Here is a 144,179-nt window from a genome sequence, read left to right on the forward strand (position 1 = left end):
CACATATCATCCTTTTTTTCCTTTAATTAAGGGCATCATATGCAAACATTGGCCACTCCTGGGTAAAGCTTATCCTGAGATCAGTGAATTTGGTTCACCTCCTCTTTTCTGCAACAAGAGACCCCGTAATCTTCGTGACAACTTTGTTAGGGCTGATATTGGCTCAAATATGATCTTGCAGAGACAAACCTTCCTTGGCACTCCTAGAAAAGGGAATTTCCCCTGCCTACACTGTGTGCAGTGCAATAATATCACTAAGGGGAGCACTTTTACCCATCCTCTGTCTGGCCGCATCTTTCCCGTGCGAGGCTTCTTCACTTGTGAATCCTCTTTTGTGGTCTACTTGATCAAATGCCCGTGCGGTCTCGGATATGTTGGTGAGACTACCCAACATATCCGAGACCGCATCAGCAAGCATAAATCTACTATACGGTGCAAACAAATTCTCTTACCGATTCCATATCACTTTATTACACATGGTCACACTATTGCCCAACTTAAGTACCAGGTACTAGAACATGTCCCACCCGCCAGAAGAGGCGGCAATCGCATACGGGTTCTTAAGGAGAGGGAATCCTATTGGATTTTCACCTTAAATACACTGGAACCCAAGGGTTTAAATAGAGAGCACGATATGTACATATAACTGTAATGCATCTAACCTCCGTTGTTTTTCTAATTATGCTGCTTTTTATGTATGTTTTGTGGGATTCAGTGATTCTGCCCTCCTCATTGGTTGTCTTACTATGCCATTGTTCTGTTTAGTTATCTCCTGTGTATCTTTCGTGTAAAACCTCAGTATAAGGACCAATATAAGGAGTGCTATTGATATAGATTAAGATAGTGATTATGGGTCTAACTTGTTTTTTCTCATTTTCAGGCACCCACCACTTGATCCCTCACCTATTGGCACCAGCAACAGTCTACCTTCACCCTGTTCCATCGTCACCTGTCACTATGTAGGCAATATAAATGTTTATCCAACACTGTTATTAGCCATTCACACTGGCCTGTGCTCTGTGTCCGGCTCGTGCGTTGCGCAAATAGCCGGGTGCAGCGCGCGTGCTGCATGCAATCCACAGGCCTGTTCACTGTTGTCCTTCACTTGGCTTGTTTACATATACGCCCCTTCCAGTAATACGTCATGTCACCTCCTTCCTTGCTTGCTGCCCGGCGGTCCGCTCCCTGCGCATGCGCGATGCTGGTGACGGCATTGCGCATGCGCGGCGTGCGCTCCACGGTCAGCACACTGCGTTCCACAACCCGGAAGTGGGACGGTGAGCGCCATCTCACCTACAGTATATAAGATTATCACAAGCGTGGCACAGCGCACGCTATCCAGGGACCTATATCCAATACCAGCACTACAAGGTATGCGTCATCTGTCCACCCACGCTGTCCGGTACTTGTTAGACCACCTCTGATCTCTGTCTATATTTTCTCCCAGACTTGTTCCTCCACAAATCTACCTAGCAACTCTTTGCTTGTGAGTTCTTATTTACCTTTCCAGGTATGTGTTTCTATTGGTCTTTTTCTTCTTTAAACAACCTTTGACTCAGTGCCTCTAACACTTGCACTATGCATATGTCTTTTATAGAGTCTTAAAGGGACATGTATCCCCTTTTTCCTATGGTAGCAGTACCAGATAATTCTTGTCCAGAAACACTGCAATAAGGTAGTATGGAGCATTTTTCCATCATATCCCCTATTATATGTGTCCTATACTGAGGTTATATTCTCAGATATATTTTTAATTCGTATGTACCCTTCATTTTAGCATTTGCTCATTTGGAGGTAACTAAGAAACACTCAGTGTGGGAATCACTCTACTCCCACTAGTGTCTTGGGTTATGGTTTCTGACAAGCAAACCAGGTAGTGTGTCTCTTCTCTACATTATGTTTTCATTTGGTATAACTTTGTACAGTACACTGAAATAATGATGTATTTTGATTTACATCTAGAAACAACAACATAAACTTGCGTTTTTTCCCAGTCCTGCAATAAAGGTCTTGTCCATCTTCCTTATATCTAACTGATAGTACGCGAGGTATATATATATTCATTAATTTTCATTGGTAATATGCCATTTATGAAATATGCTACTTTGTGCCATGTGACTTATTATATACCTCTCTTCGTTTCACACGTAGGATCGATTTTTCTGATCCCATTATACCCAATGTTGATGTCCACTTAGCATTGAATGCATATCTTCACAAGTGTTGCTATAGGTGGGTGTGCATGTTGCATTTGTATTATTACCACTATACTTGTCTTCTGCTAGATAGGTATTTGTATAAATGTACAGTTTTGTTCATTTTTGTTTCATAAATCTTATGTTTATTATGTGCTGTATATGATCAGATCTGTGATGCAGGCTTTTGAAAAAATTGGCCTGATGTTATGTCTTTGTACTAATTTTCATTTCTTGTTCTTTTTTGTACATATTTCTTGTAATCCTAGATAATTTTGTCCTTGACAACGACCATAAGATACGGTCGAAACGTTGGATTAATTGGATAAATTATCCTCAACTTTTTGCACTAATAAATTCTATTCAGCAATCTAAAGAAACGTTTCATGCGTCATATCTTCAGTGTGCCAGATTTATTACTATACTTTTGGAAGAAATAAGTCATGTGCCAGTCCTTTATATTGACCACACATGTATTTATACATATAAATGAGATCTCCTCTGAGACGTCTTTTTTCTAAGCTAAACATATCTAACTTTTTCAACCTGTCATCATATGGGAGGCCTTCCATTCCTTGTAGTAGTCTAGTTGCCCGCCTTTGAACTGACTCTAACTTCTGAATGTCCTTTTTAAAATGTGGAGCCCAAAACTGGATCCCATATTCCAGATGTGGCCTTACAAGTGATTTATAGAGGGGTAATAATACGTTGGGATCGCGGGATCTAATCTCTCTTTTTATACACCCTAAAACCTTGTTTGCTTTAGCAGCTGCTGCCTGACATTGAGTGCTGCTGCTCAGCTTGTTTGTAATGAGAATACCCAAGTCCTTCTCCTGTTCTGTAGTCCCGAGTTTACTTCCATTTAATGTATACGCAGCTATAGGATTACTCCGTCCTAGGTGCATTACTTTACATTTATCAACATTAAATCTCATTTGCCAAGTATCTGCCCATTCTGACATCTTATCTAGATCTTTTTGTAATATTGTACTATCCAGGTCAGTTTTTAATATCCTTCATAGTTTGGTGTTATCGGCAAAGACTGACACTGTACTATCAATCCCATCCACAAGGTCATTAATAAAGAGAGTAAAAAGAATCGGTCCAAGCACAGATCCCTGCGGCACCCCACTGCTGACTATAGCCCATTTAGAGGATGTACCATTTATGACTACTCTGTTTCCTATCTTTTAGCCAATTCCTTACCCAGTAGCATATACTTTCCCCTAGTCCTTGCTTCTGGAGCTTTAGTATAAGGCTATTATGTGGTACAGTATCAAATGCCTTTGCAAAGTCCAAATAAATCACATCAGCTGCATTACCAATATCCAGGTTTGAACTTACCCCCTCATAGAACCCCAACAGGTTGGTTAGACACGACTTATCTTTCATGAATCCATGCTGTTTGTCAGTTATCATATTATTTTCTGCAATATATTTTTGCATGTCATCCCTTAAAATGCCCTCAAAAACTTTGCATACTACTGATGTCAGGCTTACTGGACGGTAGTTGCCTGGCTCTACCCTCTTACCTTTCTTAAATATCGGTACCACATCAGCAATCTTCCAATCCTGAGGCACCAACCCTGTTACAAGTGAGTCTAAAAAGATGAGATACAGCGGTCTGTCGATTACGGAGCTCAATTCCCTCAATATTCGTGGATGAACACAGATGACTCAAATGAGATTTCCTGGCACAAGATCAGGTTTTGGTCTGGAGAAAAAAAAATACCAAAATAGGTAACCCGCGATGCGTGTTCAGAGCCGCGACATGTCAATTTTTCTTAAGATTACGCAGAGTTTCATGTGCAGATTTTCTCCATTGCATTAGATGTGGAAAATCCGAAGGCAAAAAAAACCCACATTGTGTGTAGCACTGGTATTTAAAAATTAACCTTTATTAGTTTATGATTAAAATATATTGTTACACCTAAACAAGTGATATCACAAGGTAGTTGAACACAAAGTACACAAAGTACCTATTGGATGTACATGATTTGAACATACAGGAGTTATTCAATAAACCTTCACAGTCCTCCTAGTTCAGATATAACCATCCAAATAAAATTAAAGTGACATTGTGCAAAACCGTTAATCTCCCAATATTGCACTCCTGCCCTATGAGTAACGTCGGGAAGGAGGATGTTGAGTTTCTGGTGTTACCTTAGGGGTATTGTGTGGTGCGTTGTGAGTTGCCCCCCCCCCCACACTTTTAGTGAGGTAACACCTGTATCAATGGTGAACAGTGGGATAAACGGTGAGCATAGATCCCACTGCCACCATTGACTGCACTATTTGCACTTTTTGAGCACTAATTTCACTTAAAGCTGTTTTTCTTCCCTGAACATACCTCAGTGTTTTTGTGACCTGCGGTCAAGTACTAAAATTGCACATAGCCACTTTTCAAAAGAGTATTACTCATAGGGCAGGAGTGCAATATTGGGAGATTAACGGTTTTGCACAATGTCACTTTAATTTTATTTGGATAGTTATATCTGAACTAGGAGGACTGTGAAGGTTTATTGAATAACTCCTGTATGTTCAAATCATGTACATCCAATAGGTACGTTGTGTTCAACTACCTTGTGATATCACTTGTTTAGGTGTAACAATATATTTTAATCATAAACTAATAAAGGTTAATTTTTAAATACCAGTGCTACACACAATTCCTCAAAATTGGTATTAAGACTTCTATACAAAAAAAAAAAAAACGCACCTGCATTTTTTATCATGTTTATGTAGCAGATACACATCAAAAACACATAATCCGCACCTAAGTATATCAATGCAGATTTGTCAAAGCCAAATACCAGGAAGTATCAAAAACAAAGCAGCTTCATTTAAAGCATTACACACCAAGAAGAGACAAAAACCTCATCATCAAAAATGCAAAGAACAAAACTCAAGTAGCCTAATTGAAATTATAGATGCATAAATTCTACACAATCGAAAACTCACAAAAAAGCTCATTGTGGGAATGCAGCCTAAAGGCCGCTTTACACGCGGCGATTTATCGTGCGTTCGAATAAGCGATCGCACCTGCCCCCATCGTTTGTGCGTTACGGGCAATTTGTTGCCCGTTTTGCACAAAGTTGTAAACCCACGTCACACGTACTTACCTTCCAAACGACCTCGCTGTGGGCGGCGAACATCCTCTTCCTGAAGGGGGAGGGATGTTCGGCGTCACAGCGACGTCACACAGCGGCCGGCCAATAGAAGCGGAGGGGCGGTGATGAGCGAGACGGAAACATCCCGCCCACCTCTTTCCTTCTGCATTGACGGCGGGACGCAAGTAAGCTGCAGTTCATCGTTCCCGGGGTGTCACATGGAGAGATGTGTGCTGCCTCGGGAACGATGAACAACTGGAGCACAGAAGGACGTTCGATTTTTAGAAAAAGAGCGACGTGTCAACGAGCAACGATAAGGTGAGTATTTTTGCTCGTTCACAGTCGCTCGTAGCTGTCACACGCTACGATATGTCAAACGATGCCAGATGTGCGTCACTTACGACGTGACCCCGACGACATATCGTTAGATATATCGTAGCGTGTAACGTGCCCTTTACAGATGGGTTTCAGCCCGGAAGTAACAATTGCAGCCGTAATGGTGTGAATGACATTATCTTTCAGAGAGCTACGTGATCATAAAAGCATTTTTCATTGTTGCCCCTTTTGTGTTTTTCTTCCTTTCTCTAAGAGCCATAACTTTTTTCAGTCAATAAAGCTTTATGAAGGCTTGTTATAGTTTTGAATTATGCTATCTATTACTGTACAATGTATTAAAATTGGGGAAATAAATTCCAAGTAAGTAAATACAATCTCATTATTGTTTTTTGGGCATGGTTTTTATGGCAATCCTCATACTGTAAAAATGACCTGGAGATCTGATTTTCCAGGTCAGGGTGATTACTCCAATTGTCTTTCTCATTTAGGCTATGGGCACACAGTGCGTTTTTGATGCATTTTTTTATGTGTTTTTAGGTGCAATTTTGTCACAAAACTGCATGTCTATCCTTATCCCAGTGAAGGCTATGAGAATTCTGAAATGTAGTTCACATGGTGCTTATTTTTCCTTGCAGCTTTGGAGCAGAAAATAAACTGGAGCATGTCAATTCTTTTAGCGCAATTGTCCGCTTTTTTCCACCCCAAATACATGAAAAATACATGCAAAAAATGCATTAAAAACGCAGCAAAATAAGCAGAAATGCCGCGAAAACGGGAACTTTTTCTGCCAGGAGATGCAGATTTGGTGCAGAAATTTCTGCAACCAAATACTCAGCTTGTGCACATAGCCAAAATACTGAAAAACATTCAGAAGTCTGTAAAATAAGAAAATTTTTTTTTTTTTTTTTTGCTTTCTGACACTTTTTTTCAGAGACATGTAGTTTTGCTTTGATTCATTTTTCCATGGCAGACTAACTGACCATTTTACCAATCTGGAGTACATATGTTTTGATCACTTTCTATTGTGTTTTTTATAAAAAAAGAGAGAGAGGGCGCTCCTGTGTGGGATCTTAATGTACCGAGGTATGTACAATGTGAGGTGCACACTCACCTGATAGTGTTGTACGTCAGGTACAACACTGATAGTGGTATTGAAGGGGGATCGCAAGTTCACCGCTCCTTGTCAGCAGGGATCCAGTCCTCCTGACTCCGCAGGACTCTGCTCACACGATCGGGGTTTCCACGTGCAGTGTGCAGCCGCCGGACCGGCGTCTGATAGCAGCTCCTCCTCCGGGTCGGATGGTCCCGTGATCACAGATGCGGTGATTCCCCAGCCCCTGGTGTTAGATTCAAACGGATAGTACGATCCTGGTTCTGGCTGCAGCAGCCCCGTGAGCTCCCATAGGGAGATAAAGATGCAAGGAAAAAAAAAAAATGCACGGTTTCGCTGCGCTGCTCAGAAAGGTAGTGATAAGGTTATTTGGGATGTAGATTTATTAATTATTTACATGCCACTACGCGTTTCGGGGGTACAACCTCCCCCTTCCTCAGGTAGCCCATGCCACTACGCATTTCGGGGGTACAACCTCCCCCTTCCTCAGGTAGCCCATGCCACTACGCGTTTCGGGGGTACAACCTCCCCCTTCCTCAGGCGGCTACCTGAGGAAGGGGGAGGTTGTACCCCTGAAACGCGTAGTGGCATGTAAATAATTAATAAATCTACACCCAAATAACCTTATCACTACCTTTCTGAGCAGCGCAGCGAAACCGTGCATTTTTTATTTTTTTCCTTGTATTGTGTTTTTTAGTGAGGTGGGGTGATGGAAATACCGCAATTTTGGTGTTTCATTTTCTTTCTATAGTGTTTGCAGTACCGGTTAATGACTTTTGTATTTTGATAGACTGTAGTTTTATAGACATGGTGATATTTTTTCCACTATTATTATTTTATTAGAGAGAAATTTTAATATCTTTATAATTTAGTTTATCTATATGGTTTAAATAACCCAGAAGTACCAAGATCACAGAGCCATATGTCCCAACTCTTTGGTACCTCCAAATCATGTCACGAGGAGCCAGTTTGATGTGCGACGTTGACAGCGGCATCTAAATGGTTAACAGCAGTGACTGGAGCTTAACTCCCTCTGTTAAGGGATAGATGCTGGTTATGCAACACAGCTAACATCAGTTTCTGAGCCTGTTCCACATATGCGGTTCCAGTGTGAATGTATATTCATATCCTTTTGTGTGAAGGTATTAATAACCCAATTGTTTTGTTTTAGGGTATCTGTTAGCATACGTTTTTGAGTCTCATCATTAAAAATACATGTGCGATCAGCCAAGCCATATGTTTTTATGCATTATTGAATTTACAGTATTTGTCAAAAACTTAAAGGGAACCTGTCAGGTCCGATATGCACCCAGAAACACAAGTAGTTCTGGGTGCATATTGCTATTCCCTGCCTTACCGTCCCTGTATACACTAGCATAGATAAAGGGATCTTTAGAAAAAGTATTTCTAAAGAGCTTTTATCATGTGCTAATGAGCACAGGGACTAGTCCCAAGTGCATTGCTTCCCTTGCTAGTTAGACCCATTACCATGTTAGCACGCCCCTGTGGGAGTGCCAACATGCTAATGAATGTGCAGCATCAGAGGAAGATCTCACCTCTCCACTGCCATCGCCGCCATGTCAATTGTTTTGCCATTTGGGTTTTGCACTGCCAAGCAGAGTTTTTGCCCAAATTTGTCACAAAAAGGCTGCAGTTTGAACTGCATAGTGCGGACAAGAAACCCAAATTCCCATAGACTAAGCTTGAAAAGCAGAACACATCCATTTTGGCATTAAACGCTGCAGTTGAAAAAGCAGGTAAAAAGCAAAGTGGGGTCTTAGCCTTACACCCTTGGGACTAGTCCCCTCGCTCGTTAGCATACGATAAGATCTTTAGAACTACTTTTTCTAAAGATCTCTTTATCTATGCTACCAGATGCAGGACGGTGAGGCAGGAAATAGCAATATGCACCCAGAACTGCTCCTGGTTTTGGGTGCATATTGGACCTGACAGGTTTCCTTTAAGATGCTTTAGGCACCTTAATGGGAATCTGTCACCAGATTTTTGTATGCCATCTTAAAGCATCATGATGTAGGGCCAGAGACCCTGATTCCAGTAATCAGTCACTTATTACTGGTTGCTTTAGTTTTAATTAAAACTTGTTTTCCTCTGATGGAGCTGTAACAGTCTTCAGAATGTCAGAATGGTGAGCTCTGTTTAACCTTGCCTATAGCACTGATTGACAGCTTTCTGTGTACTCCTATTTCTGTGTATTCATAAAAGCCAGACGGAGTGGAAAGGGTTGATTGCCACGCTACTGTGCAATAAAGTTAAATAAATCTTCAATATGTGACTTTATTCAACGCATTTCAAAGTAACCTCCTTCATGAGGATCATCACAATCACCAAACGTATGCTTTGAATGTAGAAAAATGTGTCTTGCTTTAACTACACTAACCTTTATGTCTTCTAATACGCATTAAAACGGTGGCCATTAAGGGGCCTTATTCCTTACTGCTGTTGTAAAAAGGCGCTAAGGAATAAGTGGATAGCGCTGCCTCCCTCTGGGTGAAAATCCCGCTAGTGTCATCAATATAATACAGCTGACATCCGTGAGTATCGGTCCTGACTGGTATTGGAAGCAATCAAATCCATCTTACCCCTTAAATACCACTGTTGCAAAGTTGTTTAGAAGTGGGTTAAAACAAAAGATCCTTTAGCAGGATTGTCCTGCCATGATCGTAATCGTGTCTGCTGATCGTTGCCATGGTCCCCAGAGGTCATTTTATGACCCCAGATTATGGTGGTCTTTTAGATCCTTCTATGAGCAGGGTCTTAAGCTGGAGTCACACTAAACGACAACGACGTCGCTGTTACGTCACCATTTTCTGTGACGTAGCAGCGACCTTGTAAGTCGCTGTTATGATCGCTGCTTAGCTGTCAAACACAGCAGCCGAAGCAGCGATCATAACGACACGCGTCGCTGTGCTGCAACATGTGCAGAGAACAGGGAGCCGCGCACACTGAGCGCTGGCTCCTTCGTCTTCTAGCTACAGTACACATCGAGTTAATTAACCCGATGTGTACTGCAGCTACATGTCACAGTGCAGAGAGCAGGGAGCCGCGCACACTGCTTAGCGCTGGCTCCTTGCTCTCCTAGCTACAGTACACATCGGGTTAATTAACCCGATGTGTACTGCAGCTACATGTCACAGTGCAGAGAGCAGGGAGCCGCACACTGAGCGCTGGCTCCTTGCTCTCCTAGCTACAGTACACATCGGGTTAATTAACCCGATGTGTACTGCAGCTACATGTCACAGTGCAGAGAGCAGGGAGCCGCGCACACTGAGCGCTGGCTCCTTGCTCTCCTAGCTACAGTACACATCGGGTTAATTACACGATGTGTACTGCAGCTACATGTGCAGAGAGCAGGAGCCAGCGTTGGCAGCGTGAGAGCGGCGGAGGCTGGTAACGAAGGTAAATATCGGGTAACCAAGGTGGTTACCCGATGTTTACCTTGGTTACAGCTTACCGCAGCTGCCAGATGCCGGCTCCTGCTCCCTGCTCGCTTCATTTCGTCGCTCTCTTCGCTGTCACACACAGCGATCTGTGCGTCACAGCGGGAGAGCGACGACCAAAAAATGAAGCTGGACATTCAGCAACGAGTGGCGACCTCACAGCAGGGGCCAGCTCGTTGCTGGATGTCACACACAGCGACAGCGACGGGACGTCGCTGCAACGTCACAGAAAATGGTGACGTAGCAGCGACGTCGTTGTCGCTGTGTGTGACACCACCTTAACAGGCTTGGTCAGTGAGTCACTGATAGGTCTCCTCCACTGTTGTACAGGAGTACAGCAGTGCATGAGACCATTGATCAAACTAAAAAAATATTCATGTTCCACAGTGGAAGTGAAAAAATTAAAAGTTGAATATGAATACAATATGTAAAAAGAAAAAACCCAAAAAGGAGTACAGAAATCATAAAAACTAATTTCACCACTAAAAGCACAGCATTTACATTAAAACATAGAATTAAATACATAGTTGGTATTGCCGCCTCCAGATGGAGTCCAAAGTGTTTCCATCTGCCTCATTATAGTGAGTGATTTCATCAAGGGTTTTGTCTGAATCATATTTTTGTGGGCTTTACACAAAATTCCTGATGTAAGTGCTCAGAGTAGAGCACAAGAATGTGATCCCAGTCCTATATTAAAAACGATAAAAAAAAATATGTACCCCAAAATATTACCAATAGCGATGAGGGAACCTGTTTGATAAAGGATTGCAAATATCAAATTCTGTACTAGCCTTAGCCTGTTTGACTCAGGCTCGGTAACGCAAGCACTTTCCCCAAATGTCAGCAATGTTTTGTTCAATAATTGATCACAGTTTCCAAGATAATTTGCTTTTCTAATAACATGTTATGCTTTTGGATAGGATTCTGGTGCTGTATGATGAATGGGGGGGTGTATTTAATGAGTGGAGGGGTGGGGACTCAGGAGAAGCCAGAGGCACGCTGCGCTTTTTTTTTAATTTTTTATAAACTTGTTTCTGCAGCCAATCATGGCGTAGCAAACATGCAAGAGGTTCTTACTATAGTTGAGCGCGGTTCGTGGTTCATGGTTCTCCAGTTCGCGGTTCGAGTGATTTTGGGGGCTGTTCTAGATTGAACTAGAACTCGAGCTTTTTGCTAAAAGCTCGATTGTTCTAGTTACGTTCGAGAACGGTTCTAGCAGCAAAAAGCCAAGCTAATTACTAGCTCGCTTTTCGCTGTAATAGTGTAAGTCACTCTGTGACTCACACTGTTATGAAATTTCAGCGTATAGTGTGCGGGGACTGCGCATTCAGATCACTGCTGCTGGGATAATGGCGATCGCCATTTTTTTTTTCCCTTGTCTTCCTTCCCTAAGCACGCGTGTAGTGGGGCAGGCCAGCATGTCAGCCAATCCCAGACACACACAGCTAAGTGGACTTTTAGCCAGAGAAGCAACGGCATGTGTGATAGGATGTCCATGTCATATGTCCCTGCATTATAAATATGGGCATCTGCCCGTCTGGACGCCATTATCTGCCTTCTGCGTCTGGGTGTCAGTCACCGCAGGTGCAGCTCCTGTCTCCGATACTGCTGTGTATGCTCTACACACAGCGCTATACAGAGTAGGGATAGAAGTTTCTTTCAGCCCTTGTAAGGGCTAATAACAGCAGGCTCAGAGCCACAGGTGACAGTCAGGTCCGTGCAAAGAGGTTTTAACAGCTACAGATAAGAGCGTCTGTGTAGCTAAGGTCAGGGAGTTCCTTGCTGCATTTCACCATTAGGAGGGATAGAAAGTGAGGCTTCCTTTCCTCTACACTGACCCACAACCAGCCACTGTACCCTCCTGCCCTTTGCACACTCAAGCTCATTGTTACTAAGCCATTATAATAGCAAACACTGAGGAAACTTAGTGGCATCATAAAAGTGGCTGTTGGACTTCATTATTGTCCCACTGGTGCAAAGCTATTTGCGGCACCACTGCATTGCTCACTCAAACTCATTTTTACTAAGCTATTATACTAGCAAAACTGAGGAAACTTAGTGGCATCCTAAAAGTGGCTGTTGTACTCCATTTGTGCCGCACTGGTGCCAAGCTATTTCTAGCACCTCTGCATTACACCCTCCTGCTCTGTTTTTAATAAGCTATAATAATAGCAAAAAATGCTGCTAGTTAGTGGCATCCATAAAGTGGCTGTTGTACTCCATTTGTGCCACACTGGTGCCAAGCTATTTCTAGCACCTCTGCATTACACCCTCCTGCTCATTTTGCTACGCAAATTTTATAGCAAACTATAAAACTATATAACTATAGCCAACAAGAAGGTGCCCAGTCTTCTATTCTATTATGCTCCGAAAGAGCACACCTCCATGTGTTGAACCCATTGCGGCTTTAGGCCAGAGGTAGGCAGGGAGAGGGCATCGATGCAGGCCGCCACCACAGTTGGTAACACAGAACGTTTAAGAACAGCTCCTGTCCTTTCAGTCCTGCTAGTGCAGCCCAGTGGCATAAACAGGCCTGCTGCTGCTGATGCGCCTGCTGTCCACAGGTGTGTCCCCTATGCACACGGACAGCATACCCAATGGCCCCTGTGTTGTTAACAGTGAGTTCCGGGGCTGGGTGGTCGTGTGGACCCTGTGACGCTAACAGGGCTCCCAGTCTCCAGATCCGAGCGGCGTCTAACTCGGTTCAGGCTACTATTTAATTCAGAGTCAACCTGCTCTGTATCCTCCACCGAACATTCCAGTTGCCAACCTCTCCTTTTCCATCTGTGAGCACGGTGGACACCAAATGGCGATTGGGATATCTACCTTTCTCTTTCTTTTTAATATTTTTTATATAGCGGTAACATAGTATATACCACCTTATCCAAATCTGCCAGTCCCACCATAACAGATGTTGTTTCTTCAGCAAATGTTACTGTTGCTTAACCACCAAACCCACAGACACAAACTTTTTTCCCCTTTCCAACACACCTGTTCCCCTTTCCACCAGCATCTGTCCTTTTTCAACTCAGTTTGTATATGACCAAAAATGCAACTCTGCAGAGACACTGTACTCAATGCCGTCTCAGCACAGCAGCCATCCCTTGGTCCCTCAGATGTGGACAAGTAAGACCATTTCCTCCTATCGATGAAAAAGCGTTGAGATTCACTCTGTGCATCACTGGTGTTTAGTGGAAAAGCAGATGTAAGATTGCGTAACACCTTCTGCTGATACTCCTGCATACGTGCGTCCCTTTCTATGGCAGGAGTTATTTCGCAAAATTTTGTGTTGTACCGGGGATCTAACAGTGTGGCAACCCAGTAGTCAGCATGACTTGGAATTCGTACAATCCGAGGGTCATGTTATAGGTAGTGCAGCAAGAAGGCGCTCATGTGTCTTGAGCATCCAGGAGGACCAAGTCCTTGGTGTGTTGGTGGCGGAGAGGTGAGAATCGTGCCTCCTTCCTCTGCCCTCTCCCCACAACCTCGCACAACCGAAATGTGAGCAAGCTCTCACTAATCTGCTGAGTCTTCCATGCCCATCGCCAGTTCGTCCTCCATTTCTTCCTGGGCTCCTGCACCTTCCTCAACTGTTTTGCTGATACTATGCGCCCTTGATAATCCCTCTCCCTCACCGTGCCGCTGACTGTCTGGACCTTGGAGATCTTGTTATCCCTTCCGCATATGACTCCTCCAGTACTTCCTCCCTTCCTCTTGTCCCAACACCTGACTCCGAATAATGCTTACAGTGTGCTCCATCATGTAGATGACCAAAATTGTCACGATGAGAATGTCATCGCCAGTGTTAAACATCTGCGTCGACATTTGTAAACTTGTATGCCTTCCCTGATGAAGCAGTAAAGTACACTGACGCGAAAACGCGCGTTTGGAGGGTTCTATTATACTCTGGTGGGCACATCAACCTCCTGTGGGGACAACTGTGAATTTAAATGGGTAAGCAAATAACTGCAGTTTACTAACGTCCATTGTGACTAAAGCTGGTGTCACACACAGCGACAACGACGTCGCTGCTACGTCACCATTTTCTGTAACGTTGCAGCGACGTCCCGTCGCTGTTGCTGTGTGTGACATCGAGCAACGACCTGGCCCCTGCTGTGAGGTCGCCGGTCGTTGCTGAATGTCCAGCTTCATTTTTTGGTCGTCACTCTCCCGCTGTGACACACACATCGCTGTGTGTGACAGCGAGAGAGCGACGAAATGAAGCGAGCAGGGAGCAGGAGCCGGCGTCTGGCAGCTGCGGTAAGCTGTAACCAGCGTAAACATCGGGTAACCAAGGGAAGACCTTTCCCTGGTTACCCGATATTTACCTTCGTTACTAGCCTCCGCCCTTGCTGCTAGCGCCGGCTCCTGCTCTGTGCACATGTGGCTGCAGTACACATCGGGTAATTAACCCGATGTGTACTGTAGCAAGGAGAGCAAGGAGCCAGCGCTAAGCAGTGTGCGCGGCTCCCTGCTCTCTGCACTGTGACATGTAGCTGCAGTACACATCGGGTTAATTAACCCGATGTGTACTGTACCTAGGAGAGCAAGGAGCTAGCGCTAAGCGCGGCTCCCTGCTCTCTGCACATGTAGCACAGCGACGTTATGATCGCTGCTGCGTCGCTGTGTTTGACAGCTAAGCAGCGATCATAACAGCGACTTATACAAGGTCGCTGTTACGTCACAGAAAATGGTGACGTAACAGCGACGTCGTTGTCGCTTAGTGTGAACCCAGCTTAATCCACTGCTGATAGGAATGCAGTTGTAATTGGATTGTACCCTTCTTGGAAAAGGTTAATACTTAACCCCCACATGTTATTGTAGCCATATCACCTTGCCCGGGGGTATTTTCCTCCCCTTCTTTTGCCTCACTTTTTTTCTGTAATGTATTTTTGTATATGATCTTTTGTAATTAATTTATGTGATAAAATAAAATAAAATGTACAACTTTTTAATGGACTTGGAAACTCCATTTTTTCTTTGCTGTTCATGTAGTCCTTTTGGAGTAGTCTATAATGTCTTTTGACATCCTTTTGTAGGAACTATGGAAATGTTTGTATTCATATTTGTAAACTGTGTAGAACGGTGCATATGTCCTTGATCTGACACCACTCCTGCAGCATGATCTGCACCACCTCTGGATCAAGTTAGCCCAGGGTATACATCATAACGTATTGCAGCAGGGTTCGGCGGTGCTGCCACAGACGCTGCAACATGTGCAGATTCAAATTCCTGTGTGTCGGAACATCGCATTTCAGACATTTAACCGCCAGACCTTAAGACTTCAGGAGCGATGAAAGTTGTTGAGCTACTGGGTGCGAACGATGGAAGTGAGCACATAGCGAGCGTGCCCGCTGTACAAGGCCATGTAGGCCGGGATGTTGTTTTAAAAATTGCTGGAGAATCATTTTAAACACGTGAGCCATACAAGTCACGTGTGTCACATGGCCTGACGAAGGCACGCTGCCATGTTTGCATCATTGCTGCACACGGCTGTTAAGTCACCACCGTAGTCCACTACGTCAATTTGTACTCCTGTCGCAAAGTGACAACGTGTTCCTTTCGTGCATAGTGCTGATTATGGGAGAGGAGTCGACGCCAGCGACGCAGGTTATGCTCACCCACTGGGCTGCGTTACCTTGACATATGCAGAACCAATGGCTGAATGCAGGTGGAGGGTATCTCACAGATGAAGTACCATCATCCAGCTACAACCAATGGGAAGACACAACACCCTTTTTTAGGCCCCTCCTGTCTGAAGACCACTGCCAGACATAGCTATGAACCTCTGGTTACTGTTACCCCCAGTTTAGTTTTATGAGTTTGTGTGCTTGTTACCTGACTACTTTTCCTGCTTGCTGTTTAGGTACCTCGTTGGCCGATTTGCATTTCACCTCTGCTTGTTTTCTGATTAAGTCCTGTCCCTCCCATTCTGTTCCTCTTCCTCAATTAATGTTTTGACCCTGCATGACTACTATTCTCTGGAACTGCAGCCTTCCACAGGTATTGATCAACTTGGGCCCTGTGTCATTCAAAATCACTGTATAGGGGTTAAAGGGTTTCAGGGTTCTGGGGGTCCAGCTTGGTGAGTGGGTTCCCTCTAGCCTATCCTTTAAAGCCCGTCTGAGTGTGTCGATCCAGGCAGGCGTTACACCGTGCCCTCGACAGAAGGACATGTAGGCCGGGATAGTGTTTTAAAAATTGCTGGAGATTCGGATTCAACACGTGAGCCATACAAGGCACGTGTGTCACATTGCCCTGAAGAAGGGTTGCAGACTCGTTTGCATCATTGTCGCACCCGGCATTCCCTGGCTGCTGGTTGAGTGGAGACAACCATTGATGAAACTCGGTCTCACTCTACAAAGCTAACCGTCCACAACTCCTCAGCGGTGTCTCACATTTCCCCTACATTTCAAAGTAAACATTTGACCGCCTGATGGCCTTGAGCTCTGCTGCCAGCATAGTAAGGAGGTGTGTGGGATTCCTTGGGCGCAGTTACAAGGAAGGGTGGCCTGACCACACAGGGTTTGGGCTGAGGTGCAGGAACAACATGAGGTTGATGAGGAGGCAGAAGCAGTGGAGGAACTTGTACATACAGAGGAAGGATTGAAACACACAACTCGTGGGGACGGAAAGACTTGTACAGCAGACACTTCTCCATCTATCACCATAGTTACCCAGTGCCCAGTCAGCGACATGTAACGGCCCTGTCCATGCTTACTGTTCCAAGTATCTGTGGTGAAATGCACCCTGTCACACAGAGAGTTTCTCAAGGAAGCGGTGAGATTGTGTGCGACCTGCTATGTTAGCGCGGGCACCCCTTTCTTAGAGAAGGAGTGGCAAATGGCCATCGGCTCTTGGGGCACTGCAATGGGCATAAGGTCTCGAATATCCTCGGTGACAAAAGGGTGTAAAGGCAGCCTTTCTGTAGACAAGTTTGAGATGCTGAAACTAAACCTCTTAGGCATGTCATGCACTTCGAAAATCATGTAAAAAACAGCGAGGGGACTCCAACCACAGTCTCCCTCGTTGCCACTAATTGGGCCACACACACCCCACTTGACTGGCATCAGTTGATCCCCCTTTTCAAAATGAAAAAGATGCTTTGCATGAAGCACTCAAAAATACGCGTGCCTTTCGCCTCCCCTGGATGACCCAGGGGAAGAAAAGTCCTCAGAGCCATGTCCACAATGTCAGTGGACAGACGCGTGTGCTTATCTGTCAGCAGACCCCCAGCAGAACTGAAGACAGGTTCCGAGAGAACGCTGGCTGCAGGACACGACAAGATCCCCAAGGCATACGTGGCGAGCTCAGGCAATTTATCCAGATTGGAAGTCTAAAATGAGCAAGGCTCAAGTTGCACAGTAATGGCATCGATGTTCCCTTCCATATACTCATATACAAAAACCTATAAAACGTGAGTGACCAAGCCAAATAAAAATATATATAATCTTTATTGAAAATCATTAAAACAAACATGTAGGACAAACAATGATGAGGACACATTCAGTTAACCTCAGGTAAACAGAAATATACAAACAATAAATAGCAAATATGCATACTGGCCGTGTGTCAAAAAGGCATAAGATAGTGCACCAGAAAAAATACTGTCAAGTTTCTTAGGGAGCCGAAAGTCTTTGGGTAGATAAGAAATGTCCCAAAGAACGCCTATGAAATAGGACTATATTAAATGCAAGCTGAACAAAGCTTAGTCCTTCACTAAAGACTAGAAGTATGAGATCCGCATTCCCATTACCGCAACACGTGGCATATATCAAGGAAAGCCAAGAGAGCATATGTCTATGATAATAACAGGATTGTAATCCTATAGGATGTAAGTGTAATGGTTATAAAAACATAGAAAAATCAAGTGGTATAACCACAAAGTGTTTCCCAAATGCCTACAGTCCCAAAAGGGAGGGACAGGATCTCAACCACACATATAGGGATGAAGACAGAAACCGACACAAAAAAAAAAAAAAAGTGCCAGAATGACACTGTAGCAACAGGGCTAGACTAAGGAAGTCATATTCCCAGTGTTATAATGCATGAAGAGGATTATAACAAACAAAGAAGGCGGCATGGCTTACAATACCAACAGTGTTTACACCTTACAAAGGCACAAAACCAGCCATAAAGACCCACCTTAACACTGGGTTATCAGCCCACAATGACACACACCAAAATGATGTTAACCTGAGGGTAGAATACCCCGACACGTGTTTCGCAGAAAAGCTTCTTCCAAGGGGTGCTGATGCCAGTCAATACCCAGGTATATATACCCCCATCCATCAGCGTGATGTGTAGCAGCGGCGCTCAATCACAGCTCCACCATTGTGCACATGGGGTCTGGCGTCTGACATCATCATGCTCCGCCCATGTCAGACTCGTCATCACATGGGAGGAGCATGGCGAGGCAGGAAGACACGTCGCCCCACAGCACAAAGGGTGGGCGGAGAAATGAGCGCTCCACACCCGCTGGGAAATACTGCCATAGAAACAAGGCAAAACAACAATGTGTCAGTGGCACACAGCTCAGAGACCACTCATACAAACAAGAAACACACTAGAGTGCACGCAAGGTTCAAGCCCGAAGAGTATAGGAAGAAAAATTGTAATGCCATTTGTTTAGAAAGGATTATTAATTTTATAATAAAAGGAAAAAATGAAAAAAAAAAAAAAAAAAATATATAAGTATATATATATATCTTAATACAAACATGCATGCAAAAGCATGCACATACATGTCCCCATAAGGATTCTGCACACATAAAAATACAATAACCATGTGAAAAATACATATAATATAAAATATAAGTCTAAAAGTGCATAGTACAAAAATTGCTGTTACACAATAGCAATAGAAAAGTGCATAGTGCATGTAAAACTAATGCAAAAACGCATAATAAAAGTGTAAAGTGCAAAGATGACCAAACATGTATTAAAATGCATATGAAAGGCCCATGTGTAGTGGCGCACAACGAAAATCAGCAAAACCAATGCTCAGCATATGTTGTGCAAAGGAAGGTGTTCGAAACCAATGTAGAGACAATGTAAAAAGAAACAGAAAAAGATATAAATATACATACACAGAAGAGATAAAAAGACATATAAAAACATGATATCTTTATTATGGAAAAAAAAAAAAAAAAAAAAAGGGGAACCATATATATTAAAATACACATGCAAGAATGCATATGTATACCTACACGTGCACATATACATGCATACACACATAAAAATGAGAGAGAAAAGAAGTGTGCCAAGAATATTACATTAAAAATACAATACAAATAATACAAAAATACGTAATGTGGTTTGTAGAAATCCACTTGTGAGGATGTCCACAGGAATGAAACTAAAAACAAAGACAAAGACAGGGGGAATTAAAAACAAATTTATTAAAAAACCATTCAGATTAAAATATACCGAAGGGCATAGACTAAAAGCGAATGTTAAAATTATAGGAATGGGACAAAACTCATGACGTCATTAAGGCCATGTGGACGAACAGAACCAATCTTAGAGATCCAACGGGTTTCTAATTGAGCCAACCGCTTCTTAAAGTCACCTCCTCTACTATCCAGGATCACCTTATCAATTCCAAAAGCCTGCAACCCACTGCTGTTGCAGCCGTGCTTAGACTTAAAATGTCGTGGGATAGGCTTTAGGGTAGAGGTATCCTGGACAGTGGCTGCCTTCTCAATGTCACGCACATGTTCTCTGATACGTGTTTTCAATGGTCTAGATGTAAGACCAACATATATAAGATTGCATGGGCAAGTGGCATAATATACCACATGCGTTGTGTTACAGGTCATGTGTTGAGTAATCCGGAATTCATGATTTCCGTCACTGGACTTGAAATTCAAAGCTCTGACCATATTCGGACACGCAATGCAACTGCGGCAAGGATAGAAACCCCATTTGGGTCTCGCTGTTCCAAAAGAATTACTCTTAGGGCCTTCATAACAGCTATGTGTAAGGAGATCCTTCAAATTGGGAGATCTCCTATATGTAACAGCAGGGATCGGTGGAAGATACTTAGACAGAGTTGGATCAGACCGAAGGATAGGCCAAAATTTTTCCAAAATTATTTTAACTTCTTGCCATCTGTTGTTGTAGGTAGAGATAAATCTTACCTGCTGATCATTCTGCTTCTGCCTATGTGAGTGTAACAAAGCTTCCCTCTTCATGTTTTTGGCTCTCAAAAACCCTTTCTTGATGCTCCTGTTTGAGTATCCACGATTTTTAAAGCGATCGCTCAGGTCCTCAGCTTGTTTGTAAAAGGCATCTTCGGACGAACAAATTCGTCGAGTCCTCAAAAACTGGCCTGTTGGAATACCAGAGATAAGGGAATAAGGATGCGATGAAGTAGCATGTAGCTATGCGTTAACAGACGAGGGTTTCCGAAAAACCTCAGACTGTAAAAATCCATTGGCATCCTTAGAAACCAGAACATCAAGAAATTCAATACTAGATTGACTGTACTTATGTGTTACCTTGATGTTCATGGAGTTCAAATTGAGTTTCTGCAGAAACATCACCAGATCCCCCTCTGAACCCTGCCAAATCATAAAAACATCGTCAATATAGCGGGTCCAAACAAGAACTTGTTCAATATACTCAGAGAAATCAGGTGAAAAGAAAATGCCCCTCTCCCACAGCCCCAAGAACAAATTTGTATAAGAGGGCGCGAAAGCCGCCCCCATTGCAGTACCTTGGAGCTGCAGGTAGAGGGCGCCCTTGAACAAAAAATAATTATGAGTGAGGGCAAAATCGACAAGGGAGAGGAGAAAATGGATATCATCCAGATCCATCATGGTCATGTTTAGAAAGGTCTCTACGGCTCTCATCCCATCATGATGACGTATAGACGTGTACAGTGACTCGATATCACACGTCACCAGCCACATATCATCATCCATTTGAATATTCTCAATTTTACGAAGGAAGTCATTAGTATCCTTCAGAAAGGATGGTAGATTTTCCACTATGGGTTTCAAGTGGAAATCTATATACCTACCCACAGTCTCACAAAGACTTCCATTTCCCGATACAATAGGACGTCCAGATGGAGACACTGTATTCTTGTGGACTTTCGGTAGTAGATATAGGCAAGCCATCCTGGGAGACTTGGGAATGAGACCTTCTTTCATCTCCTTGTTGATTATACCATTCTCACAGGCCTCTTCCAAAATAGCAGATAACTGTGTATGAAAAGAAGAAGTCGGGTTGAAAGTAAGTTTCTTGTAACAAGTGCCATCATTCAGCTGCCTGAATGCCTCCTTTTCATACATCACAATGGGCCATACGACAACGTTACCCCCTTTATCAGCGGGTTTGATGATTACATCCCTTCGTTTTTTCAAATCCTGTAAAGCCCTTCTCTGAGATTTGGAGAGATTGTCGTTTGGTATCCTAGTGGAAATTCTGCTAAACTCTTCAGAAACCAACCGCACAAATACATCTATATCGGGATACATGGTAAGAGGAGGAAATTTCTTGGGTTTCGGAATCATAAACTTACCACATACAGACGGGACATCCTGTTCACCACCCAATTCTTTGAGAATTTCTATGGCCTGTAGTTCTTCACTAGACCAACCATCTGATTTTTCGTGGATTTTCTTTAAAACCAATTTGCGAGCAAAAAGGTGTAAATCCTTTATTGCTATAAAGGAATCAAATGAACAAGTAGGGGAGAAACTCAAACCCAAGCTCAAGACATCGATTTGGTCAGTGGTAAGAGAAATATCAGATAGATTAATTACCTTCAATTTAGTGTCCGGAAGATGAGGAGTCTTTTTCTGTACAAAACCCTTGCCAACATATTTGCGCTTCCCAAATCGATCATTCGTGTTGCTCCTCAAGTTATATGTTTCTGATTCATCTTCAGTGGAGGAAATAGACGTTGATGCTATAGATCGTCTATGATGTCCCTTATGCCAGTATGCATATTTGCTATTTATTGTTTGTATATTTCTGTTTACCTGAGGTTAACTGAATGTGTCCTCATCATTGTTTGTCCTACATGTTTGTTTTAATGATTTTCAATAAAGATTATATATATTTTTATTTGGCTTGGTCACTCACGTTTTATAGGTTTTTGTTATTGAATGAGTGTAGCTATCTTTACCTTTTGGTCATTTAATTGGTTCTCATATCTTTTTCTGTGGCTTACAGATTGACCCAACTATGGATATCAAATCCCGTGACAAAAATTGGTTGTCCAGTATTGATACACTATTTAATGATGAGGTCACGATCAGTGACACAGTAGGAATGGGACACTCCTCTGAAATTAAAAACAATTTGAAATATCTGTTGAAGAAAAGACTTAGGATCTGGTGGGGTAAAGCTACCCTTGAAAAATATTTGAGTAAAAATTTGATACCTCGGGGTCTTCGGGTAAGAATTCTGCCTTCCTTCCCTGTGGAAGACCTTGAGTTTAGAACTAAGTGGGAACAAGTTTGTGATACCTGCTCCAAGGATTTGATTCGTCTTCTAATTGAAATTAATCAAAGCAGCTTAGTTTCTGTGGAAAAGGAGATTGAAAACAACCAGACGAAATTGAATGAGATCCTGTCTACACTAAGTATGGAATCTTTTAAAGTAGACGTGGATAAACAATTTCTTATTTGGGAAAAAGAGGTTCAAGAACAGAAAGTTAAAAAATTCCAGAGAGATCTCCAGGATTACCAACTTAAGAGAGTTTATAGATGGCAGGGGACAGCACAAAATAAGGGACATCATAGACGATCTATAGCATCAACATCTATTTCCTCCACTGAAGATGAATCAGAAACATATAACTTGAGGAGCAACACGAATGATCGATTTGGGAAGCGCAAATATGTTGGCAAGGGTTTTGTACAGAAAAAGACTCCTCATCTTCCGGACACTAAATTGAAGGTAATTAATCTATCTGATATTTCTCTTACCACTGACCAAATCGATGTCTTGAGCTTGGGTTTGAGTTTCTCCCCTACTTGTTCATTTGATTCCTTTATAGCAATAAAGGATTTACACCTTTTTGCTCGCAAATTGGTTTTAAAGAAAATCCACGAAAAATCAGATGGTTGGTCTAGTGAAGAACTACAGGCCATAGAAATTCTCAAAGAATTGGGTGGTGAACAGGATGTCCCGTCTGTATGTGGTAAGTTTATGATTCCGAAACCCAAGAAATTTCCTCCTCTTACCATGTATCCCGATATAGATGTATTTGTGCGGTTGGTTTCTGAAGAGTTTAGCAGAATTTCCACTAGGATACCAAACGACAATCTCTCCAAATCTCAGAGAAGGGCTTTACAGGATTTAAAAAAACGAAGGGATGTAATCATCAAACCCGCTGATAAAGGGGGTAACGTTGTCGTATGGCCCATTGTGATGTATGAAAAGGAGGCATTCAGGCAGCTGAATGATGGCACTTGTTACAAGAAACTTACTTTCAACCCGACTTCTTCTTTTCATACACAGTTATCTGCTATTTTGGAAGAGGCCTGTGAGAATGGTATAATCAACAAGGAGATGAAAGAAGGTCTCATTCCCAAGTCTCCCAGGACGGCTTGCCTATATCTACTACCGAAAGTCCACAAGAATACAGTGTCTCCGTCTGGACGTCCTATTGTATCGGGAAATGGAAGTCTTTGTGAGACTGTGGGTAGGTATATAGATTTCCACTTGAAACCCATAGTGGAAAATCTACCATCCTTTCTGAAGGATACTAATGACTTCCTTCGTAAAATTGAGAATATTCAAATGGATGATGATATGTGGCTGGTGACGTGTGATATCGAGTCACTGTACACGTCTATACGTCATCATGATGGGATGAGAGCCGTAGAGACCTTTCTAAACATGACCATGATGGATCTGGATGATATCCATTTTCTCCTCTCCCTTGTCGATTTTGCCCTCACTCATAATTATTTTTTGTTCAAGGGCGCCCTCTACCTGCAGCTCCAAGGTACTGCAATGGGGGCGGCTTTCGCGCCCTCTTATGCAAATTTGTTCTTGGGGCTGTGGGAGAGGGGCATTTTCTTTTCACCTGATTTCTCTGAGTATATTGAACAAGTTCTTGTTTGGACCCGCTATATTGACGATGTTTTTATGATTTGGCAGGGTTCAGAGGGGGATCTGGTGATGTTTCTGCAGAAACTCAATTTGAACTCCATGAACATCAAGGTAACACATAAGTACAGTCAATCTAGTATTGAATTTCTTGATGTTCTGGTTTCTAAGGATGCCAATGGATTTTTACAGTCTGAGGTTTTTCGGAAACCCTCGTCTGTTAACGCATTGCTACATGCTACTTCATCGCATCCTTATTCCCTTATCTCTGGTATTCCAACAGGCCAGTTTTTGAGGACTCGACGAATTTGTTCGTCCGAAGATGCCTTTTACAAACAAGCTGAGGACCTGAGCGATCGCTTTAAAAATCGTGGATACTCAAACAGGAGCATCAAGAAAGGGTTTTTGAGAGCCAAAAACATGAAGAGGGAAGCTTTGTTACACTCACATAGGCAGAAGCAGAATGATCAGCAGGTAAGATTTATCTCTACCTACAACAACAGATGGCAAGAAGTTAAAATAATTTTGGAAAAATTTTGGCCTATCCTTTGGTCTGATCCAACTCTGTCTAAGTATCTTCCACCGATCCCTGCTGTTACATATAGGAGATCTCCCAATTTGAAGGATCTCCTTACACATAGCTGTTATGAAGGCCCTAAGAGTAATTCTTTTGGAACAGCGGGACCCAAATGGGGTTTCTATCCTTGCCGCAGTTGCATTGCGTGTCCGAATATGGTCAGAGCTTTGAATTTCAAGTCCAGTGACGGAAATCATGAATTCCGGATTACTCAACACATGACCTGTAACACAACGCATGTGGTATATTATGCCACTTGCCCATGCAATCTTATATATGTTGGTCTTACATCTAGACCATTGAAAACACGTATCAGAGAACATGTGCGTGACATTGAGAAGGCAGCCACTGTCCAGGATACCTCTACCCTAAAGCCTATCCCACGACATTTTAAGTCTAAGCACGGCTGCAACAGCAGTGGGTTGCAGGCTTTTGGAATTGATAAGGTGATCCTGGATAGTAGAGGAGGTGACTTTAAGAAGCGGTTGGCTCAATTAGAAACCCGTTGGATCTCTAAGATTGGTTCTGTTCGTCCACATGGCCTTAATGACGTCATGAGTTTTGTCCCATTCCTATAATTTTAACATTCGCTTTTAGTCTATGCCCTTCGGTATATTTTAATCTGAATGGTTTTTGAATAAATTTGTTTTTAATTCCCCCTGTCTTTGTCTTTGTTTTTAGTTTCATTCCTGTGGACATCCTCACAAGTGGATTTCTACAAACCACATTACGTATTTTTGTATTATTTGTATTGTATTTTTAATGTAATATTCTTGGCACACTTCTTTTCTCTCTCATTTTTATGTGTGTATGCATGTATATGTGCACGTGTAGGTATACATATGCATTCTTGCATGTGTATTTTAATATATATGGTTCCCCTTTTTTTTTTTTTTTTTTTTTTTTCATAATAAAGATATCATGTTTTTATATGTCTTTTTATCTCTTCTGTGTATGTATATTTATATCTTTTTCTGTTTCTTTTTACATTGTCTCTACATTGGTTTCGAACACCTTCCTTTGCACAACATATGCTGAGCATTGGTTTTGCTGATTTTCGTTGTGCGCCACTACACATGGGCCTTTCATATGCATTTTAATACATGTTTGGTCATCTTTGCACTTTACACTTTTATTATGCGTTTTTGCATTAGTTTTACATGCACTATGCACTTTTCTATTGCTATTGTGTAACAGCAATTTTTGTACTATGCACTTTTAGACTTATATTTTATATTATATGTATTTTTCACATGGTTATTGTATTTTTATGTGTGCAGAATCCTTATGGGGACATGTATGTGCATGCTTTTGCATGCATGTTTGTATTAAGATATATATATATACTTATATATTTTTTTTTTTTTTTTTTTTCATTTTTTCCTTTTATTATAAAATTAATAATCCTTTCTAAACAAATGGCATTACAATTTTTCTTCCTATACTCTTCGGGCTTGAACCTTGCGTGCACTCTAGTGTGTTTCTTGTTTGTATGAGTGGTCTCTGAGCTGTGTGCCACTGACACATTGTTGTTTTGCCTTGTTTCTATGGCAGTATTTCCCAGCGGGTGTGGAGCGCTCATTTCTCCGCCCACCCTTTGTGCTGTGGGGCGACGTGTCTTCCTGCCTCGCCATGCTCCTCCCATGTGATGACGAGTCTGACATGGGCGGAGCATGATGATGTCAGACGCCAGACCCCATGTGCACAATGGTGGAGCTGTGATTGAGCGCCGCTGCTACACATCACGCTGATGGATGGGGGTATATATACCTGGGTATTGACTGGCATCAGCACCCCTTGGAAGAAGCTTTTCTGCGAAACACGTGTCGGGGTATTCTACCCTCAGGTTAACATCATTTTGGTGTGTGTCATTGTGGGCTGATAACCCAGTGTTAGGCCTCTGCCACACTCACGTGTAAAAAACGTACGTTTGGTGTAGTCCGTTTTTTGTGTCCGTGTTCCGTATTTGCAGTCCGTTTTTCCCCTCCGTGTGGTGTCCGTATGCATATCGTGTGTCATACGTGTGTACGTGTGTGCGTTTTCCTGTGCGTGAAATACGTCAGTGTGTGTTCCGTGTGCAGTCCGTTTTTTGTGCGTGTTTCACATGTTTCACACATTGAGATAATGGTGATTACTTGGAATTAAATGACACATAGGTGTATGTGATTAGGACATAAATATAAGTTAACTATAAACTCTTTCCTGCTTGTATTATGTCTTGGAGCACCTATGTGTTGAGACAAAATTGTGGCAATGCCATTATCCACGGAGGCCTTAGTGTTTTTATGTTGGATTATATCTCGTCGTTTTGGCGTTAGACGGCACATGTTGCATTATGATAATGTAAGAAGAACCAGATTGTGGGTGCATCCACTAATGATGATGCGGCCTATGCATGGTCATTTCCATACTTTATTTTTTGAGTTACGGAATTTCCCAGATAAGTTTTTTTCATACTGCCGGTTGTCAGTTGAGAGTTTTGATTACTTACTAAATATTTTACGACCTCATTTGCAACATCAGGACACTTGGATGCGGCTTTCCATTTCCCCAGAGGAGAGATTTATGGTGACTCTGAGGTAATATATTGTTTTTTTTTGTAATTTGTGTAAATGTGTTATTTTTCACAGTGAAATGTGTAATTGATCCTTATTGATGTAATCTCATTTTTGATTCAATGTTTGTGTTTTCTTATGATTGTTTGAATTTTTAAAAAATAGTGTTAATTGTAAATCATTCTTTGTCTTGTTTTCATAGATTCTTGGCGACTGGTCAATCTTTTAGTGCTTTACATTTTGATTTTTTGTTGGGTCGATCAACCATTGCCGTTATAGTACGTCACACATGCGACATGATATGGCAACATTTAAAAGAACAAATGATGCCTCAGCCAAACAGAGAAGATTGGTTGAAAATCTCTAAGGGCTTCAAGGACTCTGTTGACTTTCCTAACTGCATAGGAGCTTTGGATGGCAAGCATTTCAGAGTTAAAAAGCCACCAAACTCTGGGTCACGTTATTTCAATTTTCATAAGTTTTTTTCCGTTGTTATTTTGGCATTGGTTGACACAGAATACCGATTTATTTATGCAGACATTGGGGCCTATGGTAGTGCCTCAGATGCCCGTATTTTCCGTTCATCCAGATTAGCCCAACGCCTGCAAGAAAATTCATTATTGATCCCCCCTCCAGTTGCCCTACCTGGTACATCTGGACCGTTGGCACCATATGTGATGGTAGCAGATGCAGGATTTGCATTATCCAAACATGTTATGCGACCATATCCAAGGAGATCCATTGATGACAGGAAACAGTACTTTAATAATCGGCTAACTAAAGCAAGACGTTATGTGGAGTGTGCATTTGGTATTTTAGCTAACAAATGGCGCATTTATCAGACAACGATTCAGTTGCAGCCAACCTTTGTCACATCTGTACTCAAGGCTACCATTGTGCTTCACAATTACTGTCGGATACATGAAGGAGGAACTTATGTGGATGATGAATTTCAGATAAACCATGTTGTTAATCCCACAGGTGAACCTATGTCTCATAATTCCGTGACATCTGGTTTACAAATTAGAAATTTATTTACTGATTACTTTAATTGTTTTGATGATAATAATAATAGTGATGATTGTTAAGATTGTGATGGTTTTTTGTTGATAAAAATATCAAATTATTTTATTATAGGAACTTGGTTAATTTTTCTCAACATCTCAGAGCTTAAATCAAACAAGTATTAAAGGGGAAATGCGTTATTCATAAACTGACATTTCTGTTAGCAACATGGTTTTCTGAATGTTGTATGTATGTGTATGTACATTTCTGTGTTAATATCATGTTTTAGGAAACTTATTTCTAACTTACAACATTAATAATGTTAATCGTCTATTGAAAAAATGCAATATTATTAATAAATATCCAAAATAAACATGTTTCTTTTCTTCAAAAACATAATCTTTTATTACGAATAAGCATATTAATCCATAAATTAAGGATGTTATTTTTTCACATCCACATTAAAAATGTACATATTGTTCATTTTGTGTTAAATTTTTCAAAATGAAAATTTTAATGCTAATCTTCATAACATACAAAATATACTTTACATACAAGAGTCATTGTAAAGAAAATGTGTGCATTGCTTACAATGTTGAAAAATGTCGGCCAATTAAGTTGCTATCATGTTGGACATTGACATAGACCAAAAAATTGTAAGCTGTGTTTTCAGAATATTATAACTAATCTAACCATCAAATTGGTTGGGTAAAACTGTGTTAATACATTTCCAAACATAAAGGCCATAAAACATATATGTGATCCGTCACTAAGTATAATCACACATTTTTTTTAAATCTTTTCAACTCTGAGTTTGCACATTTTTGGAAATCCCTCTTTTTTAACATTTTGACACATTCATCAGATTTGTTGTTTGATTGTTAAGATTAGCAAAAATGTGCATCACAAGTCAACAAGATCTTCTAGTGAAGTAACCTGAGTGTTGCTGAGTATGTTGTTTTGTGTGGCCTCAGAAATGGTATTTTCAGGAATGGAAACAGTTGTTTGCTGAACAACATTCCTATTACTAGCTACAGTAGTGTGTGGAACAGTCTGTTGCATGCTGGTTTGTCCCAACACATTGCCTGTGGTTGAGTAGACCTGTGGATCTACATGGGTAATTGGGTATTGTGTGTGTGTATGTTGTTGACCTTGAGGATAGTTGACTGAGGTTTGTAAGTGTGGTGTAGGTAACATAGTTGAGATTGGATAATGAGGCATCATGAATGATTGTGGGTATGTTGAACCTGGAAACAAATTAGGTAAACCACCAATATTTGTGGGTTGAGTAAAGTAACTAGTAGTTTGAGTTGGTTGTAAATTCATATAGTTCAAGGGTTGCTGAGAGGTAGCACTTTGTACTGTGCTTAAGGCACCAGTATTGGTTGCAACATACCCTTATCTAATTGGTGTTGGGAATAACGTACTTGAAGCCATTGAAGGTTGTCCAGATTGTTGTAATAGTGGATTATTGACTATTACAGTTGCCATTGTTGTTTGTGTTGAAATTGTATTTTGATTGTCTGTTGTGTTTGGGACTGTATGTTGTTGCATAATGGTACGCCAATTTTCTATGGCCTCATACACTCTCACTGGTTCCTGTTCTGCCTGACTAGCTGACAGTAGGGTAAGCATAGCAGCTCTTACACGTTCCTGCCTATCTGAAGGAATTTTGGTTAAGCTAGTTGATAAAGAGCGACAAAAACGCTCGGCATCTGTTTCTGGAATTAAAGTGTTCATTATGTGAATAATGCGTGTGTCAATTATTTCCGGTAAGGATCTCATTTCCTCAGGTCTGCGGATTCTTCTTGCACGTAGAGGTTGTGGTGCAAAACGTGGAAGTACATTTGTTTGTGTTGCTTGTGTAGCTGGTGTGTTTGTTTGTTGCGTTGATGAGCCTTGGGTGTTGGTTTGTGCACTCTCTGTCCCACCCTCATGTGATTCAGTTGCTGCATCTTGTTGAGTCTCAGGAATTTCAATGTCTTCTCTGGCAGGTTCTTGTTCTGATGCTGAGGTGGCTGTAGCAGAGGGACCTGCTGTTGGTTCATCATCTGATTCGTCAAGATTATCCTCCGTTCTATAAGAAATGTAAAAACATATTACAATCTTAACATTTATCTTTGTCCAATTTTCTTCAGGGGTTTTTTTTTTTTTTAAAAAAAAAAAAAAAACTTACTGTGTAACTTCTAAGATGGGTGCTAGGAAGCTTATTTGTTCATAGTAGACATATCTGCGTTTGCGGCCTTGGCTGGATGAGGATGGCATAGGGTTGTACTCCCTTCGGTACTGATCACGGGCTGAACGCCAACGCCTTTTTACCAAGTCAACTGGGGAAAATTAACAAATATGTCACTTGCTACATTCTCCATAAATCTGCACACATTAATTTAAATAATGTTTGCGAAATTTAATATACAATTTAACACAATTATGTTGGTCAAATACTTAGGATGAAATATAATTTATTTAGATATTCTTCATTCAAAAACATGTTTAGACATTCACACAAAACCAAATAATATTTCTGAATAATTATATTTTAAGTAATTGTCATCTATATTTAAATTATAATTCGGTGTTTTTGCAATGACATTTGGCTAAAAATTACTCGAAATATTATTTGATACATGTAGGTAATGATATTGACATGTCATTTTAAAAAATTTTTTTTTAAAATATAAATAAAAAAAAATTTTCAAGTGTGATACTAAATTTTGACTAATACAACAGGGAATTTTAAAACACATGACAGTTTAATCAGTTAATTAAGTAAATTCATGAAGAATTCCAAGTCAGATTACAAATTTAAGTATACTTCGATTTTTGACACTGATGAAAGTTTGGTGATACTATGAAAAAAGTGTACAGGAACTCAATATATTGAGTAGTACATACACCAAATCTTCTCATAGGATTTTACACTAAAAGACAACATAACTATGCCAAAACAATCACAGTTTGAAAGTATGAATAAATCCAAATATAGATATTAAATAAATAAATATAAAAAAATACAAGAACTTACCATATTTAGCACGCTTTGCAGGAGAACATCTAGACCATGCATTATTGGGGTACACTTCCTCAGCTACTTGATTCCAATGGCGATCAACTGTCAGTCGGTCATGGTAACCATCTACACGTGTATCCCATAATGGTGGGTGAGTCTCGACAGCTGTTATAAGTTTCTCCGTGTCCACCCGTGGTGCCATTATTATATTTCGAAGACGAAAGTTTGCTCAAAATAGATCTTGCAATACACAGAACTCCAACTTCTTGCTTGCTCACTCCTTCTGCAAATGCACAGTTAGTTTTGTGCAAAAAAATATGTTAGCTACGCCACCTGAAAGTATTTCAGAGTGTAACAAACTTTCTAATTAAAACACGGACACGGACCACACGGATAGCATACGGAGGCCATCCGTATCACGTACGTGTAAACACGGACCCATAGGATTTAATGGATCCGTGAGGACGTGATGCCGGTGGAAAACGGACATGTCAGCGCTTTTTCGACACGCACAAACGTACGCACGGAACGGACACACGCTCCGTGCGCAAACACTGACGTGAGGCTTTTTAGATTAAAAATAGTATGTCAACATCAGCACGTGTCTCCGGTACGTGCAAAAAATGCCAAAAACGTACCGGAGGCACGGATGTGTGGCACAGGCCTTAAGGTGGGTCTTTATGGCTGGTTTTGTGCCTTTGTAAGGTGTAAACACTGTTGGTATTGTAAGCCATGCCGCCTTCTTTGTTTGTTATAATCCTCTTCATGCATTATAACACTGGGAATATGACTTCCTTAGTCTAGCCCTGTTGCTACAGTGTCATTCTGGCACTTTTTTTTTTTTTTTGTGTCGGTTTCTGTCTTCATCCCTATATGTGTGGTTGAGATCCTGTCCCTCCCTTTTGGGACTGTAGGCATTTGGGAAACACTTTGTGGTTATACCACTTGATTTTTCTATGTTTTTATAACCATTACACTTACATCCTATAGGATTACAATCCTGTTATTATCATAGACATATGCTCTCTTGGCTTTCCTTGATATATGCCACGTGTTGCGGTAATGGGAATGCGGATCTCATACTTCTAGTCTTTAGTGAAGGACTAAGCTTTGTTCAGCTTGCATTTAATATAGTCCTATTTCATAGGCGTTCTTTGGGACATTTCTTATCTACCCAAAGACTTTCGGCTCCCTAAGAAACTTGACAGTATTTTTTCTGGTGCACTATCTTATGCCTTTTTGACACACGGCCAGTATGCATATTTGCTATTTATTGTTTGTATATTTCTGTTTACCTGAGGTTAACTGAATGTGTCCTCATCATTGTTTGTCCTACATGTTTGTTTTAATGATTTTCAATAAAGATTATATATATTTTTATTTGGCTTGGTCACTCACGTTTTATAGGTTTTTGTTATTGAATGAGTGTAGCTATCTTTACCTTTTGGTCATTTAATTGGTTCTCATATACTCATATATCTGTGTCTCCTCTTTTTCCTCGTAACGCTGTTTTGTTTTCGCATGAGAATTTGTTCTTGTCACTTTCCCATGTGTTTGTGTTGTGAGTTGTTTGTCACCTTTTGGACACCTTTGAGGGTGTTTTCTAGGTAATTTTATGTGTTTGTGATTGCCTCCCATTGTTTCCTATGCGGTTCGCCGAGCCGAACCATGACCGGTTCGCTCATCTCTAGTTCTTACACCATGGCTTGTCATTAGCTGCCTAAGTCACATGTCCCTCTGCCCATAAAATGAGGACATCGGCGCCATTTTGTGAATATTAAACATTAGGGAATGTACTGGTGCTGCTAGACAGCTAAGCTAGGGTTTAATGATAGGCAATTGTCATAGGAGAGTGATAGTGTAGAATACAGACGTGCAGTGTAGGGAAAGCTGTGTGCCACAAATTGGCATTTCATTATAGAAATAGGGATTGCTACTTGTGAGTGCCCGCTAAAGAGATGCCAGTAAACAATCTAAATAGGTATTGCTACTTATTACTGCCTGCTCCAAATTAGCCAGTGAACCACATTTCTAAGTTTTGTTAGTACTGCCTACTGTAAATTTGCCAGTAAACTAGCTAAATAGGTCTTGGCACTTTTGAGTTTCTGCTCCAAATTAGGCATTGAACCACATTTCTAGGTATTATTAGTTAGTAGTGGCTGATTTAAATTTGCTAGTAAACTAGCTAAATAATAGGTCTTGACACTTTTCAGTGCCTGCTCCAAATTACACAGTGAAACAAATTTCTATGTACGGTTACTTATTACTGCCTGATCCAAATTAGCCAGTGACCACATTTCTAGGTATCATTAATAATGCCTGCTATAAATTTGCTAGTGAACTAGTTAAATAAGTCTAGGCACTTTTCAGTGTCTGCTCCAAATTACGCAGTGAACCACATTTCTAGTTATTGGAACTTTTTTAGTGCCTTCACAATATTGAAATCTCAGGCAAGAAATAAATTTATCTTTTGTGTCAGGTGTCTGACAGGTGTGGGCGTACGGTTGCGAAACATCTCGTTCAAAAGGGAAGGTGTTTGAGGTCTGTGTGTGTTACTTTCTAATGTTAGTTAAAGCTCTAGTGAGCAAACACTGGCTCATCCTATCCCAAGAGAAATGGGAACAACTTTAGTTACTTGACAGCCTACTGTACTAGATTTCTTTGGCAGCCGCATATCACTTCAACTTCGAAATGAGAGTGATAAACAGCATGTGCTAGAGTGGATGGCAAGAGCTGCATCAAGTGGCCTTTCCTCCTCTTCCTGCACCTCAACATGACACAGAGTTCATTCCTCAGAGGTGCCACTAAAATTACACTTGTTTCCCTCCCGTGTCACATCTCCAACCGGCAAACTGATTGTGGGGAACACATGCGCGAATCTGCAGACCTGTTTACATATATCCCATGGGCATGAGAGGTGTATTAGCTGAGCCTAACTGCGATTTTTGGGAGGCAAAAATGAACAAATCAACAGCAGTTCATAATACATATTTTGTCTATTTTTCTGCTGACAGTTACGTGAGGGCTTGTTTTTTGTGGGATGAGTTGACTAATATATTGCTACCATTTTTGAGCACAACATTTTTTAAATCGCTGTCTATTCCAACTTTTGGGAGGCAGAATAAACTATAAAAGAGCAATTCAGAAGGTTTTTTCATACCATTCACTGTTTGGTAAAAGTAATAAGACAGCTTTATTCATCGGGTCAGTATGATTGCAGAAATACCATATATATATATATATATATATATATAAATAAAAGTTTATTTTTTCTTTTTATGTTTTGACTCATACAATGACTTTTATAGAAAAAAAAAGTGCAGTTATTCTAAGAGAACTTTTTCAGCTGGCAGGGCTGAGTGGAGACTTGTTTTTTACAATCAACATTTTCATCGCGTTTTATTCTTTTTTTCAGTGGTTTGATGAAAAAAACAGTTTTTGCCACTTTTTTTGTTTGTTTTTTTTTTACAGTGTTAACTGAAATGGTTAGTTTGAGTTTCAAATCATTTTAAATGCAGCGATACCAGATGCGTACTTTTTATGTTTATTTTTGTTATGATTATTTTTCTCTTATTTGTTTTGGGGTTTTTTTCAATTTCTACAATGTTTTTAAAAACTTTTTTTTTTTGGCTTAGTGCCTCCATAAGACTACCTTTTATTAGTCTGGTCACTGGTCTGATGTATTGCAATACACATGCATTGTAATGTATTAGACATGCCAGCTTTACACTGACAGAGTGACTTTTAGACCTTGGTCTTGGAAGCTGTCAGACTAAAGTGGGCTTTACACTCTACGATATATCTAACGAGATGTTGGCGGAGTCACGTCGTAAGTGACGCACATCCGGCATAGTTAGTGATATCGTAGCGTGTGACAGCTATGAACGAGCAGAAATGCTCACCTTCTCGTTAATCGTTGACACGTTGCTCAGTTCCTAAAAATCGAACGTCCGGTTGTTCAATGTTCCCGTGGCAGCACACATCGCTCCGTGTGACACCCCGGGAATGATGAACACAGCTTACCTGCATCCCGCTGGCAATGCTGAAGGAAGGAGGTGGGCGGGATGTTTATGTCCCGCTTATCTCCGCCCCTCCGCTTCTATTGGCTGGCCGCTGTGTGACGTCGCTGTGACGCTGAACGTCCCTCCCCCTGCAGGAAGAGGATGTTCACCGCCCACAGCGAGGTCGTTTGGAAGGTAAGTACGTGTGACGGGGGGGTTACAGCATTGTGCAACACGGGCAGGAAATTGCCCGTGCCGCACAAACGATGGAGGCGGGTGCGATCGCAAATGCGATCGCAAGACATATTAAAACGTGTAAAGCAGCCTTAAGAGATCATTATTTGATCTCTGGCTGCCATAACAACCATCGAGTCCCAGTGATCGTGTCGCAGGGGGTGCAGATTGGGTAAGAGAAGGAACCCACTCCATCATCTCTCAACCTGCTAAATGCTGCTATCACTATTGCTTGTAACATTCAGAGTGTTAAACAGCCGGAGTGTTTCGGCTGTCATTTACACCAAGCTTCCAGTAGCGATCACGTGGGCACAGCTTCATAATTGCCAAGACAAACCGGTACAGCCATTTGCAGGAACGCACTGCAAAATAGGACGTACTAGTATGTTCAATGTCGGGAAGGGGTTAATGAACGTAGTACATCTTACTCCAGTGCTCCCTTCATTTATACTGGCATGCAAAACGGCAAACAATGAACCTGGCCTAAAAATCTAAAGAAAATCTTAATTTTTTTTAAATATTTGTGATGGCCTGAAAACTAAGACATCACATAATTTTCAAGAGATTAATATGTAACACAGAAGAAAATTAAAAAAAAAATACTTTATTAATCAAGTAATTAGAATGATACATCAAAAGCAATGTTACGATTGATAATTTACAAACAATAAGAAGAAAAGATTGTTATCACTACATGCTAGTCGGTAGTTTCTGATGTCTGATTTTGGAAGGAATTCCTGACTTTCTATACTCTTCTCGTTCCTTTAAATATTCCTGCTTACATTCTTCATAGAAAGTTGGGTCGTTATAGCTGGAAAAAAAAAAGAAAAAATAAGACACTGTAATAATCTTATTTGAAAAATTTTAAATTAAATTTAACAGTATATTGCAGCAATACTGAAAGCAACTGGTCTTTACTTCCACAGTAATTTTATTTCAACTTTTCCCATTGACAATCCTCAAAAATCGAAAGATTTACTTTCTTGCACAAATTTTTAGATCCAAAAAGAGGATCAGATCACAAGAGGGGAAACTATTTTTAAGGTTTTGGTTTTTTTTTTATATAGTCTCAATGTTTTCCACTATGGAGAAGAGTTTTTCAGTGGTTTTTTTTTCCTTTAAAGATATGAAAACAACTCTCCATCCTGGGACTGAACAACGAGTATAGATTTCTAATGTATAGTCATCCTACCCAATGCCCTTAGTTTCCTTCAGCTTGACTCTTATCCAATATTTTTTAGTCCTATTTTGGAAGGTTGCTTTTAGAAAACAAAACTTTGTTCCATGCCACATTACAAATAAAATGAGTAAGAAAATACTCAAGAGCAAGCAAGTACAGTACTTAGATTAGTGGCCGCTGCAGAGTACTGAGCTTTATCTCCAACTCCATGAGATAGTGGCCCCTGAGTACTCTAAGGGTGGTGTCACAGCAACGACGACAATGACGTCGCTGCTACGTCACCATTTTCTGTGACGTTGCAGCGACGTCCTGTCGCTGTGTGTGACATCCAACAACGACCTGGCCCCTGCTGTGAGGTCGCCGGTCGTTGCTGAATGTCCAGCTTCATTTTTTGGTCGCCGCTCTCCCGCTGTGACGCACACATCGCTGTGTGTGACAGCGAGAGAGCGACGAAATGAAGCGAGCAGGGAGCTGGCGTCTGGCAGCTGCGGTAAGCTGTAACCAGGGTAAACATCGAGTAACCAAGGGAAGCCCTTTCCCTGGTTACCCGATATTTACCTTCGTTACCAGCGTCCGCCGCTCTCGCTGCCAGTGCCGGCTCCCTGCTCTCTGCACATGTAGCTGCAGTACACATCGGGTAATTAACCCGATGTGTACTGTAGCTAGGAGTGCAGGGAGCTAGCGCTAAGCAGTGTGCGCGGCTCCCTGCTCTCTGCACATGTAGCATAGCGACGCGTGTCGTTATGATCGCTGCTGCATCTGCTGTGTTTGACAGCTAAGCAGGGATCATAACAAAGACTTACAAGGTCGCTGTTGCGTCACAGAAAATGGTGACGTAACAGCGACGTCGTTGTTGATGTCGCTATGTGTGAACCCAGCTTAAGCAATAGATGAGGCTATTGTATTCCACTTCATAGATTGCTTAGTTCCAGAACAGGTGTTGGGTGGGTTTTAGACCACCACAATCTCATACAGATGATCGATTCTACTTAAGTACTGGACATCCCCTTTCAAACAACAACAAAAAAAAAAAAACCTGTGCTGTTACCTACCTATTATATATTCCCAGCTTCTCATCCGCTCTGCTCCGTAAACGGGGTGGGACAACCGACATCATGCTGATTGACAGCTGGCTGTTCGAGTTTTAGGAAGCGGCTGTCAATAAGCATGGCGTCAGCAGTACCGCCCAGTTTAGAGACCAGAGGGTAAAAGAAGCCTAAGCTCTGTTGCCAAAACCATTATTGCTGGCAGGAGCGGGTCTGTAACTGCTCTGTGCCGATGAAGAACGCCGTCTGTCACTTTATAGCACTTTGCCATGTGCATGCATATAGATAGAGCAAGTACCTAACTATTTGTACTCACTATACTCATAACGACTACTGTCTAATACTCACTTATTCATTCCGAATAGCATGTGCAATGCAAGTCAATGGGGAAAAACTCGCAATGTAACGAGTAACCCAAATTCCGCACTATTCGCATGAATAGTACAGCATTCGGGTTACTCTTGACTTGCAGGTTTTTCCCCATTGACTTGCATTGCACACGCTATTTGGAATGAATAAGTGAGTATTAGACAGTACTCGTTACGAGTATAGTGAGTACGAAGAGTTAGGTACTCGCTCAACTCTACATATAGATAAAAATTGAAGATATGTGCACTTTACCAATGGTGACATACAAACATCCCATGCTGACAGCTGAGGCATAGAATCAAAACTATTTTAGCTCTTTTTAATTAGGCATGATAAAACTTACTGTTTTGTAAGGCATTCCTTCAGTGCTGCATTTTCATCTCTGCACTTCACGACCATAAGAAAACCATTTTCTTGACAGCATTTTGTGAAAGCTAAAAGAAAAATCAATAGAAGAAAAGCTCAGATGTGCAGTCGCTAGTCTTTTTTTCAACATTCACTTAAGATAGTTTCTCTTCATAGATGGTCAGAGAGGCTTTCTGCACACAGCACATGTTAAATAATCCCATTAGAGGTCACTGCAGTGAGATTATAGTAAAAGGAACCTGACAGCTTAGATTGGCGGGCAGGATATATCAGATACCGGCCAGCTATGTAAAAAGTACTAATGTTATGGCACCACCTGTACACTGATGGTGTGATAATCAAAATACATGCCAGACAAATGCAATTCTAAAAAAAGAGATGTACAAAGATCGGTGGCACTTACTAAATTTAAACAATGTAAATCTTTATTAAGTAATCAACACAAAAATCTAGACAAGACGAATACAAACATTTAAAAATGCGCAAAAACTTATTTCCTGGGCCCCAAATAGTCACTGGGATATAATTAATATGACAGGCATGATAACCAATAGAGGAATGAAAAATATAATAATGCGGTGGATATCAGATGGTATGAATAGACACTATCTCTAAAGTGATGTCAGGTACAATTTAGTTAAGAGGTAAACAATAACCATGTGCAATGTGCATAGTCACCAGGAAAATTTCTTCATAGGAAAAATTACATTTCAGAGAAAAGCAAAGATTAATAGCAGCCAGGAACCGAGTCACAAGGGTGACTAGTTGTACAGGCAGGTTCATGCACACATGAAGAGACCCATCACTCAAGGGGACTGGGCCAGGACGAGTTGTCGGGGACTGAGCTGCACAGCTGTAATCATACAGCCAGTGCCTGATACATGCTACCTGATCAATGAGCACTACTGGGCAACCACCGCTTAATCAATTCAGGGCCCCACTGAATATAAAAGGCAGAATTCATGGTCGGTGCTGTGGTTCCCGAAAGGTGATGATACATTCTTGTATCATGTAGCTGCTGCAGCCTCTCAGAAGCTACTGACAGGCTGCAGTAGTGAAGTATACATCTTCAGTTCGCCTATCAAAAACAGCAGCACCTTGGATTAGTGCCACAGTGGGAGGTGAAAAATAAATAGCTACTGGTACTGTACCACATTCAGAGTATCGTGAATAACAAAAGAGCAAACCGGGGTACAAAATAATAAAGATAAAATATAACTTTTAATAGATTTCCTTAAAAGGAAGCAGGAGATCCTTACTTCTCAGAAGTTATCTTAAAAAACACCAAAATCACAACAAATCCCCTTTAACATGTGTGAGGGGTTCAACATAGAGTCCAGGACTAATCCTGTTTAGATAACAATACTAGTATGCTGACCTGTTCATTCCACAGACCAGGACAGCTCACCAGCAGGGTTTGGACAAACAGTACCACAGAGTCCAAGATACCCTGTATTGCAGGTAGGAAAAAATGGAATGGTCTCACCCAATATGATAGTGATCCATCCACTTCCAATCTATAGGATCCTCATAACCTCCTGGGCTTCCCAGTGGTCCTTTAATGGACTTATCATATGGTCCCCTTAACTATGATTGAGGTCCTGATGTCCCTGTTCTCCCAATGCGTTTCTTACATAGGTAATCGTCAGGGGAGTCTATATCAGGTGTCAGTCCTTGCACATAAGGACTGGACAGGACATGCGGACGGCAGCATCGGGCCTTCAAAACACTGCGCCAAAGTGGGAGGTGAGTAAACAGTGGAGCCCTAAGTTGATGAAACTGAAGTTATACAGTAGTGAACATGTCTTATAAGACACAATTGCTCATGCCTGCCCTACCTTATTACCACAGACAAATGATGTTTGGTACCATTTTGGGAGGCAGGGCTGAAATAGTCATCTACTTAGATCTTATTTTCCTATTAAACACATTGTTAGTTTGTGTAAACATGAGCTTCAAGGTAACAAGGACAAAATGGTTTACAGAGTTGTTACAATTATTGATCTTCATTGTTAACCATTAGTGTTAAGGCCCTGTCACACACAGAGATAAATCTTTGGCAGATCTGTGGTTGCAGTGAAATTGTGGACAATCAGTGCCAGGTTGTGGCTGTGTACAAATGGAACAATAGGTCCATGATTTCACTGCAACCACAGATCTGCCAAAGATTTATGTCTGTGTGTGACAGGGGAGACCCAAAATTGGTCCAGGGAACAAAACAAAACGACAAAACCTAAGTAAATTTTATTCCCTCTAAATAAATTATTTTACAAATAAATCATTTTTAAGAAAACACTTTCACATGTATTTTTTACCTGAAATCCAATCATGGAAAAAAAGGTGGAATTTTCCAAGACTAGAACAAATTAATGCCTTTCTAGAAAAAAAAAATAAAAATCTATGTAATGGCAGATTTTGTGCTATTTCACTTATTCTCCAAAATAAAAATAAAAACTTAGCAAAAAAAGGGATAGAGACTTAAAATAATTACATGCCCATACTCCTTTGATAATAAATTCCCATGTTCCAGTCTGTTTGATGATAATAGATTCTATTACACATGAGGGCTGCAATCAGTGACCTTCTTATCTTAATGGTTTTCTCTCCAAGTTCTAAAAACGTTTCTATGGTCATCTGGTGATCTAGAATATTTATCACCAAGTGCCATAGTTGCTGGATTAAAGGGTTTTTACTGCATGTTGTAAATGTGGACGATATTGAAACTCAAGTATATTCTTTCTGTAATAAAGTCTTTTCCTAATGACCCTGTACAAATGAACCTAAGTTGTGTACTCAACGCTAAATACAGCCTCCAAAGAGTTAAAGGTGGCAACGTATTAAACAAATCCCATTCTGTGTTGGCAATATCTGCATCACCCCAACGTATATCCACAAATGTAAGACACAAATATGAAATGTAATTAAAATGGAAAGACCAATACATTCTGCATGATGGCACAGGCTGAATTTATAGCTTCTGAAATTGCTTTACACATGACTAGGGCTTCTAATACAATGTTATAGCTTTGTGATCAACAAATTAATCCTTGTTGTAAGCATTTTCTCACTCGCTGACCAAATCTGATCCTCAAGTCTCGCTATGGCTGGCCTGCAGCCACACTCTGTTTGTAAGGTCTTTGTCGCTTATTTAGCACAAGGATTTAATTAGAATCCTTCCTTTCATATCGCATAACACATAACCCTGCATTTATTTGTTTCGATTGATAGAACTCCTTTATTCTTTCCTATTACGATGAAAAAAGTAGTGGGAAGAGGCAGTGTTTTACCTTATGTGTCTATACAGAGTTACACAAATGGGACAGAAAATAGGATTATTTCTATTAAGTATATGTTATTATTCTGAATGCTTTATGGTATATACCAGTCTTGTGTGACTAGTGTGAGACAGGGGATATAGCTCAGCTGGGATCTTTGCTTTGGTCCAAGCGAGTGGCTATAGATTCACAGATGACAGCGGCAGACTGGCAGGTTCCAAACAGATACGGCCACAGCCGTGTTTATTGTGTACACTTATCCCTCAGTGTTACACATGCAAAAACAGGAAAATAAACGTCTAAGGCCGTCTGGCCACTAACTAACAACAGAATGTTAACTACAAAATAAACCTATGTAACAAACAAAACAGTATTCTCTTACTGTGTGGGTTCCTCAGCACAGCCAGTGGAGGTATGGAGTCTCAGCCCCAGCAGCCATGAGCCTGTCCTGCTATCCTCAGCAGGTTTCTCTGTTCTGAATGCCTCCTGATTATTTCAGCTGATCCAGTGAGGAATCAAAACCCTGGATTGAATGTGGAGAAGGGAGCAACCAATCCCACTGCCATTCCTACTGATTGCTCCAGGAAAAACCGAACCCAAAATTACAATGAAATAAACAGGCTTCAGTGACTAACTTATTGCTGAGCCAGACATAACTTTCCCAACTTTTCCCAGCTCATTTGCATGGGCCAACCGCTCCACAATCAATACATGGAGATATATGAAATGAACCGAGGGGAAACATACCTGTTCTCTAGTACTTCTCCCCTCAGCATCTCACATACTCTTCCCTCCCCCCCTCTGTTCGAGCCCGTGGGGTCGGACACAATGACTTAGCAAGCAGTGCGTTCTAGACAACGCGTCTGCATTCCCATGTGCCGTGCCTGCTCTGTGCTCCACTGAAAATTTTAAATTTTGTAACGCCAAGAACCAGCATGTCACCCGCGCATTGCCCTCTTTTGCCTGGGACATCCATATCAGGGGTGAATGGTCCGTCACTAGCCTAAATCGGCGTCCTAGTAAATAATAGCGCAGGGTTTCCAGGGCCCACTTCACAGCTAAGGCTTCTCGCTCAACCACACTGTATTTTTGTTCTGCCTCTAAGTTTTCTGCTTAGATAGCCCACTGGGTGTTCCTCGCCGTTCACTTCTTGTAAAAACACCACGCCGAGGCCAACACCAGAGGCATCTGTTTGAACAATAAACTCCCATGTAAAGTTTGGGGTAACCAACACTGGTTGGTCACAAAGCCTTTTTCAACCTTTGAAAGGCATCCTCTGCTTCTGCGTTCCACTTTATTGAGACAGAGGTTGACCCCTTGGTAAGATTCGTGAGTGGGGCTGCAATGGTAGCAAAATCTTTGATGAACCGCCGGTAATAACCAACGATCCCCAAAAAGGCTCTGACCTGTCTTTTGGTGACCGGTTGTGGCCAATTCTGAATGGCGTCCACTTTGTTTGCCTGAGGTCTTATAACTCCTCTACCAATGATGTATCCCAGATAGCAAGCTTCTTCCAACCCCAATGTACACTTTTTGGGATTGGCAGTCAAGCCGGCAGTCCTTAGAGAGTCCAAGACAGCTTGCACCTTTGGCAAATTAGTTTCCCAGTTATCATTAAAGATAATGATATCGTTCAAATATGCGGATGCATACTGGACATGGGGCTTTAGGACAATATCCATTAGTTGTTGGAAGATGGCTGGGGCTCCATGCAAACCAAATGGCATATCCCGGTACTGGAACAGTCCCTGTGGCGTAACAAAGGCAGTTTTCTCTTTGGCAGAGTCAGTGAGGGGAATCTGCCAATAACCTTTTGTTAAGTCAATAGTGGATATGTATCTGGCTGAACCTAGTCTCTCTATAAGTTCATCAACTCTTGGCATGGGGTAGGCATTGAATTTCGATACCTCATTCAACTTGCGAAAATCGTTACAGAACCGGATAGTCCCATCGGGCTTGGGCACCAGCACGATAGGACTAGCCCACTCACTCCGGGATTCCTCTATAACCCTGAGCGCCAGCATTTTCTCTACTTCCCGGGCAATGGCTTGTCTCCGAGCCTCAGGAATTCGATACGGTTTTAACTGTACACGTGTCTGAGGGTCGGTGACAATGTCATGTTTAATTAGGTGAGTACGGCCAGGTAGTTCTGGAAAAATATCTGCATTTCTCTGTACGAACTCCTTGGTTTCTTGTATTTGGGTCTTGGATAGCGTGTCTGCAATACCCACCTCTGGTGGTACTATCTGGGGGTCACTTACCTCAGATGTTGGTGTCACTCGAGGCCCACTATCAAGGGTAGTTTCCACTACCAGACTCTCTCTGTCCCGCCAGGACTTAAGCAAGTTTACGTGGTAGATTTGTTGGGGTTTTCTCTTGTCTGGTTGGTGTACCTTATAATTCACTTCACCTATTCTTTCCAGCACCTCGTATGGCCCCTGCCATTTTGCAAGAAATTTATTTTCTACAGTGGGTACCAAGACTAACACTCGATCCCCGGGTTGAAAAACTCGTGTTATAGCCGCCCGGTGGTACACCCGGCTTTGGGCGCGTTGTGCGCGCTCCAAACATTCTTTGACTATTGGCATAACTGCCGCAATTCTGTCCTGCATAAGTGTTATATGTTCAACTACACTGCAGTAAGGAGTCACCTCTTGCTCCCAAGTCTCCTTGGCAATATCCAACAGGCCTCTGGGACACCGCCCATACACCAATTCAAAAGGTGAAAAGCCCATGGAGGATTGGGGTACCTCTCGTATGGCGAACAAGAGATATGGCAGGAGAGTATCCCAATCCCTCCCGTCCTTATCCACTACCCTTTTCAACATCCCCTTTAGGGTTTTATTAAAGCGCTCGACCAGACCGTCCGTCTGAGGGTGATACACTGATGTACGCAGGTGGGAGATTTTTAGTAATTTACATAGTTCTTTGAGAATACGAGACATAAAGGGGGTCCCCTGATCCGTAAGTATCTCTTTCGGAATGCCTGTGTGAGAAAACACGTTCAAAAGCTCCTTTGAAATTGCTTTTGCATTGGCATTCCGTAAGGGTACAGCCTCCGGATAACGGGTGGCATAATCCAGTACCACCAAAATGTATTGATGACCCCTGGCAGATTTAACTAATGGACCGACTATATCCATTGCTATCGGCACCTCTATTATTGGCAAGGGTACCAGGGGGCTTCTAAAATGTGTCATAGGCGCAGTCAACTGGCATGTAGGACAGGATTGACAGTACCGAGTTACATCTCCCACCAGACCCGGCCAAAAGAAACGTTGCAGAATACGGTCTTGTCTTTTCTCCAGCCAGGTGGCCCCCCAAGGGATGTTTATGTGCCAGGTCTAAAACCACCTGACAAAAGGATTTGGGTACCACTAGCTGTTCCACCACCACTCTTCGCATCTTGTCAATGTGGTATAGCATGCCCTGTTGCACTGCCACATGTGGAAACACATTTTGAGCCCCTGGGTACACTGGGTTTCCCTCAGAGACCTTCACATTTTCCCATGCCCTTGTTAAAGTTGGATCTTGGTGTTGAGCGGTCCCGAAATTATCACGAGCCAACTCAAGACCTGGCATCTCTATAACCTCCTCTAGCGTGTCCGCCTCGCCTGCACACACAGCCAGAGGAGAGTCTACAGATTCTGGCGCTACCCCTGTGTTGGGTCCCCTATCATCTTGCTCCAGTGGCTCAGGGACTAACCCCAGGGTATCGTTCACCAGTTTTTCTTCAACCGGGGTGTTCACGCCATTTTTAACGTTCCACAAGTCCCAGAATAAGGGAAAGTCTCTCCCCAGGATTACACTATGCAACATAGTCTTTACAATCACCGCCTGATGTCTTTTGGCCCCCAAGGGCGTGGCAAGAGTTACCCAGGCTGTGGGGTAGTTTTTAGTATCGCCATGTATGCAACTAATGCCCACAGTTGAACCTGTTATTACTCCAGGGTCCTCCAAGCTAGCATGTACCAAGGTTACTTGACTGCCAGAGTCTAAGATGGCATTCACACTATAGCCGTTGACCTCAATGCAACACACGTTGTTCATTTCCTGTGAGGCTCTCCGCAGCACAGACTGACTGTACGTATAATGTCAGACGCCTTGTAGTGTTACAGTCCATAGGCTCTGTAGTTAATGGGCAGTTAGCAGCTATGTGGCCGAGCCCACGACATCGCCAACACTGTATAGGCCCTTGCCTCCCAGTTGGGGACCTCAGTCTGGGCCTGGTGACTTGCTGAGAAATTACACCACTAAGATAGTCCTTTGTGGACCTGCTACCCCTAGTTGCAACATTCTCTTTTGGAAAGGGAGTAGTTTTAGCAGGACTTTCAGGCGATTTCCTAGAACCCCAGCAAGGTGAAAGCGTCCCCTGGAGTAGGCTTTCGGAAGCGCTGTAACGCTCGACCATATTCACCAACTGGTCAGCGCTAGTTGGGTCACCCTGTCTGACCCACCTCTAGAGCTTAGCCGGTAAGGTTCGCAGGTACTTGTCTAGGACAACACGTTCCACCATCTGTGCGGGCGTCAAAGTTTCTGGTTGAAGCCATTTTTTACCAGATGGATGAGGTCATGCATTTGTGAACGAGCTGGCTGATGTGCCACAAAAGTCCATAGATGTACCCGCTGTGCCCGTACATATGTGTTTACTCCCAGCCTTGCCAGGATTTCGCCTTTTAGTTTACTATAGTCCATAGCATCAGCTCCACTTAGATCATTATATGCCTTTTGCGGATCTCCAATCAGGAATGGAGCGACCACTTCAGCCCATTTGTCCACCGGTAAGTGCTCACGTTCTGCAATACGTTCAAACACTGCCAGATATGATTCCACATCATCATCAGCAGTCATTTTAAGTAAAGTCTTTTGTACAGCTTTCCGCGCCCTGGCAGGGCTTTGTGCACGGTCCTCCGCGTCTCGCTGCTGCCGAACCAAGGCCTCCTTTATTGCATTTAACTGCCCTTGGTGCATTTGATGCTGCTGCTCCAGCGCCTTCTGGAGGTAAGTATTGGTCTGTTGTTGCCGGGCACTGGCCTGTTGTTGCTGGACATTGGCCTGTTGTAGCTGGGCATTGGTCTGTTGTTGGTTAATGTTGGCATGCACCAACTGTTTCAGCAGCTCCTCCATATTGCTGATCTCTTGGCTCTTCAGCAGCACAGGAGCTTTCAGCCAGGACATTAACAAGAGACAATGCCCATAGAACGGTTTATCTGCAGTCACAGTCCAATAGCTACTAATGCCCGCATTCGAGACACCATTTGTGAGACAGGGAATATAGCTCAGCTGGGATCTTTGCTTTGGTCCAAGCGAGTGGCTATGGATTCACAGATGACAGCGGCAGACTGGCAGGTTCCAAACAGATACGGCCACTGCCGTGTTTATTGTGTACACTTATCCCTCAGTGTTACACATGCAAAAACAGGAAAATAAACGTCTAAGGCCGTCTGGCCACTAACTAGCAACAGAATGCCAACTACAAAATAAACCTATGTAACAAACAAAACACTATTCTGTTACTGTGTGGGTTCCTCAGCACAGCCAGTGGAGTTATGGAGTCTCAGCCCCAGCAGCCATGAGCCTGTACCTCTCCTCAGCAGCCTCTCTGTTCTGAATGCCTCCTGATTATTTCAGCTGATCCAGTGAGGAATCAAAACCCTGTATTGAATGTGGAGAAGGGAGCAACCAGTCCCACTGCCATTCCTACTGATTGCTCCAGGAAAAACCGAGCCCAAAATTACAATGAAATAAACAGGCTTCAGTGACTTATTGCTGAGCCAGACATAACTTTCCCAACTTTTCCCAGCCCATTTGCATGGGCCAACCGCTCCACAATCAATAAATGGAGACATATGAAATGAACCGAGGGGAAACATACCTGTTCTCTAGTACTTCTCCCCTCGGCATCTCACACTAGGCAGCGACATGAATAGACCGGTATAATCAGATTTGCCATTCTTGGTTTTAGAAAAGCCAGGTGACCACCCATATTGGAACTGTTAGCGGATATTTGTGTTCATCAAGATTTTATCAAAGGAGATAGAAAAGAAAAAATAAACAATGTTTTTCCAATCCACAGAGTATAATTTGCTGATCGGTAAGGTTGCTTTCACAAATCTGGTTTTTGCTGTGCGGCACAATCCGGCTCTTTGCAGAAAAATCGCAACCGGGTTTTTTTTGCCGTCGGTTGCGTTTTTCCCGCATAGACTTTCATTAGTGCCGAATTGTGCCGCATGGCCTTGCGTTCGGTCCGGTTTTTGCCGGATGCGGCATATTTAGCCCATGCGGCGGCCGGATGTAACGTTGCCTGGCACGGTTTTTTGTCCGGCAAAAAAAAACGCATTGCGCTGGATCCGTCGCTTTTTCCAATGCATGTCTATGGATGCCGTATGCGGCGCGATGCGGCAAAAAACGCATCCGGCCGCCGCATGCGTTTTTTTCCACTGCACATGCTCAGTAGCATGCCGCGACTGGCAAAAACCGGACGGGCCACATGTAAAACCTTATGCAAAGGATGCGTTTTTTTTGCCACATCCATTGCATAGGCTTTAGAGCCGGATTTAGCCGCACTGATAAAACCGGATGTGTGAAAGCAGCCTAAGGCTATGTGCGCACTTACCGGATTTTGCCGCGGATTTTTTGCGGTTTTGCTGCATGTTTCGCTGCAGAAAATGTTCATAACATCTCTGCAGTGAATCACCAGCAAAACCTATGGGCAAAAAAAATCCTGTGCGCACTAGGCGGAATTTGACAGCTGCATGTTTTGCTGCGGGATTCCTGCAGCAAAAACAATTGCATGTCACTTCTTTTCCGCACGTCGCTGCGGGATTTCACTACATTGACTCCAATGTTAATCGTGAAATCCCGCAGGGAATAACGCAGGCAGCAAATTCTGTGCAGTTCAGTGCGTTTTCCTGCATTATTCCCTGCAGTATTTCGTGGTTTACCTCCGGTAATGTACATCGCTTGTCTGCGGTTTTGCAGGGAAGTGATGTCATTACAGGAAGAGGAAGCGGAGCAGAGAGTAAACAAACACACAGATCACACACACACAGACATCACAGACATAGAACACAGACAGACAGAACACACATAGAAAGAAAACGGAAATATAGAAAACAAAGAACGTGGGCTCCGCTGTATATTTACCGTCCAGCCGAGGTAAGCACACAGCGGCGGCCCGGTATTCTCAGGCTGGGGAGGGAGAGGGAAAGGGTTAATGTCCCCCGCCTCACTCCCCCTCCCGCAGCCGAGAATATCAGCCGCAGCTGCCCCGGGACTGTCTCATGCATTATGCAGCAGCACCGGCGTGTCCCCGGCTCTTCCTGCCGCCATGTAGCAGTGGCAGCAGGGTAATACAAGGGGTTAATGGTGGCGGATCGCCGCCATTAACTCCAGGCTTGATCATGGCAGCGTCTATGAGACAGCTGACATGATCAACCCGTAAGTAAAGTGAATAAAACACACAGAAAAATACTTTGTTTTAAATAAAACAAACAAGCCTCGTTCACCATTTTATTAACCCCTCCCGAAACAAAGCTCCGGCGTAATCCACAGCTCCGGCGTAATCCACAGGTCCTGCGCTGCTTACATCCAGCCGCGACTGACACACAGCGCTGAATTACCTCTGCTGTCTCGCAGCGAGACAGCAGAGGTAATTACCGGTCATTTCCCACGGCCGGTAATGTGAACTCACTGCCGACCGTGGGAAATGAAGCGATCTGTCCTCTATCTATCTGTCTGTCTGTCTATCTATCCCTCTATCTATTCTTCTGTCTCTTTATCTATCTACTATCTCAGAATGAAATGACTTTTTTTTTTTTTTTTTCAATGTGCTTTATTGCATTGAATGCAATAAAGCACATCCCAACCCGCATGCGGCAAAACCGCGGCAATACCGCGAACAATACCGCGGTAAAACCGCAGCAAACCGCATGCGGTTTTCAGGTGCGGTTTCCCGCGTTTTTTTACCGCGGGTGCGGTAATCTTTGAATACCTGCGGAATTTTCTTGAGAAAATTCCATTTTCCAGTGCGCACATAGCCTAAAGGTCTGAGTGTTGGGACACCCAGTGAGCCAGAGATCAGGACTCTGGATAGCAGAGAACTACAGAATGAAGGAGTGCGTATTTCACCCCTTCTATTGTTTATAAGAATAGCAGAAACAACCGAAAGCTGTACTCGGCAGATCCAAAGTCAGTGAATAAAATAGAAGCCCCACACCTTTGCTAATATCAGGATGGGGATGCAGTTCCCTGTTATTGTTGTTCTGGAGCCCTGATTTCAGTATAGTTGCGGGTCCCAAAAGGTTAGACCACCAGTGATCAGCAAGCCATCTCCTATCCTATGGATAGGGAATAACTATTTTTCAGCTATAACCTTTTAAACTACTTTGCAGCAAAGGACACACACATTATATTACTAGCTGTAGTATCTGGCATTGCCCGGGATAGTAACTGTCTTTTCTGTCTGCCACTCTTCTGTGTGCGTCTGCCACTCTTCTGTGTGCGTCTGCCACTCTTCTGTGTGCGTCTGCCACTCTTCTGTGTGCGTCTGCCACTGTCTCTCTCTTAGTCTCTCCACTGAAATCAGATTACTAAACACACAAGCTTCTTATACTAATAATGTCCTTCGTTACCTATAGCAACCAATCAGAGCTATTAGTAATGACCTGTAGCTCCCAGCTCCAGTGACTTAAATACAAGCAGGATTTTTGGTGCATAACTAAACCGTGGGTGAAATTTTCGACTCAAAACATAGCCTATGACGTTCCCCGAGTCAAATAAGGCGGTTGTGCAAAATTCCGTGATTGTAAATGCGACGATGAGGATTCCTTTACCGGGCATACACACATACATACACTCAGCTTTATATATAAGATTATTACATTATATATACAGTACAGACCAAAAGTTTGGACACACCTCATTCAAAGAGTTTTCTTTATTTTCATGACTGAAAATTGTAGATTCACATTGAAGGCATCAAAACTATGATTTAACACATGTGGAATGAAATACTTTACAAAAAAAGTGTGAAACAACTGAAAATATGTCTTATATTCTAGGTTCTTCAAAGTAGCCACGTTTTGCTTTGATTACTGCTTTGCACACTCTTGGCATTCTCTTGAATAGCTTCAGGAGGTAGTCACCGGAAATGGTTTTCACTTCACAGGTGTGCCCCGTCAGGTTTAATAAGTGGGATTTCTTGCCTTATAAATGGGGTTGGGACCATCAGTTGTGTTGTGCAGAAGTCTGGTGGATACACAGCTCATATTCCTACTGAATAAACTGTTAGAATTTGTATTATGGCAAGAAAAAAGCAGCTAAGTAAAGAAAAAACGAGTGGCCATCATTACTTTAAGAAATGAAGGTTAGTCAATCCGAAAAATTGGGAAAACTTTGAAAGTGTCCCCAAGTGCAGTGGCAAAAAACATCAAACGCTACAAAGAAACTGGCTCATATGAGGACCGACCCAGGAAAGGAAGACCAAGAGTCACCTTTGCTGCTGAGGATAAATTTATCCGAGTCACCAGCCCTAGAAATCGCAGGTTAACAGCAGCTTAGATTAGAGACCAGGTCAATGCCACACAGAGTTCTAGCAGTAGACACATCTCTAGAACAACTGTTAAGAGGAGACTTTGTGCAGCAGACCTTCATGGTAAAATAGCTGCTAGGAAACCACTGCTAAGGACAGGCAACAAGCAGAAGAGACTTGTTTGGGTTAAAGAACACAAGGAATGGATATTAGACCAGTGTAAATCTGTGCTTTGGTCTGATGAGTCCAAATTTGAGATCTTTGGATCCAACCACCGTGTCTTTGTATGATACAGAAAAGGGGAACGGATGGACTCTACATGCCTGGTTCCCACCGTGAAGCATGGAGGAGGAGGTGTGATGGTGTGGGGGTGCTTTGCTGGTAACACTGTTAGGAATTTATTCAAAATTGAAGGCATACTGAACCAGCTTGGCTACCACAGCATCTTGCAGCGGCATGCTATTCCATCCGGTTTGCGTTTAGTTGGACCATCATTTACTTTTCAACAGGACAATGATCCCAAACACACCTCCAGGCTGTATAATTGCTATTTTACTAAGAAGGAGATTGATGGGGTGCTACGCCAGATGACCTGGCCTCCACAGTCACCAGACCTGAACCCAATCGAGATGGTTTGGGGTGAGCTGGACCACAGAGTGAAGGCAAAAGGGCCAACAAGTGCTAAGCATCTCTGGGAACGCCTTCAAGACTGTTGGAAGACCATTTCCAGTGACTACCTCTTGAAGCTCATAAAGAGAATGCCAAGAGTGTGCAAAGCAGTAATCAAAGCAAAAGGTGGCTACTTTGAAGAACCTAGAATATAAGACATATTTTCAGTTGTTTCACACTTTTTTTGTTAAGTATTTCATTCCACATGTGTTAATTCATAGTTTTGATGCCTTCAATGTGAATCTACAATTTTCAGAGTCATGAAAATAAAGAAAACTCTTCGAATGAGAAGGTGTGTCCAAACGTATGGTCTGTACTGTATATATTACACATACACACACACACATATATATATATATATATATATATATATATATATATATATATATATATATATATATATATATATATATATATATATATATATATACATATACACACGTACATACACAAAAAAGCAGGTGAAATACGTATTGAATACATTGCCAATTCTTTAAGTAAATATATTTCTAGAGGTGCTATTGACATGAATTTCTCACTATATCTCAGTAGCAAACCATTAAAATTGTAGCTGACCCATAAATTAAGATGTGTAATAATGATGAAATATTACACAAGGAAAAAGTATTGAACACCCTTACGAAATGTATTTAATGCTTCGTACAAACACCTTGTTGGTGATGACCACTTCAGGACACCTCCTATATTGAGAAAATAGTTGCATGCATTGCTCACGTGTGAGTTCTCTGAGCTTCAGCTCCTACGGTACTGAAAATGTTCTATTGGATTCAGGTCAAGTTATGTCTGGGCTATTCTAGGAGCTTGATTTTCTGTCTCTGAAACTAATTGAAAGTTTCCTTCGGTGTGTCTGGGATCATTGTCTTGCTGAAATGTACACCCTCATTTAATCTTCATCATCCTGGTAGATGGAAGCAGATTTTTATCAATAATTTTTTGATACATTTGGCCATTCCTGCAATTATAAGAAGTTGCCAGTGCCATATGCTGAAAAACAGCCCCCACACTATGATGTTCCCACCTCCAAACGTCACTGTTGGTATGGTGTTTTGGGGGTAATTTGCAGTGCCTTTTGGCCTCCAAACATGGTGTATATTATGGCATCCAAAGAGTTCAATTTCGGTTTCACCTGACCAGACTATAACCTCCCAGTACTCCCAAGGCTTGTTTCTAAATGTTGTTGACTAAACTTTAAAAACGCACTTGAACATGTATTTTGTTCAGCATTGGAGTCTTGTGTAGTGAGTGTGCAAACAGGTCATGGAAGTTGAGTGCATTACTTACTGTTTTCTTTTAATTAAGTGTACGTGCTGATTTCAAGCCTTTCTGTAGCTCGCCATATGTGGTTCTTGGACAACTGTTCTGATAATTCTGTTCACTCCTCTGTCTAAAATATTGTGGGGAGCACCTGGTAGTTGCCGTTTTTTGGTGAAATTATGTTCTTTCCACATCCAGATTATTGCCCCTACAGTCCTCACTGGAACCTTCAGTAGTTTAGAAATTCTAACCAATACCATTACTTTGTTTTAAACTAATAAGGTTTTGAAGGTCTTGAGACAGCTCACTGGTTTTAGCCATCATGAGATGTTTATTGTGTGGCACCTTGGTAATGAGGCACATTTTTAAAGGCCATCAGTTGAACCAGCTGATCATTTTTCACTAAGTGGCAGGATTGCTTTCTAATTACGGATAGATTTCAACTGAGGTCACGACTTTCCATGGAAATACGTACCTCTCTTTTTTCATGTATTCAATACTGTGCGTATTGGATATGTTGTTACTGACACTTTTTCACAGACAATTTCAAAAGAGAACTGAATCAAAAGTCTGCTAATTCTGGGCATTAGGAAGAAATTTTAGTTATTTACATTTCTGATGCTAATTTTGTTCTTAATTTTTAGTTTGAGATACTGTAACTGTATTAGACTATTGTTTTTGAAATAAACTAAATAAAAAAAGTAAAAGGCCTTATTCTTTTTTTGTTTAGTTGTTTATAATAAATTAAGTTTCATGGCCTTTTATGCATATATAACAAGAAGTAAATGGCACTTCCTCTGTGCTGATGGTAATAGATGGCAGCCTCTATGCGGCGGTGGACACCGCGCTAATCACCCACGCTGAACTCCTCTTTACGAATGTGCTTACTGAGGAAGGTCTATGGACCGAAAACGTTCTGTTATGCACATTAAATGAATCATACGTTGCAGCCAATCTTGGGAGTGCCTTGTATTCTTCTATTTTATGCATATATAGTGGGTACGGAAAGTATTCAGACACCTTTAAATTTTTCACTCTGTTTCATTGCAGCCATTTGGTAAATTCAAAAAAACATTTTTTTCTCAATAGCCACTCTGCACCCCATCTTGACAGAAAAAAATTATTAAACAAGAAATACTGAAGTATCACATTGTCATAAGTATTCAGACCGTTTACTCAGACACTAATATTTAAGTCAGATGCTATCCATTTCCTTGTGATCCTCCTTGAGATGGTTCTACTCCTTCATTGGAGTCCAGCTGTGTTTAATTAAACTTATAGGACTTGATTTGGAAAAGCACACTCCTTGTCTATATAAGACCCCACAGCTCACAGTACGTCAGACCAAATGAGAATCATGAGGTCAAAGGAACTGCCCAAGGAGCTCAGAGACAGAATTGTGGCAGGGCACAGATCTGGCCAAGGTTACAAAACAATTTCTGCAGTACTCAAGGTTCCTAAAAGCACAGTGGCCTCCATAATCCTTAAATGTAAGATGTTTGGGACCACCAGAATCCTTCCTACAGTGGTCGTCCAGCCAAACTGAGCAATCATGGAAGAAGAGCCTTAGTGAGTTAGGTAAAGAAGAACCATACGATCACTATGGTTGAGCTCCAGAGATGCAGTAAGGAGATGGGAGAAAGTTCCACAAAGTCAACTATCACTGCAGCTCTCCATCAGTCAGGTCTTTATGGCCCCGACGGAAGCCTCTCCTCAGTACAAGACATATGAAAGCCCACATAGAGTTTGCAAAAAAACACATGAAGGACTCCCAGACTATGAGAAATAAGATTTTCTGATCTGATGAGACGAATATAGAACTTTTTAGTGATAATATTCTAAGTGGTATGCATGGAGAAAACCAGGCACTGTTCATCATCTGCCCAATACAACCCCAACAGTGAAACATGGTGGTGGCAGCATCATGCTATGGGGGTGTTTTTCAGCTGCAGGGACAGAACAACTGGTTGCAAGTGAAGGAAAGATGAATGCGGCCAAGTACAGAGATATCCTGGAAGAAAACCTCTTCCAGTGCTCTGGACCTCAGACTTGGCAGAAGGTTCACCTTCCAACAAAACAATGACCCTAAGCACACAGCTAAAATAACAACGGAATGGCTTCAGAAAAACTCTGTGACTGTGCCCTGACCTAAACCCAATTGAGCATCTCTGGAGACACCTGAAAATGGCTGTCCACCAACGTTCACCATCGAACCTGACGGAACTGGAGAAGATCCGCAAGGAAGAATGGCAGAGGATCCCCAAATTCAGGGGTGAAACACTTGTTGCATCATTCCCAAGAAGACTCATGGCTGTACTAGTTCAAAAGGGTGCTTCTACTCAATACTGAGCAAAGGGTCTGAATACTTATGATCATGTGATAATTCAGTTTTTCTTGTAGAATTTTTTTGGAAATGTATTAATTTCTGTTTTTTTTCTGTCAAGATGGGATGCAGAGTATACATTAAATGAGAAAAAAATGAACTTTTTTGAATTTATCAAATGGCTGCAATGAAACAAAGTGAAAAATGTAAAGGGGTCTGAATACTTTCTGTAACCACTGTTTTTAAAGGGTATGTAGTGATTGTTTTAGGAATGTAGATGTTGTGTGTTAGCACAGACATTACATTATCATTTCTATCAATTTTATTTTGTCAAAATTGAAAAAAAAAATTAAATTATGCTATAAAATTATTGCACAACTATACAAATGTGACAAAACTGAATACAATATTTCATGTATTGAGAATGGTGTCTTCAAGCTACAAAATGCTTCTCATTTTTCTTTGTCTTGTTCCAGGGTCATTTCATTATTTTGACAATGTAATAGGTATTCGTCTCTTGTATCTGTTTACAGACGTCTATGACATATACAATTTATGTTTAGGCATTTACACTATTCATTGTCTGACAGATATTGAGGGTCTCCAATTAAAATATCTAAAATATTGGAAGCGGTGTCTTCTGCTTTATATGTTCTAACATTTAAAAAAAGATGGTACATGCTGTAGAATAAAATAAACTAAGGGAACATATTGTCATAATCAATCACTAAATATGATGGTTTTATTTTTCAGGTTTTTTTCTTACCTGTAAGAGTATTAAGGATTATAAAAAAGGAAAAACATCCAAAAGAATGAAATAATTAAAAAAGGCTAAAGTGGCATCAACTTTGCATTGTAGTCAAAAGGTGCAATATTACAGGGAAAGAGCCGGCACACATTCATCAGCTGTAGGCTAGAGGAGGTATGATGTGAGGTCCCCACTGAAAAATGACTGCTGAGTTGCTTTCAGTAAGAGAAATAATTTCTCTTGACGCTTTTGAAGGCTGCTTTTATTTAGCAAAAGCCATCGGGAGGTCCCTCTCACTTGTTAAGTCACCAGTCTTGTTTGGCTAAAAGGTGTGATGTCCCAGGAAGAGACCCCGAGTTACAGCAGCAAGCACGCTCCGCAATGGTGATAAAAAAAGCCCTGCCCGGAACACGCAGATAGAATCATAGCAAGGTGATAAAGTAACCCCTCACGCTAAAGCCTATATACAGAGGCAGAGAGCAAGACTGCCATTACCAAGGCTTTGCGTGCAGGCGTTGTGTAAAGACTAAGCCCAGAACACAGAGCAAAATTATTGCTAGTTCTAATACTCTACCACAACCGAATAACCCTGGCCACCAATAATACATATAAGGAGTGACTATCAAAACAATATTTAAGTACAGTACATAAGCCGTTGAAAGCGGATATTCCCAGCAAAAACCTTTATGGCTATAAAAAGGGGGCATTTTAAAGGGGGTTATAGATGGGCATTAAAAGATACTCCAAATAAGCACCCATCTCAAATATTTCTCCAGTTCCATACTAGAATCCAATATATAAAAGAAACTGATGAGACTCAACTATAAAGTACAATGGAGCCTTAAAAAAAAAAAAATACACACACAACCCATCTTACAGCGTCTATGTCACGCTAGCAAATATTGAAAAATAAGGCTAAAACAACCTGCTATTGAGACCAAAGGAGATACTCTTCCAGCAAGGGTTACCAACCGACCCCACTCACTCCGTCACGCCACCACAGTAAGGAAAAGCATACCTAGTCCAAAAAACATCCATATGTCAAGGCTTCATTCAAGCCCTTGGGATAAATAGAATCCATGCGAAAGATCCACTCGGCTTCCTTACGCAGGATTCTATTATCCCATTTGCCTCCCCTATCGTTCTGTTTAATTACTTCCAAAACACAAAAGGAGATAGCGCCTTCATCTCCTCCATGCAATGCCCAATGCCAGGATAAAGAGGTGTCACATCTATGACATATATCCCCCAGGTGGTCATCAATGCGGCATCGTAGTTCTAGTTTATTTTTTCCTACGCAATTTAAAGGACATGTACATGTTGCCATGTACACAACCCCTTGTGCCACACAATTAGCCAAATCCCTTGTGAAAAATGTCTTGCCTGAAAAGGCTCTCACAAAAAGACTTCAAAGGAGTTACCCAATTACAGAAGGAGCACCTCCCACACCTGAAAGTCCCACAGATTTTTCTATTCAACCATGAATCGTCCGGTACCGGCCTCTTGTAGTGGCTATGCACCAGACGATCCACAATCAATCTTCCCTTTCTGAAAGTAATTTTGGGACAAACTCTGCTAGAACCGCATGTGCTCTAAAAACACCCCAATACCTCTTTAGCACCCCAAATACCTGATCTGTTTGGTCATGAAAAGTGCCAATAATTCTCACCTCCCCAGAGGTGTCTTCCCTTCTGTTGGGGTTTTAATTTTTTAGGAAAGTATGCACCTTCTGAATGTATCCTTCAATGTACGATTTATCTAGATGTTAATAGGGAACATTTTATATATATATATATATATATATATATATATATATATATATATATATATATATATATATATATATATATATATATATATATATATATATTTGGTCCTCTAGATCTATTTAGGTAGTGCAGCTAACCAATAATTTGGTAGGAAATCTTGGTTGATAGTAACCTCAGACCTCTGAGAAAAGTACTAATTGATGATTATAGCTGTGGAATGTGGACTCATCAGCATCTTAAATAGGGTTACTCTTTTTTTCCCTATACCTTTCTCCCCCTTTTTTTTCCTGTCTCTTCCTTACTCTGCTAGATATTTATTTACAACTGTGGAGTCGGTTGATTGGGTAGAATAGGGAGAGCGGAGGAATTGCTAAGGAAAGCCTCCATGGAGCGGGGGCACCCATTTACATTGGGGTGCACCTCCGCGGAATACGTAGGAAATATGTGGATAGGGAGATATTTAGGGAGATTCATCCATACAGAAGAAGAAATAGACCGCACCAATGCTGATGTCTTTTTCCGGATCTTTATTCCATAAGCAAAGTTAAAAGGTGTGTGAAGATCAGCAGGTGGAGGAGACCTGGATGCGGCCCCTCACTATGGACGACGGCCGTTTCGCCTGTGATTAGGCTTCCACGGGTCCACATGTGGGGTAAGATCAGCCCTCCCTAAATAGGATCATGCATCCAGGTGACCTCCCCACACATAAAAAATGTGAATGAAGTGTATAATACAATAAAAGGTACTATGTATACATATTTCACGTACCGATAATAAAAACAATCATTGTGAATAATGCGAAATCGGACAATATTCCAGAGGTATAAATTATTATAATAATATTCACAAAAATCAATTCATACATGGTTTATATATGCAAAAAATTACCACTCAATTTTACTTATCTGGGATATTTTTCTGTTAATAATCCCACCAATTATAAAACATATACAACTATTTTACCATGCCCTGTTTTTGCGAAAAAAAAAAAAAACCATTACAAAAAGACTGATAAGTCATTGCGGTCATTCATTCCCAATGCGCCCTGTGCTCCATATTTTATAATTAATTTTGCCTCCATTTGCAACAACAGTTTGTGGTGATCCCCTCCTTGCAATGGGAGTGACACCCTTTCCAAACCGGCAAAATTCAGGACATCAGGGCAGCTATTGTGCGATTCACGTACATGTGCTATCAATCTTGGGGATCCTTTTCCTGTCAGGATTGAATTATAGTGTTCCTTAAATCGGACATATAGGCATCTGATAGTTTTTCCTATATAAAATCTCCCACAGGGACACACTATTGCATAGACCACGAATTTTGTCTTACACGATATAAATTGGTTGACATAATGTGTATGTGCACCAATTTTTACGGACTTGCCAGTCAAACGCAGACTACAAAACCTGCATTGGCCACATTTAAAGTTGCCATTCGGAGACTGTTTCTCCAACCATGTGTTTTTGCTGGTTAATCTATTTTTAACAAGCAAGTCCCTCAAATTGTGGCATCTCCTGTAGGAAACCAATGGCTTAGAAACTGTCATGTTTTTCAATTCAGGATCCCTTTCTAGGATGTGCCAGTTCTCATTAAGCGTTTTTCTTATAATGTCAAACATGGGTCCGAATTTGAAACTAAAGGTGAACCTGTTACTAGTGTTCTTTTCTTTCCTCTTTTTCACCCCTCCTGAATCGGCTACTGGACAGAGACGACCATCCTCGTTTGTAGTTTTTTTAGTTTTTTTATATGCTACATCGATAATAGTATCGGGATAACCCCGTTGTAAAAGTCTATTTCTTAATTCAAAAGCCTGTTCCTCAAAAGTCACACTGGTACTGTTCGTTCTTTTTACCCTCAAAAATTGCGAGTACGGTAAGGCAGTTTTTGTGTGCTGCGGGTGGGCGCTTTCATAATGTAAAACAGAATTAGAGGCTGTGGGTTTTCTGTAAATTTTTGTTGTAATTACTCCGTCACTAATTCCAACCTCCACATCCAAAAAACTTATGGAATTGCCTCCAAAGGCAGAGGTAAACGACATGTTCATGGTGTTGGTGATGTTCAAATAGGAAACAAAGTCGGAAAAATCCTTCTCTGTCCCATCCCACACCATGAACACGTCGTCGACATACCTTAAATAGTATTTTATATGTTTCAAAAACGGGTTATTGACTGTATATACATATTTGCCTTCAAATTGCCCCAAAAAAATGTTGGCCATGGCACATGAGACCGGGGTACCCATTGCAGTACCCCCGCATTGTACATACCACCCGTCTAGAAACATGAAGGCATTTTTTGATAAAACAAATTCAAGCACTTCACCCACAAAATCACAAAATAAAGGACTTTTGCCACTACGTGTGACAATGTCCTTTACTGCCTCCACTCCCAAAGCCTGTGGAATCCGTGTGTATAGATTATCCACATCAATTGTGGCTAGATTGTATCCCTCCTGCCACGTTATTTCTTTGAGGAGTGACACAAAATCCCCACTGTCTTTAACATAAGACGGGATATGGGCTAACAGGGGTCTCAACAGCCAGTCCAAATAGTGGGAGAGTGGCTCAGTGAGTGAGCCAATACCCGCCACTATTGGACGTCCAGGAGGATTTTTTTCATTTTTGTGCACTTTTGGTATACAGTACCAATGTGGTCTCGTAGGGAAAGGCGGAACCAATTTTTCTGCTTGTTTTTTAGAAAGCAAACCGAGGGTTACATATCTGTCCAAAAGACGTACAAGTTGTTTTTTGTATTCATTAATAGGGTTGGATAATAGGGGTTTATATGTTGTGCGATCTTGTAGCTGTTTTAAACATTCCTGCAGATACATATCCCGGGACATGAGGACAATATTGCCCCCTTTGTCCGCTTCACGGAAGATGGTATCTTCCCACGTGCGCATGGTTTTTACCGCAGCTAATTCTCCTGCACTCAAATTCATACTGACTTGTGGATATCTCAAAGCCTCTACTTTTTTTATGACCGTGTCCTGGAATAAATCGATCAAATTCCCATGCACTGTTGGTGGGCAAAAGTCTGATTTATTTCCTTTTTTAAAAATCATAGGTTCACATATTATTTCATTTATGTCCACTTCGGACTCCAATGTGGGATCATTCAAACTCATTAACAAAGTTGCTTCTTTTAATGTGTCAGGGTCAAATGCCCCTGTCACATCAAAATTCCCATCATTCACAATGCATGGTTGTTCACCCTCAGGAATCATATTTGTATTATGAGGCATTTGGTTAAAGAATTTGAATAAATGTATTTTTCTTATTGCTTTATAAAGATCCACTCTAAATTCCACAAAATTAGATATTTAGGGAGAATTTATCTTTTGTCTCCCCTTACCCTTAATGATGGTACTTTTCAGAGTTTGGTTATTATCCCATTGTTGGACTAATTATTTGTAATATTGTGGGTGTTTTTATCTTTGTATTTAATAAAGACTTTTTTGGGGTATATTTGTATTATTTTTACATTATATTGAGCACCTAACGCTAGGACTCTGCTCTACTTTATTGTACATGGAATTTGGATTATTGTACGTAAATATACTGTACATATTAACTGGATTTCTTTTCATGTGTTAGCTAAGAATAACAGCATGCACACACTTTGGTCCCAATTCATCAAGACGGGCATTCTGTACGCAAGTAATAAAGTGGGCGCTGGAGTAAGACGTGTCAAATTCATCAAGGGGCATGTACTTAATAAATTTGGAGCAATCTTTTTCTGTCATGTGCTACCGCAAAAAACCTACACCAGTCAAAGACTATATTATGTTGAATCCATCAGGCAAGCTCAGGCATAGCCCCTCTCAATCAATCTCTGTCCACTCTTCATAAAGTGGACAGAACTGTTGTAAAACCGACAATTCACAAAATGTCAAGCAGTTTTACATCTGAAAACGTAAATAGACTGATTGATGAATCAGCCTCTAAATGTAAATAAATATTGACACCTCAGTTAAAGGTCATCTGGAATAAAAGGTCCAATACCCTTAAAACAACCTTAGCTCTTCATGACAGTGGATCCCAAAATTCTTTAGACCTGGGCAACCCAAAGGATAGAGACGTCCCATCAGCGGTCCACAATTAGCCACTGTGATCAGGTAATGTTTCATTATCACTGACGGCCCAATCTTTTTTTCTTTTTAGAGCTCATGTTTAGAGGAACCTTTCAGGTCCCCTATGCCCTCCAACCCAGCAACCTTGATACCTGTCTGCCCAAATTCCCTGTCTAAACAGCCCTGTATAATGGTATTCACTAAAATCAATGTTTAAAACAAATAACTACTAAACCTCACTATCCCTAAGATAATTTATACATTGACTAGTCAAATGGGCGTTAGTTCCCAAGACTAGTCGTCCTCTTTCTATGTTATCACCCACCCTGTGAGCATAACATGATTTCCACAAGACGAGGTGACCACCAACTCCTGGAAATATCGTTCACGAGTGCGGCTCATTTCGGCCACGTCAGTGCGCTTTTAAAGCCAGGTGCATGCTTCTCAGTTTCGTTAGGCGTTCAGAAGACTGTTCATGTTTACGTCTTCTGAATGTCTGATCATGTGCAGTGCACCTAATGAAGCAAGGAAGCATCCACCCTGCTTCTGAGGTGCACTGACACTGCAAAAATGAGCCGCGCACGTGTCCATGATTATTCCCATTAGCTGGCAGTAATGATGGCTCGTGGAAAATCATGTTATCACACACATAGGGGCGTGACAACATGGAACGAGGGCTAACTAGTCTGAGAAAACATTACCCCTTCAACTAGTCAAGGTTCTAATTAGCATAGGGACAGCGAGGTTTAGAAGTCATTTTTTTTTTTTTTTTCTAACATTCATTTTAGTGAATCGCATTATTCAGGGCTGGTTAGGCAGGGAATTTGGGCAGACAAGCATCAATGCTGCTGATTTGGAGGGCATGGGGGACTTGACAGGTTCCCTTTAAATGGTGCAGACTCCACTGAGGAAGTGCTGAAGATGTTCTCTTCAGCGTATAAATGAGATTTCTGTAATACGCAATGTAAACCTGTTAAAACATTAATGGTTTTTCTTTTGCTACTGTTGCATATTCATTAACAGATGCTCATCTGCTATTTAGGTTCCTTGTATACAGCCACTTGGATTAGTTTTTACTTTCCCCTTCTTACCAGTTTGAACTATTCTCCATTCACATCTAACCTAGTCACCAACACAGTTGGGTCACAGGAAGTTTTATTTGGTGTACACACCATTTACAATGTTAGCAATTTAAAAAAAAAAAAATACAAAAAACAACCTGTCTACCAACAATCATTTCACACTCAACATCACTCAGCTCAAAACCATACACCAGAACGGGCAGCGAATCTGAACAAAAACCGTAACTACAGTTATGTATCTGATGTAGATGGTGAGAACTGAAATAACAGCTATCATCAAAAGGAATAACTAAACATTTGGTAATATTTTATATGCTATACTTCACAAATAAAAGCAGAGAGTTCAGAGACCCCCACAGATCACTCAAAAACCTTTTGAAAAGTGCGCGCCTGAAGAGAGAAAGACAAGAAAGCATAGGTGTTCTGTTGCATTCGTATTCCAATCTGTTTGTGTTCCTGTCTCCTCAACTGCACACTTCTTGGGGTGTTTTGGAGTGGTCAGTGGGGATCTCAGGATGTGAGTGCCACTTAATCAGCTTGTTATATTAAAAAAAAACAAAAATCACATAAAGTGTTAGTGGTTTAGTTATTCTTTCAATCTATAACCTTATCTGCGATGCCTAACACATAAATGCTACAATCACTCTATCCCCGATTACCAAACGTCTACAGTAGTAATACCAGTATATAAGATCCACTATGGCACAATACAAACATTTGATAAAGGCACTCCATACATCACTAATAAGTACAAGAGTGACTCCCACGAAAATAAAAACATAGTTGGGGGCAGAGTTATAATTGCTGGATTTCAATACTCATCCTCACAGATCATGCACAGATCCTGCTTCGGTGCTCACCAAGTCCAGGCTGGTTGGTGTTTCTTGGGGCCATACTGGGCACAGTGAAATTGGAGATGCTTATTCAACCAATTATTGACTATGTCGGGTAGGGTAATCTTGTGGCTAGAAAATTTTAGCCTCAAGGAGTCCACCGAGAAGCACAGACCAGCAGGACCAGGTAAGTGTCAGACCAGGACCTGCAGGAGATTGAAGAGCATTCCTTCTTTTAGTTTTGTTTAGACAGCCTAGGGCATTTTAGCAATAAATTTATATTTCTTGTAGAACCCCTTTAAAATAATAAGAACGGTATATTCATACAAGGTAGACAAAAAAAACCCAAACTAAATATTCCTTCTAAGTGAAAGCATGTAGTTTGACAGATTATATTCAAAGAGATATTACAGTTAGAGCTCTGTTTGCAAAGTAATAAAAAATCCAGTTTGCCTCACGATTGCCCTGATCTCCTAGCACTGGCCGTATCACTTACCCAGTCACATTACGTGCTGCTCTTCCATGGCATCTGAATGGACGAGTGGTATTCTATGTTCACATGCAATCTATTCATTGACCACAGTTATATCAACAAGGCTCACACTTGTTAAAAACATAACTATAGGCATCGGCAGAACTTTGCCGGCTTCACCCTGGCTGCAGCTTGAAATTCTTTACAATTTTTCTACTTAGTAGCTGGCCCTACTGAGGTGTCATCTCACCATGTATATTATCACAACACTTAAGATATTGTGATCACACTCTTCAAATAAATGAAAGTGTTTGCCATGAATAGGGAGGGCTACTTTTATTTATTTATTTTCTGGATCCTCAACACCTTGCACTGATCTGATTTGCAGGCGTTAAAACAAAGAGCAGCCGAGGTGGAGGACGCCGGTAAGCACATTGCTTCAGTGTGGAAGGATATATTGTCACTACAAACTGCTTACAGTGTACAGCGTATTAAAAAAAAAAAATCTTCAACAGCAAGTACTGACACTGCAAATCGTACAATTCTTAATATCCCTACTGATGATTCCAAAGAAGGTACATATAGGGAATAAAGGACACAACCGGCCAAACTAAAACAGACATGGGCACAATCTCCCCACCATTGCCTTTTCTTAGCTGCTTTAGCAGAGCTCAGGCGTCATAGCTGGTGTACAAAGGCCACACACTGAGGCAAATCTAAACTACAGAGTTCAGAAAAAAATTTATCAGACCCTGGTCCAGCAGCCATGTCAGTACTCCGCGGCTAATGGACCCTAGCCCTATAAATCTCATCTTACCTGCCGGCATCCCAGGCTCCCCATCTGGTGGGACATCACTGTAGCCCCGTGCCTACCAATGAAAAGAGGCAAATGGGAGGCAGACAGCTCTCTGTTCCGAATGCCATGAACTAATGATATGGTCACTGGATCGGGGTCTTACAAATGAATTTTACTCAATGCCAGTAAACTATGAGTTATAGATTGTGCAGTGGCCAAAAAAGGTCACAATAATTTAGCTCAATTATTTGCGACAAATGTTGAAACTTTTTAGAGTGTCGATGGAATATGGACTCCTCCATTATCACAGTTGTTACTTGTATGTGGACAATCCCTTCTCAATCCACATTTTTAACGCATTTAAAAGTAATAAAAGTTATATTCACCCCCGATGCTGGGCCATTCCAGTGGTGTCAGCACTCTCTTCCAGGATCGCGTAGCTGTGTGAAGTCACAAGATCCCTGAGGCCACTTTACTCTCCCTGCCTTCAGACAAAGTGCTTACATCTGTGGGACTTGAGTGCTGCAGCTCGCCCTTTTTCCGGATGTATGCGATACATCAGAGGACGGGGTAAGCGAAATGGCCACAGGGATCATGTGAACTCACACAGTAACGTGATCCTGGGAGAGACAGTGCTGACCTATACTGGGCAACATTATGGTCTCATCATTTAAAGCCTTAGCAATAAGTTCCCCAACAGCACCCAGTCTACATCATGCCGAGATGTTATCTACCATGTCTACAGTTAATTACGGTGAGCGACTAAAAAGCACAAAAGGTGTTATAAGTAGATTTTAGTATAAAAGATGTTCCATACAACTGTCAAATATATTAATCTACAATAAAACTGGAATGTCCTATTTGTGGTAGCTTTGGTCATCTCTCACACAATTGGGGACTCTTTCCAAGACTGCCACATTTGATTATAACCTATGAGTTGTTTGACCAGCAGCTTACTTTGACAATAGACTCAGGGGTAGTGACCAAAAAAAAAAAATCTTCCCTGGGAATAGACTTATTAATATAACAAAAACAGTTTTAAAGTCAACGAGAGGTATACTTAAAAGGGAATCCGTCACGTAAAAAAAATTCTATTTAACTTGTACATATGGGGGTAATTGTCAGGTTAATCGTGTTCTCCACGCTGTCCTACCAATACACTCTGCTCTGCATGCCGGGAGGAAATTAACTTTATTCCTCCTGGCATCTTCAGGCTTTCAGTTCTGGGGGTGCAGCCGACATGTTTCCATCACTACTGAGTGCATAATGAAAGGCGTCTGTAATAACCACACCCCGGCACTGACTGACAGCCGGCTCTGTACTGACGAAATGCTAAGCAGGCCGCTCACTGTAAAGTGGGTGGTGACCGAAAATGTTCGGTCTTTTGAGGCTGCAAGAAGAATAATGTTAAGCTCCTCCCAACAGTGAGGCTCTCATTGTGGCAGTCCCATGGCGTCAGAACACTTTTAACCTGCATATTAACCACATATCTGCAGCTTAATGGCATTTTTTACATTCCTGATTCCCTTTAACCATATTTGTTTCTGGACATATTCATGGATTGCATCCCAAAACTCATATGCTCACTCAGTGGTTCTCAAGTTACCAGATGTTTTCAGCCCTCTAGATAGAGGACAATGGAACTTTTCACTTTTGTGCTTCCATTTTTTTCTAACCTCGTTTAAGGGCCTTAACCTTTTTATTTATCCATCAACATGACAATATCAGAGCTTGTGCTGTTTTATTTAGGGATAATGCTTCATTTTAAATGAAATTTACTTTACCATATGATTTACTAAAACACGGAAAAAAAATTCCAATGGTAGAAAACAAAATGCCATTTCGACATTGTTTTTTGGGTTCCGTTTTCACGTCATTCATTGTGCTATAAAAATGATCTGGAAACATTGTGCAATAATGGCGATACCCAACATTAATAGATTTGGTTGTATATAAAGTGATGGAGGAAAAAAATCTGAAAATTGTAATACTTTTTTTTGCCTTGTGTCATATTACAAAACCTGTAACATTTTTATTCTTCGGTTGAGGTGGCTCAGTGAGGGCTTGTTTTTGCAGAGGGAGCTGACATACCAATGTCATGAACATACGATGCTCTGATTACTTACTATTCCACTTTTTAAAGGAAGATGAGGTGACCCAAATAATGCAGTTCTGTTTTAATTTATTTTTCTCTTTAAGGTCTTTACCAATTGGGTTATCTAATTCCATATTGTAATAGATCTGACTTTTTGCAAATGTGGCATTACCACATATGTTTACTTTTCTCCTTTATTTTTAAATGGGGAACAAGGGGGTGATTTAAACTTATATTTGTCATTTTTTTAAAAACTTTTTATTTCTTACCTAGTTTTTTTGTTCCACTTCACTTAGGGGACTTTAACTTGCAATCACTTGATAGATTATACTATATACGGGCAATACACAATAGTATTGCAGTATATAGTGAAAAATCTCGATCTCCTATGGAGCTCATCCTGTGGATTCAACAGACCCCCAGCTGCCATATTAACCCAGGGGAGGGCAATAGGGGCCAGTGCACACGGGCACTGAGATGCATGCCTTTTAAATATCACTGTCAGAAATTAACAGCGGCATGTAAACGGTTAACACAACTTGGAACCAGTTGCGGCTGTTAAAGACAAATGCTGGCTAAATAATATAGCCAGTATCTACCGCGTGTGGAGGTAGCTTAGCTCCTGAGCCTCTTCCACATCGGAGGACCACTTCCTAGGATATGAATTAATTTCTTTTTTTTTCTCAAGAAGGGGTTGAAGGGAATCTGTCAGCAGGTTTTCTCTACCTCATCTGAGAGCAGCATGGTGTAGGTAATGTGATCCTGACACCAACAATGTGTCACTTAGGTTACTAAATGCACCCATTTTGATCAGAATTGTTAGCTTTAGCCATGTAGCAGAGCTGATTGAGATTTCTCGCCCACACCAGGCTTTCATATAGAAAAAAACTGGCACTCATAAATGTTGAAAAAAAAAAGTTGTTTTATTAGCAGGTAATCATCAGTTATTCAATATTAAATGTTTCGGCTCATGCCTTCTTCATAAACTAATATGGGCGCTTGAAACAAAAGGATTCCTTTTAATATTGGCATGAAACTATTCATAAGTGGTAACGTCTCAATTCCTCTGATTGAAAGAATAGATCTGGCAAATTGTGAAGTGAATTCCAAATGGGAAATGTTAATAGTGATAACCGCTATAAGAGGTAAGTGCTGCGTGGCCGGTGATCAGCGGTGAAATGTCTTTAGTCATGTAGCAGAGCTGACTGGGCTTCCCTGCCCACATCAGGCTTTCAACAGAGATTGTACATTGACAGTGAGGTGTCAGAGGAGAGGGGTGTGCCGAACTGTCATGCATGTGACTTTGTAGTCCGAGCAATGATAAGGGTCCTACTACTTAAACAACCATAGCAAATAAACAGATCGAACTGTGACAAAACAGGCATCCCTGAATTTTCTGTGTTAACCCCTGCAGCATGCTGGCTTCAGCTTACATAGCAAGAACCTGCTGACAGAGTCCCTTTAAAACGAGTAACCACTGTTTTCATTTTTATTTCATAAAATCAACAGAGCACACAAAAAAAAATTCTCTTGTCAGATAAATCTGCTTTTTTTCTCCTGGATTGATCCTTCACTGTCAATTCACAGGTAAAATCTTTATTCAGTGAAGACATATCTTCCCATTACCGAGATAGGAGATGGCAGTTGGTGTTCATAAAGTTCTATGGAAGGGGAGGAGGAAGAGGACAAGGACAGGTGTCTGCTGCAAGTTCCATACAACCAACTGTCCTCTCCTATTTCAATAATAGGAAAATATGGATTCACTGACCACAGAGATGACCCTTGAGATGAGAGTTTTAAGAATGAACACTTCAGAAGGAGAAAGAAGCAGATTTCGTTGATGAAATATATTACAAAAAGTTTCTGATTTTCACGTGTACTATTGATTCCTATAAAAAAAAATAAAACGACAGATACTCGTAAAAAATTTACTTCTTACCATAATTCCCCTATATTAAAATGGATCCAAAAGGATCCCCAATCACTTCTGAATGCAATAAATTTAGATTTCACATTCATGGCTTGCTTCCTGTACTCCTTACATACCGTATTTTTCGGACTATAAGACGCACCGGACTATAAGACGCACCCTGGTTTTAGAGGAGGAAAATAGGAAAATAAAACTTTAAGCAAAAAAATGTGGTCATGACACACTGTTATGGGGCGAGGATTTGCTGCTGACACTGTTATGGGGGTAATGTCCCCAAATTCTCTACTAAGGTACCCCATCCTGGTAATGATCCTCCTGCCTTGTATATGATCCTGCTATAAACCCTCATCCTGCTCATATACCCCCATCCTGCTTATATACCAGAATCCTGCTCATATTCCCCCATCCTGTTCATATACCCCCATCCTGTTCATATACCCCCATCCTGTTCATATACCCCCATCCTGTAAATATACCCCCATCCTGTTCATATACCCCCATCCTGTTCATATACCCCCATCCTGTTCATATACCCCCATCCTGTTCATATACCCCCATCCTGCTCATATACCCCCATCCTGCTCATATACCCTCCATCCATCCTGCTCATATACTCCCATCCTGTTCATATACCCCCATCTTGTTCATATACCCCCCATCCTGTTCATATACCCCCTATCCGTCCTGCTCATATACTCCCATCCTGTTCATATACCCCCATCCTGTTCATATACCCCCCATCCATCCTGCTCATATACCCCCCATCCTGTTCATATACCCCCATCCTGTTCATATACCCCCATCCTGTTCATATACCCCCATCCTGTTCATATACCCCCCATCCCTCCTGCTCATATACTCCCATCCTGCTATATGCCCCCATCGTGCTCATATACCATCCTGGTATATGGCCTGTATCCTATAGCACAGAGAAAAAAAAACAAACGTTTATACTCACCTTTTCCTCACTCCCTGCAGCCGATCATCTTCCTCTCTGCACCACTGACGTGTGTGTGTGGGCACAGACAGGAAGACATCGCGTGCTGCGGGGGAACGGCTCCACACACAGGGACGGGCGAGTACTGATTCACTGCACCCCGCGCTGATGATGACGCGCAGGGGGCAGTGAATACAGCCGCACATGATCACTCCAGGCTGTAATTGCCAGGGGTGATCATGCGGACCGGCTCTTTACTATGCGCGCGTCCCCGCTCGTCCTCCCGCCCACCTGTCAGCACCGGCTTCTGCGCTGAGAAATGGGCGGGAGGATGGGCGTGCATATGTAATGAGCGGGCACACGTGGTCAAACCAGGCTGCTACAGCCTGCTCGTGCCCCCGATGACCCGCTCCACCGCAGCACCCTGATTCCCGGCCGCAGCCCTATAGTCAGACCATAAGACGCACCCCCAACTTTCCCCCAACATTTGGGGGAAAAAAAAGTGTGTCTTATGGTCCGAAAAATACGGTATATGTTTTAGTGTACAATATGTTATGAGAAGCTAAAAAAGTAAATATTCATTGATGCTTTACCATTTTTTATCTTTTACTGTATATGTGCCTAGCCTGACCTCCTGTGTGCTCTTATTACCATAAATTTGGGTTCCTACATGACAAAAAACATGCTAAATTGATAAACTTTAAATTTTAAAAATTAACTGAAAATTGATTTTATTAGAAAATTAACAAATTTGTTAATACTTAAGAGCTCCCTTATACGACACTTTATACATGTGCCATGCTATGTGGTGTGAGCCTTGTAAAGGAGGCAAGAGCGCATTCCAAAAAGCGATTTCATGATAAAGCTGGCATGTCTTTAATTTGGTGCCAGATGAAGGTTGATTAGTTTGTTATGCGGCTGCCTACAATGTGAAAGTGCTCAGAGAATCTTTAGCGGGTGCATGTAATGAGCCAGGAAGTTGAGAGGATGAGCATGAGAATAAGATTGTTGTGCATTGTGGAGCGCGGGGTGCAGAAGCTGCTTGGTATTGTCAGTACATTGCGTAAAGCAGCCCGGCCTAGATTGATCATGGTTCAGTAAACATCACTGAATATCTAAAACCTCTGACTCAATTAATTCTTACCTGATTAGGATGAGACTGATATTCAAAACTAAATCATCTCTCCAGTCAAGTAGAAATCAATATTTCTGATTTTACTTTTAAATCACGGTTATAAATAATAAAATATCTGCCGCCGCCGCCTCTTCTGTACGATACAAAAGGGGGCCCGCTTCTTTTTTTATATTCCACTCTGCACGACTGATTAAAAAGAATTATTCTAATTTGAGCAAGGGCATATAGGAGAAGGAGATTAATTTAAATAGTGGTAGATGAAACAAACTAATTAGATTCACAGAAAGGGGAGGCCCGATAAAAAGAAATTTTAACGCTTGCCCTGCCGAAGAGGTTGGCAACACAATGGCATTACCATTTCTGCACTCCACTAAAACTCACAATATATAATAGTAATAGGAAAATTGGCTACAACTGTTAGACACAGTAGTTTAGAGTAGTGTCCACTACTAGGACAACCGCTTCTGATTCCACGTTGCCCTCAATAAAGTAATAAAGACTATACTCACCTCCTCTACCGGCACCCTTCCAACGATGTCTGAGATTGCGTTGCCGGGGCTCACGTGTGGTTGTGGTGTCATGCGAGCCCCATGTCCAATCAGCCGATGCTTCCTTCAATTAGCTTCCTTCGATTGGCTTCCTTTTCCCCGCCTTTGGACCAAACGAGTTAATAACTATGTTCACTTCTTGTTTATTGATCATTTGGTCTGAAGGCGAGAAGGAAGCCAGCGCTGATTGGATGCAGGGCTCGTGTGGTATCAATGCCACATGAGCCCTAGCACTGCAATCTCAGACACCGATGTAAGGGCATGGTTGCGGGAGGTGAATATAGTCTATTATTTTACTAAGGGAAACATGTGGAATGAGAAGGGGTTGTCCCAGTAGTGGACAACCCCTTTAAATGGCCACGTACTGGTAAATGTTTACTGATCGGTGGTCGTATTGTGCCACCAGTCTATCAGTAATAATGGTGTAGAAAAACACGGCACTTCTGTTGGTGGTGCTCAAGTAGAATCCAGTCCCATAAATTACGAAGAGTAAAACTTGGCACTCAGATAAGGTGGAAAGAGTCTTGAAAATTTATTAACAGTGATCCAGGCCAAAACAAGCATAGACGTTTCAGTCAACACTGGACCTTTATCAGTGTGCAATAGGTGAAGTTTAGACCAGCCTCAGGGAGAGCAAGCGCTGTGTATAAGCCAAGGTGTCCAACGCTGTATTCTGCAAGGAGGTCAAATATGCAAGAGACAGACAATTCTATAGGGCAGGGAAAGAAGCACGTTTGGTATTTGTAGTGTGCGTTTCCTACACTCACCATAGAAATGTGTTAAGTACACACCATTATAGGAGGCACGGGGCAATGTTCTGTTCACCACTACTGTTTTGGTGAAGTTGATGTAAGCCTGTTTTTCAGATCTATGTGTAGAACAGAAAAGTCGCAGTCTATTATCCTTTTTTGAGCACTTCAGAGCAGTTTTGGCGGAGCAGAGAACCCCATACAATGTGAGCACTGTGGGAGATTATCCAGTGAAGTGTGCTACTTGTGAATGCCAAGCCTACCAATGAATGGCGTGTGAAACAAACCAAAAGATTTATTGAATGACACCTACTCAACAAAACTGGGAATTAACTTATGTGAGTGTTCATGTGATAGTCTACACAGTGATATATCAATACGACTTGTTGTTGGGACCCTAAGGCACGGCTGACTATGGCAACAATAAACCAATTAACCATGCATGGTAAGGATAGTATTCCTGCAAAATTCACTTTATTTGAGAAATGCATATAACATAATGAACACAAGTCCTTCCCTTGGCTTTTTTTTTTTAAGCTTTCATGCTGCGTAGATATTTCACTAATGATTGCGGCATATATGACCTTATTACAATCATATATAAAATAGTATACACATCATGTATTTAGAATGCAATACATTTTTTTCTAATAACATGGTTGGGGAAAAAAAAAAAAAGAAAACCTGTCAGCCGGCTGAAATTGATATTCATTAGGGTACTTTTACCTGAATAGGGAACATTTGGGCTTTCGGGTCTTTATGATAGCCCCAGCTGGTTATGGTGGAAGGTTAAGGCTTTACCACATTCTGTTCAATTCTGTGTCCTAATTAGTCCGACGAGTCTATAGCTGTGAGCACCAAGTGTCCAGGCTGAAAAGAAACTAATTAATGCTAGCAAATTAGATCAACTCCAAAGATCCAACAGCTAAACTCTTAGTTAAATGCTCCTTGTTAATAGGAAGTGTAGCTGTCAATAACTGCTGTTGGTGGCTTTAATGAGGGCCGTTTCTTTCATTGAAAGTGATTTCATGTCTCTTTGTCCTCGTAAAAAGCTGCTCCTTCCCCTAAAAAAAAACACTGTACATAGTAATGGTGGTGCTAGCGCGCTCACTTAATTCTTCTGATAAGCTGGGTTGAGATGACATTGAAAATAAAATGGAATAAAAGTTCACTCCCAAATGATATTTTACATGCTGCCCTGAAAGCTTTGGATTGAACCTGCCTCCGCTGTGCAGATATACTGTATATGCACATTTACAAATGGCTTTTGTTTTCTTTGTATTTCTCTTCCAATGTAAAAAGATACCTTTATATATTGGACACGGCTTATACTCATGAACATTGAGCAGCCTGCCAACAGAATAATGGAGTCATATTTTTAAGAAATCCTAGGCTCGAAAATCTTAATTTGATCAACTGCTTTGTGCTGTGAATTCCCCATTGTATGGAAGCTATACCGGTCAGTGTTTCAAAACTGCTACACAGGCAATAGGGGGAAATACGAGAGAGGTCATCGATTGTTTTCTGCAATTAAAGCGGATCTGCCACCAGATTACACAATACAGAACTATACATTATTAACCCTTTAAAATGACCAGGACATTTTTTGGTTTTGTACTTTCGTTGTTTTCTCACCTTAACACCTTCACAACTTTGGACATATATATATACATTCTAGATCATGTCTCCCGGTAACCGCGGGCTCCGGCGGTGATCTAGCGGTTATCCCAACACATGTCTGCTGATCCGATGACCAGATATGTGCAGCTAACCGGTATGGATGGATCAGAGATCCCACCCATGCCTTTTTGCCACTTAGATCGCGCTGTCAAAATCTGACAGTGTGATCTAAATGGCCATGGCGGGGATTGCGCCGTTCCCCGCATCCATCGGCGCCCCAGTGACGCGAGCACGGCGTACCATGGTGTTGCTATGGTATCGCGGGGTTAGCAGATGACCCCTGACGCTACCATGACTCACTTCCTGTGAGAGCCAACAGAATGCAGACACTCACTGGAACGCTGCATTTCTGCTGATCAGAGCGATGCTGCTCTGATCGGCAGAAATTAACAAGCAATCAGACTGTTAAATGATAAAATCCCCTATGGGGACTAGTAAAATCAATAAAAAAGTTAAAATATGAGGAAATTTAAAACACCAAAATTACATTTTCTATCGCCGCAACATTGCATTAAAATGCAATAACAGCCCCAGATTCCCAAAAATGAAAACACTACAGGTCCCGGAATATGGCATCAAAAGCGCTATCCTTTGTTTGTACAAGCTTCTGATTTTTTTTAACCACTTAGATAAAAGTAAAACTATACATGTTTGGTATCTATGAACTCGTACTGACCTGAGGCATCATAAGGACACCTTACTTTTACCATATATGGAACAGGGTGAATAAAGGACCCCAAAAGCAATTGTGCAATTGCACGTTTTTTTCAATTTCCCCACATTTGGAATTTGTTTTCCCCGTTTTCCAGTACACTATATGGTACTACTTGTTTTTATGTATACCCTTTTCACTTGTAAAGCGCTATGGAATAAATGGCGCTATAATAAATAATAATAATAATAATAATAAAACCAATGGTTGCATTCAAAAGTGCAACTCGTTCCGCAAAAAAATCAAGCCCTCAGATAGCAATATTGACGGAAAATTAAAAAAAGTTATGACTCTTGGAAGAAGGGGAGGAAAAAATGAAATATCGTTGGGGGATGAAGGGTTAACTTAATTATTTTAAACATTGAATTTGTATATAATTTTTTCAAAACTTTTTTTTTTTTAATAGTTTTTTAGTCTTTGCTTCAACTAGTGATTGTTTGATCACTTATACTGCAATATTTCAGTATATTAGTCTTCATCAGACCTTTGGCTGTCATAGTAAGCTACTGGTCCTATGCGATTGTGTGATGAGTGGCTATTAAGGACTGAGGCTGACTATGTAATATAGCCAGCATCATTTGTGTGGAGAGAGCTCAGCTCCTGATTCCCCACTTGTAGATCCCCTTTTCCAAAGTGTTCATTCATATCCTAATTCAGGAAGGTGTTAAACAGATCTAATAGATAAAATTGATCAAATGAGTGTACTTACTTTAAAAATCAATTTTTGAATAGTTGTATATTCTTTATTGAAAAGATTCCCACCTGGTGTTAAAAGGATTCTACCTAAAGTGTAAAGCGGCTCACGGGTTCGGAGGATTCATTGGCTAAACTCTCCACTGACCCAATCTAACAGCCTGTGTGTACAAACATTGTGTTCACACTAAAATATACAGTATATACACCTTTTCCCTTTTTTTTATTGTTCATTTGCTTCCTAAATGCAAAGCTAAACAACTTTGTCAATATTATTCATTCAAAATGTTCCACCACTTTGCTGCGGCACAGTGTCTAAGTTTTTCATATAGAGAAGCGATATACAAAAAACTTTGGAATCCTTCAAAGCTCCTGTACTGATCATAATCTCTGCTCTTCTCCTCCCTTCTCTCAGGGTTAGAAATAGCTGCAGGGGGTAGGTTCTTCACAGATTCCCACAGCATGCAAAGGGGAGAAAGTATCAGAGAAGGCAGGGGATACAGAAAATAAAAAACAAGAAGAAATAAGTGCAAGACAGAAAATTTGCTGATAAATGAACAGTAAAGGCAGCAGCATCCTGGACACAGATATCACATCACGCCTATATTACTGAGAGAAACATTCCCACAAAATAAACAACTGCAAACTACTAGCACTGGGGTCTAAGAAGGAAGACTGCAGACTGACACTAAAGGCTGCTTTACATGTTTCAATTCCCTATGCGATCGCACCAGCCCCCATCATTTGTGCGGCCCGTGCAATTTGTTGCTCGTGTCGCACAAACGAGTATAACCCCCCGTCACACGTACTTATCTTCCATACGACCTCGCTGTGGGCGGCGAACATCCACTTCCTGGAGTGGGAGGGACATTCGGCGTCACACGGCAGCCGGCTAATAGAAGCGGAGGTGCGGAGATGAGTGGGACGTAAACATCCCGCCCACCTCCTTCCTTCCGCATTGCCGGCGAGAGCCGCGGGACGCATTTAAGCTGCAGTTCATCATTCCCGGGGTGTCACACACAGCGATGTGTACTGCCTCGGAAACATTGAACAACCGGACGTTCAATTTTTAGAAATTGAACGACGTGTAGGCGACCAACGGTTTATCGTACAATCTGGGTCGCACGTAGGTTTCACACGCTACAATAACACTAACGATGCCGGATGTGCGTCACTTACGATGTGACCCCGCCGACACATCGTTAGATATATTGTAGCGTGTAAAGCCCGCTTAAGTGGTACATTTTAAGTTTAAAAAGTACATTGACAAAGATAACAAAAAAAAAATCTACGTCAAAGGCATCCATAGTCTTTATCTTGTTATATGGGGAAGCTCCATTCTTTTTAGTCCATGCCTACAAAATGCATTAAGAGTAGATAAGAAACTGCTCATCACTAATGTTGAGTGAGAACTTGCCACTGCTCAATACTCGCTCGAGCATCAGGGTACCCCCAGGTACAGCCATTCGCAGTCTCTGAATAGCTCTCACTGAGGTTAAAACAAAGTTTTCCAATGTAGTGTATCGAAAGAAAAAAAAAAAAACAACAAAATGCCCTCTGTCCCATGGAAATGCTCAGTTTATTGCTGGCTGTATGTGGGAAAAGAGCCGAACTGCATAATCATTGGCTTTCCTTATACTTGTTACTAGAGTGGAGCACTTTCAGGGCGCCTGGCCTGCTCGATTTGGGTACACGGTATTTTAGTGCTTGCCAATCACTAAATAAAAAGACTGTGCTAGATAGAAGCAGCCTGCGGGCGGCCGAATGGCTGTCTCTCTGTGCGGGCGGCTGGCTGGCCGCCTCTCTGGTAAAACAACCCATTTTTTTATCTCTAAATTTGGGGTGCGTCTTATAAAGCGAAAAGTACGGAATCTTCCCTCAAACATTTTCACTGAAGCATACTTCCCCATGTTTGGAATTATACTGTAAGTCCCACAGGGGGATGCTTACATGCAAAGGAGCCGACTAGCCAAGGGAAGTAACGCCCTTGTGACTAGTCACTGGCCTAATTAGCATATGATAAAAGATCTATACAAAATTATTTTTCTAAAGATCTCTTTATCTATGCTTCTAGATACATGGACGGTTAGGCAGGGAATAGCAATATACACCCAGAACTTCTCGTGGTTCTGGGTGCATATTGCAACTGACAGGTTCCCTTGAATACTTTGCCCCTATAGACCAATGTAGTGAGTTTAACCCAACGAAGATTATATCTATAAATTTATCAGTATGACAGAGACTGGTCAACTATAGCAGATCAGATGGGACAATCACACTATGGAGAGTTTTATGCAGTTTAGGATGCCATTTACCACTTATGTGACACTTTTGAAATCTTGTTAGCAATAAAAAGCAGGCTCTGAAAATTCTGAGGCTGGCAGATGCCTCATACTCCGATCTTAGCAAAACATCTGTCCATTAAATGTAAGTATATATTTTGCCTGGAGTCCAGTAGAGGTAAACATACACCATCTAAACGTACTACAATACAAAAAGTGAATCAGCAAAAACTACATGGCTGAAGGTATGTGATCTTTCGTCCTAGTTCGTGAAATCCACAGGTCAGTCACACCCACTGATAACAGCCAGTAAATCTCAAACAAATGTTAAGAAATAAGGGCGTTGGAGAAGTTATAGGATACAATCCTCCTAAAAAACAAGACTTGTTGTGAACATTACCCTGAGTTCACCCTCATAGAACTGCTTTGAAAAGAATTAGTAGTACCATTGTGGTCATGTCCCAAAAGCTAAAAGAAAGTCTAAGGCTACATTCACACTTCCGTCTTTTTGCATCAGTTGCAATCAGTCGCCTTGACGAAATACAGTATCTTGCATATATTTTGCAGGAATCCGTTTTTTCCCCATAGACTTTTATTACCGATGGATTGCGACTGGTGGCATTGCGTTGCATCCATCCCGCGACGGAGCCGTTGTGGAGTGACTGACCGTCGGGCGGGAGCAACACACAATGCAATGTTTTTTGTGTGCGGTGGATTGTTTTTTTTTTTTACTGTGAGCATGCCCACAGTAAAAAAACATGATCGACTGGAAATTCAGTTCCAGTTCCAGCGGCCAGAATGATCAGCTGATCGCCCAGGGGCCGGCTTTTGTGAACGATCAGCTGATCGGCCGGCTTTTGTGAACGATCAGCTGATCGGCCGGCTTTTGTGAACGATCAGCTGATCGGCCGGCTTTTGTGAACGATCAGCTGATCGGCCGGCTTTTGTGAACGATCAGCTGACCGGCCGGCTTTTGTGAACGATCAGCTGATCGGCCGGCTTTTGTGAACGATCAGCTGACCGGCCGGCTTTTGTGAACGATCAGCTGATCGGCCGGCTTTTGTGAACGATCAGCTGATTGGCCAGCGACTTACTTTTGTGAACGATCAGCTGATACCCTTCAAACAGTAAAAAAAAAATGGATTTTTTTTTTTTGCAGCATCAATCACAACAGTTGTGCCACTATCTGCAACGCATCCGTTTCATCAGTCACACAACTGATTGTGACTGATGCAAAAAGACGGAAGTGTGAATGTAGCCTAAAAAGAGTAACTTTGTCAAGCCCCTTATACTATTCATTCCTTGAAATCCCCCTTGTGTAGCAAAACTCTTACTTCAAAAACTACAGAAGTGAATTTACATTGGTTTCTTAAAATTATAATTCAAAAACAATTTATTGGTTTAGGTCTAACCAACTTATACTAGAACCTTCGAAGTACAAAATGATAGAAGCGTGCCTTAGGCCCTCCAAAATGTTCTCCATAAACTGATTTAATCAGACACAACCTAACCTATGTGCTTAGATTCCAAGATCGCTAAGTATCTTACACATCCCTTATGGTTACACCACATCTGATAATAGGCCATACCTGTTCCACAACTTATTTCTATCAAGTGTCATCTTAATTTGCCCTTGGGACAATGGAATGCACAAAGTGGTCTTGCAAAAGGGCTCGGATCTTCACATGTCACTTGTAAAACGTCCAATTCTTACTCCTATTCAACCCTTGAGGGACACAATGGCCCCTGTTGGTGAAGTATTGTTGAACATGTGCATGTTACTGAAACCATGGTTGACACTGGCCAGGCTTTTTAGGAGGCAGGCCTGAAGTTATATTGTGGCCAATCATTTTTACTAAATATCATTGTGTGCCCAGAGGAGGAGAGGTATGTGAAAACATAGGTGGTGTGAACCAACTGTTTACATTATCCCTTTACTTATTTTAGATTTTCCTAATCAATTCACTTTTAAGTTAACATTTTATGCTTTATAGGTCATGTAAAAGTTTACTCAATTAAAGGGAAGGTGTCATGGATTTATATAATCGAAACAATGATTACTTGTAAGATAACATGCAGTTATAATGTTATCTTGCTTTAAATAAAGATGTCTTTCAGTTTTTATAATGCTGGAAAGCTGGCAATGGGGGCTGCCATTTTACATTCCAAGTTTTAGCACGACAGTGCAGGCTTAATTTACAGCACCTCATGGACATAGGCGATAGTAGTCAGATTCCGACCCCTTTAGTTCTATTACAACTGAAATGGTAACACCTATGTGGGCTGCCCAATTCACAGCCGTGGGTGTGTTCAGCCGCCATTTTTCCATAGCCCATGCTTTCGGCTGGGCTGCATTTGTCCCCTACAGCCAGGATCTGAAAGACCAAGCAGTACCATGCTAACAGATCCTAGAACAGTAACGTTACCGACAGCTGGAGTAGCGTGCAGCAGTGGATTACCATCTCCAATGACACCCCCTCCCCCCACTCCACCCAGCCCCACTCTCCCCCCACCACCGTCGTCCATGCAGCAGAGCTATGTGTGTGTTTGTGTGCATGCAGAGCATGTGAGTACCCGAGCCCCTCCCCCCTCTGCCGCTGCTACTGTCTCCACTGACACCCACCCGCTCCCCCTCTAATCCTGTCCTATGTGATACTGTCTGTTGAGTTGCTGTATCTAAACCTATCCTGTGTGATACTATCTGCTGAGCTGTGTATCTAATCCTCTCCTATGTGATACTGCCTGCTGAGCTGTGTATCTAATTTTCTCCTATGTGACACTGTCTGCTGAGCCACGTATCTAATCTTCTCCTATATGATACTGCCTGCTAAGCCGTTTATTTAATCCTCTCCTATGTGATACTGTCTACTGAGCTATATATCTAATCCTCTCCTACGTGATACTGACTGCTGAGCCATGTATCTAATCCTCTTCTATGTGATACTGTCTGCTGAGCCATGTATCTAATTCTCTCCTGTGTGATACTGTCTGCTGAGCCATGTATCTAATCCTCTCCTGTGTGATACTGTCTGCTGAGCTGTGTATCTAATCCTATCCTGTGTGATGCTGTCTGCTGAGTTGTGTATCTAATCCTCTCCTGTGTGATACTGTCTGCTGAGCCGTGTATCTAATCCTCTCCTGTGTGATACTGTCTGCTGAGCCGTGTATCTAATCCTCTACTATGTGATACTGTCTACTGGACCATGTATCTAATCCTCTCCTATGCGATACTGCCTGCTGAGCCGTGTATCTAATTCTCTCCTATGTGATACTGTCTGCTGAGCTGTGTATCTAATCCTGTCCTGTGTGATATTGTCTGCTGAGCTGTGTATCTAATCCTGTCCTGTGTGATATTGTCTGTTGAGCTGTGTATCTAATCCTCTCCTGTGTGATACTGTCTGCTGAGCCGTGTATCTAATACTCTCCTGTGTGACACTGTCTGCTGAGCTGTGTATCTAATCCTGTCCTGTGTGATATTGTCTGTTGAGCTGTGTATCTAATCCTCTCCTGTGTGATACTGTCTGCTGAGCCGTGTATCTAATCCTCTCCTGTGTGATACTGTCTTCTGAGCTGTGTATTTAATCCTATCGTGTAATACTGTCTGCAGGGCTGTGTATCTAATCCTCTCCTGTGTGATACTGTCTTCTGAGCTGTGTATTTAATCCTATCGTGTAATACTGTCTGCAGGGCTGTGTATCTAATCCTATCGTGTAATACTGTCTGCAGGGCTGTGTATCTAATCCTATCGTGCTATACTGTCTGCAGGGCTGTGTATCTAATCCTATCGTGTAATACTGTCTGCAGGGCTGTGTATCTAATCCTATCCTGTGTGATACTGTCTGCTGAGCTGTGTATTTAATCCTATGTTGTGTGATACTGTCTGCTGAGCTGTGTATCTAATCCTATCCTGTGTAATACTGTCTGCTGAGCTGTGTATCTAATCCTATCCTGTGTGATACTGTCTGCTGAGCCGTGTATCTAATCCTCTCCTGTGTGATACTGTCTGCTGAGCTGTGTATCTAATTCTCTCCTGTGTGATACTCCTGCTGTCCTTGGTGACACTTTAGACATTTCTGGTCACCAGGAAAATGGCTGTGCATAGTGTCCTTACATGTCATTCTCTGTTATCTGTTGTAAACACTCAGATTAGGAGGGGGAGGCGTGTCACCACACACAGGAGAGAAGACTCCGCCCACTTTACGGCAGGCTGTAATCTGAGCTTTTTATACAGTGGAATTTCTGTAGGATTTCAGAAGCTGCTCCCCCTAGTGTTTAACAGTGGAAAATATCAAACTTTTTAATTTTTTTTTATATTTTGCACAATTAAAAAAAAAAAAAATTATATTTAAACAAAACATTTAAAAATTATTACTTTACATTTTTTCAGTTATTATTTTTTTTTTTTTTTGACGATACCTTCCCTTTAAAGAAAAAGTAACATGTAAAAACATACGGTACTACCAAAAGTATAGCATGTCTTTAAAAACTAGGGTTCCGTTCATACATTGCGTTTTTTTCTGCAGAAAAATCTGCTCTCTTGGCAGTAAAAAAAACTGCTTCCAAAAACCAGGTTTTGCTAAATTTTTTACTGCGTGTTTGGTGTTTCATTTGTCTAAAATAAATTTAGTTTCATTCACCACAAAAGCAGCAAAAAAATACAACTATGTTTTTGCACTCTCATTGCTTTCAATGGTGAAAAAAAGCAGCAAAAAGGCTGAAAGAATTGACCTGCTGCTTCTTGCGGCAAAAACACAGCAGTTTTCCATTTCGGTCAGGAAAAAAAAAAAAAAAAGCTGTGGTATGTGCATGAAATTTCTGAAATCTCATAGCTTTTGCTGATGCTGTAAAAAGAAAATTTTAATTTCAATAAAACATGCAAAAAATGCAGCAAAAACGCAATGTGTGAATATAGCCTTCAAGGGAACCTGTCACCACATTTTCGGCCGCCACCACTGGGCTCTTATATACAGCATTCTAACATGCTGTATATAAGAGCCCAGGCTGTGCTATATAACATAAAAAACACTTTACAATACTTACCTAGAAGGTCGCTCCGGTGCAGACTGGTTAGATGGGTGGCTTCGTTCTCCGGGACCGGCGCCTCTCCTTTCAGCCATCTTGGTCTTCCTTATTCTGAAGCCGGGGTGCATGACGCGTCTACATCATACACACGCATCGGCATTGAGGTCCGGTGTAAGCACACTTTGATCTGCCCTCAGGGCATATCAAAGTATTGTAGTGCGTCTGCGCATGACCTCAATGTCGGCGCATGTGTATGACGTAGACGCGTCAAGCACCGCAGCTTCCGAATAAGGAAGACCAAGATGGTCGAAAGGGGAGGCGCCACCCATCCGACTCTTGTGCACCGGAGCGACCTTCTAGGTGAGTTTTATAAAGTGGTTTTTTTTTTAATCTTATACAGCACAGCCTGGGCTCTTATATACAGCATGTCAGAATGCTGTATATAAGAGCCCAGTTGTAGTGGCCGCAGCTTATAGGCCGAAAATGGGGTAACAGGTTCCCTCTTTAACGTTTGTTCCCGTATTGTATAGTTAGTAATTTTTAAAACTTTTCATTGGAGAAAGAAAACTTGTTACTTGTTTTCTTATGCTAATCAGCTACTTTATTATTAACCTCATAACGACGGCCGTACGACTTAAAGCGGCGGCAAAACAGGGTACTTATTCTGTTCCGCCGCTTTAAAGAGGCGGCCCGAAAAAACCCTGTAGCGCCCCCCAGCGACCAAAAATCTCGGGGGTTTCAGCTACCGGGGGTAGCTGAGACCCCCCAGATTATGAATCGGGGTGTTTTTTCTGGACCCCGTTAATGCGATCGCCGGTATACACCGTATACCGGCGACAACATTAAAAAAAAATAAATGGCCGGTAAAATTGATTTATTTCTCATCTGACGTGATCAAACATGTCAGATGAGAAATAAATATGAGCCCTTAGTGCCCCCAAAGCCCCCGGTACCGGAGAAATCTATCCAACACCCCCCCACCCCCCTCCGGAAAATCCAAGATGGCGCCGACGCGCGCTGAAAACTCCCACCGCCGCCGGCTCTGCATTCATTTCCCTCCGATCTGAAATGATCAAACATTTCAGATCGGAGGGAAATGTCCTCCCCCTGACACCTCCTCCGGTACACCGGAGATCTCTGGTCCCCGGAGCCCCCTCCGGTTCTCCAGAGCCGCCCCCCTCCCCCCTCCGGAGCGTGGAAGATGGCGGCGCGCAGCGCACAGTAGCACGCGGCCGCATTCATCCTGCTCTTTCTGCCGCATGTGACACGTCACATGCGGCAGAAAGTTGTCCCCAGGTCCTGCCGTCACCCCCCGTCACCCCCCCAGCCCCCGGTTTTATGTTACCTGGCTGCTGGTGCTCCGTCCCCGCGATCACGCCGCCTCCTTCTTGAAAGCTGGCGGCGCATGCGCAGACAGCGGCTGACAGCTGGATCCCTGCAAGCAGGGACTCTGACGTCGCTGCTGCACAGGCTGCTCCACTGTGGACCGGGGGAGAGTGAGTGCAGTAATCTGCAGCCACACTCCTCACATGGAGAGACTGCTGTTCTAGAAAATGGGGGGTACGTTCTGTGAGCGTGCCCCTCATATTCTAGAATGAGGTTACTGCAGGTCACTCTGCCCTAGGTTGGACCGGGGCAGTGTGAGTGCAGTATTCTCAGATTACTGCACCCACACTGCTCATGGAGAGCTTGCTCTTCCAGAAAATGGGGGATACGTTCCCTGAACGTGCCCCCCATATTCTAGAAGGTCCAGAGTCGCCGAGGGACCTCCAAACTGGATTACAGCGACCGAAATTTATTTATTTTCAATAAATTGGTAAAAGAGGAATGTTTCGGGAAGTGTTTTTTTCAAATACATTGTTTTTTTGTCTTTATTTTTTTCTATTACTGACTGGGTTAGTGATGTCGGGTATCTGTTTAGATGCCGTGACATCACTAACCCCAGGGCTTGATGCCAGGTGACATTACAGCTGGTATCAACCCCGTATATTACCCCGTTTGCCACCGCACCAGGGCGCGGATTGAGCTGGAGCGAAGCGCCAGGATTGGCGCATCTAATGGATGCGCCACTTCTGGGGCGGCTGCGGCCTGCTATTTTTAGGCTGGGAAGAGTCCAATAACCATGGCTCTTCCCACCCTGAGAATACCAGACCCCAGCTGTCCGCTTCACCTTGGCTGGTGATCTAATTTGAAGGGGACCCCACGTTTTTGTTTTTTTTTAAAAAAAAACGCCTGGAGAGCCCTCCAAATTGATCACCAGCCAAGGTGAAGCTGTCAGCTGTGGTTTGCAGGCTACAGCTGTCTGCTTTACCCTAGCTGGCTATCAAATATAGGGGGGACTCCACGTCGTTTATTTTAATTATTAATTTTTTGGGGGGCTAAATACAAGGCTAGGCACCCTTTAGTGCCACATGAAAGGCACTAAAGGGCGCCAGCTTAGAATATGCAGGGGGTGGGACGTTATATATGTTTGACATCTATCCATTCATCCATTGTAGCATTTTAGGCTGTGTGCCCACAATCGGGGTTTGCAGCGTTTTGGGCGCAGAGTGTTTTCCCTGCGTCCATAGCGCTGCGTTGTGCAGTAGAAACACAGTGGAAGGATTTTTAGAAATCCCGTGCCCACTGTGCTTCTTTTCTCCGCAGCATACACTGACCGGTGGCGCAGCTTCCCGAGCCTCAGCATGTCAATTTATGCTGCGGAGATGAGTGTTCTCTGCAGGTAGCATAGAGCTCCACAGCGGCCTGAACCCAAATCCTGGGTATGGGCAGCTGCGTTCTCCCGTGGACAACCCTCACATCTCTGCAGGAAGGCTGACACTGTGTACTAGACGCCGTGTCGCTGGATCATGGCCACATAGCCTAAAAGTGAGACATTTGTTGCTACAGCAACATTTTTGTGAAGTACCTGTGGATTCAAAATGCTTACTATACTCCTGAATAAAATCCAGTTTCCAAAATGGGGTCACTTGTGGGGGGGTTTCTGCTGTATAGGGACCCAAGGGGCCCTGCAAATGTGACATGGTGCCCGCAATTTATTTCAACTTTTCCAGAATTCAAATGGTGCTCCTTCCATTCCAAGCCCTCCCATTTATCCAAACAGAGGTTTTTGGCCACATGTGGGGTATCCCTGTGCTTATAAGACATTGGATAATAACCTGTGGGGTCCACGGTTTGTTGTCTCTTGAAAAAGTAAGAAATTTGATGCTGAAGCAACATTTTTGTGAAAAAAATGAAAATTTTCAATATGGCAACCTAAGCTTATCAAATTCTGTGAAGTACTCTTGGATTCAAAATGCTCAATATACACCTAGATAAAAGCCTTGATGTGTCTTGCTTCCAGAATGGGGTCACTTGTGGGGGACCGCCACTGTTTAGGCAGCTTAGGGGCTTTCCAAATGCAACATGGCGTCCGCTATTGATTCCAGCCAATTTTGCAGTCAAATGGCACTCCTTCCCTTCCGAGCCCTGCCATGCACCCAAACAGTTGATTTCCACCACATATAAGGTATCGCTAAACTCAGGAGAAATTGCACAATAAATGTTATGCTGAATTTTTTCCTTTTACACTTGTAAAAAAAAAAGCTACCTGGTTGAAATAAGAATTTTGTGGTAAAAATGTATTTTTTTATTTTCACAGCTCAACATTCTAAACTTCTGTGAAGTACCTGAGGGTTCAGGGTACTCGCCAAACATCTAGATAAATTCCTTCTGGGGTCTATTTTCCAAAATGGGGCCACATGTTGGGGAGCTTCACTGTATAGGCACCTCAGGGGCTCTCCAAATGCAACATGGCGTCCGCTATTGATTACAGCCAATTTTGCAGTCAAATGGCACTCCTTCCCTTCCGAGCCCTGCCATGCGCCCAAACAGTTGATTTCCACCACATATAAGGTATCGCCAAACTCAGGAGAAATTGCATAATAAATATTATGCTGAATTTTTTCCTTTTACTCTTGTAAAAAAAAAAGCTACCTGGTTGAAATAACAATTTTGTGGTAAAATTTTTTTTTTTTTTTTTTTTTTCATGGCTCAACGTTTTAAAATTCTGTGAAGCACCTGGGGGTTCAGGGTACTCACCAAAGTTCTAGATAAATTCCTTGAGGGGCCTAGTTTCCAAAATGGGGTCACTTGTGCGGGGTTTCTGCTGTTTAGGTACCTTAGGGGACCTCCAAATGCGACATGGTGCCCGCAATCTTTTTCAGCCAAATTTCCTTTCCAAAATTCAAATATTGTTCCTTCCGTTCCAAGCCCTCCCATTTGTCCAAACAAAGGTTTCAGACCACATGTGAGGTATCACCGCGCTCATAAAAAAGTGGGTAACAAACCTTGAGGTCAAATTTTTGGTATTACCTCTTACAAAAGTGAAAAAATGAATGCTAAAGCAACATTTTTGAGAAATTTATTAAAATTTTCAATATGACAACGTAACGATAACAAAATCTGTGAAGTACCTGTGGATCCAAAATGCTCACTATACCCCTAGATAGAAGCCTTGAGGGGTCTAGTTTCCAAATTGGCATCACTTGTGAGGGGTTTCTTCTGTTTAGGTACCTTAGCGGACCTGTAAATGCAACATGGTGCCCGCAATCTATTTCAGCCAAATTTGCTTTCCAAAATTCAAATATTGCTCCTTCTGTTCCGAGCCCTCCCATTTGTCCAAATAGAGGTTTCTGACCACATGTGGGGTATTGGCGCGTTCATAAGAAAGTGGGTAACAAGTTTTGGGGTCCATTTTGTTGTGTTATTTCTTCTAAAAGTGAATAAATTTGGGTTAGAGCAACATTTTTAGGTAAAATTTAATTTTTGCTTTTTTTCATTCCAAATTGCTTTTGTTCATGTGAAGCACCTGAAGGGTTAATAAACTTCTTGAATGTGGTTTTGAGTACTTTGGGGGGTGCAGTTTTTAGAATTGTGTCACGTTTGGGTATTTTCTGTCACCTAGGCCCCTCAAAGTCACTTCAAATGTGATGTGGTCCCTAAAAAAATGGTTTTGTGGTTTTGTAAATTTTGATGTAAAAATGAGAAATCGCTGATAAACTTTGAACTCTTTTAACTTCCTAAAAAAAAAATTTTGTTTCCAAAATTGTGCTGATGTAAAGTAGACATGTGGGAAATGTTATTTATTAACTATTTTGTGTCACAGAAATCTCTGGTTTAACGGTATAAAAATTCAAAAGTTGAAAATTGCTAAATTTTCAAAATTTTTGCCAAAATTCAATTTTTTTCATAAATAAACGCAAAAAATATTGTCCTAAATTTGGTACTATCATGAAGTCCAATATGTGACGAAAAAACAATCTCAGACTCACCGGGATCCGTTGAAGCGTTCCAGAGTTATAACCTCATGAAGTGACACTGGTCAGAATTGCAAAATTTGGTCTGGTCATTAAGGTGAAAATTAGCTCCGTCACTAAGGGGTTAAACGGTTTGTCCTCGCATCTAATATGACCTAGACAACAAGCCTAAAAGCAGAGTCACACTTGCGTATGACTCGCATGAGTGTAGTGAGAAAATCTCGCATTGCACTCGGCCCCATGTAAGACAATGCTGCAGCTCAGATATGCGTGCCCTATTTGTACTGAGGAAAAAATGGCAGCATGCTGCGATTGCCTGCGCGAGCCTTATCACTCGCACCCATTCAAGTGAATGGGTGCGAGAGAAACATCGGACAGCACTCAGATGTTTTCCCAGTGCAGTGCGATATATGCACAGGCTGACAATGGAGGAGATGGGGAGATTAACCCTTCCCTCTCCTCCACAGCACCCGCCCTCTCCTTCGCAGCTGTGACCCGATTGGAAGATCGGGTCACAGTCGCATGACACTCGGCTCTCGCTCGCAGCAGAGCCTGAGCCGGGGGTCATTAGCATATCGCATCCGTTGCTCTTGCATCAGATGCCAAACGCTAATGTGACTCCAGCCTAACAATTTCAGATCGGCAGGAGTCCAACACAGGGCACCCACACCGGGCAGCTGCTATTAGCTCTGGCACCAAAAGGATGTCAAGGTTGAACAGAGCTAAATGACAAGCTCTGTTCATTTGTAATGGCCATCGCTGTAGCTAGTAACAGTGGATGGGTGGAGATGCTGTGTTGGACAACCACCCATCTGAAATTAATGATAGGTGGTCAATATTAGATGCCAGGACAACCCCTTTGAAGTGTTTTGCACTAGCCTTCTTTAGATGTTACGATAGTACTGTTCTTAGAAGCATCTGGACAGTACAGTTTGAATTAAAATCATGCAGTCCCAAAACCATAAAATCCCAGAGGCCATGACACAATCCCTTTTCAGTTCTATAGGTATATGGAGTAACGGCAGTGAAGCAAGGTATACTGGAATTTGCTACATCTACACAGCACACGTATCGGAGCTCGCTTAATAGGGCTAATTGGAGCCTATGAGACATCGACAAAGCAGGAGTGTGCATGGTAATGAAATATTCTGTCACAAAAACTTTAAACTTTTTATAAATACCTGCAATTAAATGATACATCATACATGCAAAAGATGGCCAATCTCACCTTCTACTTGCTCGGCACATCGCACCCTGGCCTTTTCTCTCATCAGCTTAGGAATGAGCACATCTGTCTCAACATGTCGCAGACCATGATCCTCTGCAAGAAAATAAAAGCTAGTTAAAGAAAAAACAAAAAAAAAATATTTTTTTAAAAAAAGTGCATTTACTTGGGACAACATATGTCCACAACGAGACATTGAGCCATGGAAAATTTCACTTTGTGGGAAAAGTTTTCTAACTTTAATGTATGTAATTCATTGAAAAGTAACAAAGGAAAACCAGAAATAAAAGAAGACAAAGCTTAAGACTTTTCATTACTCAGACATTGAGGAGGAATCAATTTTCACCTCCTTCACTGACTGAATTTGTTAGGCTTTATTTTTGCTTTAAGACTCTTGCATTCTCATAATGTGCTAGCACAGAATAATGATACAAATGTGCACGCCAGAAATATCTAGTGGCTAAATGACTTGCTTCTTATAACAGGAAAACTAATTCCAAATACAAATCAGCCATAAAATGTGCTTCATTAGAAATCCAGTGTTAATTTTTTTTTTTTGTTTTTTTTTTTTACAGACCTCAAGAAATTAATCTTGGATACCAAAGCTAAAGCGCACAATTAAAGTGATGTCCCACTCCAATATTTAAAGTAACTTTGCATTTAATGCAGGAAGACACAATAATATCCAGCACCCACAAATATAATTAAAAGTAAATTTTTACTCTAAAGGGTACTTTACACGCTGCGATATCGGTACAGATATCGCTAGCGAGCGTACCCGTCCCCGTCGATTGTGAGTCACGGGCAAATCGCTGCCCGTGGCGTACAACATCGCTAACACCCGTCACATGGACTTACCTTCTCTGCGACGTCGCTGTTGCTGGCAAACCGCCTCCTTTCTAAGGGGGCAGTTCGTGCAGCGTCACACGGCAGCCGTCCTATAGCAGAGGAGGGGTGGAGATGAGCGGCTGGAACATTCCGCCCACCTCCTTCCTTCCTCATTGCCGGTGGACGCAGGTAAGGAGATGTTCGACGCTCCTGCACTGTCACACACAGCGATGTGTGATGCCGCAGGAACGAGGAACAACATCGCTACTCACCAGACAATTTTTCATAAATAAACAACCTCTCTCAGACAAACAATTTTTGCCGTTTTTGCAATCGTTTAAGGTCGCTCCAGCCGGTCACACGCTGCGATGTCGCTAACGACGCCGGATGTGCGTCACAAACACCGTGACCCCGATGATATATCGTTAGCGATGTCGCAGCGTGTAAATGGCCCTTAAGAGTTTAAAAAAAAAAAATAACTAAAAAAGAAGCGCATATTAAAGCGACTGTCCTTAGAATAGGTGATGACTTGTTGATCTATGGGTGTTCCACCTCTGGGACCTGCACCGATCAGCAGAATGGGAAACCTATATCCCTGTTAGAATGGAGCAGCAATGCACATGCTCGATCACTGGTCCTCTCTCTATTGGTCTGCACTTGTCTTTTTCCGGAAGCCCCATAAAGACTTAGGAGAGCAGCGGTTGGATTTCCAACCTACAGCGCCATTTCTAAATGAGGATAAAAGTTTCCCCTTGGGGATTAAAATCCTCAATGTGATCATCTTCTTGAGTCCCACTGTTGGGACAGCCACCAATAAGCAGGATATGACCTATCCTGTGGATACCGGATACCTTGTTTTCACTGGTCAGCCTCCTTAAAAACGTCTATACCTTACGCGTTTCGAATCACATACAGATCCTTACTGACCGTACACTGAATATAGACTGGGGCTTACATACAGAGAAGCACGACCAATCTGCTAAGGTCATATAGGTTAGGCTACTTTCACACTTCAGTCTTTTTGCATCAGACACAATCCGTTGCCTTGAGAAAATACAATATCCTGTAAAATATTTTGCAGGACTCAGTTTTTTCCCCATAGACTAGTATTAACGACGGATTGTGACTGATGGCCTCGGGCGGAAGGAACGGACACTGTAATGTTTTTTGGAGAGTCACAAATACTCACTGCGCAGGATTCAGTCACAATCCGTCAAGAGGTATAATGGTTGTCTATGGTGCTGGATTCTGCAGTAATCAGTCGCACGACGGAATCCAGTGCTGGATTCCGTTATTTGCTACTGAGCATGCCCAGTATGTACACAATCACATTGCAAGGCTCCAGATAGGAATAATTTACACACAATTTTAACTATAACAACATTTATTCTGCCCCTTTCTCTACAGAATGCCACAGATGGCCTAGGAAAACACCGTAATGGGTCACAAAAATGTCTGGCACTCCCATTGCGCTGTCCCAAAAACAAACAGATCATGACGGATCCGCTGTAAAACGGACGCTCAATGGATGCGATGAATCAGTTATTTTACAGGATTCTTGTGAACGGAATCCTGTGAAATAACACATCCGTTGCATCCGTTGACACCTAAAAAACGACAGATACGTTGTTTCGTTGCAACGACTGACCTGACGGATTTGAAACTACTGAAGTGTGAATGTAGCCTTAAACATAGATTTAAACATTGTGTTATAAGATCAGTTCTGTAATGCAACCCACACGGTACGCAAGTATCCAATTTTAGAATACAAAATTCCCCATGTGCTAAAACGTGTGGCGAACCACTCTCCACCTCTCCCACATTTATTAACCCTTTTGATACCATACACCTTAATATCACAGGTGTTGCCTTTGTGCACTTCAGAGAAGTGTTGAGATATCCCAGAGACAGACCTTCTTGGGGGTTTTTTTTGTTGTACATTGTAGTCAATTGTAGACAAATTCTAACAAATAGTTAAAACGATGAAGAACATATACAAAAAGACATTTGGGTGTGAATGTATCTAAATTACCGTATTTTTCGCTTTATAAGACGCACCGGATTATAAGACGCACCCCCAAATTTGGTGAAGGAATAGAGAATTTTTTTTAATAAATGGGGTCCGTCTAATAATGCCAGTGTCTCTCTAACAAATCATATAGAGTATATGTCCCTCATAGCCCCCATCCTAAAATTAGCCCCCTTAATCTGGATATGGCCACCTTATATTGAATATAGCCCCCTTGGGCTGGCACACGTCCCCCAGTGATGCAACATGTCCCCTATGGCTGGCACGCTGCCCCCTGTGGCTGGCACAAACTGGCCCCCTGTGGCTGTCACACACGCTGCCCCCTGTGGCTGTCACACACGCTGCCCCCTGTGGCTGTCACACACGCTGCCCCCTGTGGCTGTCAAACACGCTGCCCCCTGTGGCTGGCACACACGCTGCCCCCTGTGGCTGGCACACACGCTGCCCCCTGTGGCTGGCACACACGCTGCCCCCTGTGGCTGGCACACACGCTGGCCCCTGTGGCTGGCACACACGCTGGCCCCTGTGGCTGGCACACACGCTGGCCCCTGTGGCCGGCACACACGCTGGCCCCTGTGGCCGGCACACACGCTGGCCCCTGTGGCCGGCACACACGCTGGCCCCTGTGGCTGGCACACTTGCTGGCCCCTGTGGCTGGCACACACCCTGGCCCCTGTGGCTAGCACACACCCTGGCCCCTGTGGCTAGCACACACCCTGGCCCCTGTGGCTGGCACACACCCTGGCCCCTGTGGCTGGCACACACGCTGGCCCCTGTGGCTGGCACACACGCTGGCCCCTGTGGCTGGCACACACGCTGGCCCCTGTGGCTGGCACACACGCTGGCCCCTGTGGCTGGCACACACGCTGGCCCCTGTGGCTGGCACACACGCTGGCCCCTGTGGCTGGCACACACGCTGCCCCATGCTGCTGCTTTTAGTAAAATAAACTCTTTCCTTACCTTCTCCAGCGCTGTGCTCCCTCGTGTACCCCTCCTCAGGGTTGAACTCCGGCCTCCTGCATTTCCTGGTTCACAGTCCCGGTCATGTGATCGGCACAGCAGTGTGTTATCTCTGCATGCCTGATCATAGCGGCAGGAGGGAGAGGGCAGATGCTGGAGGAGGTGAGTAACGAGTTTATTATTTTACTATGGGTAGCAGCATGGGGGCCATAGATAACACAGGGGGAGGGGGCATTTGTGAGCAAAGGGAAGCACAGGCAGATATAATATGCACAGCTCCCCCAGCCCATCACCGCGGTGCAATTTCAGCACCACAGGGGTGGACAGCAGCTGTGCATATTATATGAGCGGGTGCAGGAGATCAAACGCTGCCGCCCTCAGCTTCACAAGTCTATACCAGCCTCCACCAGCTCCCCCAGCACCGCTCCAGAGCGGCCCCACCTCCCCTGGACCCTGCAGTATATAATCCGTATATTCGGTTTATAAGACGCACCCCCTACTTTCCCCCAAAATTTGGGGGAACAAAAGTGCGTCTTATAAAGCGAAAAATACGGGTACTCTCTTTTCATAAATATAGGGCATAGTGCACATCTGCTACATGATCATTTGAAAACAGCCCTTAAAACTTAACGATGTATTGGTTCATTGGCACGCATGCCCAATATACAGCTACAAACTGGACGCCTAGGTCCAGAATTGTATGTAGTCACTATGGAAAAAATGGGAATGTATTTCTGCAGGATTCTCACTGTCACTTTCCTTTGATTAGGTTTGCTAATGGAAAAGAAAAAAGATAATCACGTCGAATTATCATGTCAAATTGTTGTGTTGGTAATGCTTTTACTTCTACTTAAAATACTTATGGTATATATATCCCCAATTGTTTATTCTGTTTGAAATAACTTGATTCATCCAGATAAGGCTGCTTTAACACATCCGGTTTTTGCTGAGCGGCACAATACGGCGCTTTGCAGAAAAAACGCAACCGTTTTTTTTTGCCGCTGGTTGCGTTTTTTCCCCATAGACTTGCATTAGTGCCGTATTGTGCCGCATGGCCTTGCGTTGCGTCCGGGTTTTGCCGGTTGCGGCATATTTAGCCCATACGGCGGCTGGATGGAACGTTGCCTGGCACGTTTTTTTGTGCGGCGATCCGGCGCGATTTACATTGCAAGCCTATGGATGCCGGATGCGCCGTCCTGCGGCAAAAAACGCATCCGGCCGCCGGATGCGTTTTTTTGCACTGCGCATGCTCAGTATCAAGCCGCATCCGTCAAAAAACGGACGGGCCGCATGGAGAAACGTATGCAATGGATCCGTTGCATAGGTTTTTGAGTTGGATTGAGCCGCACTGCAAAAAACGGATGTGTGAAAGCAGCCTAAGACTATTCAGGGGAGCAATCCTCCTAGCCCCGATAAACTCGGCAATCAGTGGGTTCTTAAAGACGTGTTGGATGGCAGCTAACAGTGAAATTGTGTTAACCGAAACTGGTTTTCTATATAGTGTGGTTTGAATTCGATGACTTGTTTGATCCCCTATCTACATGTCCAGAAATAGAATACTACCTGTAAAATATGTGCACACGATACGCATTTGGTGCAGAAATGTGTACACCATCACTGCATCTCTTGGCAGGAAAAACATGGTGTAACGTAGACGCATTTTGGCGCCTTTTTTTTACATGCGTTTTTGTTACATATTGTTCCCCACTTACAAGTATGGGTGAAATCTGCAGTAGAAACGCGGAAGGAAGTGACATTCTACAGATTTAAATCTACAAGTAAAACGCAAGCAAAGTGTGCATGAGACTTCATCTGACTTTGCTGGGGCTAGGACATTCTTCAGGTTTTGTGACAAATCTGCACAGAAAAAACGTGACAAAGCTGCAACACGTGCACAGACCCTTAGCCTGTGTACACACATTGAGTTTTCATCCATTATTTGAAATGTTTTTCGGTTCACATTTGTCACAAAACCTGAAGGGAATCCTGATGGCGGCAAACTGAATGAGAATCCTGAAGTCTCATGCACACGTTGAGTATTTTCCCCTTGCACATTTGGGGTAGATTTATATCTGCTGCATATCAATTAGTTCAGCATTTTTGCTGCAGATTTCACTCATACTGATGAATGGGAAAAATCTGCACCAAAAAAAAAAAAAATGCATGGCAAAAACGCATTTTTTTTGCTGCTGGGTTTTTCCTGCCAAGGGATGCAGAAATGGTGCAGACATTTCTGCACCAAATACTATGTGTGTGTGCATACCCTTATTGTATCAGTGAGTAGTGACAGATCTCAAATTAAGGATTATTACTTAAATATCTAAGAAATCCTGTATTCCCTCTTTATCTATATGATAAAAAATGCATAAAGACAGTACAAGATGTTAATATGTGTGATTTGTAACTGCTAAAATTGTAAATTTTTGCTCTTGAATTCTACTACTCTTAACTTGTTTGGCGTGAATCCCTGATACTTGGCTTAATGCTTTTTTGAATGCACCACACCAGTACTGTATTTTCCGGCGTATAAGATGACTGGGCGTATAAGACGACACCCAACTTTTCCAGTTACAATATAGAGTTTGGGATATACCGTATATACTCGTGTATAAGCCGACCCGAGCATAAGCTAAGGCCCCTATTTTACCACAAAAAACTGGGAAACCTTATTGACTCTAGTATAAGCCTAGGGTGGGAAATGCAGCAGCTACTGAGAAGTTTCAAAAATAAAAATAGATCCCAATAAAATGTAATGTGCCCATCCTTGGGCCCTCTAGTAATGTGCCCATTGTTTAGTAATGTCCCCTGTAGTAATGTAACCATTGTTACAAGCGTCACTGTATTTGCATGTTTGTACCAAAATTGGGTTAACTTTCAATTAAGGTATGCTATGCATATCCACAATGTTGGCCCCAGGCTTTTTATGTTCACGCCTCTCAACATATTTTAAGAATAGTGGAAAGTGTTCTTCTCCCTTTCTCTCCAGTACTAACACCAGTATCTCCCTCCCTCTTCCTTCAATGATCATTGGAGAGTTTCTCCCCACTATTCATAACAGTGCCTTCTGTGTCCAATTTTCTACCATTCTGACTTGACTCTTCAGCCCTGTTCACACTGTGCTCCTCCATTGCGTTCGAGTATTCCATCTGAATCCCTTTAAAAATAAATAGATAGCTAGAGGAACCCTCGATAGAACCATACACTGCTAAGACACGAACGGAGCTCAGGTTAACTAAGTTTGTGCTTTTACAGAACATGGCCGTCATTTCGGAGACGCACATAGTCTGCTACATTTCTGTGTGTGTACCAAGTGGTGGACAAAAAAAACAAAAACACAGTTCACTTGAACTCCAGCAGCCAACGACGCCATCGGGGCTCATCTGCTTCATGTTTTTAGCAGGATTCAGATAGAACTCCAGAATATACTGCAGAAATGCAATGTGAACAGGACCTTAGTAACATAATGACTTTGCCCTTCCTTCAAGCAGTTAGAGCAGCATGGCTTATCTTTCCTAGAAGGTGAAAGCCATTATTTGCACACAGTGATAGCAGTTGCAGTCCGTATAGTGGCACAGAGATGTATTCCAAACATTTGCAGGTTGCCAGTGGAAATCAAAGAGCTTGTTGGCATTATAGAGACTGACAAACAGATTATTCTATAGTAGCTAGTGTAAAAAACTTCCTATGATACACCAAAAGAGCATGTACAGAGATTGTGTCCAAAGCTAGCAGAATTATGATTGCAGCTCTGGTCTCTAAGTTGAGCTATAAGTCTGGATCTGTAGCATATCAATAATAAACTGTAAATTAGTGGTCAACCGTGACCACATTAAAAATCTTTCTCCACATAAAACAATCTGATAACAATAAACAAGCTCCTGCACTCCGTCCCTGCTTTCTGCTTATACTGATGCCTTCTCTACTCCGCTAGTAAAAACTTCCTGTATCAGTGACCACAAGGCCTATACGTCTAATAGACACTATGGCTGTGGTCAGTAACAGTTATTCTGAGCAGCACAGTGGTCCTGTCCGATACAGAAGGGCATCATCATCAAAGAGTAGGCAAACAGAGGGGAGGAAGGGGGTCAGAATGTGGAATAAGACAAGTTTCTGCACTGGTAAATATTAAAAGATGGACTAATTTAATTAGCTTAAATTTAATGTAACCATAAGGTCCCATTAGGGCTGGACGACATATAGAATTAGATTACCATTGGAGGTTGGAACGATTCTGATTTCCTGACAATTGAAAATTGGATTTTTAGCTCTGTCCCGTTTTTCCATGATGTAGTGGGCACGGCAGCATGAAGAATAGAGCAGTTCAGCGCCGTGATTGGACACAGCAGCTCAAACCTGAATAGGATCTAAGGCTAGGTTCACATTTCCATTAAAATGTAGCAGTCCCAATTTGCGGCTATGGTAAACAACACAATCTGTTTAGCGGATTCCGTTGTGTCCCATAGATTTGTGTTAGTGGCAGATTGCGACTGATGACCTTGCGTTGCATCCGCTGCGCCGCGGTCAGTCATTTTTGGACTGACCGCCGGGCGGGAACAACGCAGAATGTAACGTTTTTCGGGCCGTCAAAATTAACGCACTGCGCAGGAATCCGTCGCCATCCGTCAAGCTTGTAATGTATGTCTATGGTGCTGGATTCCATCGTAATCCGTCTTACGACGGAATCCGTCATGCTCTACTGAGCATGCCCAGCATGTTTGGCACACCCACTGGGCTGTCCTAAACACAAACAGATCATGACTGATCCGTCAAAAAACGGACGCACAGCGGATGTAACGGACGCGACGGATCAGTTTTTTCACAGGATTCATGTGAAAGGAATCCTGTGAAAAATCACATCCGTTGCGCCAGTTGACATCTAAAAAACGACTGATCCGTTGCTGACGGACCTGACGGATTTAAAACAATGGAAATGTGAACCTAGCCTGAGTAATGAGAGTGGTGACGACAAGCTGTTCAGTCACCAAGAAGCTTGGGAATGCAGGAGAAAACTTCCAGGAAGTAAGCTGTGCCGGAGCAATGGCTGGCCATCTAGGATACACAGTCACTACTTTATTAAAACACTAACAGCTGGTGCTTACAAAGGAAGGCTGTGGGTAGGGAATCTGTCAACAGCTTTTAGCTAATTAATCTAAAGACAGCATGCTGTAGGGGTTAAAACACAAATTTCAGTGATGTGTCTCTTATCAACTCGGTGCTGTTACTTATTTGCAATGATTGTTTTAGCTTCTAGAGCTTATCATTGCTGGAGTAACATAAGCAAGTCCGACACACCCCCTCCTGTGATAAGCAGCTCATGGTCTATAGACAAAAGTACAGAAAGAGCCAGGTGTGGGAGGAGGCAGCTTTCTCAGCTCTACTACATGCTAAATTCAAAAAACAAAACGACTGTACCCAGTAAACTAAGTGATACATTGTTGGATTCAGGGTCTGTTTGCCTACATTATGCTACTCTCAGATGAGGTAGCAAAAACTTGGTAACAGATTCCCTTTACGTGCAGGGAGAGAAGCAAAAAGGTAGTTTTTCTATTTAAAAATTTTCTCTGCCTTCTCAATGCTAAATTTTGTTTAAAGGACTCCAGTTTCTCTGTGTGTAAGTGGGTTACCAGTGCACTTTTTTTTTTTGCAGAATGTACCAGTTGATTTACTTGGCCACTCCTAACATTTCTGCTATCTCTAATGGATTTTTTTTTCTTAGTGTAATGATTGTCTGTTTCTCTTCTATTGAGGGCTCCTTTGACTGCACATTGTGTGTTTACAGCAACAGCATGCAAATGTAAAATGCCACACCTGGAATCAGCTCTAGACCTTTTACCAGCTTAAAGGGTAATGGATTAACAAGGGAACAGTAGCCCATGAAATAACTTTTCAGGTAACTGTCCAATTACTTTTGGACCCTTGAAAGTCAGCTGCATATTAAAGAGATATTAAAGAGCTGTAACTCCTAAACCCTTACTACAATTAGGATGTGAATACCCTCAAATTAAAGCTGAGAGTCTGCACTTTAATCGCTTACCGCCAAAGCCTGTTTTCACCTTCTTTGCAGAGCCAAATTTTACAATTCTGACCAATGTCACTTTATGTGGTAATAATGCTGTAATGCTTCAACTTATAGAAAAGTGGGGGGGGGGGTTCGTAATATATTTGATTTCATGTTAGTGGTAAATTTAGGTAACATTTTTTATGTTTGTTTGTAAAAATATCAGAATTTTGGCAAAAATTTGCAAACATTCCATCTTTATACCCATGAAATAGTTATGTCACACAAAATAGATAACAAATAACATTTACCACATGGCTACTTTACATCAGCACCAATTTTTAAACAATATTTTTGTTAGGAGGTTAGAAGGGTTAAAAGTTTAACAGCAATTTCTCATTTTTCAACAAAATTTACAAGACCAATTTTTTAGAGATCACAGACTTTAAGAGGCCTAAATGACAGAAAATACCCAAAAGTGACACCATTCAAAAAACTGCAGCCCTCAAACTGCTGAAAACTATTCAATACATTTATTAACCATTTAGATGCATCACAGACACTAAAGCAATGTGAAAGGAGAAAAAATACTTTTCCCAAAAAATATGTTGCTTTAGCCTTAAAGGGGTTATCCGGCTTCTTTTGACTTTTTTTTTTATTTCCCTATTGGGCTACATTGGGGCAGGTAAGTAGATAGAGACCACTTACCTGCCCTGCTGTCAGCCCCTCTCCCCAGGCTCAGAGTGGTCATGTGACCGCTCCTGCTGCGATTTTGCTGCTTCCGGTCATTTCATGTCAACATGGGCAGGGCCATGTTGACATGCAAATCTGGAACAGTATGTCGCCTCCCTGTTGGGCGGCTACGGTGCGATGAGCCCCGCCCCCCTTCCCTGCACCCTCCCACACATTCCTCCGCACCTCTTACTCTCCCCGCAACATCCCCCTGCACTGCTGTGGGGTCCGTGACCTGGGGGAGGGGCCTGGCGGCGGCTGCCGTGGTGTCACCGCCAGCACTGGGCCCCTGCTCAGGATCGCACATTCAAATGTACCGGCATCGCAGATCACAGATGCTGGTACATTTGAAAGTGCTGATGAGAAGCAGCGCAGCGCAGCTTCTCATCACTGCCCCGCTGTCTGTGCTCTCTTCAGCACAGCGGTGATGTCACTACTGTGCTGATATGGCCAGACCAGACAGCGCGCGAACGTGCAGGAGCGGCGGGGACAGAGGACGGGTGAGTATGTACTCCCTACATGTGTTCCCTACGGGGATGGGGATGGGGGTGGGGGTGGGGGTGTAGGTGCAGAGCTATAGGTTTGTGCGTATGCGGTGCAGAGCCATATGTGTGCGTGTGCTGTGCAGAGCCATATGTGTGCGGTGCAGAGCCATGTGTGTGCGGTGCAGAGCCATGTGTGTGCGGTGCAGAGCCATATGTGTGCGGTGCAGAGCCGTATGTGTGCGGTGCAGAGCCGTATGTGTGCGTGTGCGGCGCAGAGCTGTATGTGTGCGTGTGCGGCGCAGAGCCGGATGTGCGCATGCGGCGCAGAGCCGGATGTGCGTATGCGGCGCAGAGCCGGATGTGGGGCTGTTATTTGCAACGCTGTAGTGATAACAGGTCAGTGCTGAGGCTGAATACTGACAGGGAATGTGTGTGCAGGAGGCGAGGCTGGACACTGAGGCCGGGCGGTGCCAGCTCTGACTGAGGTTTGGCACAGGAAATGGTCAGTTTGCTGGAGCTGAATGTAAACAAGGAGCTGCAGAGAATAAAGGGTGAATTCAAAAGGAACAAAAGTTAGAAAACAAGAAATAATGTAGGGGTGTTTTATATGACAATACAGCACAGATTAGCTTATCAAAAATGTTTGAGTTTATGTCGGACAACTCCTTTAAATTTTTAATTTTTAGAAATGTTAACAAGAGAAAATGCATTATACATTTTCTTGTTAGTACACTTTCTCCTGAGTACGCAGATACCCCAAATGTGGTGGAAAACTACTGAATTGGCGCACAGCAGGGCTCGGAAAAGTAGGAGTACATTTGAATTTTAGAAAGCAAAATTGTCTGGAATCTATAGTGAACAGAACACCATGTCACGTTGATGTGCCTAAAGGGAACCCCCTACAAGTGGCCCCATTATGGAAACTAGACTCCAAGAAATTTATTTAGATGCATGGTGAACACGTTGAACCCCCAGATGCTTCACATAATTTTATAACGTTATGCTGTGAAAAAAAAACAGATTTTCTCTACAATAGTTTAGCCCCATTTTTTTTTTCATTTCCACAAAGATAGCAGAAGAAAATGAACCTTAAATTTGTTGTGCAATTTCTCATGCGTACGCAGGGGAATATGTGGTGGAAAACTACTGTTTGGTCACACTGCCAGGCTCTAAAAGAAAGGAATGACATTTTGGAACACAGACTTTAATGGAATGGTCTGCGAGCGTCATGTCACTTTTAGAGAGCCCTAAACAGCAGAAACCTCTCACAGGTGACCCCACATTGGAACTGATCTGGTGTTTCCCGGTTATGTGAATTTTATGTGTTGGCGTATTCGAGTTGTGCAGAGTGCATCAGGTTGGCATATTTAAGTTGTGTACGTGGCGTGTAGAAGTTTGGGCTCCCCTGGTCAAAATTACTGTTATTGTCAATAGTTAAGCAAATTGAAGATGAAATTATCTATAAAAGGTATAAAGTTAAAGAGGACAAATTTCATTTTAGATTTTAGGCAAAAAAAATAAAAAGTAAAATCATCTTTTCCATTTTAAAATTAACAAAAGGAAAATGGGTGATGCAAAGGTTTGGACATTCTGCAATGCAGAGTACATCAGGTTGGCATATGCGAGTTGTGTAGAAATACATTTAGTAGACCATGGACGTGTGGTAGACTTTGAAGCATTCTTTTATATACAGGCCAGGTTTCTCCAGGCAGGGGTCGCATTACCAAGTGGCATCCTTTCTTAGGCTACTTTCACACATCCGGTTTGAGCCCTGCGGCTCAATCCGGCTGTGAAAACTATGCAACGGATGCGGTGAAAACACCGCATCCTTTGCATCAGTTTTTACATGCGGCCGGTCCGGTTTTTTCCGGTTGCGGCATGCTACTGAGCATGCGCAGTGGAAAATACCGCATGCGGCGACCGGATGCGGTTTTTTTCCGCATCGCGCCGCATCCGGCCTCCATAGGGATGCATTGAAAAATGCGCCACAGCGGCCGGATGCGGCGCGATGCGGTGTTTTTTGCCGGAGCAAAAAACGTTGCAGGGTACGTTCGATCCGGCCGCCGCATCGGCTAAATCTGCCGCATGCGGCAAAAACCGGACCGAACGCAAGCCCCTACGGCACAATGCGGCACTAATGTAAGTCAATGCAAAAAAAACCGCAATCGGCGTTACAAAAGCCGGTTGCGGTTTTTCTGCAGAACGCCGTATTGTGCCGCAGAGCAAAAATCCGGATGTGTGAAAGTACCCTTATCCACCTTCTGTAACACCCTCGCTCCATACAAACATTAGGACATTGATCACTACCTCCCGAAACTGAAGGAGTGTGCTGGTCTTGCCTGCACATTGTGACAGCATGTAACCATTGTACATTGCCATCTGTAGGATGTGCACTGTCAGCTCCTTGTACCACACTTTTGTTTTATGCATGGTACTGTATGGCTGGAGAATTTGATCAGAGGGATCAACTTTCTCCATGTGCTTATTGTACCCCAGGACACAAATTATTTTAAGAATCTGTGTACAGGTGCCTCAAATAACAGTGGGGGGGTTCTGCAATCTTCATGTATTGTGGTCAACCCTCTTGTCCTTGACAAGCATGTTGCCGCTACATTGGGCTGTGCTCTCACCCTTTCTGAGCAGCTGTTAAATTAGCGCCCTATGGAGGCCTTCTGATTTTTGAACACAGCACCACATGCCGTGGTAAATCTGGGCAGTGTGCTTTGAAAAGAGGGATACGGATATAGTTATCTACATACAGGTGATAACCCTTATCCAGCATTGGGTGCACCAAGTGCCACATTATTTTCCCATTCACTCCCAGGACAGAGGGCATTCAGGGGGTTCAATCCAGGTATCCCTCCCTTCATAAACTCTAAACCTGAGGGTGTACCCTGAGGTACTGTCGCACAGCTTGAATAGTTTAACACCGCACCTGGCCCTCTTACCGGGCATGTATTGGAGGAATTTCAGCCTCTCCTTGAAGTGTATTAGGGACTAATCCACACAGTTTCCCTTTATGGAATGTATACCTCAGCAAATTTGTTGCTGAAGTGATTAATGTACAACTTAACTTAGAAAAGTTGGTCAAAGTTAGTGTTGTATTGGGGTGGACACTGCGTAATATAATTATGCTAAAACTTGAGAATTGTCTTGAAGCGTGTCCAGGTCAAAGTCATGTGTAATACTGGAGTGTTATATAAAATATCAACACTCCAATATTGCCGAACTTCTGGCTTCTTCACTATACCTATATGAAGAATGAGGCCCCAAAACGTCATCATTTCTACCGCATGAACATGGGTCAAATTAGCATGAGATGCCGTGGGGTTTTGGGAACAAAACTGTTGGGCATAAAAATATATCTGGACCATCATTGGATTTACAAACTCCTCACAGAAGACTTTGGTACTGCCAGCCTCACAGAAATGGACTTTTTCAAATTGGAATTCTAATTGGGCCATAAAGTCAGGAATCTGAGGCTCATAATTTTCAGGAGAGGTCCACAGGGGGTCGCTAATGGTGGGCGCAGTCTCATTTGCTGTTCTGAGGCATCTGTGTGGGTGTTCATTATCACTAGAGGAGGAGGAAAAGCAGAGGAAGGTGGGATCCTCTTCCTAATTATTAGTGTCGGAGGCAAGGACAGCGTACATCTCCTCAGCAAAATATACTCTTTGGGAAGAGCAGGACATTTAATAGTTTTTAAAGGGGGAGGGGGAGGTGTGTGTGCGTGCGCTTTCACATGTATTGTGTAAAAGGTTTATTCAGATGTGTTTGCTGTAAACTTTATTTGGGTAGTATAAACTTTATTGGATTAAAAGAGAAGAAAAAAAAAGGAGAAAAAAAAGGAAAAAAGAATATAGAAAAAAAAAAGAAAATATATCACACACACAACAAACACAGCGAATGTCAAAAACAATTACTGAGAATCCGCAACTAACTTACACGAATTGGAATTATGTTAGTAAAAAATCCTGCAGTATAAGCTGTCGGTAAAGGCAGCCATCTTCGCCTGATCACCGTGCCTTTTGACACAGGTATTCTCCTGCAGGACGTACCAATACGTCCATTTGCGGTAAGTCACTGGAAAATATGACGTACCGGTATGTCCTTTGTTGGTTAAGGACGATTTAATTTTTCTTTAATAAATCAATAGTACACATGAAAATAATTGTAATGTACTTCTCTGCCAGAATTGATCAGTTATTATTAAATTTCTCAATTCTGAGGTAAAATTTGTGTTCAGTGAAGACTTTCCCATTACTGAGCTAGGAGATGGCAGTTGGTGCTGATGAGATTCTATGTAGATAGGAGAGTGAGGTGGGGGCGGAGCTCTGCCTGTAGCTCCTCCCATCATAGAATCTCATCAGTAACAGCTCTTATCTCCTATATGATGTGAGCAAGCACTCCGGGGAGAGCCAGTCGCAGTCTCTGAATGGCTTTCACTGGGTTTATCACATTTTCAGATGTAGTGTCAAAGGAATAAAAAAAATAAAAAAAAAGAAGGGAATTTTGTTTACTTACCGTAAATTCCTTTTCTTCTAGCTCCTATTGGGAGACCCAGACAATTGGGTGTATAGCTTCTGCCTCCGGAGGCCACACAAAGTTATTACACCTTAAAAAGTGTAACCCCTCCCCTCTGCTATACACCCTCCCGTGCATCACGGGCCCATCAGTTTTGGTGCCAAAGCAGGAAGGAGGAAACTTATAAATTGGTCTAAGGTAAATTCAATCCGAAGGATATTCGGAGAACTGAAACCATGAACCAAAGAACAATTGAACATGAACAACATGTGTACACAAAAGAACAACAGCCCGAAGGGAACAGGGGCGGGAGCTGGGTCTCCCAATAGGAGCTAGAAGAAAAGGAATTTACGGTAAGTAAACAAAATTCCCTTCTTCTTTGTCGCTCCATTGGGAGACCCAGACAATTGGGATGTCCAAAAGCAATCCCTGGGTGGGTAAAAGAATACCTCGATAAAAAAGAGCCGAAACAATGGTCCCTTCTTACAGGTGGGCCACTGCCGCCTGAAGGACTTGCCTACCTAGGCTGGCGTCTGCCGAAGCATAGGCATGCACCTGATAGTGTTTTGTAAAAGTGTGCAGACTCGACCAGGTAGCTGCCTGACACACCTGCTGAGCCGTAGCCTGGTGCCGCAATGCCCAGGACGCACCTACAGCTCTGGTAGAATGGGCTTTCAGCCCTGAAGGAATCGGAAGCCCAGACGAACGGTAGGCTTCAAGAATCGGTTCCTTGATCCACCTAGCCAAGGTTGACTTGGAAGCTTGCGACCCCTTACGCTGTCCAGCGACAAGGACAAAGAGCGCATCAGAACGGCGCAAGGGCGCCGTGCGTGAAATGTAGAGCCTGAGAGCTCTCACAAGATCTAACAAGTGCAAATCCTTTTCACATTGGTGAACTGGATGAGGGCAAAAAGAAGGTAAGGCGATATCCTGAATGAGATGAAACGGGGATACCACCTTAGGGAGAAATTCCGGGACCGGACGCAGAACCACCTTATCCTGGTGAAACACCAGGAAGGGGGCTTTGCATGACAGCGCTGCTAGCTCAGACACTCTCCGAAGTGATGTGACTGCCACTAGGAAGGCCACCTTCTGCGAAAGGCGAGCTAGAGAGACATCCCGCATCGGCTCGAAAGGTGGCTTCTGGAGAGCCGTCAGCACTCTGTTAAGATCCCAGGGTTCTAGCGGACGCTTGTAAGGTGGGACTATGTGGCAAACTCCCTGCAGGAACGTACGGACCTGCGGAAGCCTGGCTAGACGCTTTTGAAAAAACACGGAAAGCGCCGATACTTGTCCCTTGAGAGAGCCGAGAGACAAGCCCTTGTCCAATCCGGATTGAAGGAAAGAAAGAAAAGTGGGCAAGGCAAACGGCCAGGGAGTGAAACCCTGATCAGAGCACCAGGATAAGAAGATCCTCCAAGTCCTGTGGTAGATCTTGGCAGACGTTGGTTTCCTGGCCTGTCTCATGGTGGCAATGACATCTTGAGATAACCCTGATGACGCTAAGAGCCAGGACTCAATGGCCACACAGTCAGGTTGAGGGCCGCGGAATTCAGATGGAAAAATGGCCCTTGAGACAGCAAGTCTGGTCGGTCTGGGAGTGCCCGCGGTTGACCCACCGTGAGGTGCCACAGATCCGGGTACCACGATCTCCTCGGCCAGTCTGGAGCGACGAGGATGGCGCGACTGCAGTCGGACCTGATCTTGCGTAATACTCTGGGCAGCAGTGCCAGAGGGGGAAATACATAAGGCAGTTGAAACTGCGACCAGTCCTGAACTAACACGTCTGCCGCCAGAGCTCTGCGATCCTTGGACCGAGCCATGAATGCCGGGACTTTGTTGTTGTGCCGAGACGCCATTAGATCGACGTCCGGCATTCCCCAGCGGCAACAGATCTCCCGAAACACGTCCGGGTGAAGAGACCATTCCCCTGCATCCATGCCCTGGCGACTGAGAAAATCTGCTTCCCAGTTTTCTACGCCCGGGATGTGAACTGCGGAGATGGTGGAGGCTGTGGCTTCCGCCCACAGCAGAATCCGCTGAACTTCTCGGAAGGCTTGAAGACTGCGAGTGCCGCCCTGGTGGTTGATGTACGCAACCGCCGTGGCGTTGTCCGACTGTATTCTGATCTGCCGTCCCTCCAGCCACCGCTGGAACGCCTTTAGGGCCAGATACACTGCCCTTATCTCCAGAACGTTGATCTGAAGGGAGGACTCTGTCGGAGTCCAGGTTCCCTGAGCCCTGTGGTGGAGGAAGACCGCTCCCCACGCTGACAGACTCGCGTCCGTCGTGACCACAGCCCAGGATGGAGGCAAGAAGGATTTTCCTTTTGACAAGGAAGTGGGAAGAAGCCACCACTGAAGAGAGGTCTTGGCTGTCCGTGACAGCGAAACGTTCCTGTCTAGGGACGTCAGCTTCTTGTCCCATTTGCGGAGGATATCCCATTGAAGTGGACGCAGATGAAACTGCGCAAAAGGAACTGCCTCCATTGCTGCCACCATCTTCCCTAGGAAGTGCATGAGGCGCCTCAAGGGGTGTGACTGACCCCGAAGAAGAGATTGTACCCCTGTCTGTAGTGAACGCTGTTTGTCCAGCGGGAGCTTCACTATCGCTGAAAGGGTATGAAACTCCATCCCGAGGTAAGTCAGCGATTGGGTCGGTGTCAAATTTGACTTTGGGAAATTGATGATCCACCCGAACCTCTGGAGAGTCTCCAGAGTGACGGTCAGGCTGTGTTGGCATGCCACCCTGGAGGGTGCCTTGACTAGAAGATCATCTAAGTAAGGGATCACCGAGTGGCCCTGAGAGTGTAGGACCGCCACCACTGCTGTCATGACCTTGGTGAAGACCCGTGGGGCTGTCGCCAGGCCGAAAGGCAGTGCCACGAACTGAAGGTGTTCGTCCCCGATGGCGAAACGCAGGAAGCGGTGATGCTCGGGAACGATTGGCACATGGAGATAAGCATCTTTGATGTCGACTGATGCTAGGAAGTCTCCTTGTGACATCGAGGCGATGACTGAGCGGAGAGATTCCATCCGAAACCTTCTGGTGCTCACATGCTTGTTGAGCAGCTTGAGGTCTAGAACGGGACGGAATGATCCGTCCTTTTTTGGCACCACGAACAAGTTGGAGTAGAATCCGTGACCATGTTCCTGAGGTGGAACGGGAATCACCACTCCTTCTGCCTTCAGAGTGTTTACCGCCTGAAAAAGTGCATCGGCTCGCTCGGGGGGCGGAGATGTTCTGAAGAAACGAGTCGGAGGACGAGAACTGAGCTCTATCCTGTAACCGTGAGACAGAATGTCTCTCACCCATCGGTCTTGGACATGTGGCCACCAGGCGTCGCAAAAGCGGAAGAGCCTGCCACCGACCGAGGATGCGGTTTGTGGAGACCGAAAGTCATGAGGAGGCCGCCTTGGGGGCGGCTCCTCCGGCGGTCTTTTTAGGACGTGACTTAGACCGCCATGCCGAAGAGTTGCTCTGGCCCTTCTGTGACCTGTTGGACGTGGAGGATTGGGACCTGGCTGAGGGCCGAAAGGACCGAAACCTCGATTGAATCTTTCGCTGCTGAGGTCTGTTCGGTTTAGACTGGGGTAAGGACGAGTCCTTTCCCTTGGATTGCTTGATAATTTCGTCCAATTGCTCGCCAAACAAGCGGTCGCCGGAAAATGGCAAACCGGTTAAGAACTTCTTGGAAGCAGAGTCTGCCTTCCATTCGCGTAGCCACATGGCCCTGCGGACTGCCACCGAATTGGCGGATGCTACCGCTGTACGGCTCACCGAGTCGAGGACCGCGTTCATGGCGTAGGACGAAAAAGCCGACGCCTGAGAAGTCAAAGACACGACCTGCGGAGTAGCGGTGCGTGTGACCGCCTTAATCTCAGACAAACAAGCTGAGATAGCTTGGAGTGCCCACACGGCTGCAAATGCTGGAGCAAAAGACGCACCTATGGCTTCATAGATGGATTTCATCAGGAGCTCTATTTGCCTGTCAGTGGCATCTTTGAGTGATGAGCCATCTGCCACTGATACCACGGATCTAGCCGCCAGCCTAGAGACTGGAGGATCCACCTTGGGACACTGAGCTCAACCCTTAACTACATCAGGTGGGAAGGGGTAACGTGTGTCATTAAGGCGCTTAGTAAAGCGCTTATCCGGATATGCTCTGTGCTTCCGGACAGCATCCCTGAAGTTAGAGTGATCGAAAAAAGCACTCCTTGTACGTTTGGGAAACCTAAACTGGTGTTTCTCCTGTTGTGAAGCTGACTCCTCAACAGGTGGAGTTGGAGGAGGAAGTTCTAGCACCTGGTTAATGGACGCTATAAGGTCATTTACAATGGCGTCTCCTTCAGGTGTATCAAGATTGAGAGCACCGTCCGGATCAGAGGCCTGAGCTGCAACGTCCGCCTCATCCTCCAGAGAGTCCTCATGCTGAGACCCTGAGCAGCGTGATGAAGTGGATGAAGGTCCCCAGCGAGCCCGCTTAGACGGTCTGTGACTACAGTCCGAGTCGGAGTCCTCCCCGTGGGACCTATGTGTCACCTCAGGAGCAGTTTGCTGCTCTAACCGAGGGGGGCCTGGGGTCAATGATTCAACAGTGCCCGGGGCCTGTGTCACCGGTCTGGACTGCAAAGCTTCAAGTATCTTAGCAGACCATTTGTCCATAGACTGAGCCATGGATTGTGAAAGGGAGTCAGAAAGTTTCTCAGCCAACACTGCAAACTCTGTCCCTGCCACCTGGGCAGTAACAGCCGGTGGTTCTACCTGAGCCGAGGGTCCCACCAGTGCCTGAGGCTCCGGCTGAGTGAGTGTCACCGAGGCCGAGCATTGCACACAATGAGGGTAGGTGGAACCTGCAGGTAACATAGCCGCACAAGAGGTACAAGTTGCAAAATAAGCCTGTGCCTTGGCACCCTTGCTTTTTGCAGACGACATGCTGTTATCTCCTCTTAGCAAACAGAGAGGGTATATAGCTAAGTAAATACTGCAGCCGAGCAGAGCAAATGTATACCCAATATGGATATATATATATACACTGCGGCACCCAGGGGGGCCAGCACCTGTAATAGGTGCGGCTTACCGACCGCGCTCAGCGGTTGTGTGTCCACCAGATTCCCTGCCTGGGCCTCCCAGAGTTATTGAAGTTCTCCTCCGGCAGCAGCGATGATAATAATGGCTGCCAGCGTTCTGTGAGGAGGAGGGAGCCGTGGGCGTGCCTTAGAAAGTGCGGGAATCTGGTGCCCCACGGTGCTCAGTGAGGGGGGAGGAGGATACTAAGTATGCTCCAGCCCTCACCGCTGACGTTCAGTCTAGCGTCCCGCCCTTGCCCCTGACTGGCAGGCCCGGGGGCGGGAATATGCGGTACTAGGCCGCAAAAGCCGGGGACTCGAGTTATAAGCGCGGCCGGCAAACAGGCACGGTCGGCGCGGTAGTCCCGGCGGCCCCAAACACAGCGCAGCTGCTGCAGTGTCCGATCCACAGGCGCTCTATGCGCCGTCCCCAAGGGGACACAGAGTACCTCAGAGAAGCAGGGCCTGTCCCTGATGACATCCAGTCTCCTGTCCGTCAGGTTCCCACAGGGGCTGCGGAGGGAGCCCGGTCCCAGTGCCTGGTGACCGGCTAGGATCCCACTTCTCCCAGAGCCCCTAAGGGATGGGGAAGGAAAACGGCATGTGGCTCCAGCCTTTGTACCCGCAATGGGTACCTCAACCTTAACAGCACCGCCGACCAAAGTGGGGTGAGAAGGGAGCATGCCGGGGGCCCTGTGAGGGGCCCTCTTTTCTTCCATCCGATAAAGTCAGCAGCTGCTGCTGACTAAAATGTGGAGCTTGCGTGAATGTGTGCCTCCTTCAACACAAAGCATAAAACTGATGGGCCCGTGATGCACGGGAGGGTGTATAGCAGAGGGGAGGGGTTACACTTTTTAAGGTGTAATAACTTTGTGTGGCCTCCGGAGGCAGAAGCTATACACCCAATTGTCTGGGTCTCCCAATGGAGCGACAAAGAAAAATATATACACATCCTGTTGCCTATGTTACCGGCCACCGCTGCAGTGGTAGCTGGTCTCTTAGGCAAGGAGCACAGCACTTACAATCTCTTTGCTTTAGAGCTTATAAACTCTGCTCTGAAGGTGGCTGGGTCACTCAATCAGGCCAGATTCAGTGCAACTGCCCTTCGGTTCAAGCAGCGACACAACTATGCCGCTGTTCCAAACTATCAATGTTTGTCCTGAGGACAACATGAGGCCACCCCTTTAAAAAGACCAGCTGTGTATAAAGTCTTATTGGCAATGCTCCGTGGAAAATTCAGGCACATTAGTTGTTCTTAGATGAAAACAAAAAGGTTGGTTTCAGTGGCACTTGATATATTCAAGCATCACATTGGTGGATACGGCACACTTTACACTTCCCATTTTCCAGCATGTACTTATTCTGCCCCTCAGTGTCGGAAGCAGAGTTAGGCTTTCATTTTTTTTGTCTGTGAAGTCATCATGCTTTCTTAAAAGATGGACTTATATAAATAAGGGTTATTAGTCACATTATCGCCATGCACAAAATCCATGTAAGATATTTTAACTGGTCCTTAGAGGATCACAAACTAACCATTAGCTCAAAAAGTCATGAAAAGAGAAATATTACAGGTAATAGATACAGCAGATAATGATGATTAATTAACACATATGTAACACAAGCAAAACTGAGTCTATCGTGGTTTCTTTACAAGGTGACCCAGATCCATTCATTTGCATAAGGTGTGGAGTCAGCACAACCCCTCATGCAAGTATGAATACCCCCTCTACACAACATATTTATTGCTTACACGCTTGAAAAGTCCTGCTCGTGAAAGTTAAGGTTTTTCCAATAAAACGTGTTGATTGGAAAAGCTTAAAATGCTGATTACGTAACCTTAAAACCTAAAGATGTCAAAAGACTTTTTTCCTTGTTTTCAAGCACAAGTAATGAACAGAATTCTTAACATCCTAAGAAGGTCAACGAGTATGATCCTCATGAGCAGCAAGCCTAATGGGATAGGAATAGTGACAGGAAACAGAGGGTGATGAGTAATGGAACACAGATTAGGACGAAGCTGAGAGTGTGGTACCACAGGGGTCAGCATTGGACCCTCTTTTTAACATTCTTATTAATGTTGTTGTAAAGCAGAGTTCCCCAACTCCAGTCCTCAAGGGCCACCAACAGTGCATGTTTTTAGGATTTCCTTAGCATTGCATGGGTGTTGGAATGATCACCTGTGCAGGTGATTAAATTATCACCTGTGCAATACTAAGGAAACCCTGAAAACATGCACTGTTGGTGGCCCTTGAGGACTGGAGTTAGGGACCCCTGTTGTAGAGGACATACCATAAAACGTAAATAGTTTCAGAGGATACTAAACTCTAAAAGGTAAACACAGGATAGTTAACCCCTAACAACCGTCGATAAGTCTTAACAGTAGCAGTTAAGAGGCCTTAGACCCTGTGTGCACGCTGCGGATTTGTCGTGGAATTGCTGCAGAAAATGTGTCTAATATTGCTGCAGTCATTTTCCAGAAAATCCTATGGGTTTGAAAAAATGCTGTGCGCACACTGCGTTTTTTTATATCCATGACTTTACCTGCGGATTTTCCGCTGCGGAATTAATGTGCATGTCACTTCTTTTATGCAGGTACCTGCAGTTTTTGCCATAGATAATGCAAAAAAACACGGGGACCAATTTGCAGAAAACGCGGGTGCGGTTTTTACCGCGGGTGCGGGATTCTTTCAAAGGGTCCGGTTTTTCTTAAGAAAAAGGCACTTTCTAGTGCGCACATAGTCTTATTCCTCAGCGTCACTTTTTAACCCCTTCACGACCATGGACGGATATATCCGTCATGGAGCGTGTCCCGTTAAGCCCCGCCCTCTGCCACGGGCAGGCAGCGGCGGTTGGCACACATATCAGCTGTTTTCAACAGCTGACATGTGTGCCTGCTAGCCGCGGGTGGAATCGCTTCCACCCGCGGCCATTAACCCCTTGAATCTCGCTGCCAAAGTCTGGCAGCAAGATCTATATGCGCGCAGCCATGTTTTTTACTTACCGCTGCCCACACCGGAAGTCACGTGCGTGATTACGTGACTTTCGGTGGTTGCCATCGTAGCACAGGGTCATGTGATGACGCCTGCAGCTATGAAGTTTCACTTTCGTTTTCCCTCGGCCGCGAGCAGAGGGAAACAGAAAGTGACTGAATCTGCTGTTTACAGCTGTATAGCTGTGATCAGCAGATAGATAAGAGCGATCTGATTGCTGATCGCTATAGCCCCCTAGGGGGACTAGTAAAATAAAAAAAAAAAAAGTTTTTAAAAAAAAAAAAAAAACTAAAAAGGTCAAATCACCCCCCTTTCCCCCCATTGAAAATTAAAAAGTTAAAAAATAAATAAATATACACATATTTGGTATCGCCGCGTTCAGAAATGCCCGATCTATCAAAATATTAAATCAATTAATCTGATTGGTAAACGGCATAGCGGTAAAAAATTCCAAACGCCAAAATTACGTTTTTTTGGTCGCCGCAAGTTTTACGCAAAATGCAATAACAGGCGATCAAAACGTAGCATCTGCGCAAAAATGATACCATTAGAAACGACAGCTCGTGACGCAAAAAATAAGCCGTCACTGAGCCATAGATCCCAAAAAATGAGAATGCTACGTGTTTCGGAAAATGGCGCAAAACATGCGCCACTTTTATTGGACAAACTTGTGATTTTTTTTTAACCCCTTAGATACAAGTAAACCTATACATGTTTGGTGTCTACAAACTAGCACCGACCTCAGGCATCATACCCACACATCAGTTTTACCATATAGTGAACACTGTGAATAAAACATCCCAAAAACTATTGTGCCATCACACTTTTTTTTGCAGTTTTTCCACACTTGGAATTTTTTTGCTGTTTTCCAGTACACCATATGGTAAAACTTATGGTTTCATTTAAAAGTACAACTTGTCCCGCAAAAAACAAGCCCTCATATGGCAAGATTGATGGAAAAATAAAAAAGTTACGGCTCTCGGAAGAAGGGGAGCAAAAAACAAAAACGCAAAAATGGAAAGTGCCCCGGGGCTGAAGGGGTTAATGTCGCTCAGGAAAAAAGGGTATAGCGCTCCCCAGCGTCAGAAAATTTCCAGGGTTTCAGCTGCCGAAGGTAGCTGAGATCTGGGTGATTATGATCCAGGTCAGTTTTTCCAGTCCCCGGTTACACGATCACCATTATTAAGCTGAAATCTCAATCTGTGCAGGCACCGCATCCAGCGCCATTTTACTGAAGACAGGCTGCAGCATGACACTGCACACAGTCTTCAATAAAATGGTGCCATATGCGGCGCATGTGCAGATTGAGATTTCAGCTTAATGAAAAGGTCATTGAGCTGAAATCTGAGTCTGTGCATGTGACACATCTGGAGCCATTTTCTTCAAGACCTGCAGAATCACATTGTGCAAGCACTGCCCACTGCAATCATAGTGGAGGCACGGGATTACAGAAAGGAGGCAGGTCACAGAATAATGAGTGGACATGTAGAAGAAATAGAGGAGGCAGGTGGAGGGGTAGAGAAGAACACGACCCTACCCGAAGTCCCACCTCGATGCACGGATGATGATGTCATCATTAACACTTTAGAGGAAGATTATTCAGCAACCACAGACCGCATTCCTTCACTGCAGGTACCCATTTAAATCAACATCACAGTGCCATGATGGCCGGGTATTTACTCTATAGTGTTAAATCCTGCTAACAGGTTCTCTTTAATTAAGTTAATCTCCAGATTCATTACAAGTAGTGATGAGTGAACCCACAGATGTTTGGGTCTGGCGGACTTAAATTAATAAAAAAAAGTCTGGTTCGGGATGGACTTGAACATCTGCTTGGATGCCAAACCCCATATAAGTCTATGGGGACCAGAAAACGTGCTATAAAAATGGTATTACCATTTTTTATATTATACTTACCGAGCCTCTCATGCGGCTGTAACGCTACTTCCTGTTCAGTTCTCATACATAGTCACTGCTTTCACCACCCACAGGCAGCTGATTGGTTGCCAGTAGACCACGCCCCCACCTTCTGTAACAGCGCCAGTGATTGATAAGAATCACAGGTGCTGTTTGCGTGCTTATAATGGAGTGTAAAATAAATAAATGAATGGAAAAAAAATGGTGTAGGGCGCCCCCAGTATACAGATACCAGCACAGATAAACCCATGGCTACAGGTTGCCGACACCAGTCGTGGCCTTATCTTGGCTGTGTATCAAAATAAGAGGAACCACGTGCAGCTTTTTAATAATATAATAATAATAATAATAATAATAATAATAATAATAATAATAAATAATAATAATAAAAAACGACAAGCGGTCCCCCTCATTTTGATACCCAGCCAAGATAACTCCGACAGCTGAGGCTGGTATTCTCAGCCTGGAGAGGCCCATGGTTAGTTATTAGGATTGTTGCATCTAATGGGTGTGATAATTCCGGGGTGGTTGTAGGCTGCTATTTTTAGCCTGGGGGTCCCAATAACCATGGGCCTCCCCAGGCTGAGAATACCAGCCCCCAGCTTTATCCTGGCTGGGTATCAAAATGAGGAGGACCGCAAGTTGTTTTCATATTTGTTTATTTTTTTCTTTAAAAAGCCACATGCGGTTCCTCTTTTGATACACAGTTAAGCTAAGCCCACGGCTGGGGGCTGCACCCTGTAGTCGTGGCTTTATCTGTGTTGGTATCGATATACAGGGGGGGGGACCTTTAATTTATTTTATGATTCACTGTAAACACGCAGATAGCGCCTGTGATTCCAACCAATCACGGGTGCTGTTAGAGGGTGGGGGCATGGTCTACCCGCAGTCAGAGCCGCCGATGGACGGGGAAAGCAGTTATGTATGTATGAGCACTTATGAGCGGACCAGAAAGTAGGGTTACCGCTGCGGGGAGGCTCAGTAAGTATACTGCTTTAACCCTTTTGTTTTTATTTTTTTTACTAGAAGAAGGTATTATCAGAATTTGTAAATATCCACATACAGCTGCAATCTGTCAGAAAGAATGGACATAAGTGATTAATTTCACTGCAGTCCTCCACAGGGGCAATTAAAGAAAACCCACACAATTTATCTTACTGTGCAATCTGGTCATACGGTGCAGGGAAGCTGAACGGCGGGGCAATCTCACCAGTAGGGGGCACGAGCCGAACGGCGGGGCAATCTCACCAGTAGGGGGCACGAGCCGAACGGCGGGGCAATCTCACCAGTAGGGGGCACGAGCCGAACGGCGGGGCAATCTCACCAGTAGGGGGCACGAGCCGAACGGCGGGGCAATCTCACCAGTAGGGGGCACGAGCCGAACGGCGGGGCAATCTCACCAGTAGGGGGCACGAGCCGAACGGCGGGGCAATCTCACCAGTAGGGGGCACGAGCCGAACGGCGGGGCAATCTCACCAGTAGGGGGCACGAGCCGAACGGCGGGGCAATCTCACCAGCAGGGGGCACGAGCCGAACGGCGGGGCAATCTCACCAGCAGGGGGCACGAGCCGAACGGCGGGGCAATCTCACCAGCAGGGGGCACGAGCCGAACGGCGGGGCAATCTCACCAGCAGGGGGCACGAGCCGAACGGCGGGGCAATCTCACCAGCAGGGGGCACGAGCCGAACGGCGGGGCAATCTCACCAGCAGGGGGCACGAGCCGAACGGCGGGGCAATCTCACCAGTAGGGGGCACGAGCCGAACGGCGGGGCAATCTCACCAGTAGGGGGCACGAGCCGAACGGCGGGGCAATCTCACCAGTAGGGGGCACGAGCCGAACGACGGGGCAATCTCACCAGCAGGGGGCACGAGCCGAACGGCGGGGCAATGTCACCAGTAGGGGGCGCAAGCCGAATGACAGGGTAAATCTCATTAGTAAAGGAAATATGCCGGAGCTGATGTAAGGTTTGGACCAGATACAATGTCAGCCAGGAGGACGGAGCCGCACACTACCTCCACACCACAGCCCTGCGCCAGCAATGTCCTCACACGCAGCGCTCCCTCCAAAGTGTCACACGGGCTGTTTCTGCTGCAGTGTGACGGTGACAGCAGCGCCCCACGTGATAGTATACACATCCCTGACGGCTGTGACAGGACGCACTGTGTAATGTGTGAGCCATGCACCGTGCAGGAGCCGGAGATGTGGATAATAATAACGGGGCGCACGAGGCGGAGCTGCACTCCTCTACTATGGCGCAGAGGGCAGGGCTTACCCGCAGCGCCGGGGTCCATAGCACAGAAGACAGACAAGCACGCAGTCAGCGCAGAACCAACGGCAGTAACCTTCCCAGGGTCAGGACGCCCCGCCCCGTGTTGTGTCATGTACTTCCGGGTAATATAACGTGGGCGGGGCTAACAGAGAAGCGCGTGACTGGTTAGTACAGCGGTTCATTGTGCAATGGACGCCACATAACTGCTGGAAAACGTAACAGTGTTCTGAGACCCATAACAGTGTGCTATAACATTCTGCTGGAGCCCATAACAGCATGCTTTAACCCACGTCAGCGTGCTGGAGCCCATAACAGTGTCCTGGCACCCACAACAGTGTGCTGGAGGCAATAACAGTGTGCTGGAGCCTATAACATTCTGCTGGGGCCCATAACTGTGCTGGAGCCCATAGCAATGTGCTGGAGCCGATAGCAGTGTTCTGGAGCCCACAACAGTGTCCTGACACCCCTAACAGCGTGCTGGAGCTCATAACAGCGTGCTGGAGCCTATAGCATTCTGCTGGAGCCCATAACAGTGTGCTGGAGCCTATAACAGTGTCCTTGAGCCCACAACAGTGTGCTGGAGCTCATAACAGTGTGCTGGAGCCTATAACAGTGTGCTGGAGCTCATAACAGTGTGCTGGAGCCTATAGCATTCTGCTGGAGCCCACAACAGTGTCCTGGCACCCCTAACAGTGTGGTGGAGCCCATAACAGCATGCTGGAGCCCATAACCGTGTGCTGGAGCCCATACCTGTGCTGAAGCCCATAACAGCATGGTGGAGCCCATAACCGTGTGCTGGAGCCCACAACAGTGTCCTGGCACCCATAGCAGTGTGCTGGAACCTATAACAGTGTGCTGGAGCCCATAACAGTGTGCTGGAGCCCTCAATAGCGTGCTGGAGCCCATAACAGTGTGCTGGAGCTCATAACATTGTGTTGGAGCCCATAACAGTGTGTTGGATCCCATAATAGTTTGCTGGAGCCCATAACAGTGTGCTGGAGCTCATAACAGTGTGCTGGAGCCCATAACAGTGCCCTGGAAAACGTAGCAGTGTGCTGGAGGCCACAACAGTGTGCTGGAGCTCAGAACAGTGTTCTGGCACCCCTAACAGTGTGCTGGATCCCATAACAGTGTGCTGGAGCCCATAACAGTGTGCTGGAACCCATAACAGTGTGCTGGAGCCTATAACATTCTGCAGGAGCTCATAACAGTGTGATGGAAAACGTAGCAGCGTGCTGGAGCCCACAACAGTGTGCTGCAGCTTATAACAGTTGGAAAGGGGGGGGGAAGGGCACTACCCGGTGGGATCACCTGGTATACAAAACAGCAGTAGTAAGAGAGAAAAAGGTATACCAAAAAGGGATCACTGCACTAAGAATAAATAGAAAAAACTTTATTACAACATGAGTACATTAATCACATATTACCACACTTGGGAGTGAGGCACACAGGAGAACAAAATTAAAAACACTTAAAAAGCCGATGGCATAATAAACCAACCCGCCAGGAACAATATCATGAAGTTACAATATGAAATGAAATTGTAATAAAAAACTCTCTTATGGACAAAATTAATGTCCAGTCATACACCCAAAATGCCAATAAACAGTGTTAAATAAGGAAGGCAGTAAGCCACGTGGTTTAGTAGAGACCAGTAACCGGATTCAAGCTGGTACTTAATGTTGAAGGGAACAGAATTATATTCCAGTTTGTCTATGATTACATGTATAACACAAATTGTACTAGTCCAATACTAGATATAATTACACAATGTGTGAGCCAGTAGCAAAAAGGTTGGAATTTGCACTTAACGATAGACAGGCAGAAGGTATGTATATCCACGATCACAAATAAACCACAATTGGATAGATCAAAAGAGTCACGTTCAGTCATGCCCCCAAGACTGTGCACTATAAGCCAGTGATAGATGGTAACGGTGAACAACCCAGGGAAATATCACATAAGCAAGATCCTGGACACTTAGATGAATACGACAGCCCTGACCCTGAATGGTAAGGGTATTATAAATCTAATAAAGCAGGCTGGTAATGGAAAAGCTGCCTACAGCATGACAATCACAGTCCCGTACTTACTACCAAGGGTGTCTGACACCCATGTGGGCAAGGGTGATGAGGAGAGTGAGAGGGTTCCTGGCGTGGTAACCCCACGCGTATCGCCACCTATAATCGTGGCTTCCTCAGGGGAAAAAAGAGTGAAGGCAGCGTGCTGGAGCCCACAACAGTGTGCTGCAGCTTATAACAGTGTGCTGGAGCCCACAACAGTGTCCTGGCACCCATAGCAGTGTGCTGGAACCTATAACAGTGTGCTGGAGCCCATAACAGTGTGCTGAAGCCAATAACAGGGTGCTGGAGCCCATAACAGTGTGCTGGAGCCCCTAAATAGCGTGCTGGAGCCCATAACAGTGTGCTGGAGCTCATAACATTGTGTTGGAGCCCATAACAGTGTGCTGGAGCCCATAATAGTTTGCTGGAGCCCATAACAGTGTGCTGTAGCCCATAACAGTGCCCTGGAAAACGTAGCAGTGTTCTGGAGGCCACAACAGTGTGCTGGAGCTCAGAACAGTGTTTTGGCACCCCTAACAGTGTGCTGGATCCCATAACTATGCTAGAACCTATAACATTCTGCTGGAGCCCATAACAGCATGCTGGAGCCCATAACAGTGTGCTGGAGCCCATAACAGTGTGCTGGAGCCCATAACAGTGTGCTGGAGCCTATAACATTCTGCAGGAGCTCATAACAGTGTGCTGGGGCCCACAACAGTGTGATGGAAAACGTAGCAGCGTGCTGGAGCCCACAACAGTGTGCTGCAGCCCATAACAGTGTGCTGGAACCCACAACAGTGTTCTGGCACCCATAGCAGTGTGCTGGAACCTATAACAGTGTGCTGGAGCCCATAACAGTGTGCTGGAGCCCTCAATAGCGTGCTGGAGCCCATAACAGTGTGCTGAAGCTCATAACATTGTGTTGGAGCCCATAACAGTGTGCTGGAGCCTATAACAGTTTGCTGGAGCCCATAACAGTGTGCTTGAGCTTATAACAGTGTGCTGGAGCCTATAACAGTGCCCTGGAAAACGTAGCAGTGTGCTGGAGGCCACAACAGTGTGCTGGAGCTCAGAACAGTGTTCTGGCACCCCTAACAGTGTGCTGGAGCCCATAACATTCTGCTGGAGCCCATAACTATGCTAGAACCTATAACATTCTGCTGGAGCCCATAACTATGCTAGAACCTATAACATTCTGCTGGAGCCCATAAGAGTGTGCTGGAGCCCATAACAGCATGCTGGAGCCCATAACAGTGTGCTGGAGCCCATAACCGTGTGCTGTAGCCCATAACAGTGTGCTGGAAAACGTAGCAGCGTGCTGGAGTCCACAGCAGTATGCTGGAGCTCATAGTGTGCTGGAGCTCATAACAGTGGGCTGGAGTCCACAACAGTGTGCTGGAGCTCATAACAGTGGGCTGGCACTCATAACAGTTTTCTGGAGCCTGTAACATTCTGCTGGAGCCCACAACAGTGTCCTGGCACCCATAACAGCGTCCTGGAACCCATAACAGTGTGCTGCAGCCCATAACAGTGTGCTGCAGCCCATAACAGTGTCCTGGCACCCATAACAGTGTCCTGGCACCCATAACAGTGTGCTGAAACCCATAACAGTGTGCCGGAGCCCATAACAGTGTGTTGGAGCACCCATAACAGTGTGCTGGAGCCCATAACAGTGTGCTGAAGCCCATAACAGCATGCTGGAGCCCATAACAGTATGCTGGAGCTCATAACAGTGTGCTTAAGCTCATAACCAGCATGCTTGAACCCATATCAGTGTGTTTTAGCCCATAACAGTGTGCCTGAGCCCATAACAGTGTGTTGGAGCCCATAACAGTGTGCTGAAGTCTATAACAGTGAGCTTGAGCCCATAACAGTGTGCAGGAGCCCATAACAGCATGATGGAATCCATAACAATGTGCTGGAGCCCATAGCAGTGTGCTGGAGCCCATAACAGCAAGCTCAGTAAGTGACACATCACTGGAATCAGGATACCTGCCCCTATGTTATGCTTTTCTCAGATGAGGTAGCAAAAACCTGGTGACAGATTCCCTTTAAGGGCTCTTTTCCACTTGCGTAACGCTTCCGATGCGAGAGCATCAGAAGTGATATGCTAATGACCCTCTGCTGCGTGCGTCAGCCAAGGGTCATGCGACTGGGATTTGATCTTGCAATCGTATCACAGCGTCGAAGAAGAGGAGGGAGCACTTTCTCCCATCTCCTCCGCTGTCTGTCTCTGAGTATATCGCACTGCAGACTCATAACATGCGAGTGCAGTGCGATGTTTCACACGCTCCCATACGCTTGTATGGGGGTGCGTGAGCCGAGACTCACTGCAAAACGTAGCATGCTGCGATTGCACTAAGAGCACAATTCGTGTCAAGAAATAAAAGGAAAGAGGACACTGCCTCATGGATTAACACTGGTGCGAGTGCGATCCTCTATGGTCAAATTGGGCAGGTTAATTTTTGCGAAGGATGTATGAATCAAGCCACATACAAGGTTATCCTGGAAAACAATTGCTTCCTTCTGCTCAAGCAATGGTCCCGAACTCTGAGGACTGTTTTTTTTTCCAGTAGGCCAATGCGTCATGCCACACAGCTAGATCAATCAATGTGTGGATGAAGGACCACCATATCAAAACCCTGTCGTGGCCAGCCCAATCTCCAGACCTGAACCCCATTGAAAATCTCTGGATGATATTCAATCCCAGCTTTCATGCATCTTGGCATGCTTTCCACCAGCCTTTCACACTGCTTTTGGGTGACCTTATGCCACTCCAGGTGCAAAAATGTAAGCAGTTCTTCTTTGTTTGATGGCTTGTGACTTCCCCTTGATTACATTTTTGCACCTGGAGTGGCATAAGGTCACCCAAAAGCAGTGTGAAAGGCTGGTGGAAAGCATGCCAAGATGCATGAAAGCTGGGATTGAATATCATGGTTATTCCACATAATATTGATTTCTGAACTCTTCCTGAGGTAAAACATTATTACTATTGTTGTTTCTAACTGATTATGAACTTGTTTTCTTTGCTTATGTGAGGTCTGAAAGCAATGCACTGTTTTGTTATTTTGACCATTTCTCATTTTCAGAAAATAAATACATTTTTTGCTTGGAAATTCGGAGACATGTTGTCAGTAGTTTATAGAATAAAAGAACAATTTACATTTGACTCTAAACTATAAAGAGAAAAATCAGAAAAACTGAAAATTTTGCAGTGGTTTCTTAATTTTTGCATGATCTATACGGTGTGTCCACCCATATTCTGTCCACCTCCATTAACTTGAGAATGGCGGCTATAGGAATAGAAGTGGTGTCTAGGTATAGTAAAGTAGCCATGCGCTACGCAATGAAACCACCTATAGCGCCACCTGGTGGAAAACGGCAGAGTTATCATTTTTATCTCGAAAACGGAACGAGATAGAGACAAAAAGTGAATTAAAAAATTGTAGGGTATCATCAATTCAATACAAATCGACACCTTGCATACAGAAATGCTATGATATGAAACCCATGATCCCCCCCCAAAACACTGAATGCTGGTCACGCATATGGCGCTCATTTAACTTTGATGCTCAAAGTGGCTACCGCCAGCTGCAATGCACATCTGGACTCTGGACAGCATACTGTATCTTGCTGCACGTTGTGCAATATGGTAGGTGACACGTTTGCACAAGCATCTGGGATACGTCGTCGTAGGTCCTGCAATGTTGGTGGAGGGGTCGCATACACCTGCTGTTTGATGTGACCTCACAGAAAGAAGTCCAATGGGGTCAGGTCAGGTGAGCGTGGAGGCAACTCCACGCAGCCACCATACCCAATGACTTGTAGGAAGGTCTCCATGAGGTATCGCTTCACGTCCACAGCCTTGTGAGTTTTACACATTCTTATCATAGCATTTCTGTATGCAAGGTGTTGATTCATATTGAATTGATGATGCCCTACAATTTTTTAATTCACTTTTTTTCTCTATCTCGTTCTGTTTTTGAGATAAAAATTCTAGCTCCGTTGTTTTCCACTAGGTGGCGCTATAGGTGGTTTCATTGTGTAGCGCATGGCTACTTTACTATACCTAGACACTACTTCTATTCCTATAGCTGCTGCAGTTCTCAAGTTAATGGCGGTGGACAGGAAATGGGTGGACACACTGTATAATAGATCTGATCTGGCACCAAACCACTACTGAGTCAGTGTGCACACTTGTCCGCAAAAACAAAAAGATATAGGCCAGGCCTGAGCCCAGGACTCACTGTTACACTGTATTTATCCAGGAAGATGTCCGGGCAAAGGGACATCCACTCCGCGTCAGGCTCCGCAACAATTCAACTATCATCACTACATAAGTATTTCACCATAACCTAAATACATCACCATAACAACCATCTGTACATAAATATGTCACCAAAACCACCATCAGTACATGAATACATCACCAGAACCACCATAAATGCATGAATATATCACCAGATCCATCATCAGTTGTGTGCAAGCCGTATTTGTCTCATAACAGACATAAACACATCATACATATCCTTTTATCTTTAATTGGGGTATGTGTAACTTTCATTATGGTATTTGCCAAATGCTGAACACCTTAACTTCTTCAGCTTCCAGGAATTTTTTGTTTTTGTTTTCTTCTTCCTTTCTTCCAAAAGCCATAACTGTTTTATAATCACTATGTGGTAAAACTGACGTAGCACTGCAATTCCCCAGGTCAGTACAAGTGTGTAGATACCAAACAGGTATAGTTTTGTTTTGTTTTTTTTTATTTAAGTGGTGAAAGAAAAAAGAATTGTGCTTTTTTTTTTTTCATTTTCTGAGACCCGTAACCTTCTCATTTTTCGGAATCTGGGGCTCTGTAATGGCTTATTTTTTCCATCCTAAGCTGGTGTCTTTAACTATACCATTTTTAGGAAGATGCAATGTTTTGATCGCCTTTTTATGCATTTCATTGCAATGTTGCTGCACCCCCCCAATAATAATTCTGGTGTTTTGATTTTTTTTCTCGTAACACCCTTTACCAATCAGATTAATTTATTTTATATTTTGATAGATCGGACATTTCTGAACATGATAATTTCAAATATGTGTTTATTTTCAATGGGGCAAAAAGAGGGGATTTGAACATTTGTGGGTTTTTTTAATCTTCATATTTTAACTTTTTTTTTTTTTTACACATTTTCTTGTTTTTACTAGTCCCCTTAGGGAACTTGAAGTTGATATAGTCTGATCGCTTCAGCACTGCTCTGTACAGCAGAAATGCAGATCTCCTGTCAATGCCGGCACTCAGTGATGGCAATCAGCCAAACCACGTGCCCAGTGAATTGCGTTGACAGAGGGAAGAAAGGAAGCCAGCTCTGACAGTCATTTGATTCCCCATCTGGGCAATCCCCGGAGGTTATATTTATTGAAAAGCTTTAATATGCAAGTCAATACACTCCAACATTATTGGTTATTTATCAATCCACACATAATGATTGGTTACATCCCTGCTTTTGCATTTTACTGATTGGTTCTTTAGAGTATTACGTTAATCTAAAGCCACATAACACAAATGGATGCTAAGATAATGTTCTTGGCATGGTGTATGTCCCTTACAGTCCTTATTTTATTCCGGCATATGTTTTAGGGGCTTTTTAATATTATTTGCGTAAGTGTAGAGTCATGTTCTTCTCATTTTTAGATGGTGTTATCTATGTGGTAACGTTGCATACATATCGCCTTGTGTCAATCAGCACAAGACTACATGATTACACCATCCTATAGCATTGTCACATTACAACACGCACAAGATGGGGCATTCACACAATGTGAATGCCAGGTATATCATTATATCACAACAAATTCAAACCACAATAATAAATAAATGATAATATAATAATGTCCAGCTTATAGATCAGATGATTTCCTTAATACTCGGCTACAAAATGAAAGTGACAGGGGTCATCAGATGACCCACGACTGTCATGACAACCCATCGGCATGTCATGGTCACGTCATGGGGCCACCAATGGGGGGGTGGAGAATGACATCAGATCAGGCAACATGTGTGGGGAAACATGCGCACTACACAAGCATAAATTAGGGACAAACAACACACATGAACTATGATGTACCGGTACATCATAGGTCGTGAAGCGGTTCCTTGAAAGCAGACAGCCCCCATTATACTTGAGCTATATTAGTTTAAATGGCTATCCTTGGATCTGACATTTAAAATCTAGGATATCAAGGATGAATATTACTATTTGTCCCCTGTATTGTGTAAATGGTCCTCAAACCATAAATGATTGTATATCTAATTTTGAAATTGCACTCACTGTTAAGTGACAGCTCTAAAGTACACAATTGTTTTTTAGTTTTGCTGCTATTATTTGGTGAAAAAGGTAACAATTCTAGTGGAAGTGGTTGTCAGAGCCTATTACCTGACTTATCGGACGAGGGAGAGGGTGCGTTGGGGGTCCTGTGACCTTAGTCTCTAATCAATTCCTTTGCTTTGCAGCAGGAGAGTGGGGTGTAGGGGAAGATGGCACCATTAGCTTAATCTGCCTAGGGCACCAAAATACCTTGTCCCAGCCCTGAGTACTGGTATCAGACCATCATCTTATCAGTGCTGTATACTGATGTTACCGTGTGCAGGTCATTCGTTCCTTGTCTCTGTAAGTGGAGACCAGCAGTCTGTATGAGATTAAATATATTGAGCTTCCATCTATGGTTATGATCCACAGTTAGGTGAAAATTTTAGAAGCTGGTACTATGAGAAACCTATATCAAATCCTGTACCATATGCAGTATAAATTTGAGCATATATAGTTCTGCCTACAGTCCTGAATTTGCCAAGACCATCTCTCAATCAAGAATGGAAACAGGATTTTTTTTTTTATTTTTAGCAAAACCACATTCACAAGGTAGATATTTTGGGTTTCAATGTCCCAAATTCAGCATTCTGATTGTGATTAAGTATGTACTGTGTACAGTATATTACAAAATATAATACATCCCTCACATTTTTGTAAATATTTTATTATACCTTTTCATGTGATAACACTGAAGATATGACACTTTGATACAATGTAAAGTAGTCAGCGTACAGCTTGTATAAAAGTGTAAATTTGGTGTTTAGTTTCATTGTCCTTTTGTTGAGGAGAGCCTTTCCATTAAATACTTAATTAACCTCTTGACAAGAGATTGTGGGAAATATGTCGATTTGCCTTACATACAGAAATTCAGGTTTCAGATCATACATATGACACCGAGCAAAAGATGGCCACCGATGACATCATAGACCCTCCCATCAGCATGGATCCACCAGGTGACGTCCCTCCCATCAGCATAACCCGCCTATGATTACACCCATGACCATGCCCCTTTTCCTAGTTTTTATAAGAGTATGTTCTTGAATAAATCAGGCAGTTCCAGGCCGACCTTGGTCGAGGAAAGATCTGTATCCGACTGTGTGTCTGATCTCATTTTTCAAGCATGCACTCGATCCACACCAATTAGAATCAGGCAGTAGGCAACTTGTGGAACTTTGTAAGAGTTCACACTAACACTTTCAGCAGGACAATGTTCTTAAACATACTGCCAGAGCTACAATGGGTTAGTGTAGATCAGAGGTCTCAAACATGCAGTCCGAGTGCCCGTAGACCCCGTGACAATGGAGGTACTATGCAGTGGGCCGACGCTGACACCAGCAGGGCTTTACTACAGTTGATGCATTTGCGGAACAGCGCACGTATAGGAGCTCTCTGCACTATACCAATGTCAAGCAGGATGGCCAGATTGATGCAGGATGGGCACAATACTACAGGATGGTCACAATGCTACAATGATGGGCACAATGCTACAGGGATGGGCATAATGCTACAGAGATGGGCACAATGCTACAAGGGCGGGCACAATGCTACAAGGATGGGCACAATACTACAAGGATGGGCACTATGCTACAAGGATGGGCACAATACTACAAGGCTGGCCACAATGCTACAAGGATGGTCACAATGCTACAGGATGGGCACAATGCTACTGGGCACAAGGATGGTGGACATTACTACAGGGGACCAGGACGAGCACAATGCTACAAGGTTGGGCATAATACTACAAGGATGGACACAATGCTACAAGGATGGGCACAATGCTACAAGGATGGGCACAATGCTATAGGATGGGCACAATGCTACTGGGCACAAGGATGGTAGACATTACTACAGTGGACAAGGATGGGCACAATGCTACAAATATGGGCACAATGCTACAAGGATGGGGCCAATACTACAAGGATAGGCACAATGCTACAAGGATGTTCACAATGCTACAGGATGGGCACAATGCTACTGGGCACAAGGATGGTGGACATTACTACAGTAGACAAGGATGGGCACAATGCTACAAATATGGGCACAATGCTACAAGGATGAGGACAATACTATAAGGATGGGCACAATGCTACAAGGATGGTCACAATGCTACAGTATGGGCACAAGGATGGTGGGCATTACTACAGGGGACACGGATGAGCACAATGCTACAAGGTTGGGCATAATACTACAAGGCGGGGCACAATACTACAAGGATGGGCACAATGCTGCAAGAATGGGCACAATGCTACTGGGCACAAGGATGGTGGACATTACTACAGTGGACAAGGATGGGCAAACTGCTACAAGGATGGGCACAATACTGCAAGGATGAGCACAATATTACAAGGATGGGCACAATGCTACAAGGATGGGCACAATGCTACAAGGTTGGGCACAATGCAACTGGGCACAAGGATGGTGGACATTACTACAGGGGACAAGGATGGGCACAATGCTACAAGGATGGGCACAATGCTGCAGGATGGGCATAATGCTACAAGGATGGACACAATGCAACTGGGCACAAGGATGGGCACATTACTACAAGACACAAGGATGGGCATATTACTACTGGGCACAAGGATGATCTCATTGAATTGTTACAGTAGGAATGAATTTGTGAATATTACACTTTTTATTTCTTCATTGTTGCATGCCATTCATAAGCAGTGCTGGCTCCCCTCCTTTTTTCGTTTACTGGTCAGGTGGTTGACCGCCACCATGCCGTGCACGCCCAGTGTGGTTTGCAAATTCCTTCTGTCGCCATCAAAATTCAGTTTGGTGCTTGTTCACACACAGCCACCGCCTCCTGCTCCAAGGCATCATTATTTAAACACCACCTGCCTGAACCTTGTTCCGACCTCATCCATGTTTGCTGGTCTGGCGCTGTGAGGGCCAGTCCTGACATTGTACTGGTGTGTGTGGTTCTGCCACACACACTGGCACCTGGGCTGCCTTTATTCGCGGTTGTCAGTCCTGGCAGCATGGGAGCGGTTCAGACATGTCTCGGGTAGGGGGTGTTTTCATATGGTCCTGCTCATTATATGAGACCTTATGGTACATAATAATTTATAATATAGCATTAGGGACCCCCCTATAGAGATTTGCCGTGACGGGGCAGGGGGGCTCAAATCATTGATCAATCATTTGCAAAAAATCTCATTGAATTGTTACAGTAGGAATGAATTTGTGAAATTACACTTTTTATTTCTTTATTGTTGCATGCCATACATAAGCAGTGCTGGCCCCCCTCCTTTTTTTGGGCACAAGGATGAGTACATTACTACTAGGCACAAGAAAGAGATAAAAAAATGTTTTTACCATTAAAAATGCTTTTTTGCAAATAAACATAACAAAAAAGTGCAGGTTTGTTTTAATAAACAAGCAAAAAAAATTCACAGAAAGGGATCCAAAGCTGTATAGAAGAAAATACATGGAATCACTAAAATGTCACTTAGCCCTGCAAAGAATGCGGCCCCCCAAATATTTTTTTGTTCTATGTGCGGCCACACCCACACCCAGCCTAGTTTGAGACCCTGGTTTAGATCAAATGATAATCATGTGCATGAATGGTTCAGTCACAGTCCAGACCTAAATCCCATTGAGAATCTGTGGCAAGACTTGAAAATTGCGGCTCACAGATGTTTCCATCCAATCTGACTGAGCTAGAGCTATTTTGCAAAGAAGAATGGGCAACAATTTTAGCCTCTAGATGTGAAAAGCTGGTAGGGATATATTCGAAAGACTTGTGGCAGTAATTTAAGAACAAGGAGAACAAAACAGAGTGTATTGCAAAATTAACAATTTATTGAAGCACAGGACTGGCACAGGAGAGGATAAGCGGCAACATCAAAGGCATGTGTGTGACAGAAAATTGTATGAATGATGTTACAACATACAATATGTAAACATTGGGCCACCATGGGATAATGAGTATTAAATGGACATGGGTAACTGTTGAGATGGCAACATAAATTATATATATGTGACAAATACACACGTACAATTACAGACAGATGCAAATGAGAAAACGGAGGAAAATGTCATAGGTACGAGTAACGTGCCCCCCATTTAATCATGCATCGGGAATAATCAAGGCCATCGACATAATACCCATGATAGATTACCATGTAGCATTTGCAAAAGATAAAAGTGATGAAACACGTGTGCTCATGGGAGAATCATAAATAAATGATGTAACAGTGCTAATGCGTATAAGTAAGGCAGAAGTCATAAATTGTAAGTACAATGAAACAACGCAGCGTCAGCATCACATATAATCCATGATAGCACAGGCAAAAATGCTATAATAGGCATGAAAATTACATTTGCATAGCAAAACAAGGTGGCAGCCACATTGAGCCTAATTCAGGCATATAACAAACAACAGAGGGCGCAAACCCAGATTGGAAGCATACCCATAAGGCACACACAGCCAGTGAGTGGCAGCAAAGAGGTCCCCCTGGAGACCCCGACGTATACGTTTCACGATCCTATGAGTGTGATCATTTCATCAGGGGGATGACCACGCTGTGAATGAAACATGCTTTTAAGCATGGCGCCATACCTCCCTGGTCACTCCCCCCACAGCGTCGGCACAGACCGCATCACAGGAAGTCCCGGGCCCGGAATCACCGGCAATCAACGCCCATCAGAGTGGTATGCGCATGCGCGGAGATGAGGATGCGTCACTCATAACCGGCGCATGCGCAGAGGCGATTAAAGATGCCGAGGAGACCGGCTGTTACCCGGAAATGCGGCTGTCAGACGCAGAGGGGAGGGACCAGGGAGGGGGCATGAGAAAAAAGAGTAACATAGATCACATAGAAGGAAGATGCAATGCAGACGATCTTGTGGTCTTGAATATAAGTCCAGATCCGTGATCCCAAACATAAAGAATGAGAGAATGCCATGCAGAGGTATTCAGCGCTCCTAAGGAAGTGCCAGGAGAAATTTATTGCTAAAATTAAAAACAGAAAAGTAAATAATTAAAAACGAGGCACTTAAGACCAGGGAGACAGGAAAAACAGAGACAATGCATTATCACAAAAATGGTGCAAAGCTAAGATGCTCGTTTAACCCCCTAGGGGACATTGTTCCCAAGGTGTAAATCCAGCGGGTTTCACGTTGTGCTAGAATTTTTCGTACATTCCCTCCACGTGCACCCCCATGAATAACATCTATACCCCTAACAAGCAGGGATTTGGGGTCACATGCATGGAAGGCACGAAAATGACGTGGGAGGGTCTTAAGGCTGGAAGTGTCAACCACCGTCCGGGCCGCAGCAATGTCCCTCACATGCTCCCTCACGCGTTTGCGTAACTCTCTGCTGGTGAGACCTATATATACCATGCGGCACCCACAAGTGGCATAATAAACCACATTGCTGGTGCCGCATGATATATAATGTCGAATATCATAGGTACGGACCCCATCAGCAGAGGTGAAGGATGAACTGCGAAGGACATTGCTGCAGGCCAGACAGTGGCCGCAGGGAAAACAGCCCTTGAGGGGGCTACCAAGGTCCAAGAAAGTACTGGGCTGGCGTGGGATGTAATGACTCCGGACTAAAATGTCACGGAGATTACGTGACCTACGAGATGTCAAGAGTGGATAATCAGATAATAAATTGCGGAGAGTAGAGTCGGACTGGAGGACCCCCCAATGCCTGTTAAGGATGGATCGCATACTATTCCATTCATGATTGAATGTAGAGATAAACCGAATCGGACCAGGATTAGAGGAGATGCCAGACTTAGCCGCCCCACCATAAAGCAAAGTTGAACGAGGGGTATGTTTTGCCCGTAAATAAGCTCTTTTTATGCTCCTATTACTATAACCCCGCTCTTGAAACCGAATTGTAAGATCCGCCGCTTGCCCCTCAAACTTAGAGTCGGAGGAGCAAATGCGCTTCATGCGCAGAAATTGACCCGTCGGAATGGCTCGAATAGTAGACTGATCATGGGACGACGAGGCGTGAAGCAAGGAGTTGACCGAAGTTGTTTTACGGAAAACATCTGTCTGGATAACCTGATTGTCATCAATCTCAATGTCAATATCAAGGAAATCCAGACGTCTTGCATTACTCCTATGGGTTAATTTGATGTTACAAGAGTTCATGCCCAGTCGGCCCATGAATTCGTCAAGTTGCTCCGCCTTGCCCGCCCACAAAATAAACAAATCATCAATATATCGCAACCAGCACTGCACATGGGCATCGGCCGGTCCGCCTCCGTCACAATGCAAACCCCTCTCCCAGTAACCCAGGAAGAGGTTTGCGTACGAAGGCGCACAGGCCGCGCCCATGGCAGTGCCGCGCTGCTGCAAATAATAATTATCTTTAAATAAAAAGAAATTGTGGGTAAGGACAAAGCGGAGCAACTCAAGGATTAAGTCACACATCGAGCCATCCCGACCTGAGGTCAACAGAAAATGCTTGGTAGCCTCCAGACCATCGTCATGGCAAATGCAGGTGTAGAGGGACTCAACATCTGCAGTGACAAACAGTGTCCCTTCATCCACAGAGATGCCGTCTATCCTCCTGAGAACGTCCGTGGTGTCACGGACATATGAGGGGAGTGTTTCGACCAAAGGTTTTAAGTAATAGTCGATGAATCGACATGTTGGCTCACACAACCCCTCAATGCCGGACACAATGGGACGGCCAGGAGGACAGAGGGCATCTTTGTGGATTTTTGGCAGTAGATAGAAAGTAGATATTTTAGGAAAACGTACTGTGAGTCCCTCTACAACCTGCTTACTAATGATGCCATCATCACATGCTTTGCCAAGGATGGACTGGAGTTGGGCGGAGAAGGTTAGAGCGGGGTTATAGTGGAGACGATGGTAAGTGGCTTTATCGCGTAGCTGGCGAAATGCCTCCCTCTCGTACATAATAGTGGGCCAGATCACAATGTTTCCCCCCTTGTCCGCAGGTTTGATAACAACATCTTCCAACCTGTCCAGGGACTCAATCGCCACTCTATCTCGATGTGTAAGATTATCATGGTGACGTCTCCTGGACAGTTGTTCAAAATCTTTAATAACAAGTTTAGTAAATATTTCCACGGCGGGAGAAACGGACAAGGGGGGAAACCTGGTTGATCTGGGTAGAACACTAGATGGAAGATTATCATGCATGGTGGGCACAGCCTCGTCTAGCAGCTCCTCAAGATCCCGTATAGCCTGCTGTTCGCGAGGGTCCAATGATTCACCAGACTGGTTACGTTTATTATGGAGTTTGCTTAAGACAACCTTCCGGGCAAAAAGGTATAAATCCTTCACTGCTGTAAAGCAGTGAAAGGAATTGGTGGGTGAGAAGGATAATCCTTTAGACAGAACATTAATCTGAGAGATGGAGAGGGTATGGTTAGACAAATTGATTACCTGTAAAGCTTTACGCTTGCTTGTGTTAGGTAGTTGCTGTTTAGACTTGAGCCTTGTCAAGATGCCACTGGGTTGACCAGTCTCCATATCTGATTCATCCGTGTCACTGGGAACCATATTAAGTCGTCCAACTGAACCAGCACCCCGTATCCTGGAGAGCGAACGCGATCTAGATCGACGACCAACAGCATTGGATCGCCACCTATAGACGCGGTCTTGATGGGAGTCGTTTTGATCCCGTTGGAATTTTTTGATTTTTACTGTTTTAATTTCTTTTTCCAGGCGTGCGAGGTCAGATTCGTTCTGACTAGTAAATTTGGCCAAGGCATCAACCGACATATTCTCTTTGATTATGATCAAAAGTTTCTCCATCTCCCCCTCCATCTCCGAGATCGAGGCACTGTCCATTTCACTCAGAAGGCTGAGAAATCCCCTTGAACAGGCATTGGAAAGCTCCTCCCAGCGAGATTTAATGGAATCATTGTCCACCTGGAAGGATGGAAAAATTTGGACCCTTAGGCCCCTTGGTATGAGCCCCCTCTGTATATATTTATCCAGAAACGCCCGGTTCCACCAGACCTTGGTGCGTCTGTGGAGCAAGTTTCTATAGCTCTGCACATTTTCGGACAATGCACAATCTCCCTCCGTCTCTGCTGCAGCGCCGCCAACCTCAGCGAGTGCCTTGTCCAGCTCTTTTAACCATGATTCGTCATGGGAGCGGAAATCCATAGTAGAAGTGGAATGAGCTGTGGGAACCACAGAAAAATGTGTTAGAAGGCAAAAGGCCACACAATATAGGTAGGAAAGGGGCAGCATGATACACCTTCCTACATGGCACACTCTAGACATATAAGAACAAGGAGAACAAAACAGAGTGTATTGCAAAATTAACAATTTATTGAAGCACAGGACTGGCACAGGAGAGGATAAGCGTCAACATCAAAGGCATGTGTGTGACAGAAAATTGTATGAATGATGTTACAACATACAATATGTAAACATTGGGCCACCATGGGATAATGAGTATTAAATGGACATGGGTAACTGTTGAGATGGCAACATAAATTATATATATGCGACAAATACACACGTACAATTACAGACAGATGCAAATGAGAAAACGGAGGAAAATGTCATAGGTACGAATAACGTGCCCCCCATTTAATCATGCATCGGGAATAATCAAGGCCATCGACATAATACCCATGATAGATTACCATGTAGCATTTGCAAAAGATAAAAGTGATGAAACACGTGTGCTCATGGGAGAATCATAAATAAATGATGTAACAGTGCTAATGCGTATAAGTAAGGCAGAAGTCATAAATTGTAAGTACAATGAAACAACGCAGCGTCAGCATCACATATAATCCATGATAGCACAGGCAAAAATGCTATAATAGGCATGAAAATTACATTTGCATAGCAAAACAAGGTGGCAGCCACATTGAGCCTAATTCAGGCATATAACAAACAACAGAGGGCGCAAACCCAGATTGGAAGCATACCCATAAGGCACACACAGCCAGTGAGTGGCAGCAAAGAGGTCCCCCTGGAGACCCCGACGTATACGTTTCACGATCCTATGAGTGTGATCATTTCATCAGGGGGATGACCACGCTGTGAATGAAACATGCTTTTAAGCATGGCGCCATACCTCCCTGGTCACTCCCCCCACAGCGTCGGCACAGACCGCATCACAGGAAGTCCCGGGCCCGGAATCACCGGCAATCAACGCCCATCAGAGTGGTATGCGCATGCGCGGAGATGAGGACGCGTCACTCATAACCGGCGCATGCGCAGAGGCGATTAAAGATGCCGAGGAGACTGGCTGTTACCCGGAAATGCGGCTGTCAGACGCAGAGGGGAGGGACCAGGGAGGGGGCATGAGAAAAAAGAGTAACATAGATCACATAGAAGGAAGATGCAATGCAGACGATCTTGTGGTCTTGAATATAAGTCCAGATCCGTGATCCCAAACAATGTGGCAGTAATTGCAGCAAAAGGTGGTCCTACAAGATATTGACTTAGGGGGGCTGAAGACAAATGAACATCACAATTTTCAGATTTATATTTTTAAAATAAATGGAAATCCAGGTATCATTTATTTTCACAAATACTTGCTACTTTGTGTTCCTATATCACATAAAATCCCAATAAAATACACTTATGTTTGTGGGTGTAATATGAAAAAATGAGGAAATGTTCATGGGGTATGAATACTTTATCAAGGCACTATACATATTACCACAACGTCAATAGCTGGTATTATTATCCGGCTGGATCTTAATTCTGACAACTTACTGCACCAGATTCCATTACTTACTATGGCAGCCTATGTGATCCGTAAAGTCACAGCATAGGACAACCTAGGTACAAACTTTGTATATGACTGAAAAACTATCAAATAAATATATCCCTGCACATCATTAGATGCGACCTTGTCGGACAGTCAGTCTGCTGGTCATTTATAGCAACTCCAGGTGTATTCTCCCCCATTTGTAATTGTGGGGTGAAGCTACTTGACCCTTTCAGCCAATTTGCTATTTATAATATGGCTTTACCGTTAGTGACATTGTTTATTGGTAACATATCCTTATATAGTATGACAGTGAAATACCTAGCTGCATGTATGAGCGTCCTTGGAAGTTACTGAACAGTGTGATTTAGTGGTACCTCTCAGTGATGTACAGTAGCTTCTGGTTTTAAGGGTTTCTGGTTAGATGCATTACCGTTGTAATAGCTACTGGACAATATTCACTTTAATAGATAGGCAAATAGCAATGTGAACATGAAAAAAACACGCCTTAAAAATACCTTTTTAATAATAATCCTCTAAAAAAGGTCCAATATAGACCTTGTAATTAAAACGGACAAGGACAATAACATAAATCAAGTAAGTGACCTCAAGTGCAGTTTGTCACTAAATAAATTAAATGACCTTATGAAAGGGTCACCTGCTGTTCCATTATATTTCCAATAGAAGGCAATAAGAAGGGAACGGTCTTACCCCATCTTTCGTAAAAAGGTCCCTCTTTTTAAATGTGTACCAAATGCTGGGTGAAGTGGTCCAGTCAAAATCGGATAGCCTGGTCCTCTTTCCTCATGAATCAGGATCCACCATGCCGCATCACAAAAAACGCACCATCTCCCAACGCGTTTCCAAGTTCATCAGGGGAGAAATATAGTTAATGTTTATGGTCAGACATGACCCCTATGCATGGCACATACTGCAAACAGAAAGCATATAGACATCATGTCAGAAGCCCGTTCTAACAGGAGATAATCATCTGGTGAAGGGCACACCAACTTACCCTTCAGGACCGCAGGTATATCCTGGGCAAAGCGCGCCCACCATATCGCGGAATGTAGTTTTAAATGTGCCAGTCACCCTGTGCGGCGTCTGATGTCACGTCCGCCCGCCGCGAGGTACCCACCCCCCGTGTCACATGATCGCGGTCAGGGCGAGTACGTCATGAGGTAAGGATCTCAGCGTGCGCAGGACAGCGCCTGCGCAAACACTGACATAGTATCCAAGGATTGAAGGCTGCATACAGTGCCAATCTGGGCACAAAAAGCGCCGTTGTAATGGCCCATTAGGAATAATAAGCCATATCAGGGCTACACACTCAAGGTGTGAGCAGTCCAGATAGGTTAGACAGGTAATAATATCCTATAACATCAGAACGAAATGGGTTCTATAATGAACCAGAAAAGTACAATCCAAGAGAGAGGGGACAGAATGGTAAAATCACACCCAGAGGTTAAATATGGTGGTAATCAACCATCACGTTAAAAAAGTACCATAAACACAGACGGATCTGGAGAAGTAGGGAAAGGGTATCAACATAGAAGTAGAGGATACCCCTATCCCCATATGTTTAAACAATATAGCAATTAGTCCAGAATAGAGAGGACCACCACCAGACCCTGAATAAGGAATAACCCTAATCGATTGACACTGACCCTACCTAGTTGTGGGGGTCGGCACCCTAGGACAGGACGGTGAATGGTGCCCCCACTCGGACGACGACTTCCCCTCCTACGTTTTCCTATCCTAATCTTCCAAAAAGGGTGCAAAGGAAAGGATGTCATTAAGACCCTGAGGTTTAACAGTCCTGAGCCAAAAGATCCACTTGGTCTCTTGCTTCAGGATCCTGTTGTCCCAATTACCACCTCTGGAAGAGGGTGCGACAACATCGATACACTGAAAGCTAATAACTACAGAATCTCCTGAATGTTTTTCAAGGACATGACGGGCTAAAGGGGTGTCATTCCCTAAACTGATGTCACGGATGTGTTCGCCTATCCTCCTTCTGAGCTCCCTCTTAGTATTTCCAATATATTCCTTGAGGCAGACGCAGGTTGCTTTATAGATGACTCCCTTGGTCCTACAATTAATGAAGGACCGGATCTCGTACCTTCTGCCTGTCACATGTGATTGGAAGAACTTACCGGGCCTCAGGGAGCCACAGGCTAGACATCCACTACATCTGTAGCAGCCTCTAATATTGCTAGTCAGCCACGTCTTGTTCTTATTGCCGCTAGAGAAATGGCTATGAACTAACCTATCTTTAATGGAGCGGGCCTTCCGATAGGTCACTGCAGGTGTCTTGGGAAGGAAATCACAGATGTCACCATCCATTTTGAGGATGGGCCAATGTTTTTCGAGGATTTTCCTAACTTCTCCAGATCCGTTACTATAAGTGGTAATGAAACAGGTGACTTCCTCATCAGGTGTAATTCTGGTAGGGGGGTGTAATAACTCTTCCCTGGCTCTTGTTACAGTTTCAGCAAAGGCTTTTTTGATAACCTGGTCTTGGTACCCCCTATGATAAAGCCTCAAACTCATATCTTGCGCTTGTGTATAAAATTTTTGTTCGTCCGAACAATTACGTTTTAATCTGAGAAATTGGCTTTTAGGGATGCCTTTCTTTTGACCAGTGGGATGTCCACTTTCCCACCGTAGGAGTGAATTGGTCGAGGTGGGTTTCCGGTAGGTACTAGTCCGGATATTCCCCATTGAATCTCTCTCCACCAAAATGTCCAAGAAAGGTACAGGGTGACCGGCACATTTAAAACTACATTCCGCGATATGGTGGGCGCGCTTTGCCCAGGATATACCTGCGGTCCTGAAGGGTAAGTTGGTGTGCCCTTCACCAGATGATTATCTCCTGTTAGAACGGGCTTCTGACATGATGTCTATATGCTTTCTGTTTGCAGTATGTGCCATGCATAGGGGTCATGTCTGACCATAAACATTAACTATATTTCTCCCCTGATGAACTTGGAAACGCGTTGGGAGATGGTGCGTTTTTTGTGATGCGGCATGGTGGATCCTGAGTCATGAGGAAAGAGGACCAGGCTATCCGATTTTGACTGGACCACTTCACCCAGCATTTGGTACACATTTAAAAAGAGGGACCTTTTTACGGCAGATGGGGTAAGACCGTTCCCTTCTTATTACCTTCTATTGGAAATATAATGGAACAGCAGTTGACCCTTTCATAAGGTCATTTAATTTATTTAGTGACAAACTGCACTTGAGGTCACTTACATGAGTTATGTTATTGTCCTTGTCCGTTTTAATTACAAGGTCTATATTGGACCTTTTTTTGAGGATTATTATTAAAAAGGTATTTTTAAGGCGTGTTTTTTTCATGTTCACATTGCTATTTGCCCGCCCTTAGATGTATTACCGGTATATGCTTCTCTTTTTATGGCATGATTCCTGGTGTTAGGATTCTAGGTGTCTGTAGAATTCAGATATGTACATGTTGCCTCATTGATATTTCCGATATTCTCATACGTGTGCTATCTGTGGTTTTCACAGACAGCACTTGTGTCTGTGATAGTCTATGGGGCTATTCACAAGTCCATGAGGTTTCACTGACTGATACATTGTATTTTGACCCAAGGGTCGGATTACAATCAGCAATTGCAGTTTATGGGTCCGTAAGAGAGGAGAAGGTGGAAAAACGTTTGTTTTCTCTCTTCCCGAACAAGAAAAAGTCTAAATATCCTGTTTGGTTTTCTCATATGTGAAAACAAACAGATGTGTAAATAAGCCCTGTAACGTTGCACCCTGCAACGTGGGGGTTCCACTCGCTTGCAGCGGTGTGAGGTAGCTTCAGCAACACACGTACACAGTCTCTTCATAGAAATTCCGGCAGTTTATTTAAAAACACTCAGCATAAACTGCCCTCAAACATAAACAATAAATCCATAACGGAAGTTTTAGCAACTTCCCCACTCTCTGGCTCCTGCCAGCGTACAACTCTAGCCAAGTTCCTTCCAGCACCCAGGGCCCTCTGCAGACCCCTGTCTGCCTCTCCTCCTGGAGAGATTCGGCCCTGCAGCCCTGGCCTGGCCTGGCTGCACTCACCTCAGACTCAATATCAGAGCCTTGTGTTCAGCCTCCACACAGGCTGATACACCTAGAGCTCCCGGCTCTGCTCTCACTTGTTTCCAGTACACACACACTGGAAGTCTGGAGCCAGTCTCTATCTAGACTGCCCTAGACACCCACTCAGAGCTCCCTGCTCTCACTTGTTTCCAGTCCACACACTGGACGTCTGGAGCTAGTCTCTATCTAGATTGCCCTAGACACACTCCACCTAGGTTCAGAGACAGGATTGCTTTAACCCCTGGAGCCACACCCACAGGTGGTAAGGAGTGTGTAATCAGCATCACACACCCTTCCATGGCTCTGCATGTAATGCAATCCTGTGGAACCACAGGTCCCAGCCAACGTCCCAGCCAACTTCACATTGCAGAGCACCCATGCTTCTGCAAAACATACCGGCCTTTTGTAATACAGCCGGTTGATACGTCACAGCCCTAAAGGAGAGAAATGTAGTGGATAGCTAGGATGCAGATCCATATGTCCAAAGATTTTGTGGCTTCATGGACTTTCTAGATTTTTTTAATGTTACATTAATCATATGTGTTTTTCTCTTTTCAGGACTACCAACTCATGCAGTAAGTACAGCAATATGATGGTCGGCATCCATGTAGATATGGGGCTCTGGGCTCCTTAAGTCATCCATCAATTTCTTTCACTTGAAGGAGCTGCCCATTTCAGAGGTCACATGCAGAACCTACAAGACATGAGGAGAATATTCATTTTTCAAATGGCAACGAGAAGTACTCAAATTTCAGGTCCCCGAAATGCATGAGGTTTGGACTAAAAATCAATTTTGGAATTAGGTTTCAGTACAAATTTTGAACTGCTTGGCCTTTACAGGTTCTGTGTCCAAAAACCTTTAGCTTTAAAGGTACCTGTCACCACTCTTTTGGACTATAAGCTGCGGCCACTACCACCGGGCTCTTATATACAGCATTCTAACATGCTGTATATCAGAGCCTAGGCCGCTGTGACAACATAAAAAACACTTGATAATACTTACCTAACGGTCACTCTGCGGTGGAAAAGGACCTAATGGGCGTCTCCGTTGTCCGGTGCCGGAGCCGCCTCTTTCGGCCATCTTTGTTCTCCTTCTCTAGCCACGGTGCATGACGGGTCTGACGTCATCCACACTCGCCAGCATTCCGGTCCTGAGCAGGCACACTTTGATCTGCCCCTGAGCATGGCAGATTAAAGTATTGTAGTGCACCTGCGCAGGATCGGCGAGTGTGTACGATGTAGCCGCGTCATGCACACAGGCTTCAGAAAGAGGACGAAGATGGCCGAAAGGGGCGGCATCAGCACCGGACAACGGAGACTCCCCTTAGGCCCTATTCCACCGCAGTGTGATCATTAGGTAAGTATTATAAAGTATTTTTTATGTTGTCACTACGGCCTGGGCTCTTTTATACAGCATGTTAGAATGCTGTATATAAGAGCAGGCGGTGGCCATAAGTCAGCTGATAAAAAGACGTATAAAAGAGTTACAGACTGTTAAGGGGCTTTACAAGCTGCGATATCGGTAACGATATATTGTCGGGGTCACGTCGGTAGTGACGCATATCCGGCGCCGTTACCGACATTGCAGCGTGTAACACAAATGAGCGACAATCAACGAGCACAAAAATGTGAAAAATCATTGATCGTTGACACGTCACTCATTTCCTTAATATCGTTGCTGCTGCCGGTACGATGTTGTTCATCGGTCCTGCCGCAGCACACATTGCTATGTGTGACACGCAGGAGCGACGAACATCTCCTTACCTGTCTCCACCGGCAATGCGGAAGGAAGGAGGTGGGCGGGATGTTCCATCCGCTTATCTCCGCCCCTCCACTTCTATTGGCCGGCCGCTTAGTGACGTCGCGGTGACGTTGCTGTGATGCCAAACGCACCTCCCCCTTGAGGGAGGGATTGTTTGGCCGTCACAGCGACGTCGCTGCACAGGTATGTGCGTGTGACGCTGCCGTAGCGATAATGTTCGCTACGGCAGCGATCACCAAATGTCACATTAACGACAGGGGCAGATGCTATCACGTTCGACATGGCTAGCAATCGTTAGCGATGTCGCAGCGTGTAAAGCATCCTTTAGACTGTCAGAACGAGCTCACTGACGGATTCTCATGTAAAGAGGTTGGCCACTTTCTCTCGTTAGTGCAGCTTTCTTCAGAGTGAAGAGTGGCTGAGTGAAGCGGCAGCTGATTTGCTGCAGGGCTGTGATATAACAAAGTCATGTGAGCCCCGAGAGAGCCAGTGCTGGACACTGCTGGAATAATCAATAAAAGTAAAAAAATATACGTCAGTACCATAAACATATATATTCTCATACATATATACATATATCGGTAATCACATGTGACATCAAAGATTGAAGAAGGAAAATTTATTTTACCTAATAGATGAAAAAAGCTCTATTTTAGGAAGAACCTCAATTGTACTTGTGTACAGTATATCTAAGGAAAAAACAAGAGAGCAACCAAATATAAAATTGAAAAAAATGGAGTCTAAATCAAAGTCTAGTAATGACAGATAGTATATAACATACCTAATGAGAGCTCACAGTATTCTATGGCTCCATATATAACTAATTGATATACTACCTTCAAACAGTAACTAATTGATATACTACCTTCAAACTGTTTTCTAAGTGTAAAATCCATATATGAGAACATTCAATATTTGACAATATAGGTAGAAGGTATATCTATGGGACAAATGATAAAGTTTCAAAGATTGAAAACCACATCTATATAAACAGATCAATCATTACATAAGTATTACCTCAATTAGGGAAGAAAGAGGGAATGACTGCTATATCCCAGTGGGGCAGTGATAAAGTGGAAAAGTCGCTATATACAAGGGAAAGGAAAAAGAAAGAGACTGTTAGAACATCTCACTAAAGTGAGGCGCAAGGAACCACAAAATAAAGTCACAAAGATAAAAGTCCCATACAAACATACCAAAGGGTGAAAACAGACGCAGTGCATTACCTGTGCAGCCGGTGATCAGCGGTGAATGAGGAACCATATAGCCGTGAGAGGGGTTTATATGTGGAAGAGGGGCGGGTCATGGTAATTATTTCCTGTATCGTGGAACGCACGATGAGACGCACGCCACGCGTGCGCAGAAGAATCTGGAAGTGTGCGCATGCGCAGTCGTGGTAATCATTCCTATATCGTGGAACGCAGGGTGAGACGCACGCCACGCATGCGCAGAAGAATCCGGAAGTGCGCGCATGCGCAGAGGCATTTTTGTAATTACAAGCGCTCAGACACCTTGAGACTCCAGACGAGACGCTATTAAGTGCGTGTCTGTAAGAAAACAAAAAAGATGGCAGGATGTAACATAGGAACCAGAAACAAATATAAAAAGGACCGGTATCTACTAATGTAAAGTATGAAAATACATACACATATGATATACATAACATGTGCATATATCAGAGTGCACATACAAATGGGCCCGTGCACAAACCTAACCCTTACAGAGATTTTGACTCCAATATTTATTATCATGCATGAGTCCATATGCACGTGCACCCCGATTCCTCCAAAATTAACACTTTAGAAAAATCATAAATAAACAGGGTCATCAGGCAGAACGGACCTCATACCTCCTAGTCAGTAATTCTCATATTCCCTGTTGAGACCATGAGGAGAAAGGGTATTGAGCATATGGATCCAAAAGGATTCCCTTTCTTTTAATTTTTAACCCTATCTCCCCCTCGTCTCAACATGGGAACGTGCTCCAAAACTTGATACCTCAATTGTGAAATCGAGTGTCCACACTGAATAAAATGAAATGGAATAGGCAACATAGTCAGCTTGCACCTGATAGTGGACTTATGTTTTCCTATACGGTCTCGGATATGTTGGGTAGTCTCACCAACATACCCGAGACCGCATGGACATTTAATTAAATAGACAACATATGAAGTGTCACAAGTGTAAAATTCCTTAATGTGAAAAACTTTGCCAGTACGGGGATGTGTAAATTGGTTGCCTTTAATAATATTGGAGCAGTGGGGACAATGGAGACAAGGAAAATTCCCCTGTTTAGGGGTAGCTAGAAATGTCTGACGGGACTTGAGGGCCGTAGACCCTATATCAGCCCTGACCAATAAGTCAGGAAGATTGGAGGAGCGTTTATAGCTGAATAAAGGTAAAGAGGAAAACTCCGGTATCTGAGGATATGATCTTGATAAAACCTGCCAATGTTTTGATATAATTTTCTTAATAATAGAATGAAAGGGATGAAATGTATTCACAAAAGAGATAAATGGACCATCTCTTTTAGACTTATGTGTGGTTTGTAAACTCTGTTGTAAGGCAGAATTAATGACAGGTAGGGGATAACCACATTGTAAAAATTTTTGTGTCATCTCATCA

The 144,179-nt window shown here is 43.4% G+C and overlaps 1 protein-coding gene across 3 annotated transcripts; it reads right to left on the bottom strand.

The window, feature by feature from the left end:
* Positions 1–36,249: 36,249 nt before the first annotated feature.
* On the bottom strand, positions 36,250–117,687 carry CMC1 (C-X9-C motif containing 1). 3 transcript variants are annotated; one of them, XM_075316650.1, is made up of 5 exons: positions 117,586–117,687; positions 89,784–89,876; positions 40,942–41,003; positions 38,604–38,694; positions 36,250–36,476 (listed from the first exon to the last, which is right to left on the bottom strand). In XM_075316650.1, exons 2-5 carry the CDS (start codon positions 89,801–89,803, stop codon positions 36,356–36,358), a joined length of 294 nt encoding a protein of 97 aa, XP_075172765.1. In that variant the 5' UTR covers positions 89,804–89,876; positions 117,586–117,687; the 3' UTR covers positions 36,250–36,355. The 3 variants fall into 3 exon arrangements, with proteins under 3 accessions (XP_075172765.1, XP_075172766.1, XP_075172764.1); XM_075316651.1 differs by lacking the exon at positions 117,586–117,687 and adding an exon at positions 117,326–117,426; XM_075316649.1 differs by lacking the exon at positions 40,942–41,003.
* Between the last annotated feature and the right edge of the window lie 26,492 nt (positions 117,688–144,179).

The sequence above is a fragment of the Anomaloglossus baeobatrachus genome, chromosome 6, assembly GCF_048569485.1.
Source record: "Anomaloglossus baeobatrachus isolate aAnoBae1 chromosome 6, aAnoBae1.hap1, whole genome shotgun sequence".
NCBI classification, from domain to species: domain Eukaryota; kingdom Metazoa; phylum Chordata; class Amphibia; order Anura; family Aromobatidae; genus Anomaloglossus; species Anomaloglossus baeobatrachus.

Excerpts from the sequence above, each read along its gene's own strand:
- CMC1 (XM_075316649.1), bottom strand. Across the intron at positions 38,695-89,783 it reads ATGTGCCGAGCAAGTAGAAG|CTTTCACAAAATGCTGTCAA; the intron begins GTGAGATTGGCC and ends TTTTTCTTTTAG. Across the intron at positions 36,477-38,603 it reads AAGGAATGCCTTACAAAACA|CTATAACGACCCAACTTTCT; the intron begins GTAAGTTTTATC and ends TTTTTTTTCCAG.